This window comes from Pituophis catenifer, unplaced genomic scaffold (genome assembly GCF_029215685.1).
Source record: "Pituophis catenifer annectens isolate HBS135680 unplaced genomic scaffold, rPitCat1.0.hap2 SCAF_2, whole genome shotgun sequence".
In the NCBI taxonomy this organism is placed as follows: Eukaryota; Metazoa; Chordata; class Lepidosauria; order Squamata; family Colubridae; genus Pituophis; species Pituophis catenifer.
Window position 1 is genome coordinate 160,433,819 of NW_027256882.1, and position 132,103 is coordinate 160,565,921.

The 132,103-nt window shown below is 41.1% G+C and overlaps 2 protein-coding genes across 4 annotated transcripts; one reads left to right on the top strand and one right to left on the bottom strand.

Moving 5' to 3' along the window:
- The first annotated feature begins 40,895 nt into the window (after positions 1–40,895).
- CDK4 (cyclin dependent kinase 4) lies at positions 40,896–67,908 on the top strand. 2 transcript variants are annotated; one of them, XM_070934926.1, is made up of 10 exons: positions 40,896–40,951; positions 41,334–41,488; positions 43,965–44,215; positions 46,421–46,556; positions 46,671–46,838; positions 48,002–48,111; positions 57,568–57,618; positions 58,338–58,503; positions 59,788–59,869; positions 67,826–67,908. In XM_070934926.1, exons 3-10 carry the CDS (start codon positions 43,998–44,000, stop codon positions 67,900–67,902), a joined length of 1,008 nt encoding a protein of 335 aa, XP_070791027.1. In that variant the 5' UTR covers positions 40,896–40,951; positions 41,334–41,488; positions 43,965–43,997; the 3' UTR covers positions 67,903–67,908. The 2 variants fall into 2 exon arrangements, with proteins under 2 accessions (XP_070791027.1, XP_070791028.1); XM_070934927.1 differs by having other exon boundaries at positions 58,368–58,503.
- A 4,144-nt stretch (positions 67,909–72,052) lies between these two features.
- On the bottom strand, positions 72,053–104,591 carry TSPAN31 (tetraspanin 31). 2 transcript variants are annotated; one of them, XM_070937907.1, is made up of 6 exons: positions 104,469–104,591; positions 91,257–91,424; positions 87,444–87,524; positions 85,558–85,698; positions 77,253–77,366; positions 72,053–76,111 (listed from the first exon to the last, which is right to left on the bottom strand). In XM_070937907.1, exons 1-6 carry the CDS (start codon positions 104,529–104,531, stop codon positions 76,037–76,039), a joined length of 642 nt encoding a protein of 213 aa, XP_070794008.1. In that variant the 5' UTR covers positions 104,532–104,591; the 3' UTR covers positions 72,053–76,036. The 2 variants fall into 2 exon arrangements, with proteins under 2 accessions (XP_070794008.1, XP_070794009.1); XM_070937908.1 differs by lacking the exons at positions 72,053–76,111; positions 77,253–77,366 and adding an exon at positions 77,733–77,901.
- Positions 104,592–132,103: the final 27,512 nt, after the last annotated feature.

The window sequence follows — 132,103 nt, forward strand, 5'->3', positions numbered from 1 at the left end:
AAGGGTTAAATCGAGAGGTCGGAATTCTACAACTCCGGGTCCCGCCGGGGTGGGCGATCGGGGCGGGAAAGGGCTGAGGGGTGGGGGGAGTTGGGCAGTCGTCCCGGCGCGAGGTCCAGGTGTTGCGGGAGGACTGCTAGGCTGGGACAGGAGCCGCGCTCCCCCTCTTTCCGAAGCTGGGTGGGGGGGGGGGGGGAAGCGGGGTTTGCTCTCCGCTAGGATTCGGCGCGCTGCAAAAGTCCCTCCAGGACCCTCCGCGGGAGGCCGGCGTCCGGATTTCCTCGGGCCATTGTAAAGCGAGGCGAGCCAAGGGAGAGCTTTCCGGCGGTCAGGGCCTGCAGTCGGCTACGCGGAGGATCCGGAGAGGGAGGGAGGAAGGGAGGGATGAAGGCAGGAGGAGGGGGAAGAGGAGGATTCAGCAGACGCGCTGCAACGGCGGGCTGCGCCTCTTCTTCCCGAGCTTCCCTTTAGTGCCGGCCGCCAGAGCGGCGGGGAGGCGGCTCCTCCGCTTCAGGACCTGCAGCCCCAGCGACAGGGCCCTCTCTTCTTCTCCTCCTCCTCCTCCTCCTCCCCTCGGGAGCTGGCTGGGCAGCAGCAGGCGCAGGCGGTTCTTTTGTCTGCAGCGCTACCGGTAGCTCCGCTCCCTGCTGCAGCCTCAACTGCAGCCGCGCCGCCGGGCTGGAGGAGCCGCATCCCTGCGCGCTCGGGCTGGTGGTGGTCTTCCCCCTGCGCCGGCAGGCGGCCGCTTCCACCCTCTCCTGCCGGGATCGGGGACCGTGCGTGCGTGCGCAGGGAAAGGGAGGCTCCGGCAAGCGTCTGAGGTGCAGACAGAGCCCTCTTCCCCTCGGCTCTTTATGTAGCCGGCCCCGGCGGGCACTAGGCTTCTGTCTCAGGGCGCCCCCCAGCCGTCCGGGGTTGCCAGCCGATTCCCCACGCCTCTCCTCCCACCGCCCCCGAGATCCGGGGGCTGGGGCGCACGACAGCCCGAATGGCAGCGGTGGCGGCGGCTCAGGGCTGAGGAGAGGGAAGATGGCTTCTCCTTCCGGTACAGCATGTTAAATAAAACATTTCGGGAGGAGAGCGAGAGCGCGAAGCGGGTGGATGCGGGGCTTTTGCGTGGGGCCTCGGAGGCGCGCCGGCGTCGGACGAAAACCGAGGGGGCTGATGCGTAACCGCTGCGCCACTCGACTGTCGGCCGACCTCAACCACGTGGAAGAGGGGAAGAGTCCCCGGGAAATGCGAAAAGTGCCCTGAGAAACATCCTCCGTCTCCCCTTTCTAGAGATGCCTAGGTGGAGACGGTTGAGAAAGCAGATCTGAGGGGGGGGGGAAACCCGATTTTTTCAATCGCCTCACAGCCCTATCCAGGCACGTTCATTTCATTGCAAGAATTTGACAGTGGTCCTCGCTAAACGACCGTGAAAGCGTGGCCTCTTCTCCGAAAATCATTCCCTAACTCAGCAGGCTAAAACCGTCTCTCCCATAGGAAGAACATCTCTGTCCTGACCCAGAAGTTTAGTGACCTCAGCTTGCTCGAGTACTATTGTTCACATGTGAGGCTCTGGGTCAGGTAGGATGTTGAGGAACAAAGGAACATGGGCAGATAAAGCAATGTTTTTTTTTTCCTAGGTTGTATTTATGGTTAATTTGCCTTCTGAGCCTTGAAGTAGAAATGTTACTTTGATACATAGATGGATAGACAGATAACAATCTTCTCTAAATAGTTAAATAGGATTTAAGCCCAGCCGACTTTCCATTATTCGAAATAAAAATTATCCCTTATACCAACAAGCTATGTGTAATGGATAAAACAGGGAAAGCGGTTCAGCGAAGAAACTTGAGAAAGGATTAGGGAAGGAATAGATTATATATTAGGTGCTCTCCCAATGTTTTGGACTTTATCTCCTATAATCCCTTAACACAACTGTTTTAATAGAAGTTGCAGCAGCACAACATCTGAAAGGAGGCAGGTTATCGCTAAGTCTGGGGTAAAAAGAGAGGTTTAAAGAGCAGTTGGATAAAGTAGGCTGGTAATGAAATTTGGGGGAGGCTGTTTTTAACATAGTCACCAACCTGGCAGAAGGCACAGAGGTGGGGGTGGATTGCAGATGAACTTATTTCACACTACAATTAAGTAACAAGAAGAGTGAATAAAAGACAAAGCGAAGGATTGCTTTATTCCTAGCACCAAAGTGTTATTAATGTTAATAGGTAAGCAGAAAGCAAGAGAAGAATGGAGTAAAAATAATTTCCCTTCCCTGAAGAATCTTACGACCAAAATTTTGACAAAAGAAAGGCTGCAGGCAGAAAAATGAACATGAACACATACTGTTGAATATACTTAGGTCTGGAAATGAGGATTATAAGGAATAAAACCAATCAATCAGAATAGAGCTAGAAGGGGCCTAGTCCAACCCCCTGCTCATGCAGGAGACCCCATACCTAAAAATCTTTTTGGTAAAGCTGAGTTTTGAAAGTTTGAAGGAAAAGGACAAGGTAGCACCATATGTTCTGGGAAGGAGGCCTAAACACAGTGGCAAATAGGAAAGATGGAAAGGAAGCCAGATAGTTTGACTATGGACAATGGTTATAGAGTTGGAGGAGCAATGACATAAGATGAGGTCATTAAAAAATACCAGAAGTTTGTAACCGCTAGGAAGAATGTAAATATAAGGATAATTTTCTCCAAAAGTAAACGCAATGGGAAATTACTGGTAAATTGTAAGCAATTCTTAAGGCACACACAATTTTCTCTCATTGTATTCTTAAATAATGTCAATTGAAAGGTTGGCAGTTCAGCAGTTTGAATCCCTAGTGCCACATAACGGGGTGAGCTCCTGTTACTTGTCCCAGCTTCTGCCAACCTAGCAGTTCGAAAGCACATAAAAAATGCAAGTAGAAAAATAGGGATCACCTTTAGTGGGAAGGTAACAGCGTTCCGTTGTGCCTTTGGTGTTTAGTCATGCCAGCCACATGACCATGGAGACGTCTTTGGACAGTGCTGGCTCTTTGGCTTTGAAACGGAGATGAGCACAGCCCCCTAGAGTCACGAATGACTATGTGCGAGGGGAACCTTTACCTTATTCTTAAAACAACAATCATGTGAAGTAATCGCCAGAGAGAGGTTGTCCCAAAGTCACTCGGTAAACTTTGGTATGTGAATGAGGATGGAATCTCTTTCCTTTTCCAAACCAGCAACTAAATTCAACTGTTATACTGTACAATACTACTGTTGTGGCCTGCCAGCTGCCAGTGGAGCTAGCAGCAGACTCTGATGATGATGAGCTTGGGGAGGAACTTGGGCCAGTTCTGGAGTCTAGGGAAGGCTCTGATGGATGCTCTGCGTCAGACGCAGAGATAGAGCCAGGGCCATCTGACATTTCCCAGCCATCGGAGAGGCAGGTGCCTTTGGAGGCTGATATGAGTGAGGAGGAAGAACAGCTGGGGCCTGTTCCAGATGCACGTATGCGCAGAGCAGTTAGGAAAGGTGAACAACGGAAGACAAGGAGTCAACTCAGTAAGCAAAGCATACATGGATGCTGAATGGCGCCTCCCTGACTGGGGAATAAATAGAAAAAAAGGGGAGTGGTTGTCATAGGAGACAACAGTTCGTATTTCTGAAGATTTTGCTCATTGTGCCACAAAGACTGCTTGCCAGAACTTAATTTGAAGCCTTTTGGCTGGGAGCTCATGGCCTTGAAATTATCACAAGGAACTGATAAGGTCTGTTACTGCAGTTAACTTCTTGAAGGACTATTGCCCGGACTTTTCGGTGGGTGAATGCAATTAATTCACAAGAGGTAAATAAAGAGGGGTTTTTCGTGACAAGGAGTCTGTTTCTTGCTTCTGCTAAGGCTGGGTCAGAACAACTACGCCCTTCGGATAATAAGGAATTTAACTAAGGTCTTCTGGAGTTTCTTCTTTACAATTGCATTGACTTAATAATAGCCATGTTTCAGTATTATGTTCATGTCTAAATCTCAGCACATGAGAAATAATAAGTACTCTTCCCTACCCAAATTGAGCTGGAGTGAGATGTCTCCTAAGAGCAGGTCCCCACGTCTCTCATGGGGTGGGAGGGATGAGCAACCCTTGAATTATTTGCCTCTTCTTGCAGTATTCCAGTTTGGGGCTTTGGGGCCTGCACTCATGAACTGGTCCTTGGGTTGCTTTTAGTGTACAGGTTGTCCTCGACTTACAACAGTTTGTTTAGTGACCGAAGTGACTTATGGTGGTTTTTCACACTTATAATCATTATAGCATTCCCTGTGGTCATGTGATCAAAATTCAGATGCTTGGCAACTGACTCATATTTATGACAGTTACAGTGTCCCGGGGTCATGTGATCCCCTTTCGCGACCTTCTGGCAAGCAAAGTCAACAGGGACTCCAGATTCACTTAACAGTGGTGTTTAACAAGTGCACTGATTCACTTAACAACTATGGCAAGAAAGATAGTAAAATGGGGCAAAACTCAGCAAATGTCTCCCTTAGCAACAGAAATTTTGGGCTCAATTGTGATTGTAAGTTGAAGACTATACCTGTCTTCCATGCTGCATTCTACATCCTTCATTAATACTGAAAGGCTTGGGGAGGCACTGGTACACTCTAATATTGTCAATATGGGAAAAATTGTAAGATACAATGACATTTTGAATGATGAAGGGGAATTAAAAACTAAACAGGAACTCAGTCGGCAAGGAATAGAAATTGCATGGTGGCCACAAATGCAAATACAATCGCATTATGAGAAAGATGCAAAAATGTACAGCTTTAATGAAAAACCAACAGAATTAGACCAGATATTAATCGGAACAGATGATAAATTGATAAAGAAATTATATGGTTACATATCGAGCATCAAATTAGAAAGTGAGCAGGTAAAGGAGACGATTGCTTGGGCTAAAAATTTTGGACACGCAATACAATTAGATAAATGGCAGAAACTATGGGATAAGAATGTAAAAATGACAATGTCAACCACATATAAAGAAAATCTGTATAAAATGTTTTATAGATGACACTTCGCACCGGCAAGGTTGGCTAAAATGTATAAAGACAGATCAGTCAAATGTTGGAAATGTAACCAAACACCAGGTTCATACTATCACATGTGGTGGACATGTCCCAAAACTAAAAAATATTGGTTGAAAATACATATCTGGCTGGAAAAAATGACAAAGAAGCATATTGAACTGAGACCAGAGACATTTTGTTGGGCATTCTACAAAAAAAGACTACATATTTGATTTTACATGTACTGACTGCAGCTAGGATTGTATTTGCGCAACAATGGAAATGTGAGGAGACCCTGGCGGATGAGAGGGTGATTCAGAAAATAATGGAATGCACAGAAATGGACAGATTAACGCTTATTATTAAGGACAGAGAAGAAACTGAATATTTTCTGACGTGGGATGTATTTTATCAATGGCTAGAGAATAGAAAGAGAAGTTAGGAAAGAGGAGATGTAAGAAGAGAAAATGTTACTATGGAGAGAAGTTTATGATGATGTTAAGTACCATTGTAAATTATCTTGATACAGAGTTATATTATCAATGTTATTGTAATGAATACAACAAGTATGCGAACTATGAATTTTCAAATAACTGTACCCAGTTCACACACTGTTTGATGGAGATGAAAAGTATTATAAATAAAATAAATAAAACCTGAAAAAAAATACTGAAAGGCTTGGTATATCCTTCAGAAGGGGAGGACCACTTTTTACCTCGAACGCTGTTTTGGCAAACACAGGAGCAGACTTTGGAATATGCTTAAGTCTTTTTCTTTTCTTTTCTTTTCTTTTCTTTTCTTTTCTTTTCTTTTCTTTTCTTTTCTTTTCTTTTCTTTTCTTTTTGTCTCTAGCTGAAAACTCTTGATGGCTTTTGATTTGTCTCCTTGCTTGGCCTCTGAAATTTACATTCTGTCCTATAGGCAGAAGGTGACACAGGGCACAATTTGCATTAAAATCCAATCAACTAATTTGGCAGAGAAAACACGATTGGTTTCTTGAACATGGAGTTGCATCTGGAATTTTTAGATAATTGCAGCAAAGAAATGACAGAAAAGGTGAAAGGAAAGCCTATGTAAAACGTTGTGCCGAATACCACTTCTGGCACTGTTTATTGCTGTAAGGTACTCCACAATACAAGTACTCTAAGTTGTGCAAAGCTACGCCAAAGCAAAGTAACAATTTTAATTTATTATTTTCTTCTTTGTTTTACTGAATTCAAAATAGCATATATCCGTGATGGCGAACCTATGGCATGCGTGCCAGAGGTGGCACGCAGAGCCTTCTTTGTCGGCATGCACGCCGTCGCCAGCTGCTCTTCTGGTTTCTGGTGTGCGCATGCACGTGGGCCACCTGGTCTTTGTGTGTGCTGGAGCACAGAAACCCGAAGACCAGCTCGTCGGTGAGCATGCGTGCGCTGGCCACCTGTCTTTGGGGTTCCGGCATGCACGACCAGGTGGCCAGTTCGCATGCATGCACCGGAAACTCAAAGACAAGATGGCTGGCGGGCGTATGGGTTTCCGGTGCTCCCCACGCACACATTCCGGTTTGGGCACTCAGTGCCGAAAAAGTTCGTGTCACTGGCATATATGACATTTTAAAACAACTCCTTCCTAGATACTAGAGATGCAACTAAGATCTGCTTAGCAGCAAGGAGGTTACTACACTGGATGCCATCAGACCTGGATCTTTGTCAAACATCAGATTTGCTTTGTTTTCTTTTGTCAGTAAAGATTGAATGGCTGCTCATATCAGCAGAGATACACCACTGAGTGTTGAAGGTCACTTAAATGTGATTTTCAGCATTAACTAGATGATGCTCTACTGCTAGAGAAATGGATTCTGTAAAAAGATCTGAAATTCCACATTTACCATGAAGAAATTTATCCTCAAATGAATTGGGGGTAGCAGCATTTGAGGCAAACCAAATTCGTGTCAACATGACACATTTGTGCAATGATAAAAAAAAAAAAACCATGCAAATACAGTATCACCATTATACTGTTGTATACCATTATTGTGGTATACATTATGTATTGGGACCAGTGTCATCCACAGGATCTTGTTGCTTTCCTCAGAATTGTGGTGTCACACTGTCACACCACAACTGCAGTCACATCACAAGCTCCGACTCTTTTGGGTGGACAAGCAACATTACAACTCATAGAAAAGGGACAGGGTTTACATCACAATCTCCCAACAGGTTTACTTAATCTAGACCCTTTCACATTCTGCTAATGTCACTACTTGCATCCTAATTACTAATATACCGTAAGTGTGTAAATCTTAGGGAGAGGATTGTATGTATGTATATGTCTGCATGTATACCTGTGTATTTCTGTGTCACAATGGTTTGTGCATATGAGAGAGAATGATTGGAATATGAGGATAGGGTACCTCATTTTACAGTCAATTAATTTGAATTGGTAATTATTAATTCAGTGTACACATACATACACACAGCACAGTCATAGAGTATTTTTCTTATTTTCTTATTTTTTTATTAGTTCAATTTATATGCCGCCCTCCTCCGAAGACTCAGGGCGGTTTACAATGCACTTATAGCAATAGCCTTCATTCTTTTGTATATAGTCCTGTTGGAGAACGGCGATATACAAATTAAATAAATAAATTAAATAAATAAATATAACTGCTTATTACAGCTTTTGGCCCCCCATAAGCAGTGTTTCTACAAAGTCAATTTATTGCCCCCACAATCTGGGTCCTCAATTTACCTACCTCGGAAGGATGGAAGGCTGAGTCAACCTTGAGCCTGTTGAGATTTGAACTCGCACTAATTGCAGGCAGCTGGCAGCTAAGTGCTACATAACAGCCCTTAGTCCGCTGCACCACCAAGGCTCTTCAATACACTCTTAAGATTTGATAAATCATACTTTGCCCTTATGTAGGCTATATGTATATATACTCTATGACTGTGCTATGTGTATGTATATGTACGAACATAAATACAAGTTGCATGCATTTATGTATGTGTATGTCTCACATGCTCATGTATTGGCAATGGGAAAAAGTCTCCAAGATTAATTTTATCTAAAGTGAATGATCATATTTGAACTCTGTTGCTAAAAGTATAATGATAATCTTCAAAGTTGACAGAGTTTCTCTTTTCCCCTCTCCTGAACTAAGGAGAATCAAGGCAGGTAAATCTTGAGTTTCTTCTTCTCTCAGAGGGCTACGCTGATGTTTAGGTAACTGTCCTTGCATACTTTTTCACTAGTATGCTTATACTCCTCTACATTGATTACACTGTCCTCATGCCTCAATCACAACAAATTGGACTACTGCAAGGCACTCCATGTGGACTTGCCCTTGAAGGCTACTTGGAAGCCACCACTAATCCAGAATGTGGCAACTTGAATACTTACGAGAACATTTACTTCAGCTATACAGCATGTCTACTTCAGGGTCTACATCGGTTATACAGGTAATCCTCGATTTACAACAGTTCATTTGGTGACCATATGAAGTCACAACGGCACTGAAAACAGTGACTTACGACTGTTTTTCACACTTACGACCACTGCAGCATCCCCGTGGTCACGTGATCAAAATTCAGATGCTTGTAACTCACTCATATTGATGACAGTTGCAATGTCCTGGGGCCATGTGTTCCTCTTCTGACAGGCAAAATCAATGGGAAAGCCGTATTCACTTAACATCCATGTTACTAACCAGAGGTGGGCTGCTGCTGGTTTGGACCGGTTCGGGCGAATTGGTAATTGCGATCGGCAGCAGTCCACTACTGTTACTAATAACTGCAGTGATTCACTTAACAGCTGGGGCATGAAAGGCCGTAAAATGGGACAAAACTCACTTAACAAATGTCTCAGTAACAGAAATTTTGGGCTCAATTGTGGTCGTAAGTCAAGGACTGGCTGTAGTTGGCTCTGGCTGTAGTTTCAAGGTATTGGTTGTTACGTTTATCATGTTATCTACCTGGATCGGGATTTGGATATCTTCAAAGTCACCTTCTCCTAATTGTTTGTGCTTGATGAATAAAGCAAAAAACGAGCAGGGAATGCCTCCAGCAAGAACTAGGAAGGGAAGTCTTCTCAGCTGCTTCCCTCCCTCCCACCCACCCCCCTTTGGAACCTCAACCCCCTTGTCCAATTGGATCCAACCCCGATGGGATTCAGGAAAGCCATAAGAATGTGTCTATATCAGGAAGCTTTGGACATACTGTAAGTTATTATCTGATGCAGCTGTTTCTTCTTGTACTGAAATGTTTATGGTGATAAGTGTTTTAATCGTTCTCTGGTGCATTTTGGATAGTCTTACTTGTTGATTGTGATTTATTCTTTTTAATTTTAGTTTTATTTATTCAATTTCTACAGCCGCCCATCTCAATGACTTGGAGAGGCTTACAATTCCAAAATTCTAAAAAAATAATTAAAACAACAAAAAAGACATAAAACAATAAAAAAAAATATCCAAAATAAATATACACAGCAGCCAAGATAGTTACCCAGTAAAGCCAAGAAACTGGGACCTTAACACACTTAAGCATCACAGGCTTGGGAACACAGCCAAGTTTTTAAAGCCTTCTGAAAGGCCAACAAGGTTGGGGTCATTCTAATATCCGAGGGGTTAACAAATATTGTGTAAATAAACCACTTAACAGTTTGCAATCACTGAAGTGGTATAAGGGCAAAATAAAATAATAATATTTATTTAAATTTGGTTTTGACAGCCAATAAAACTTCCCTGTTATTGTTGTGGTTTTCTTTAGAATGGTATCTGTTCCTTGTTGGTGGGGTTTTCCCCAGTCCGATAGACCAAGGATGTCCGAATTTCTTTGCATATATATAATTTTCCCCTCCCACAGCAAAGAATGGAAGACAAACACAAACTGTGCATGCACCATCTGTATTTAGCATGTAATCCTGGATGTTTGTGGGTTCTCCTGTGTCTTACCTCTTTCTCATACCACAGATAGCCATGACATCCTAATCTTAAATCATATGCTTCCAATTCTAATAACTTCCTGTTTCTTTCATCCACAGTAAAAAACAAGCTGTGAAATACAATTTCAGATTTGCTATTCCTAAACTCTATTGTCTGGGAAAAAAATAACATTCTAAGTAAAGAATGTGCATTTTAATTTATTCGTTTTAATCACAGAAATTCTTCCCAACAATAATTGTAGGTTTTCCCATCTCAGCATATCTTTTATTAACTTCATTCCATACCTTAACATAGTTATTCGAAACAACATACAATTCATATTGCTAAATAACCCCCAAACATTTAATGCTTTTCTCAATTTTAAAACCAGATTGCTTCATCAGAACACTATGATCTTGTTCAATCATACTTTAAACCAACACCTTTGTTGCACAACAAAGTTTCTATGTAAAATTTCAAGAACCGAAATAAACAACAAAGAGGAGAGAGAACTATTGTACCTTGCCTTGTCCCCTTCTGAATATTATATGATTTAGTCAATTCACCATTAACTATAATTTGAACCTTTGGGGCTGTACATCAACTTGATTCCATGAAAAATATTCTCACCAAAGTCCATATCTTCCAGAACTTTAAATAAAAAGAATGAGTTTAAATTGTCAAAAGCTTTCTGACTTCTGGTTGATGTTGCGGTGAGAACGGCTGGAAAAAAGCGGGTTCTATCGAGCCTTGCGAAATCCAGCCGGTAACCACTGTTGAGAGACCCAATGAGGTCATAGCCGCCTTATATGGGTGGTGAAGGAAGTAGAGGTGCATCACTGAACACGAGGTACCTGCAATTTCCTTGTTAGATCTGAACCAAGCTCTTCGAAACGACAGCAGGGACGACGGCCATTTTTGGCAGTCACAAGCTGGGACAACCAGGACCACAAAATTTGTGCTGGAGCAGTTCGTGGACAGAGCATTGAAACTGGGTGAGATAATTACCAACTTTTACTCTAAAGACCTGATTTAAGTACAAGAATTTTAAAAGATAACTTCCAAGCCTAAGAAAGCAGTGACTAAATACATGGAGAGGAGAAAAAAAAACTGAAAATCAAGAGGCAAAATAAGCCCAAGGGAAGCTTTAAAACACAGAAAGCTTGAAAAAAGCTTAAACAATTTGAAAGGTGATTTTTGGGAAAAACTGTCTTTTTTATTTGTATTTCTAAACCCCCTGGATTTATCAGATAATCAGCTGTTTTTGACAGACTGTTTTAGGTTGGATTTGGAAATAAGAGAGCCATCTACTGGAAGAAGAGAACTACTACAGCACCATAGCCACAGTATACTCAGTGAAAGTGAACTCAATGCACACAAAGTCTAAAACACAGAACAGAAGTAATAACATCTGGAAAACAGCCTGACCTTGACTTTATGTTAGAAGATGACTTGGATAATTTGAGAATATTTAATGAGTTTTTTTTCCCTTCTGAAGATTTCTAAAAGGAACTAACTTGCAAATAACTAAACTTTATTAAAATTGGCTATTGGGTTATGGATCTGAAAGATTGGAGGAATCTAGTGGATTAACTTGGATTTGGACTATTAATGTTATCAAACAGAACATTCTACGAGACAAAAGAAGAAAGGTAATAGAAGAAAAGAGAAAAGAAGGAAAATTAAACAAGACTTTAAAATTTGGACCATTGGGAAGATATGTCATTGGGAAACTATAAGGCAATAATTACTAAAGAAGTTTAAAGATCATAAATTTAGGGGTTCTGAAGGTATAATTATGGGATTGATGAAGTTTTATTAAGCAGGGGTTTTTAAATATTGAGACGTTGAAACTATAGAAATATACTGAGTAATTTTTACTAAATTGTTATAAAATGGATTTCCAGAGGATAATAGAGGCATATTTTGGTTTTGGTAAATTTTGTTTTTTTAACCTCAATTTTTCCTTAAAAAAATACCTTGTGCTTTATGGAAATTGGAATAGTAATAATAAAAAGTTTTTTCTATAATTGCATTGTCCACTAACACCTTATCTCCTTCTTGAATTTTCACTATCATTTTCTTTTTTCTTTCCTTTCTCAGTTTCTCAGGTTTAGTTGTAAACTCAAAATTCTTCTGTTTCACCCATAGTTGCTTTTTCAAAAGACACTGAAGAAACTTCTTGAATGAGAAGCGAAACAAGCAAAAGAAGGAAAATCCAGTTGCCTTTTGAAAAAGCATCTTTGGGACAACCATGATTGAGAATTTCCATACACATTCTTGTTTGACATATTTCAACTTCATTTCTATTTCCCTTAACAGTCAGCATAGATAATTCGTGTTGTAAAAGTTTAATCTGTTATATAATACATGCATCTGTTGGTAACTTTTGTAAATCTTCTTTCTTTTTAATTTCTTCCAAAGTAACTTGCATTTTTTTTCTCAAGACTTTCTTTTTAACTCTTGATCATATTGGATAAAATAAAACTCTTTTGGCATCTGAAGCTTTCTTGACATCTGAAATGTTTTTTAAATATGTTTATTGATAAACTATCTTTTATCAAGATAGTTGTCAAAGAATTCAGTTACTTTCTTCCTGCAGTCATCCACTACCAAAACTTTTGTAATAACAGTTCATTTAATCTCCACCTAGAAGTTGTAGAATTTTTTTCTTAAGTATCAAACTGTCAGGGTATATTTAAAGACTTTTCCTTGGTTAAGTTTATTTTCCTTATATGAAGCTCTATCAAATTTAATCTCCACCTAAAAGTTGTAGATTTTTTTCTTAAGTCTCAAACTGTCAGGGTATATTTAAAGACTTTTCTTTGGTTAAGTTTATTTTCCTTATATGAAGGTCTGTCAAATTGTGTGGAGCCACCACTTCATTCCAATCCCTATCATACACAATCCCCGATCATATCATATGAAAAAACAGTTAATTAGTCTATAAAATAATTAAAGAACTTTGCTTTAATACTCATTTGGAACAGAAAGACCAACAATTATAGATTTAATCCCTTGGGCGTCAACATCAACTGCAACGTATCTACCAAGTTCATCAGTCAATAATAATTTAGGTTTTAATTAAGGATCGATGTAGAAAACTACTCCATTAGTCTTTTTTTTAAGCCCACTGATACAAATTCTTCACCCAGAATCTTACAGATCAAACCTTCACATCTTCTTTCTTATATGTGCTGATGAACATCTTACTTCAATTTTCTCAAATATTGATAGTCTTCAATTTATGACAATTGAGATCGGAATTTCCATTGTGTTAAGAAAGTTGTTAAATGTAAAATTGTTAACTGTAATGGTAAATGTAAAATTGCGCCTAATTTTATTATCTTTTTTTTGCCATGGTCGTTAAATGAATCATGGAGGTTGTTCAGTGAATCACGTGACCATATATCTGGCATCCCCTATTGATTTTGCTTGTCAGAAGCCATCTGGGAAGCTCACCAATGACAATCATATGATTCTAGGACCCTGCTAACATTGTAAATCCATGCTGGTTGCCAAACACCTGGATTTTGATCATGTGACCATTGGAAATGTTGCAAAGGTTGTAAGTGCAAGGACCAATCATAAGTCACTTTTTCCAGTGCTGTTGTAACTTCAAAGGAACACTAAACAAATGATTATAAATTGAGGACTACCTATAGTGAAAAGTCTTTTTTCTTTTTTTCCCCACTTGTATTCTATGTTAAAATTTTATAATCTATATTCAAGAGAAGATTTTATCAAAGTCTTTAAAACTGTAGCTCCCAAAGTAGTCCTCAGTATCTTTAGTTGGTTGCAGTCTTTGAGAATCTTTATCAACCATCTCCATTGAAGTACGGTTCCTCCTTAAATTTTTCCAGAAAATCTTTTAACTTTTTGGACAGTAATCAGACTACAGCTTTGATGTTGAAAAGTAAGAGTTACTCCTTCCAATTTATCCCAGTGAAATGGAATCCTTTTCTGCTTCAAAATTATCTATTAGGAAGAAGTAATCTTTCCCTCTTACTCAGGATCCTAATAAAAATCTCCTTTAAACAATTACATCAATATTATCAATCTTGTCTCAAAATGTCATTGCAAAATTTGATTCCTTATTCTTTTCCTCAGAAAAGGTACCCAAACATCTCGATACTTGTCTCATTACAAAACAATGTGCATTTAAGTGGTAGACCTTGTCCAACTCTCCCTCTATCCATTCCTCTTCCCAGTTCAATAAATCAGCTAAGTTCTGAACAAGCTTTTTTCATATATTTTCAGAAAGATACTCCAAAATGCTCATAAACCTCAGACAGAATCTCTTCTCTCTTGAGTTCCAGCATAGCCAAAATATCCAGCCCTCTTTCTAAATCCAAATCTCTAATGACTGTTTCTCTAAAAGTTCCATCCTATAATTAACTTGCTTGATTTCCCCTGATATCTTGTCCAGTCTTTTATCCATTTTCCCCCAAAGTCTCAAGCTTAATTTCTAAAGATTGTGATAGTGTATTATCCAAGTCCAACATCACTTTCATAAGAGACAGCAGAATCTGTTCCTCATTTCCAGACCATCATCTGGTACCTCTATTTGCAGCCATGGTCTGTAGCACACTTAGCTGGTAAAAGATATATTAAAAGCCTTTAATTTAAAGGAAAAAATCTTCAGGCTTCTGAAAACCTTACATCTAGCCAACCGGCCCAAAAAAGACATAGAGGACTATGTCCAGAGCTGTACGGTCTGTGCAATGATGAAGAAACGACTGGGGAAACCCCCCGGCCTCTTGCAAACTGTGGCAAATCCCATCTGACCATGGGAAGGAATAACCATGGACTTCATTGTCAAGCTCCCAGACAGCCAGGAGAATTGCCATTATCTGGATGGTTGTTGATGTCTTCTCAAAGCAAGCCTATTTTGTGGCCTGTCCCGTCGGCATGCAAACTGGCAAAGATGTTCCTCACCCACATCTACTGCCTTCACGGTGTTCCATGGCGAATCATCTCAGGTTGGGGAGTGCAATTCATGGCCAAATTTTGGCGGGAGTTCCTGAGAATGATCAGGTCCTCTCAAGGATTGAGTTTGACTTTCCATCCAGCTACCAACGGAGCATCAGAGAAAGCCAATGCCATGGTGGAGCATTATATCCGCTGCTACACAAGCGCTATTTGTGATACTGAAATCTTTTAACAAGGGGTAATATATTATGGTAAACACAAGCCAGAAGGAAGCTCCTTTTCAGAAACATTCCAAAATCCGCTGAAGACTCCTTTCATACTTACCTACCAAAACATTGCTTCTACACACTGTTGGGGTGATTTAAACAAGACATAAATCTTTCTTTGCTTTGAATTAGCATTTAAAATGTACCTATGATTGTTAATAACTCCTACACTGAACAAAAAAAAAAGAACATATTAGATCCCCTAAGAGAGGCTTGAAAATACGTTTGTAATGTCAACTAGATTAGAGATGGCTAAATTAACTGCTCAAATTAAATAAAAGAATATATCCGACTTTGTTTCTACTTGGAAACCACTTCTGGATTTTGTGCTTGAGATGGAAATATATATATATATATATATATATATATATATATATATATATATATATATATATATATATTTCTTTGGGTTTTGCCAATTAGATAAGTTTGTTGTTATAGAAATAGTACATATTAAATATGCAAAAAGTAAAAAGTTGAGGCTTGTTATGTAATGTTATCCTTTCCACCCACAGTTGCCTTGTAGCACAATGAGTGGCAAACACATAAATTTTATTCTACTGTTCGTAAAGTCAGAAGTCAATGCCTCCTCCCCCTTTACCCTTCCACTTCTTTTTCCCTTTCCCCTTCCCCATTTTCCCACTATTTTCATTTTCATTTGTGTTTTACACTTTGATAAGTTTAACATGCTATACATATGCATATATGTAATGTATACAATTTGAGCCAAATTGTCTTCCAACTAAAGGTCACTAATATCCTTCTCCATATAGGTTAGGTTGGCAGTAGCAATCTGGAGCTTAAATAAGCGAAAACTAATTGTTAGCAGTTTTCCTGTTTACTAGATGTCCTTCATATTCACCAAGGATGAATAAAGTTGCACTTTGGCTTTTCCTTGGTGAGCAATTATGAGTAAAGGAAGTCTGGGTAATCGGCTCTCAAGAAAGTCAGGGCTTTCAAACACAAGGCCAACATTTTGAACTTGGTTCCCCTTGCTGTGTAAAGACAAGTTACACCTTAATTGTTGAGTAATCATACGCATTCTTACATTTTAAATGGATGTGGATGATGGAGGCAGGAAGCTGAAATCACATACTTTTGATGATGATTAATATTTAGCTTTAACTTCTTTATTTAAATGCTTTAGTTGAAAATGCTTTAGGGTTGTTAAGGGCTGTAAAAATTCTTATTGAACCATTTTCTCCCCGCCCCCCTTTTTTAATCCATGATACATAGCTGTAGTATAATTCATCTTAAACCATAGCAACCCAGATGCAGATGATAATTCACTTTTTGAACTCAAAAGTGACCTTTCTACAAGGAACTGGATCTTTTGGAACAAGAAGCCAACTCTGTGCAATGTCTTTTCCTAGGAAGCCCATTTGCCTCCAATACTGCTTACTTGTGTGACCTTCATTGCCTCTGTCTTCTCACAGAGGTTTATGAAGGCAGCTCTTCCTTTTTATTTATTTATTTATTTGTCAAACATGTATAAGATAACAGATATAAGTATAAACATGATTATGAATACAAGAAATGGATACAAATAAATGGGGACAATAGGACAGGGACGGTAGGCACGTTGGTGCGCTTATGCACGCCCCTTACAGACCTCTTAGGAATGGGGTGAGGTCAACAGTAGACAGTCTAAGGTTAAAGTTATGGGGGTTTGGGGAAGAAACCACAGAGTCAGGTAGTGCATTCCAGGCATTGACCACTCTGTTGCTGAAGTCTTATTTTCTGCAATTGAATTTGGAGCGGTTTACCTTAAGTTTGTATCTATTGTATGCTCATGTATTATTGTGGTTGAAGCTGAAGTAGCCATTGACAGGTAGGACGTTGTAGCAGATAATTGTATGTACTATGCTTAGGTCAGATTGAAGGCGGCATAGTTCTAAATTTTCTAAGCCCAAAATTTCAAGCCTGGTGGCATAAGGTATTCTGTTGCGAGCAGAGGAGTGGAGGACTCTTCTCGTGAAATACCTCTGGACTGTTGTTCTGGACTGTTGTTGCAGTTGATATCCCCTTTCCTATTGGTTGTTGCTTTGATACTTAATTATATCGGTGCTTTTGCTGCTTCTTTGCTTCCTTTATCATTTGCAATTATATTGTTATCCTTATATATTACCTTTAAAGGTAGTCCTCGACTTACGACCACAGTTGAGCCCAATATTTATGTTGCTGAGTGAGAAATTTGTTAAGTGAGTTTGGCCCCATTTTACGACTTTTCTTGCCACATTTGTTAAGTCAAGCACTGCAGTTGTTAACTTAGTAACACGGTTGTTAAGTGGATCTGGTTTTCCTATTGACTTTGTTGGTCAGAAGGTCGCAAAAGGTGATCACATGATCCTGTCGTAAATAGGAACCAGCTATCAAGCATCCGAATGTAAATCACATGACCATGGAGATGCTGCAGTGGTCGCAAGTGTGAAAAATGGTCATAAGTCACTTTTTTCAGTGATGTCGTAACTTTGAATGGTCACTAAATGAACTGTTGTAAGTCGAGGACTAGCTTTCATTTGAGACTGATTTTGCTGCTTCCGAGGAAGAGCAGTTGCGAGCATTTGCTAAAGGATGCTTCTGATGGTGAGGCTTGCCCTGAGAAACTAATGGGTGGGATGAACAGGAGAAGGTGCAACGCCAAGAGTTTTAGGCATTATGACTTTAATCAGTACTTGGCTTTTGATCAGATTGGATTGGGAGTAATAAAGGAAGTCTAGGGAGTCTCTGATGCACCACGAATATAGTTCAGATGAAAAATGGATGGATGTGTTTTCCCCCAAATCTAGCTATCTCACCTGGGAATCCATTTGGAATCACATAACCCTTTCTGAAGTAACCTGTCTGGTCCAATTCAACACTTGTCTCTTGGCATAGCTGTTCAAGTGGAAAAGCATCAACCTAGTAAACCTGGGAGCTTTAACTAATGCTGTGAAGTCAGGGATGCAAGTAAAGGTACAGGCTGGAAGGAGACAGCTTGCAGCCTTTATTGCCTGTCCTTCCAGACAACAACTTTGATTAGATCTACCAGGTGCTTGATACTCTTATTAGCACATTCCAAAGCAATCAAGGTAACAGACAAGGCAAAAGTATGGCCAGAACTGCAACTGAAGGAATTTCCCCTGAGCTGAGAAAAAATTCTAATGTCTTTAACCCTTTGGAGGAATGGTAGGGAAAACCCCCGTGCAGGTGATTTTTAATTACCTTCTAATTAATCGATCAATTATAATTAATTAATTAGTCACTGGAAGGTTTTTAATATATGCTAATTAACATCCCCCCAAATCTATGGGGAGATAGAACAGAACATTAGACGTAAGGCTTTTAAATTTAGCTTGAATCTACCGGCTGAGGAGAAAAGTACAGAATCAGGTGGCTTGCAAGAGATGTCACAAATGACATCACTGAGTGAACTGGGAATTTCAACTAAATATGGTAGAACAATGTTGCTCCTTTTGTTTATTGTGCTTAATGCTATGGTAGAGACTGTAGATCAGTGCTGTGCACTAATAATATAGGTTTATCCAAACTCAGAATATACTAAAGCCAGAAATTACCAGGCCCTTTTTAAAAAAAATACATTGATATAGGAAAATCCTAATTCAACCATGAAGATCATTTGTGCCCAGTTAAAGTCACATAAGGCTAATGCAAGGATAAAATGAAATAGAAACTAGAGCTATGACCTGCCACAGTGAACTCCTTGGAGGGTGAATATAATAAAATAACTTAATCCATAAAACAAAAAAAAGTAATGACAAATCTCAGTAGGAGAGAAGGCAGGTCCACAAATCTAATTCAGATTTGTTAATCATGGAAAAGAACTAATATGGTAATTGTCAACTGTAGAAAATATACATTGAGGCTTCCTTTCTATAGTGTTACGTTCCTGTGTCCTCCAAATGAAAGTGGGAACGCTGGAGGAATCTGAGGTAAAGAAGAATAGAATAGAATAGAATAGAATTTGTTATTGGCCAAGTGTGATTGGACATACAAGGAATTTATATTGGTGCATACGCTCTCAGGGTACATAAAATAAAAGATACATTCATCAAGAATCATAAAGTACAACACTTAATGATAGTCATAGGTTACAAATAAGCAATTAGGAAACAATATCAATATAAATCGTAAGGATACCAGCAACAAGGTTACAGTCATACAGTCATAAGTGGGAGGAGATGGGTGATGGGAATGATGAGAAGATGAGAAGATTAATAGTAGTGCAGACTTAGTAAATAGTTTGTCAGGGTTCAGGGAATTATTTGTTTAGCAGAGTGATGGCATTCGGGAAAAAACTCTTCTTGTTTCTAGTTGTTCTGGTGTGCAGTGCTCTATAGCGTCGTTTTGAGGGTAGGAGTGAAACAGTTTATGTCCAGGATGTGATGGGTCTGTAAATATTTTCACAGCCCTCTTTTTGACTCATGCAGTATACAGGTCCTCAATGGAAGGAAGGTTGGTAGCAATTGTTTTTTCTGCAGTTCTAGTTATCCTCCGAAGTCTGTGTCTGTCTTGTTGGGTTGTATAACTGTGGTAAGTTAAAGACTACCTATAATGTGATAAAAAGGCAAGTTTGCATTTTAACCTTCCTTAAACTTTATTTATGGGACAAGCTCATGAAGTGCTTGCTAAGCCAGAAGCACCTGCAGGTGGAAAGCGGAGTTTTGGACGGCTGAAAGATTAATCTGGCTCTGGAAACAGAAGGCACTGTTGGTGCCTACAGAGTTAGAAGCTCAGCTGGAGGGATGAGAAGGGCAGTCAAAGAAAAACTGGCAGGGAAAGACAGCAGCTAACAGAACTTTCATAGCGGATTCTTCATCTAGCTTTGCAATTTCAGATTTAAGTTTATCTTGCTTTTCCAAAGGGAAAAGATATTGTTTTAAAGGTTTGATGGGATGTATTGCTAGATCTCACTCTCTGGAGATAAGATTCAGGCTTATATGGCTTTAAGAGGAATTTGTAGAGGTCTGTGAAATCTGCCTGAGAATGATTTAAAACAATGTTCTATCCAGGCTGCAAATGCTGCCTGACCTTTGCAATCTTGTTGGCAGATCCTTTTTTGAAAATATATATATGTCATGGTTCCGAGTTATGCTCCCAACCAATTCAAAACTCTGAGGCCTTGGTTTCCTCAAAAATGTGGTTTATTGGGTACATCATATTGGCACCATCAAAGGTGAAACCAACACTGAATAATGCCTGCGTTTTTGGTATAATTAAAGAATAGATACTCTCCATGCCCTCATGTCACAGGTCACGTTAGCCAACCAAGCAGGTGATGAACTACTCAGCACTTCTTCCTGCTGTTGCTAAGGCAGGCTGATTTGGCCTTGGTTCTCAGGAGCCTTATCGTTGTTATGTCTGGCACACTGGAGGAAAACATTCTACATTCCGTAAGTTCCCTCTCCCCATAAGTATTGCAACTAAGAAACGAAGCAAGAAATATTTAGCTTCAGCTAGAGCCAAAATTGTTTCGAGAGTTGACAATATACTTACATTTGCTCTTTATATATTAGAAACTGGAATTCCTACTGAAATGAGTAGGCTCGTAATGTATGGAGAATTGGTGGCAGGGTTCCAGAATGGTTTAAATGTAAACTTCAATCAGAATTCTGATTTGTTTTTTTTTGGGGGGAGGGGGAAATCTAGTCTGGTTTGAGCCCACCAACACTCCATTCTTTCACCAAACCATAAGATTTAGCATTTTTTTCCTCAACATCATTATATTGTTTCACATTTATGGCCTTAATTCTTTCATGAAGAGTTCAAGAACTCAATCTTTGCTCTTTGTGGCAGCAGAACAGGAGATCAACGATCAATGGAGAAGTGTTCTAGTTAATGGAGCACTTCACTTAGAACAAGGGGCTAAGTGCTTTTAAGCTAGCTGCCCAAACAGGTGATAGAAACTTGCTGGATATATAAATGCAGGGAACTATTGATGTGCATTTATCGAAGATCTGAGAGCGCACAGCTTTTACATGTGAAAACAGAACTGAGGAGAAGGACGGTGAACCAATTACACGTATTGGCTGACTATACTTTGGGACTAGAAATATTGGCAAGATCCGTAGAACTATTTCTTATCATTTCTTCTTGCAGCCTATCTTACCCATGGAAAATTAATCTGCCTGATTTGAGAAGGATTGACAGCTAGATAACATGATCGGTGCTATTATTTGGTTGCATTATGAGATGCTTAGACTGGATTTGGCATTTTAAACCACCTTTAACTGAGTCCTTCCCAAGGACTAAGGACAGACCGATGTTGTTTGATGGTGTTAAAAGTATTGTCGCAGAATGTAAAGTGTTCCAAGTAAAGTTGTCTTTTGCATTTACTGGTGATTTTGTCAATGCTGATGGTGTTACTATGGTGCTCCAGATGTTTTGGGAATGTGCCCAAGTTGTCTATCACTATTGGTATTATCTTTGTTTTCTTTTGCCACCGTCCTTCTGCTTCTATTTGCAAGTCTTTGTATTTTGTGATTTTCTCTGGTTCTTTCTCTTCTATTCTTTTGTCTCCAGGTGCTGCAACATCCACTAACCAGGCTTTTTTGTCTGTTTTATTAGCTGTTGTTAATCTGAGGTGCTATGTGGCAGCCGTTTGCCTGTTGGAATTCTAAAATCCCAGAACACTTTTGCTTCTTCATTTTCTATTACTCTATTTTGTAGTCCCGCAGTTCGTTTGCCGGCAAATGGCATTACATACAGCTTGTAGTTGGTTTGTGAAATTTTGCTGCAGCCATGGATCAAATGGTCAATTGTTCCATCCTTTTCACTACAAAGGCAACATTTGCTGTTGATTGTTATATGTTGAATTTTTGCCTTTGTGAAATTAGTTGGCAAAGCTTGTTCTTGAGCTGCTAAAATAAGCTTTCAATTTCTTTCTTTGACACTCCTGATCTTAACCAACTCTATGTGGGTATTTTTTTTATCAGCTTTTCATTGTATATCATTCAAATATTGACCAGGCATTGGCTTGTTCGTTCAAGTAACAAATGGTTTTTGTTTCCTGTATTCAACTTTCATTTTTGTTGTTTTCAAGAGCTTTATTTGATTGAGTTCTTTCAGCAAGGGTTCTTGGCTTTTCTTAATATAGTCATTCAGGCCATGCTTTTTTCCTCTACAGTTTGCTTCACTTGTACAAATCCTCCACCCCCATCAGCTCTTGGCAAATATAGTTGATCAATAGCACTTTTTGGGTGCAAAGCATGGGACATTGTCATTAGTTTTTTCTATCTTCTGATCCAGGGAGCAGTCAACTATTCCTGTGGTATACTGAATAACAGGGATTGCTTTAATTGCTTTAATGAGGTTTCCATCATTTTGCCTTGATTTCAAAGTTTTCTGAAATTTATAAATATTTGTAACCTCCTTCTAGTGCAGGGCTATCAAACTTGCAGCCCATGGGCCAGATGCGTCACACACTGGCCATGCCCGATTTAGCAAAGGGAGAAAAAGTCGTGATACACCATGTGACGACACCGTGATATGAGTTTCACACCCCTGTTCTAGTGCTACTACCTTTATCAAATCTTCATTCCATGGAAAGATGTATTCCAACATCTTCATCAATTTGTCCTGCCTTCATTGCTATGGTTGCACAAATCGCATTCCAATATTTTCATTAAATTCTTTTGTGTTTTGCATTGTTCAGCCTTTGTTTTTCCAAATTAATGTAAATCATAGAGTAGATGTGTGATTATTTTTTACTCCTTTTTTGGCAAATTCATATCCACAATTTGTCTTGTCCAAAACTGTTGTCAGTGGGCCACTGACAGTATGAAGAGTAAAAGTGATAATGAGTCACCTTGGAAAATTCCATGTTTGATTTCAACTTCTAACTTTTCCCCATTAGCCATCAGCTTTCTTTGCTAAAAGTTCATTGAAGTATTCATACATTGCCAAATGTCTCTGATGATTCCATAATTTTTGAGACATTTCTCAGTCCAACTATGTGAAACAGAAGTGAATGCCTTTTTATAATCTATCCAAGCCATAAACAAATTTATTCTTTTTTTCAAATTTTTAAAAACCAGTTTATCAATCAAAAACTGGTCCTTTGTTCCTCTCAAACTTTTCCAACAACTTTTAACAACTTTATTAAATGGGTTTTGCCCTGTTTTAAGACCTTTCTTGCCACAATTGTTAAGTGAATCACTGCAGTTGTTAAATTAGCCACATGGTTGTTAAGTGAATCTGCCTTACCCATTGACTTTGCTTGTCAGAAGGTCACAAAAGGTGATCATATGATCCTGGGACACTGCAACCGTCATAAATATGAGTCAGTTGCCAAGTGTCTGAATTTTGATCACGTGACCATGGGGGATGCTGCAATGGTTGTAAGTGTGAAAAAGAGTCATAGGCCACTTTTTTTGTAACTCTGAATGGTCACTAAACGAATTGTTCTAAGTCACAGAGTATCTGTAGTGGTCTGTTCAACCTGGCTTATATATATGCCTACGAAACTGAGGGATGAGCCCAATCTTCAGAGGATAATTCACACTAGTATAGCAGTTTTCTCCAGAATGATGTTCTTAAACTATTGGGAGATCTATAGATACCCAATTGGAAAGGCTGTGCTAAACGATGTGTGACACAAACCTATTATTATAGCACAGGGCTGTAACATCCACACTTGTTACTCCATGGTTATAAAGTACATATACAGACAATTGTTGACCTGTCTAGCCAAGTAAAACTCACCAGCCTAAGGTGACCATATACAGTTCAACAGATTTCCTCCCTTTGATTTTTATCTAATTAAAAAAAAAAAGTTCTAAAGCCACTAAAGGATTAGAATTCGTAACTGGTATACTGTATTCGGGGGCGGGAGGGGAAGCTGGTTAAAAGACTCTGAAGGTTTAACACCAACTTCTGTATCAGTAAGAAAAGGATGCTGCTATTTGGGCTGATTTTATGCGAACAGTCAAACTCTCTCCTAGACATCAAAGAGCAACAATGATAATGAAATCTTCTCCCTGAAAGAGACAAATGATTATAGTTGTTTCAAAAGGATAGACATAGTTCCATCCTGTGCTTTAGTATTGGCCCTGAAGTCTGATATTATATTAATAATAGGTCTGGTCGACACTTGGGATCAAATTATTTTATATTACATGAGGGTGCATAATGGATTGTCTGGCTTTTTTTCCCATTTTTTAATGAAATGAAGTGGAGGCAACTTGCCAATTGGATCAGAGTTGAATAAGGAAGAAAGGAGGGGTTCCCCCCCCCCCTATAGTTTCTCAGAACAAAATCCTTCACACAGGAAGAAAACACTCTTAATCTCATTAACCCATAGGGAAGTACTTTTCTCCCCTACTAGGAAAAAGGACCCAGGTGGGAGAAGCAAATACTTAGTAGAAAAATGGCTCTGAACCATTCCCCAATACTGCTGCTGATTTAATACAATTGACAGTCCCTTGTAGCTATTGATTTAAAAAGAAAGAATATTGAGTGTTCCAATCGTATAATGGGTAGCTTGGCCTTTATAAACTACTTCACCCATAGAAATGAATCAGCGAAGATTGTTCTCCTTAGGGCAGCAAAAGGAAAGGGGAAAAGCCCAACCTGTTGGTTTTTAACCAAGAAAGCAAAGCAGTGAAGTAGGTGGCAAGCATAAACAATCAAAAGGAAAGTTTGAGTTCAGATGAGAGATTCGTTTCTGGGGATTTTCTCACACCACGATAGTCTAATGGGGACTGGTGTGGAACCCAGATTCAAATTCCCCCTTTCATCACGGAGTTCACAGGGTGACTTTGAGCCAATGGATGTCCCTCAGTCCATCCACAGCTTGGCGGATCGTTGCTGTGGGAAATCACAGTAGGAAAGTTTCTCACGTGTATAGTATCTTGAGCTGCCAGAGAAAAGACAGGAGATGAAAGAAACAAAGTAAATAACTAACTCCACTTAATGGGCAAATTAGAAATCAATCAGTAGCAACGGGCATAACCAGAGGACAGGCAATTGTTTGGAAGAAAATTGTACAATAAAACCACAATTACTGCTGATGCGTGCCCTTTGGCTTTATAGTGGACACTATTAACTTTGGAGAAATGCTTATCTCATGGTTCTGTTTAAAAAAATTCCCACTCTGTACTCCACATAATAACAAAAGCATAACTCTGCACTAGATCATAGGCAAGGACAGTTCTGTCACATTCTTTTCAGGCGGCCTGGGAAAGCTGTTCCTTGCCTCCAGCTTGATTGCTTCAACCTGCTTTGTAACAAAGGGCTTCAATTGGAATAGTTACCCCCTCTGACTTCACTGCCAGCATGCCTTGAATTCTGTGCTGTCAGATCATGCATCTGACGAAGAAGCTCTTAATCTGAAAGATTAAAGCTCAGGTACCATATTTATTTACTTACAATTACACTTTCTGTGGCCAACCTGCACACCACTAACTCTTGGTAAGTTCATGAACCCAAAGGAGTGCTGTACACCTGTTCATTTTCTGCTGCAAACTTTTGGTATTGCCTTCCTCCACCCTGGTACCCTCCAATTATTTTGAATGATAACTCTCATCATCCCCAGCCGGAAAGTCCAACATAACTAGAGGACATCAAGTTGTGAAATCATTATTGTAATACCATTTAGCTCCTGATTACAAACTCGCTTCCTACTTGGCAGCCAGGGCAACAGCAAGTCTAACTGAGCACTAGGGGGGTGTCTTGTGTTATAAAAATATTTGCTTGACCTCAGGCAAGATGGGTGAGAAGAAAGACAACAAAGTTGAATAGCTAATTATGTACAACAGAAAGCTGTGCGCCATGCTCCCAGATAATATTGGACAAAACTAGAGTAGAAAGCCTGCTACCATCTGTACTAGGTAAAAGAGAAATTTTAGGCCAACTTGGCCCAGCTTCCAAGTGTCTTTTGGTGTTAATCCCAATATTTGGACACAGAAACATTTGTCTTTGATCATTAAAATCTTACCCAATATTTTACTTCTTTATTAAAGGCTATGGAAAGTAACATTAGAAAATTCACATCTCTCCCTGATTCAACCTGTGCAAATAGAAGTCTTTGTTGATATGTCGTTCTTGTTTATAATTATCCTATCCCGTGTAATTTGGTGCATGTAGAACAATAATTCTCGGTAATACAAATTCCTTGCTGCAAGTCACATTGATGGTTTGGACCTCTTTATTTATTATACCTTCAGCTCTTTAAAAGCCTTTTTTTTTTTTTAAAGAAAAGAATGAGCAACCCGCTGTCTTCTAGATATAGGATTATAAATCCCATCATCCATGTCCTAAGGAATTATACTGCTAATAACCCAGCACCTTCCGTAAAGCCACAGGCTGCCCACTTCTGTGACAAGCATGTCAGTGGAAATTGATTCTAGGTATGAATTCTGGTATCTGTGATAGATAGAAACAAGCAGACCGATACCACTGTATCTCCTAAAACTGGAGATTTGCAAGATAGATTCTGCAGAATCGTAGTAAATCATAACAAAGAATGTTAATGTTGTTTTCAGCATTCAGCAAGTCTACATTTTAAAAAAAAATTCCTAAGGCTACAGTTGTACAAATCTGTTTGAAAACATGTGTGGGCCATGTTGCTGGAAATAAGGAAGTTAATAAGATCTAGAAAGAGTGGTAAGATTTGAAATCCAGTTAAAGGTTTCTATGTCTTACGTATTTCTTTTGTTCTTTTACCCTTGATTAGTAAAACCAAGACAAATATGAATCAGTGTAATAAGAAAAATGTAGACAAAAATACAACCTTGCCAACAATCTATAAATAGTCATACAAGGCCAAATTCATCTATAGCTGACACATTAATTGGAGATAGAATTTTATCTTTTTTTAAACAGCAAGATAGGCTTAACCGAATCTTACCAACACACCAATGTAATTATTGACGCACCAACACGAATCGCATTACGTCACACTCTTGGGTATTATTCTATCCCCCTCCAGCTCTAAACCTAGTAATAGGGTTTGTTTGTTTTTTTACACCATGCCTTTCTGTTATCCCAGTTGTTGTCAGTTGTTTCATCTTTATTGCCGCAAACAAAAAATGAAGAAATACATTGCAGAATGGCTGTCAGCATACTATCAATCAAGTGACATTTTTTTCCCAGTAAACATTTTCCTCTGAAATATATCTTTGAGATGAAGGGGATAGCCATAACATCTACATATCAAAATGTTTCAAAATACAAGACTGGCAAAATTATTTGGAAAGTAAATATTTGCTTTGAGGCCTCTCTCTACCACAGTCACCTCCCTCCTGCCTTCACTGGGACCGAAGCCTATTCCCAGAAGCTTGGCAGAGCTGAGTTTATCTCCCACACAAGCATGCAATGCTGAGTCAGGCCCACCATGATTTCAGCTTTTGGTGGGGACCTCAAAGCAGATGCACAAACTAGTAAGCCACCCCCGTTAGCAGGTGTATTGGTTGGAAACCTGGAGCAAGACCAGCCACCCAGGATGAACAGATCGTGCTGTAAGGCTCCTGCCTCCTCCTCCCGAGACTGAGTGACACAATGGTCATGAAAACAAAACTCCCAAAGCGTATGAAACTTTTTGCTAGGGAACTTGAAGAAAAATCCTATCCTCGGGGCCTTTTCTAAATGGATATCGTTAACGTAAGCTAGAAAGTAGATCTTTTCAAATATTCATATCTGAAATAATTTGAAATATTAGCTGTTTGTGAATCACACTTACTTTGGATTCAAAGGTTCATATCAAAACCGTTTGCACTGGAAAATTAATGTATTATTAGACAGATGGGATGCGGTGGCTCAGTGGCTAAGACGCTGAGCTTGTCGATTGAGAGGTCGGCAGTTCAGTGGTTCGAATCCCTAGTGCCTCATAACGGGGTGAACTCCCATTACTTGTCCAAGCTTCTGCCAACCTAGCAGTTTGAAAGCACGTAAAAAATGCAAGTCGAAAAATAGGGACCACCTTTGATGGGAAGGTAACAGCGTTCCGTGTGTCTTTGGCGTTTAGTCATGCCGGCCACATGACCACAGAGACGTCTTTGGACAGCTCTGGCTCTTCGGCTTTGAAACGGGGATAAGCACCGCCCCCTAGAGTCAGGAACAACTAGCACATATGTGCGAGGGGAACCTTTACCTTTACCTATTATTAGACAGTTCAATTAAGCTTAGGGTGGCGCAGTAGCTCAACCGTTAAAAAGTTGGTCTTCTCATCTGGAAAAACGGCAGCCCAGGTTTGAGACCTGAGCACCACACAACAGGGTGAGCTCCCATTCTCGCCCCAGGTCCTTAAAAGCACTCCATGGCATCATGCTAGCCACATGACCGGGGAAATGTCTTTGGACAGCGCTGGCTCAATGGCCTTGAAACAGAGATGAGCATCGCCCCCTATAGACGGCAATGACTAGCAGAGTAAAATCCTTGGGGACTCCTTTATCTTACTTTTACCTATTATGGTTTAAAGATTTGACTTTTAAAGAGAAAAAAATGACAGTAGAGGGAAAAAAGGAAAGGGCCACAGACATAGTGTCCTAATAAAAAAGTGGAGGAATGGAGAGAAAATTGATGGGGTTCCTAGGTACAAATTTTATAGAGAAGTATATATGGTAAACGTTAAAGTCAAATATATTTATATCTATGGCCTTTCCTTTATAAATATATTTATAGTATTTTCAAACATATTTATAGAGGTCACAGTAAGAAAAAGCATGAACCAAAGAATGGGAGAAATTCAGTTAAAAAGAAATAAAATTTGAAATAACACTTTTTTCCCCATGGAGGGCAGAGTGTAAATAGCTACAGTCCTTGTTACACAACGTAACAACACTCTAAGAACTGAGGCTTGAAATAAATGCCCAAAAATAACAAATAAGGGGTCTTTTGGTATGTCGGGCCTTTGGCTGCAAAAGATGGCAAGATGCTGACGGACAACAGGAAGAGTAAAACTGCTTAATTCCTAGTTTGCACCTGTTTTTTCCACACAAGGAAAGCATAGTTGAATATGTCAGAAGCCTCATCATGGGAAGCAGAAGAGAAATGCAGGTTAAGCAAGGTAAGAAACTGGCAAGAGAACACCTAGCTGCTTTGAATGAGTTTACATTTCTGGGACAGGATGTTAAAAGAAACTGGCAAACGTGATCTCCAGTATCGCTGGCTGTACTCTTTGAGAACTCCTGGAATGCAGGGGAAGTGCCAGTTGATTGAAGAAGAGCTAATGTTGTTGCAATCTTTAAAAGAAAATTGGGGGGGGGGGCGCAGTGGTGAAATTTAATTTATTTACTACCGGTTCTGTGGGCGTGGCTTGGTGGGCGTGGCAGGGGAAGGATACTGCAAAATCCCCATTCCCTCTCCACTCCTGAGGGAAGAATACTACAAAATCTCCATTCCCACCCCCCTCTGCTGCCAGCCAGAGATGGTATTTGCCAGTTCTCCAAACTACTCAAAATTTCCACTACTGGTTCTCCAGAACCTGTCAGAACCTGCTGAATTTCACCTCCCGGGGGTGTGGGGGAAAGTAGACCCAGGAAATTACAGACCAATTGGCTTGACATCAGTACTTGGGAAGATCCAAGCACTTAGGAACTAGATGATTACTAGAAGCCATTATGGGTTTGTTTTAAAAAAGTTGGTTCCAGACAAATCTTATTGGTGTTTCTGACAAATAAATTAGATTGGTAGTAAACCGAGGAAGTGCTTTGGATATAGTGTACTTTGATTTCAATAAGACATTGAACATAGCCTCCTTCTCGATAAAATGGAACAATGTGGGATCAATAGTCCTACTGCTGTATCAAAAGGATTTAGAGTCGATTAACCACCATATCCCATATGTGGTCCATAATAGATACAAATCTACATGAAGAGAGAGAGATGCAGTGGGTTGTCTAAGGGGTTATGTCCTGGGCTCATTGTCTTTCAATGTTTTCTAAAATGACTTAGACACCTTCTTAGTCATAGAGAATTAGAGAAGATGCTCATCAAAATTGCAGACAACACAAAGCTGGAGGAGAGGGGTTGCTAATGCCTCAAAAGACTTAGAATAGCATCCGACAATATGCAGTTCAGTGGTGAGAAATGCATGGGTCTACATTTATGTAGGAAAGATTAAGTGCAAGATACAAGTACAGTACCTCAGGGGTGAAATCCAGCAGGTTCTGACAGGTTCTGGAGAACCGGTAGCGGAAATTTTGAGTAGTTCGGAGAACCAGCAAATACCACCTCTGGCTGGCCCCAGAGTGGGGTGGGAATGGAGATTGTGCAATATCCTTCCCCTGGAGTGAGGTGGGAATGGAGATACATGGCAGTATCCTTCCCCTGCCATCCCCACCAAGCCACACAACACCCACCAAGCCACGCCCACAGAACCAGTAGTAAAAAAAAAATTGGATTTCACCACTGAAGTACTTGCTGAGCAATACTACTACTATGAGAAGGATCTGGGCATCCTGGTAAACCAGATTACAAATTACAGCTGCCAAAACAACACCAGTGCAGACTGGTGACTACAGCAGAGATATAGTGCAGCAAACAAGGCAAATGGGACTCTATGCTGACTGATCAGGTGATAGCTGGAGCATTGTGTCCAATTCTGCTGGATGCTGAGGAAATATAAACCCATTCTGTCTTGCTGGTGTTGAGCCAAAGCCGGTTCAATCACAGCCCAGCTAATTTTCAAAATCCATTGTCAGGCTGGCTAGAGTAACAATAAGCACCTCTGACTTATCAGTTCTTTCCTAGGGAGAGACTAGCTGAGTGGCAAAGCATTTGCTTGGAAGAATATGGCATTCCAGGTAAGAGTTAATGATCATGAGCCACAGTGGCGCAGTGGTTAGAGCGCAGTACTGCAGGCTAAGTCTACTGACTGCCAGCTGCCTGCAATTTGGCAGATCGAATCTCACCAGGCTCAAGGTTGATTCATCTTTTTATCCTTCCAAGGTGGGTAAAATGAGGACCCAGATTGTTGGGGGCAATAGGCTGACTCTGTAAACCGCTCAGAGAGGGCTGTAAAATGGTATATAAGTCTAAGTGCTATTGCTATCATTTACCATGTTATGAAAACAATACCTGCCTCCCCCTCAAGAACTATGGTCAGACAGAGTAAACATACTGTTGCTGAATTAACCTCACTTGGGTTTTTTTTGACAGCCTGCCTTTAAGTCGTGTTTTGGGGAAGAGAAGCACTAAGAATCCTTGCATATATTACAAATAGTCTTCAACTTACAACAGTTTGTTTAGTGACTGTTCAAAGCTACAATGGCACATATGACTGTTTTCACACTTCTGACCATGGCCGTGTGATCAAAATATAGATGCTTCGCAACGGACTCATATTTATGATAGTTGCAGTGTTTTGGGATCATATGATCATCTTTTGCGACCTTCTGACAAGCAAAGTCAATGCAGAAAGCCAGATTCATTTAACAACCAAGTTACTAATTTAAGAACTACAGTGATTCACTTAACATTGAGGCAAGGAAGGCGGTACAATGGGGCAAAACTCACTTAAGAAACGTCTCAGCAACAGAAATTTTGGGCTCAATTGTGGTTGTAAGTCAAGGACTACCTGTACGCTGCTCTGAAAAAATATTTAATTACACCCCTCAATTTTCAATTTACCTTTGAAATGGGGAAATTGGAAAGGGGCTTTATATTCAGAATTATCTTTCTTTCAGATAATTACACTCATGAATTCCTGCATAGGGAGTATAAAAATCCATAAAGTTATTATGGATAACTTTATGGATAATATTATGGATAATATTAATCCCATGGGTACTATTGGAAGAGAATTATAACAGACTCCTTCCAAAAACCAGCCAGACAGGGAAAGGTATATCTGTGGAGGACAAAAAGCAACAGACTAAAACTATCTTGAGAGCAGCTATATTTTTCCTGATTGGAGAAGCTTTGCCTTTCCTGCCTCTTGGATTACAGGAAATCCAAGTATACAGGAAATACTACTCTTTGGTATACAAGGTGCCCCTGAAAAAGGATAATCTAGGAATAGTGGACACTTCATATCCCATTGTCTGGTGAGTGGCTAGGAAGCATCATGACTCAAGAAATGCAGTGTAAAATAGCTGCTTGATATTGTAGCAAATTTAAAATGGCATCTCCCCAGTTCAACTGCTCAATGATTCGGGATCACACTTTGCATCAAATCAAAAACATTTTAAGCCCTGGTTTATTAAATATATCTCAGTTGCAAGTTTCGCTTATCGCATTAAGGCCATAAACTACTTTTTACAAATTACGTTATGAATTAGTGCACAGTTTCAAATCCAGACAGTTGATTAGGGCGGTCACGAATGTCATCTGGGTATTGCTGAGTCTTAGATCTTTAATCTTCCCCTTAATAAAATTATCATACATCTAGCCCAAAAGGACCACACAAGATGAGGAGTTTGTTCTTAAAAGTATTGTTAGGAAACAAGTAAGGCTACGCTGGGGTCTCTTTGTCAGAGTTTCTGGCAAAAATCAAATCCAGAAGCACACACAGATAAACTGATTCAGCTGGATTCATTAACTTCTTTATATACATAATAACAGATGAAGTATTTACAATACCAATATAGATTCTTCTTCAGCGTAGTAGCAGTTATAGCACAAGGCGGAGAGAACAGTTAGTTTCATTTCAGCAGAGCAGACAGCATGCACACTGGTTTCAGTTTCAATTCTCTGCACAGACTCAGAAGCTGCAGACTAAGACATGCCCTGGCTCCAGTCTGCCTCAGCTCTCAATTGGCTGATTTAGTTGCTATGCCTATTCATTGGCTGACCTTGTTATCATGTCTCTGCCAGTTCATGAATAATCTGACACTCTTCCAATTCTGTGCTCTGTGATGGGAGACTTTAAAGGGAGACCAGGGAAGAATATCACTGGCTGCCACTCTTGATAGCTGTATACTTTTAGGGGAGAAACCATGGAGGGAGAATTCCTTCTTCATATCCTGCTTGATAGTTTCCAGAGGCATCTGGTCAGCCACTATGTGACACCAAATGTTGGATTATATGGATTTTGAAGTTGAACTAATCTAGCAGGACTCTTTCTACATACTTATTGAAGAGGCGTAACATATTATTCAGGTTGGTTGGACAAGCTTCCCTTACCAGTAGTAGCTAACCATTGTTACAAAAATAACAGGCTGATAGCTTTTAAATTTTAGAATAGAATAGAATAACAGAGTCGGAAGGGACCTTGTAGGTCTTCTAGTCCAACCCCCTGCTTAGGTAGGAAACCCTACATCACTTCAGACAAATGGTTATCCAACATCTTCTTAAAAACTTCCAGTGTTGGAGCATTTACAACTTCTGGAGGCAAATTGTTCCACTGATTAATTGTTCTAACTGTCAGGAAATTTCTCCTTAGTTCTAAGTTGCTTCTCTCCTTGATTAGTTTCCATCCATTGCTTCTTGTCCTACCCTCAGGTGCTTTGGAGAATAGCTTGACTCCCTCTTCTTTGTGGCAGCCCCTGAGATATTGGAACACTGCTATCATGTCTTCCCTAGTCCTTCTTTTCATTAAACTAGACATACCCAGTTCCTGCAACCGTTCTTCATATGTTTTAGCCTCCAGTCCCCTAACCATCTTTGTTGCTCTTCTCTGTACTCTTTCTAGAGTCTCAACATCTTTTTTACATCATGGCGATCAAAACTGAATGCAGTGTTCCAAGTACATTATAAAGTGGTATTAACACTTCACCTGATCTTGATTCTATCCCTCTGTTTATGCAGCCTAGAACTGTGTTGGCTTTTTTGGCAGCTGCTACACACTGCTGGCTCATATTTAAATGGTTGTCTACTAGGACTCCAAGATCCCTCTCACAGTTACTACTATTGAATGAAGTACCACATATACTGTACCTGTGCATTTTGTTTTTCTTGCCTAAATGTAGAACCTTACTTTTTTCGCCATTGAATTTCATTTTGTTAGATAGTGCCCAATGTTCAAGTCTGTCAAGATCCTTCTGTGTCTTAAGCCTATCTTCTGGAGTGTTGGCCATTTCTGCCAGCTTGGTGTCATCTGCAAATTTGATGAGTTCCCCATCTATCCCCTCGTCCAAGTCATTGATGAAGATGTCATCTTCATTCCTCTCAAGAACCAGCAAAGAATAGAATGGTTCTCCGTTCCTCCTCTCCACCAGCTAAATGTGCACAAATAGGAAGCAAACTGGAAGTTTTTTGCAGATAGGCACAAAAGAGAACACAAATGGGACTTAGGCTGAGCTGTGAAAAACCTAAAAGCAATCTGGAATACTGGCTGTTAAAAAAGATGCAATGTATGCGAAAGTGAATACTGTACCACCAACTCTGTTTAGGCTATATAATTAATACTGTAAATACAATAATGTAATAGTCACAAACACTACCAAGTCTCATAAATGGTTAGTGACATTATTCCAAACAACATCAAACCCAGATAAGTGCGGCTGGGAATTTTTACTGCTTAGAGAACTGGGACAATTATCACAAAATTTCCAAACAAAATTTCCAAACAACAACAAAAAACCCAAATCGTGCTTTTATCCCATGGATCTTTGAATGTACCAATCTAAAAGAGAAAAGGGGACGGGGAACCCCTGGCAGTATTTTTTTTAAAAGCAAAACCCCCAGGCAGTAAAATATTCATTAGGAACAAGCTTAGTACACATTGAGTTTACGGAGTGCTTCCTCAGGAAAAATAAAAAAAGCCGTGTGGGGGCAGGGGAGAAGGTTTTGGTGAAAGTGTGGAACTGATGCAAAATGCCTCAGTGCAAGGAAAGGGAAGCAGATGGAAGATATTGCTTTAAAAACATAAAAAAAGGGCAGATCCTTCCACAATGGAAAAACAAATAAACATGTTAAGATAAGTACTTAAGGAAAGGTCCTGCTGGATCAAGCCATCCATCTATGTCACACAGTAGGTTGCAGGGTGCTACTTCTCTCCTGCTGTTGTTTCCCAGCAACCAGGATATAAAGAATGCTGTCTATAATTAAGGAGGTAGTAAACATCAATACCAGTAGCCATTGATAGCTTGATCCTTCATAAACCTGTCCAGTGTCTCTTTAACAGCACCTCCATTGGCTGCCATGCTATAACTGCTGGCAGCAAATAATACTCTCAGCCTCTCTAACTGGCTGGTAGACTGGCTAGCGATATCTAGCTAGCTATCATTTTGTTTACATACTGCTGGGCTCAGAAAACATCTCCCAGCAATTCACACCATAAAAAGCATCTAAACATAATAAAAGCCTAAACACCAATAAAAGCTCAAATCTGAGTAATACAGTGGGCACAATGGTGACCGTTCACTCCCATAACAGCTCTGTCTTTAATAATCTCCAGAAGGCCAACAGTGAGACTGACAGACTAATGAATTGAGTGGGCTGTTTCTGGACAAAACTGTCTTCTATGTACCCCAGTCAGTGGCAAATCATATAGGACTTCATACAGTACTGTGGGTCAAAACCAACACTTTGAATTGTACCTGGAAATTTATTAGTGAGAGCAACAACTGTAAAACAGGTCTGTAGGAGTAAAAGTTTATTTTACTTCCTTCAGGAGATAAAGCATATATGTAACCATTAAAACTGTTGAGTTTATATTTATGGGTTGTGCAACAAAGAACATGTTTTATAGAATTCTTTGGGATTTCATATAAAGGTGATGAATTCACCTAAACACATTCTGTTTGCTCATCCATGGTCAAACCCTGGATAAATGCAGTCATACCTGGTGTTTACTATTTAGACTTGGAGCTAGGATCTCCAACATTCATCATTTTGACCCAGCAGTGGGACATCTGGGCCAGAGGTGGAGACCAGCAATAGATTTTTAGCCTTTTCCTGCAATAGCCTACCCAACACCTCCTGACATATATTCTATGATTTGTCACAATCAAAATAACCTTGATGCTTTCTCCTTCATCATATAATGCACAATTGCTTTCTACATAAGAATTTAGGAACCAATTCACACTCCACAGGTCTAATCTATCAACTATTCTCAATGGAACTGCATCTACATGGAGAGAAGTATGCAGTGGGGTACCCCAAGGCTTTGTTTTAGGCCCAGTACTCTTCAAAATCTTCATCAATGATTTGGATGAGGGGATAGATGGGGAACTCCTCAAATTTACAGACACCAAGCTAGCAGGAATAGCCAACACTCCAGAAGATAGGCTTAAGATACTGAAGGATCTTGACAGACTTGAACATTGGGCGCTATCTAACAAAAAGAAATTCAATGGTGAAAAAAGTAAGGTTCTACATTTAGGTAAGAAAAACGAAATGCACAGGTACAGTAGTAACTGTGAGAGGGATCTTGGAGTCCTAGTGGACAATCATTTAAATATGAGCCAGCAATGTGTGCTGCTGCTGCCAAAAAAGCCAACACAGTTCTAGGCTGCATAAACAGAGGGACAGAATCAGGGGTGGGTTCTAAATTTTTATACTACTGGTTCTGTGGGGGTGGCTTATTTTGTGGGTGTGGCTTAGTGGAGGGGTAATGTGACTGGGTGGGCGTGGCCAACTTTTTTTTTTTCTTTTAAAAGCATTTTTTCTACAACCTTAAGAGGTTGCAGAAAAAAATGCTTTTAGAAGCCTCTGGCGATCAGGCAACTCAGCTGGGATCGCCAGAGGCTTTTAAAGGCATTTTTTTCCCCTACAACCTCTTCGGCTGAAGAGATTGTAGAAAAAATGCTTTTAAAAGCCTCTGACGATCCCAGCTGAGCCACATGATCATCAGAGGCTTTTTTTTACTTTTAAAAGCATTTTTTCAGCCGAAGAGGTTGTAGAAAAAATGCTTTTAAAAGTAAAAAAAAAAAAAAAGCCTCTGATGAGGTGGGTGGGGTAAACGAGCGGCAACAGGGCCGGGGACCAGTTCGGGGGCGTGGCCAGCCAATATTATTACCGGTTCTCCGAACTACTACAAATTTCTACTACCGGTTCTGGCGAACCGGTGCGAACCGGGAGCAACCCACCACTGGATAGAATCAAGATCATGTGAAGTGTTAATACCACTTTATAATGCCTTGGTAAAGCCACACTTGGAATACTGCATCCAGTTTTGTTTGCCACAAAAAAGATGTTGGAACTCTAGAAAGAATGAAGAGCAGAGCAACAAAGATGATTAGGGGACTAGGGGACTGGAGGCTAAAACATTTATTTATTTATTTATTTATTTATTTATTTATTTATTTATTTATTTATTTATTTATTTATTTATTTATTTAATTTTATTTCTATACCGCCCTTCTCCTATATAGAGAACGGTAGCTGGAATTGGGTATGTCTAGTTTAATGAAAAGAAGGACTCGGGGAGACATGATAGCAGTGTTCCAATATCTCAGGGGCTGCCACAAAAAAGAGGGAATCAAGCTATTCTCTAAAGCACCTGAGGGCAGGACAAGAAGCAATGGGTAGAAACCAGTGGTGAAATGTAAAATTTGTTACTACCGGTTCTGTGGGCGTGGCTTGGTGGTGGTGGGGTTAATGAGACTGGGTGGGTGTGGCCAACTTTTTTTTTTTATTTTTAGAAGCATTTTTTCTACAACCTTAAGAGGTTGTAGAAAAAAATGCTTTTAAAAGTAAAAAAAAAAGCCTCTGATGATCGCGCGGCTCGGCTCGGCATGGGGGGGCGGGGTGGCAGGGATTTTTGCTACCGGTTCTCTGAACCACCCACCGCTATCGCTACCGGATCAGGCGATCCAGTCTGAGCCGGGAGCATTTTACCCCTGGTAGAAACTAATCAAGGAGAGAAGCAACTTAGAACTAAGGAGAAATTTCCTGACAGAACAATTAATCAATGGGACAACTTGCCTCCAGAAGTTGTAAATGTTCCAGCACTGGAAGTTTTTAAGATGATGTTGGATAACCATTTGTCTGAAGTGGTATAGGTTTTCCTGCCTAAGCAGGGGGTTGGACTAGAAGACCTCCAAGGTCCCTTCCAACTCTGTTATTCTATTCTAACTATCTCAGCTCTTCTCTCTATCCCAATTAGTTATTCCTCATTCCTTTCAGATCTATTGAAAGAGAAAAAAATAAGATTTTAAAGAGGCACTGTCTATCTTTGAAATCTAGGCATTTAAAGAATAAAATGATTAATCCTTTTCTATACAAGTAATTCACTGAATGGCTTTTTTCCCAAAAGAAAAAGAAATGAGATCTGATATATGGATTTAATTAAAATAAGACACATTGCGTTTAAAAAGATTTCAGATATGAAAGTAGGACCTTATCTGTTTGATTCTGCAACTTTCCCTTAAAAGTCTGCTTAAGTAAGCACTTCAAATGTGCAGGAAAGGGTAAAAACATTCCCTTTATTAAATTGTTGTTGTATGATTGAGTCAGGTCCTAGCTCGTTAAGTTTGGAATGATTTAATTATAGTGTTGTCAAGTTGTGTTACTGATTATTCTCCTGCTGGGCATCAAATGTTTTACCTTCATGGAAATGGAACTGGGGAACAGTCTTTTATATTCTTGTAATATACACAATAAAGATAAATTTTTATTTAATATGATTGAAGGAATTAAATGTTTCCTTCTGTAGAAATAAGAATTATATCTTTTAATCAAGACACATTACCTCAGAGGGACACTTTCAAAAGTAAATTGAGACAAGAGGAAAACAACCTGCTTTCTTAAGCCTGACTAGGTGGCTCAAGTAGCTAAGACACTGAGTTTGTCAATCAGAAAGGTCGGCAGTTCGAATCCCTAGTACAGGTGTCCTGCGTGAGCAGGGGGTTGGACTTGATGACTTCCAAGGTCCCTTCCAACTCTGTTACTAACCTTATAGTCATGGTCACATTTTCATCTGAGTAAGGCCTGAAGAGGCAGAGGCATTTTTCTATCCACTGACTCATTCTCATGTGAGACCAGACTCAAGGAACTAACTTGTTACCGCAAATCTTCCTGTGTTAGCTGTGGCTTTAGCAAGTCCTTCTTTTAGGGGCCTCTTAATTTCACTGTTATTTCCCTCTGTTTTAATAGGTATTTTTATGGATTTTAAATAGCAATAGCACTTAGGCTTATATACCACTTCATAGTGCTTTATAGCCCTCTCTAAGTGGTTTACAGAGTCAGCATCTTGCCCCCAACACTCTGTGTCCTCATTTTACCGACCTGGGAAAGATGAAATCTGAATCAACCTTGTCAGATCAGTATCGAACTGCTGGCAGTGAGCAGTAAGTTAGCCTGTAATACTGCATTCTAACCACTGCGCCACCATGGCAAATATATCATTTCCTTATTATTTTTGTATTTGCATTTTGATCCTGACACAGGAGCTAAAAGTTCTGCAAAAGCCTCTCTTTGCTATCACTACTATGGAAAACCGCTGGAATCTTTTGCTGTGGCTTACGATAAACTCTCCAAGATGCACAATGGTGCATTGTGAGCAGATTGGGGAGGTATGTACATTTGTTTCCCCAAACATCAGTGTTATGTGGCAAGCTAACTGATAGCAATTGTAGGTGGAATCCAGATTCAACTTTTACTGTCCACTCAGATGGAAACATCTATTTGACCATGAAAGAAAACTTAAGCAGCCTTATCTAGAATCTGATTGAAACTTGAATGAGAAACCACCAAGATATTCCAGGACTGTAGCCTAGTCTGAAGAAAAAAAAATAACGAAGGCAACAATGGCAATCACTATTTGCTAAGATATCACCAGTGTGCCATATAATCACCAGAAATTATTCTGGATTCAAGAAAATGCTTTACTTTTACTCCCTTTACCCTATATAGTTACAACAGTTCATTTAGTGACCATTCCAAGTTACAATGGCACTTAAAAAAAAGTGACTTATGACCATTTTTCACACTTATGAGCCGGAGGTGGGATTCACTTACCTTCCCTACCAGTTCGCAAATGTGAGCACACGCGCCACCTCTGTGCATGGCTTTCTGTGCATGCGCAGAAGTCGTGCATTACATCCAAGCAGGTGGGCAGAACCTCCCACAGTCGCCGCTACTGGTTCGTGCAATTCGGAGAGAACCGGCTGAATCTCACCACTGTTATGAACGTTGCAGCATCCCCATGGTCACATGATTTACATTCGGATGCTTGACAACTGATTCACATTTATGACGGTTGCAGTGTCCCGGAGTCACGTGATCCTCATTTGCGACCTGACAAGCAAAGTCCATGGGCAAACGAGATTCACTTTTAACAACCATGTTACAAATTTAAGAACTGCAGTGATTCACTCACCACTCAATGTGGTGAGAAAAGTTGCAAAACTGGGCAAAACTTGCTTAGCAAATTTCTTATTCGGCGATATAAATTCTGCGCTCAGTTGCGGTTGTTGAGGACTGCCTGTATTTTACATCAGCTCACCCGTGGCCCTCTGAATCTGCTGGATCTCAGATCCCATAATTTCAAACACTCCTGGGGGTGGGGGTGGGGAATCAAAGGTGAAATCCAAAACTCAGGTTTGGGAAAAAGGGAAAAAGGCAAAGCATTTTGGGCATAAGGGTTAAAAAACTTTGCGTTTGCTGTGACTCCCGCTTAAAATCAATAAAAGGCGCTAAAGGGTTAAAAGCTGTCCAAGGCTAACATAGTCTCCCTCTCTCTCTCTCTCCATGCAATAAATGCATGGCAACCTTTTGTCCTTTAAAACAGAGCAGGAAGGGACACCTGGCCCTGATACTAGCATCTTCGCAGCAAAGAGGAAGTAAGCGCCTTTTTTTCCCCCTCCCCCGTCCGCCTCTTTGAAGGGGGAGGGGGGGGAAGGGGACTCTACAGCTTAGAATGGTAACTATGGAGACCCACTTCCTTCTCTGGTAGCCTCTCTGGCTGTACCGCCTCTCTGGTTTTGCCGGGTCTTCCAGCCCCGCCCCCCCTCCAGCCTGCTACCTAGAACGCTGCTGAGCAGCCCCCGTTGCTGATCCTCGCCCGGGGTGAGTTCGGGCCCTGCTTCTTTGGAACGTTGGGGAGGGTGGTGGTGGTGGTGGGGGGGGAGCGGGGAGGGAGAGGAGGAGGGAGAAGGGGAGGGGGGGAGGCAAAGCTCCTCGATGCGGAGCACGCGCTCCTGCGCTTCTTCCGCGTGGCTCCTTCCAAGAGCGGGGAATGCCTTATCCCGCTAAGGAAAGCTTTGCACCGGCAGTGAGTCAGAGGGGGCCCTCGTTGGAGGAAAGGAGCTAACGGGGAGGTCTTTGGATTTTCGGCCTGGTGGTTTTTTTTTTTTTTTTGAAAAAAAGAAGTTTTTATTTATTTTTTAAAAAAGAAATAGTTTTGCAAGTGTTTCTTTTTTCTTTCTTTTTATTTAATCCCGTCTTGCAGTTTGGTGAACGAAGCTATAAAAGGAGGGAGGTCGCTTCCCCTTCTCCGATCTGCCCGTGCGTGTGTGTGTGTGTTTTGTAAGGAGGCTGCGAAAAAAGGAGGCGGAGGAGAAAACGGCGGCGATGTTGGAAGCGTAGCCTTCGGCTTTTGTTCGGGTAAGAGTTTAGGATCCACGGGGATCGCACCGGGAATGGGAGGCTGGCTAGGGCGTTGTTTGAAATGTAACTGTTTCTTGCCGGTGGAATCCGGAGTGCAGAGCTTAAATAGTGTGAAATGCACAAAATGAGCAAAGCGCTGGGGGAGAGGGTTTTTTTTTTTAATTTAAGTTTTAATTTAATTTTATTCCATTCTCAAGAATTTGCATTCCGAGGGCTTTGAGGTGTCGCGATTCCCGCGGGCTCTGATCCGACGGGCCCGCAACCGGACGGGCGTGTTTTATTGTTTGAAAACGCCGATAAGTCAAACCCCCACCCCCTCCACCCCTTTTCCTTTAAGGAAGCCGAACTATGTTGGGCCTCAGCGCCTCGTTTGCAGCAGCAGCAGCTTTGCTGTGGGTGTGGGAAAAGTTTTTTTTTTTTTTTTTAAGCGCTGGTGAAACGTAGAGATTGTTTGCGATAGGAGTATTAAAAAACGCCATCTGTGGCCCAGAGAGAAATGGCCAGTTTGGAGAGTTTGTGGGGCAAAAGAGGTGGTCGGTGCTGGCTAGCAAAAATAAATAAATAAATAAATAAAAATTGGCAGCTTGAAAAGACAAGGTAAGCGTGATTTTATTAGAATTAGAGTTTTTTATTGGCGAAGTGTGATTGGACACACAAGGAATTTGTCTTGGTGCATATGCTCTCAGTGTACATAAAAGAAAAGATACATTCATCAAGAATCATAAGGTACAACACTTCATGATAGTCATAGGGTACAAATAGGCAATCCGGAAACAATATCAATATAAATCATTTATATAAATTTATTCCTTCGTGGGACAAAGGAGGACTGATTTGGGGTAAACTTGAGCAAGTTACATATGATTTCACTGCCTTGAAATTATGCCCTGTGTAATTTTATCTCTTTTTTTTACCCCATTATTGCAATATCAGGAAAGGCCAGCTTCTGCCTCCTCCAATTGTAATTAAGACACAGCTGCTCTTTTCAGACAACATTAATGTACCTGCTCAGGATCTGGTGTGGAGGAGGACAAGGGGAAATTGGAGAAGTCTAGCTAAGCTTAACATGCCTTCATTAACCTTTCAGAATAATTGCTGAATATGATCTAGTTCTATGTGTATATATAATATGTATATATATATATATATATATATATATATATCTCAATATAATCAATATATCAATACAATATAATTATATCAATATAATCCATCAAATAAGATGACTAGTTTGACCGAACCAAGTTGAGATATGTATGTATATACCCTGTTTCCCCCAAAATAAGACATCCCCTGATAATAAGCCCAATCGGGCTTTTGAGCGCATGGCAATAAGGCCAAGCGCTTATTTCAGGGTTCAAAAAAATATAAGATGGTCTTATTTTTGGGGAGAAACAGTACATACATACATACATACATACATATCTCAACTTGATTCAGTCAAACTAGTAATCTTATTTGATGGAATACATCCCAATCTTGTCATTGCAAATAAAAGGACTGGAAAATGTGTGTATATCCATGAATCAATTGGATCTCGGTGGGAAGCCTAACTAGACTATGTCCTCCTCCTTCCATTGATTATATCCCTAGCAGTGCTGTTAGAAGGGGGAGTTCCCCAAAGTGCCAGTTTCCATTCAAGATTGAGAAAAATGGCATCTGCTAAAATTCCCTCTTCTGTTTCAATATTAAAAGCATCAAAAATTATTTACATCTTGTTATATCTCAATCTGCTAGCACTGTCTGCCGAAACAGATCCACTAGCTGCTTGAATGCAGATGGAAAGAGTTCCAAATCCATTTCATTATCAAAATAATCAGGATCCTCCCTTGGAGGTATGTAGTCTGGTGAGGTGCAAAATGGAGGCAGGCAGATAGGAATGGAGGTGCTGTGTGAAATCTTAGGAAGTGTTTGTCGACCTCGGCAACTTTAAGATGTGTGGACATCAACTTCCAGAATTCCCCAGCCAGCTCAGAATTCTGGGAGTTGAAGGCCACACATCTTAAAATTGCTGAGGTTGAAAAACACTGATGGAAGAGGAATAAAATACTTTTTTTAAAAAAAGCAAAAGGATTGTCCTTGGGATATTCAAGGAGCTAGCTATGAGAAGAGATAGACTAGATCAGGGGTCGGCATCCTTAAACTCTCAAAGAGCCACAAAGATCCTAACCAGAAGCCCCCCATTCGATTCTGGAGCCAACTAGATGTCCGGTTCCCCCACCGTAGAGTCTCCTAGCATGGTATCCTTTTTCTTCTGCTGACCGGAAGTGCGGTTCCCCCACCAGAGAGTCTCCTCCTAGCACGGTGTCCTTTTTCCTCTACCTGTCCTAACCGAAAGTCCTATCAATTGTGGAACCGACTGGCGACAGGGAACCCGCAGCAGAGGGATGAAAGAGTCACATGCGGCTCCAGAGCCGCAGGTTGCTGACCCCTGGACTAGATGTAGCCTTTTTCCTCTTCCTTGCTCTTTTAGAACTTCAGTGACTCCAGCAGGGGAATTGCCAGGATGGCCATGGGCGTGCAGGAACAATATGAACCTGTGGCTGAAATTGGTATTGGAGCTTACGGTACTGTCTTCAAGGCCCGGGACTTGCAGAGTGGCAAATTTGTGGCTCTCAAGAATGTACGAGTGCAGAACAGTGAGAATGGACTCCCTCTGTCAACGGTCCGAGAGGTGGCCCTGCTGAAACGTTTGGAGCACCTTGACCATCCCAACATCGTGCGGTGAGAGCCTCATCTGTGACTACAAGCCTTTCAGGGGTGGGGATTTAGGGGTTGGTCGATTCACAGCTGGTGCAGGATTGTGGACCTGGAACTGCAGCCTTTTGAGAGTTAATTGTGTGAAAGATTTGGCTCAACCAAATGGCACATTTTGTAACACTGCAGAGATAATAGTAATTATTTTGCAAATACAAATAGTACAAATATATTACTGTGGTATAAGCTTTTGTAGAGTTCATCTGATGATGAATAATCTTCAACCCATACAGAAAGAATGTGCCGTCAAGTCAACATATATGCGCACATATACACACACATACATAGAATGTGTGTGGTTGGGTTTAAGTGGTATAATACAGTCATAAAGCCCAGTCTTTGGACAGTTCAGTTAATGTTTTCATATATGCAAAAGAACAGAAGTTTATGTTAACTCACTCATTTCAGTAAATTAATACTAACAAGGGGACCTGAAACCATTATCCCTACGCTTACTGATTTTCTAGATAAAGTGTAATTCACTGGAAAGCTTTTCTTCAATGGTCTTTTGTTCTACGTGTGTGAGATTATAGAATTGAGTCTTGGGGATGAAGACAGGACCAGACTTGGTTCATATCAAGGGATGAATGGAAGGAGTATGTGAAGGATTCAGTGCTGTAAATTTATTTAGCAGTCTACTTTATTGCTGCTCTGGTTTAGTTTGTAATGTTTGAGAACTAAGAAATGAGGCTGTCTTCACTTACAGAAATTTTCCAAATTCAAAAAAGTGAATTGGAATAGACCTGGAAACAGGTAGTCTTGATGGGATTGTAATCTGTAGAACTAAACTTGAGCAATCTTTAGTCAGTGTAGCCTTTGTACACAGAAAAAAATGTTCCTAGTTGAGGAAAGCTGATTTGAAGAGTGGGATCACACAGTCAAGAAACGGGGGAAGGAAAATCTATGTGTGACTAAGCTGTAGTGTGATAAGTATGGGTTGGTCTTTTAGCCGTCTATCTAAAGCACAATGCTGCTGTACTTCCTATCTCGGTTAGGATAATCACAATCTGAAAGAGGACTGAGCATATTGATAACTGCCATAAGGACTTGTGGAGAAGGTAGTAGCCCTCTTCAGGTGTATGCTGAAGTTTGCACTAGGAATATGGGAGTTTGGATGGTAGCCAATTGAGTCCTGGTTTGTTAAACTGATTTATTGAATAAACCACAGTTTGCCTAGGTTTATAAATTACGCTAAACTTTAAACTATGGTTTACAAGCCACGTTAATTTGACCTCTGAGCCTAAACCTAAACAATCAGATTATGACTGTACAGCAGGTGATCTAAATTCGAGAGAGTTATTTTAGAATAATTTGTCTCTGATTATAGTTCTTGACTTATTTGGTCTTCTCAATTCTTTCTTCTGTGCTCCAATAACAATGGGCACTTTCATCTGCCTTTGTTGTGTGGAGCAGGCCAATTAAGGGCATAGGCTATAATTTGGTTAGATCCTTCACTGAAAGTGCAGCCTAGCCTTTACAGTGCAGTGTCTGGGCAACAGAAAGAGGCAGGTCATATTGGGGTTACAGATCTAATGTACGGTATGTGGAGAGCCAGATTAGAGAAGATTGCTGATTATAAAGGATTACCCTTAGCAAATAAGATCACAAATTGGGTCTAGGAGAATCTGGTGGGCTCAGAGACTGGTTTTTGTTTCCTATTTGACTCTCTGTTATTGTGTTGACAAAGGCAGAGTGGAGGCCTTGGTTCTATTGATATTTTACAACGTGGTCAGTATTTGTCTTGAGAATGAGTCACAGCAGAAACTGGGTGAACTGAAAGAGTTAGAATGGGAGATAAACATGGGATGGGAATGAAGAGATTGGGGGAAGGGGTATATCAATAGAATTTTTATAAGAGGATCTTGAGACTGGAATAGAAATATCTTGGTAGGCTTGCGAGACAAAGAAAAAAGCAGATGGCATGGACCCTTAAGAGCCCAATAGATTAAATCCATTCTGTAGAGACCTGTATTATTTCTTGCAAGCTGTGAGGTTTCCAGCCTGTCTCATTATTCAGGACATTCGATGTGCTTGGATGTGATTCAGGATCTGGGAAATTCTATTCAAGGATCCTTTTGATTTAAGATGTTCTCTTAATTTCACCACCAGTCTCCATCTTCCTTGGCAGTTGTGGAACATTTGCTGAGTGTCTCTTCTTTCATTCCTCTTTAGACTAATGGATGTTTGCACCACTACACGGACTGAACGAGAAACCAAAGTGACTCTGGTTTTTGAGCATGTAGATCAGGACCTGAAAGCCTATTTGGAAAAAACACCACCTCCTGGTTTACCCTCAGAAGTAATAAAGGTAGATTGATGTCCAGTACTCTGCTTTCTGGGCTGACCTCCAGATTGGTAAGAAATACAAGGAATCCTAACCAGAGATGTCAATGTCACATGTTCTTCCACCTGTCACCTCCAGGACATGATGCGTCAGTTCTTGAGTGGCTTGGATTTCTTACATTCAAATTGCATCGTTCATCGTGACCTTAAGCCAGAGAATATCCTGGTGACCAGCGCTGGTCAAATCAAACTGGCTGACTTTGGACTGGCCCGTATCTACAGCTGCCAGATGGCCCTGACACCATTGGTGAGTGCTGTCCAGATCTTATGAGAAAGAAAAAAAGTCTGTTTCTGCTAACACAGCTAAATTGGGAGATTCATGACGACGGGAATATACCAGCTAATTCTATCCCAATGTTTTAGACTTCCAGCTACTAGAGTCCCAAACTCTTATGTTATAATAGGGGTCTTCAGTTCACAGGCTGTGGACCGTCACTGGTACACGGACTGCCAGGAACTGGGCTGCGTGATCAAGCGAAGGCCCATCAGTGCACGCATGGGGTCCAGGTAGTGTGGGAAACCATGCCCTCCTGATCCCAGAAAAACTGCCCTCCACAGAACCAGTCCCTGGTACCCAAAAGGTAGGGGGCTGTTAAGTTATAGAATAGCAGGTATTTCAGACATGGAAGCCATCTTTGGGCCTTCAGGACTACCACATCTTCTGTGGGAAAATGGGAGGGGGGATTGTATAGAGGGTAGATGATATGTAGTCAAAATAACATTCCTTTCTCAGAGAGTCAAGGACGCATTTCCCTGGCACCTGGAGTCGGATGACTGGGGAGTGTCTTCAGTTTGGACGGTGGATGATTGGACCATGTGATGGACATGAGGGTGCTGGGCAGGGACTTGAACTTTCACTTGGGTGGGAAAAACCTGGAAACTTTCAGATTCAGGTTTTCCCAGATATACCAATATGGCATCTCTAATAAAAGGTAGCTGAGGAAATCCAAGCCTCAAGAATTTTCTTTTGTTGGGGGTGTTACTTGGAACCCTGACAAGGTGGCTATTTCTACCTTTAGAGATCTTTGCAGCTAATAGGAAGGGGACTGCTCTGTTGCTGTTTTTTGTTTTTTTTTACTGTTGATAGTGGGAAAAGGGGCATTCCATACCCTCTGTGGTCTTGGTAAGTGTAATGGAAAGTAGCCTTGTTCCTCTTAATAGGTAGCTGAAGATCTACATTCAATAGTAGCAATATCATTTCCAAACCAAAATAGATGCTTAGATATTCCGGTAGGAATGGGGAAATGGGTAGTTAGGACTGAGTAGGAATTGTGACGGATGGAAGCCCAGGAAATAAAAAGCATCAGGATGTTTTCTTATGGAACTTAGCCTCATCTCCAGCATGGAACTTGAGTTTCCATCTGTGGTTTTCCTCCATCTTCATGCTTCCGGTGTTCTCCTCTCGTCTAGGTGGTCACCCTCTGGTATCGTGCTCCAGAAGTGCTGCTCCAGTCAACCTATGCTACTCCTGTGGACCTATGGAGTGTGGGATGTATCTTTGCGGAGATGTTCCGAAGGAAGTAAGTGGTTGAAGGGAAGGAAGAGGTAGGAGGACTTTCATTTGGGAAAATGAATCTTTGTGGCAGAGCTTCAGTTAGCTAATTTCAGATTGTTTCAAAGCAATTGTACAGGTCCCCATAATGCCTGCAATTTCATGCAGCTCCCCCTTTTCCCCCCATTTTGAGTCTTGCATTTTCTATTTTTTAAAAGATGGAGTTTCCTCAGAATACCATGATAGGCGTTTATAGTATTGAGCCTGAGTGGGAATGAGTTTTCTCTCTGTGTGTGCGTTGCTTGTGTAAGCCTTCGGTGAGGGTATTGAATTTGCAGAGGTAAAATACGCTGTGCTTCCTTTTTTTTTCACAGCCTTAATGACGGAATGAGATAATTTGAAATAAGTGGGACGGATTGATACAGAAGGGATAAAGAATGGTTGGTAAAGAGGCCGGTAGCATGGCAAGGGCTGACCCAGGCATGTTCTGTCTTCCAAGTAGACTCACGGTCTGCCACCTTTGCTGTCCTTGTGTCAGATCAGAGCTGGTGAATATACTTTTTGCTAGCACATGACCACAGTCAGCAGCTGGGAAACAATAGATTAAGGCTTGGCCTGCCAGAATTCTGTCTTGCTTATCTTTCAGGCTAAGGATTGATAGGGAGGAGCCAGTGACCTGCTCTCTTGCTCTCCTTAGGCTTCCCCTTTCAAGAGAAGATAGAATTAGGGAGACTATAGAGCCTAAGTTGCACCATGTGCTGTTTTGAAATTGTCTTGCATGTAACTTAAGTTTGAGTATTAGGTAACTTACAAAAAAAAAAAAAATCATAATTCACACAGATTCACATGCTTAATCACTTCACAGCCTTGCACTGTGGAGGTTTAAAACGTTCTGGATGAAGTGAGGGGGAAACATACAAGTTTACAAAAATCCCAGTTTAATTATTTATTTATTATTTATTTATTTATTTTTCAGATTTCTATACCGCCCTTCTCCTTTCGGACTCAGGGCGGTGAACAGCCAAAATAAAACACTTGTACACAAAAGTTAAAATAGATTTAAAATAATTAAATAAAGTTCGGCCCATAATTTAAAACATTTCAATTAAAATCAATATCAAATTTTAAAAACCAACCATAAAATCAGGACAGCTCGGCTAACTGAAAAAAATAGGTTTTAAGGGCCCGACGAAAAGTCCGGAGGTCTGGGATCACTCGTATCTCTGGGGGTAGATTGTTCCAGAGGGTAGGTGCCACCACAGAGAAGGCTCTCCCCTTGGGGGTTGCCAGCCGGCATTGTCTGGCTGACAGCACCCTGAGGAGGCCCTCTCTGTGGGACCGAACTTGCCGGTGGGAGGCAATTGGTGGCAGAAGTTGGTCCCGTAAATACCCCGGCCCTAAACCATGGAGTGCTTTAAAGGTGATCACCAACACCTTGAAGCGCACCCGGAAGCCAATGCAGCTCGCGCAGGAGTCACATGGGAGCGCCCTGTCGCTCCCATAATCCCCCGCGCGGCCACATTCTGCACCAGTTGGAGCCTCCGGGTGCACCCCAAGGGGAGCCCCATGTAGAGAGTGTTATGCAAGGTTTTGCCAGTTTCTTTCTCCGTTGTTAAGTGAGTTAAAGTACTGCTGCCCTTCATTTGCATAAGGCAGGGGTTCCCAACCTGGGGTGCGAAAACTTGGGTTTAGAAGATTCAAAATTATAGCGTGTATACGCATAATTATACACAAATTATATGCATGTAATTATTTATTTTTGTAAGGGGTGCGAGAATATATCAGAAGCGTTCTAGGCAAGGGTGGGTTCTACTTACCTTTATTACTGGTTTGCAATGGGGCCGTGTGCTCTTCTGCGCATGCGCAGAAACTTCCTGATGACATCTGGGTCGGTGGGCGGAGCCTCCCGCCGGTTTTACTACCGGTTCTTGTGAACCGGTTCGAACCAGGGGCAACCCACCGCTGGTTCTAGGAGTGTGGTATATAGAAAAGGTTGGGAACTCCTGGCACAAGGAAAAAATGCATGGCCATTATTTCTATAGGTTGTGGTATTCAAGTGTTTAGGTTTGCTCTGGAAGCAAATTGGGCCTGATTATTTTGACCATGTTTCCAAACCAGGATTGCTCAAATCAGGTATACATAACTTGGGAGTGTATTTCTCACTACTTATATAATTTGCTCCCATAAATTTCTTCTGGCAGATTCAAGAGTGAAGCCAACAGACAGGCTTCTTTTGAAGCACGTACCACATGAATAGTTCATTACTGGATTTCATCCAACAGTCTTCAGTTCACTGCCACTTAAAACTAAAAAAGTTCTTAGCTGATTTTGCAACAGACGGTATTATTTACATCTTTGGATGCTAAGGGTTTTTATTGGGGAGGGGTGTATTTTGTGAAACACAGCAGATGTCCAAAATTCTACAGTTGGGATATTCTTCTTTACTTCCAAACAGCATCTCTGGACTATAAAACAAGCATAAAATATAGGCATGGCGTAATACTAATATATTCATTCCTGATACTTAGAAATAATGCACTCCCCAAATATCATGTAGGCCAAATTTCATATTCTTAAAATTCAACAAATATATCTGTTTTACCAGATATGAGCAGCCCCTGCCTTATTCTAGGGCGGGTGTCAGCAACCTGCGGCTCTGGAGCCGCATGCAGCTCTTTGGCCCCTCTGCTGCGGCTCCTTGTCCCATCACTGCCTCATCCTCCCCTCCCAGTCACTCCTTGCCTGGCCTTAGAAATCCAAGAGATACAGGGCGGGGGTGGGGGGAAGAGTGGGAGAGAGACATAGATACAGAGAGAGAGAGAGAGAGAGAGAACAAACAGTTCTCTGCCCTAATAACTGGCTGGGTAGGCGTAGCTAGGGGAGTCATGTGATTGGGTAGGAGTGAGTGACATGGAGTTGGCCACGCCCACCCAGGTTTTGTGGCTCCTGGTGGTTTTTTTTCTGTGAGAAACGGATCCAAATGGCTCTTTGAGTGCTTAAGGTTGCAGACCCCTGTTCTAAGGTATTTCGGAAACAGAAAGTGGGAAAGTCACTAAAATAGCTGTCTTTGTGACAGTTTCCACATGTTAGCAAACAGATAATATACAGTGTGGGTCTCTTCTGAAGAAACCGTACTTCTTACGCTACTCTTAACATGCAAACAGTACAATGAAGTTATTCTACTATTCGGTTTGTGGATTCACAAGATGGCCTTTATGTCATCCTATATCAGCTTTTTTAGGAAGCTGTTAGAAACTTCTGTTCCTGTCAGAATCAAGAGAATATAACCTGACAGAACAGAGATACTAAATCAGGAAGTAAATGGTTCAGGTCTTTTTTTTTTTTCCTGACCTTCAGTTCAGTATGCATATTCTGTGTCAGTACATTACTTGGTCCTTTTCAAGAGCTAAAAATCTGTGAACATTTGTTCCGTATGTTTTTGTTCCTTTTTAAGCTTTTTCTTCTTATATAATATTGATCTTAATTTTTTAAAAATTAACTATATAGGAAAAACAAAAGTACCTAAAACGTAATCAAAATACAAAACTAAAAGTAATTCTGTTGCATGTTGATATAAACCTTAATATAATACCTCTGGGTGGGGAACTATGAACTTCTGCATGGCTCAGGAATTCTGGGAGTTGAAGTTTACAGATCGTGGTTCCCCACTTCGTAGTTCTATCTCTTACAAAACATGATAAATTGACCCTTTGAATTTCAGTTAAAAAAAATGATTTATATAATTGTGATCTCACCATAGAACAGGTATATTATTCTCATCATATATTAACAAACTTTGTTGAATCAAGTCTTGATGTGAAAGAGACAAATACACAATTTTATATAAATGATAGTTAACTAAACTGTATGTTTACAGAAGAATTTTGATGTTTCTGCCTGATTTAAGTCCATTCCAAGAAAATACATAATACAGATTTATTTTCTATATGGATAATTAGTTTCTCATTGGTTATGATTTGTTTTTGATTGAAACTTCATTATAAAGAAAATGGAAAACTACTTTTTTCTGACAATCTAAAATTATAATAAACATAATTTTGCAAAGAATAATTAGATCAAGCAAATTCAAAATAAATTTCTCTTTTATAAGATTGATTGTCCAAAGGGAGAGGCACTATCCTTACTCTTAGAAAAGCAGGAAATTTGTTTTCTTATATCCAGCTGAAAATGAAATCTATTCAGCATTCATATTTTGAATATTTTTCATTGTCAGAAAGTTTATAATTAGTAAGTGTGTATACTTATAGTTAGTCCTCAAAGATGGTTATTAAGATCTGAATTTTCGTTATTAAGCTTGATGGTCATAAAGCATGACATTCTGTGACTGCATCACTTAGCAATGTTAATCCTGGTTTACTGTTGGAGTGAGGATTGTGTGATGTTAAGCAAGGACCTCATTGATCATGATTTGTGACTTCCTTCTGGCTTCCAACAAGCAAAGTCCATGGGAAAGCCGGCAGGAATTTTCAAGTCCCAGGCACAATAAGTTTTCCCTTAGATGGCTTGCAAACAGGCCGGAGAGTGGATGAGAATATTGAGTGTGGCTGGACAGGTGAGTGCTGACATTATAACTTTGAACAGTCACTGAACAAATAGTACAGCCCTTTAGTGTTGATATGATGAATTTGTCGAGGTCCGTGTAATTTCTAACAGAATTAAAAACATTACATTTACAATGTTTTCTCTGTTGCCTGGCCTCACGTTATTTAGCAATTGTGCTCTTTATAAGGTTGGGTTTAGTCAGTTCTGTGCCCGCTCCCATCATTTCTTGTTCCACTAAATCAAGAAAGGGAATCGTACTTTGTATCTGTTCAATTGGGTAGCTTTATTATTATATAATACATTTATTTTCTAATATAGTATTTTCTTGATCGTTACATTCATACCAAGGGGTGTACCTGAGTTTCAAATTTGAACTATTTGAAGATTGAAACACCATTACCTGAATATTAAAAAAACCTAGTTTTTGATGTGAAATGGGCAGTCCTGGTCATTTTGGAAGTATCTTGAGCTTAGATCCTTCCAGAATGATCCAAGGAACCTTGTTTTGCACTTGAGATATTCCTCTCAAGACAGTGATGTGGATACCTCTACTATATACAGCTTGTCTTTTGGAATCCTGTAGGGTTTCATAAATATATTCTCAAATAGTTCGGAGAAGTGGCTTTCCCTCTTTATCACATCATCTGTATTTTGCACAATTAAAACTCTAATATTGAATCATCACTAATAGCACTTAGCGATAGCACTTAGACTTATATACTGCTCCTTAGTGCTTTATAGCACTCTCTGAGCAGTTTACAAGTGTCAGCATATTGGTCCTCATTTTACCGATTTCGGAAGGACAGAAGGCTGAGTCAACCTTGAGCCCCATCAGGATCAAACTCCAGGCTGTGGGCAGTGTTAGTCTGCAATACAGCATTCTAACCACTTCACCACCATGGCTGTTCGTGTGTGTGTGTGTGTGTGTAGCTTGAGTTTTATCAGTGAACCTTCAGAAAGAGTATTTTTCACCCATTAAAGCTACTTTTTCTTAACTTCATTCAAGTTTGCTTTCTGTTTTTTTCCCTTTGTTTTATAATGATATTTCTGCCCTTTGTTCTGCCCCATTATTATCTTTGCCTTTTGTACTGCTTCCATACTCTCCCAATAACCAATCCATTACATAATAATCTTCCAGTTGTATCTCAGTCTTTCCAAGAATTGCTAAGCAGTGGAACTTGCTTCTGCTTAGCCATCCTTATTCAGACGACGTTATATGTCCTTTATTTCTATGGTCTATGTTAAAACTTGGATTGCTGTTTTGATGCTTATCTTTTCTCCTCATATCCTTTCTATTCTGTTTTTAGGATTCCATCTGCAATTAGTTTTCCATCTAACTGAAGCTCTTTTCTCCCATTTCTCCCATTAAAATACCATTTGTTTCTTTTCTTGTGAATTCCCTTTTGAGATACTTTAAGCCTAAATTAACCCATCCCTTCTTGCTTTATCTTCTCACCAGTCCTCTTCATCACTTTACCCATTCCTTTGTGATCTCTGCAAAATACTGGCTGTATTGATTATTCAAATAAGTTGGCAGGGAAATGACTGCAGTACATTTCTTCATCATTACTTGTAGAAGTTCGTGTTGAGAATTAATTTTACTTTACCTCATGCAGTCCAGTCCAAGGGTCTGTTTAGTGTTTATCTGCCTGCCTCTCTGTCTGTCCGTACGTCCGTCCATCCATCCATCTATCTATCTGTCTACATTATCTATCTAGCTACAATATCTATTATCTATCTAATCTAATCTATTTTGCTATCCATACTTCTATACCCACCTACCTACCTACCTGTCTCTCACCTTTATTATTTTTTATAAATTAGCCAGCGTGGCAACATATCTAATATTCTTTCTTCCTCTTTCTTTCCCCACAACAACAATCCTGTGAGGTGGGCTGGCCTTAACCAGTAGACCAAACTGGCTCATCATTCCCTTAAAGTATTTATAATGAACAATGGAGGTGCTATAATTCTGCTATTGTCCTTTGAATGCGTTTCTTCAAGTAGCATTGTTACATCCTGAATGCTATTGGGGTTCAATATATAACAGGGCCTATCAGGGACAACAATTGTGAACTTCCTGTTCCCATACATGTAACTGCTTTGTAACCTTTCCTAATTCATTCTTTCATTACCTCTATTGTTGTAATATCCCTTATACCGATAGTCGAAACATTTTTCAAATTTAAATTTTGGATTGCCAGACTAAATTTAGCTCCATTATTGCTGATATTTGATTTTCCTGATTTGCAACTATGTAATTGTGTTTTGCATCTGCTGATTTTCTCTTTCGATAACTTTTCATGGCTGCAGCAACAGGGATTAATTACTTGCATTTCTCAATCTCTTTCTTATTTTCTTGTAACTTTTCCTTTAAGGCTTTCCCTCCTTTTGAATTCCTCTCAATTCCTGCTGCTGTAGATTTACTAAATGCGCAGAAAACCATATGTATAATACCGCGGCTGACCGTCGTTTTGTCATATCATAATACCGTAATAGCCTATCCTTTTGGAATCTTAATTGCTTCCTTTTGGAAGCAGCTCAGCAATGTTTTCCTCAGCTGTTCTACCTGCTCAAAGCCAGCAGAGGGAGTAGCATAATAGAAAGTGACTGCCCAAAAGAGGCCATCACGGGCTTTCAGAGATTTTCTGCAAGAGCTCTTTCTTAGCTGGTCCCTTGGGCATACAATTGTAGGAAAGGAAGGGAACGTGGTGGCATGGGGCTTATCAATGAAAGCCAGTTGCGCTTTGGGTAGCCACGGTGAGTGTCCAAGCTTCCCTTTTCTACACAAAATGCCAAATACTTAGCATGGTCTAGGTCAGAGGTCGGCAACCTTAAACACTTAAAGAAACACTTGGACCCGTTTCCCACAAAAAAGAAAACACCGGGAGCCACAAAACCCTTTTGACATCTAAAATGAAGATAACACTGGGAATATCATTTTTTTTTTTTAATTTGATTTATATGCCGCCCTTCTCCGAAGACTCAGGGCGGCTTACAATGTGCTCAGCAATACCTTTTTACCTTTATGCTATGTATAAAAAAACTATAGTGTGTTGCATTTATGAAATCAATGACCTGCTGCAGAGAAAACACATTTGTATTTCTGCATGCAACAAAAACATTTTGAACTCCGAAAAAAAAGATGGGTCGAAAAGCTCAATAAATCCTGTGCCGGCAGGTGTCGCACATTGGCGGTTGTGACGCATATTTTGAGTGACAGGGAGCTGCAGCAGAGGGATGAAAGAGCCACATGCGGCTCCAGAGCCGCGGGTTGCAAACCTGTGGTGGGTTGCCCCCGGTTCGCACTTTTCTATAGAACCGGTAGTAAAACCGGCGGGAGGCTCTGACTCCGACGTCCTCAAAACGCTTCTGCGCTTGCGCAAAAGAGCACGTGGCCCCGCTGCAAACCGCAAGTAAAAGTAAGTAGAACCCACCCCTGTTGCAGACCTCTGGTCTAGGACAGTGGTTCTCAATCTGTGTGGTCCACGGATCCTGGGGAGCTGTGATTTTGTCACGGAGTCCGCGAAGCCTTGAAGAAATGTTATTATTTAAGTCTTGGAGGGTCCGTGGCCACAAAAGCTTTTTAAAGGGGATCAATGGTGAAGAAAAGGTTGAGTACCACTGGTCTAGGGCAACGGATGTCCAACCTTTTGTCTTGCCTGGGCCGCATTGAGTGAAGAGGAACAGTCTTGGGCTGCACATAAAATATAGTGCTCAAAAAAATAAAGGGAACACAAGCAGAAGATATCTGAGATCTGAATGAATGAAATAGCCTTATTAAATACTTTGTTCTTTACATACAGTAGTTTATACACTGCTCAAACAACTAAAGGGAACACAAAACTACTGTATGTAACGAACAAAGTATTTAAGAAGGCTATTTCATTCATTCAGATCTCGGATGTCTTCTGCTTGTGTTCCCTTTATTTTTTTGAGCAGTGTATATAACATACAGCAGTTTATATAAATCACATAATATTAAAAGTGGGGCTGCCTTACTAGCTGTTCAGGGCTGCACGTGTCCTGTGGGCTGCAGGTTGGATACATCTGGTTTTTATCAGTTTCTTTCAAGCTTTTATTCAGCACTGCATCTTTTTGCATAGTTCTCTTATTTTTCTTTCTAAGGTGTTTGGACACCGTAGTCAATCCGGTATTACTTGTGAACAATTGTCCATCATCTGTCTTTTTAATTAAAGGAGCCAATTCCATTGATTACGCCTATAGCTTTGTAATATCCGATTGAAGGGGAGCTGCACCTTATACAAAGATCTGTCTAAAGCTACTGTTTTCATTTGGGAGAGGAGGTACATCTAATGATGCATGAGGTGTTTTCCTAGATCTTTTATACATCTCTTAAAACTCAATATTTCATTGGCTGAGGACTAGAAATTTGTCAAAAATGTGTGTGTGTGTGTGTGTGTGTGTGATTCATGAAGTTCGCAGTGTTTGATGGAACCTTGGGTATTGATGAATCGGAAATACTAGTTTGGGCAATCTGATGAAAAATTGGGCTCTCCTGGAGAATATATCCTTCTCTATAAGCTCCATCAATAGGTACAATCATCTCCTGTCTGTGGCCAGGCCTTCCCCAGTTGCCATTGCTTGGTAATTCCAGTGGTCTGTCTTTACTCCCTCATTATCTTCAGATAATTCAAAGCCTGTCTCTATGAAGCCTTTTTAATTGTTACTCTTCTCAGTTCAGTGGATTGAATCACAGCTGCCCTAAAATAGTTAACCACCTGATGGGCTCCTACTCTTGCCCCTGAATAATATACATCATTAACCAAGCCTGATGTTTGACATCAGTGCTTTGATATCGGAAAAAATAAGGAATGAGCAGTCCTGGTTTTTAAGAGAGTCAGAATTTGTGAGCGTCATAAACTGCCATGACCACAATTTTCCTTTGTCTTCTTTCTAGACCTCTCTTCTGCGGCAAATCAGAAGCTGACCAACTGGGCAAGATCTTTGAGTGAGTCTCAACTTCTTATTATATGCCAAAGGTTGTGGGTCAGTAAATCCTCACAAAGAGGAAGTTGTTATCGTTATTTAGAGCATTGGTTTTGTTCAACATGACTTGAGGTAGCATGACTGATTCTGCTCTATATAAAGATGCAGAGCAAAGGTTTGTGAGTCGGGTTTTGTGAGCCAGAGAAAGCAGAAGTGAGTCATTATAGCTGCAAGATCTTATTTTGTTGATCTTTCTAATTGAGCAAATGGCCAGAAGTAACAGGGGTTTGGCCACTGGCTTTTGTTGAGAGTTAAAGCAGGGACATTGCTGGGTTGTAACATTTAAGGGGCACAACCAAATGCTGGGAATTGTAGTTGAACAGTATCTGGAGAACACAGATTTCCAGTTCATGTATTAAAAAGATGGTAAGAAACTATGCAAATAGGACTCATCTCTTTTATTGTTGATGTTTAATGGTTAGTCGTGCTTGATTCCAGTTAAATTGCATGATCTTCATACTAGGCAGGGCTGCAGGGGACGTATTATTTAGGGGACTTAATCTTGTTCTGCACTTACAAGCTCTGGAAATCCGAAAATCCTGAATTAGAACAATGATTACAAGGTGAAAAGCCATTCATTCATGTAATTTGGAGATTGGTGCTATGGCTGGGAAGCCTTTGGAGTCACAGTGCCTAACAGGGTTGCCCCATTGCCTTGAAACCAATCTGAGTTGGATCTAGCTCATGTTTTTTTCCCTTTCTTTCCTTCAGCCTGATTGGTCTCCCTTCAGAGGAAGATTGGCCATTGGATGTGTCTCTACCACGCTGTGCCTTTGCTGCTCGCTCCCCACAGCCGGTGGAGAACTTTGTGCCAGAAATCGAGGTCCTGGGGGCTCAGCTGCTTTTGGTAAGTTCTGAGATACCAGAGTAATTATGGCACAAACCAGAGCACAATGGGAGTTGATAGAATGATCATTGAAAGCCTGAGCTTGGTATTATTCTGAGAATGGAAATACGCAACAAAGGAGAGATTTCCTATCTAGGTAGCTTACATGAGTCACTAAGTCATTGGTTCTTTGCACCCCACCGTCTTGGCATTTGTCTTTGGCAGGGAAGAGGCAGTGAGTGCTAGTGACTCAGTATTTACTAACCAGGAGCGACTTAATTTTCCTCCAGTCATGCTGCTGGTGGCAACTACAGCTGGCATCTGAATAATGTACCATGTGAATTCGACATTAATTATAGAATAGCGTGAGCAGTACTTTCAGTTGCAAGTGCAACAGTTGCGCCTTTACTTGGACCAAGATGCTCTACGCACCGTTACTCATGCACTGGTCACCTCCCGTCTTGACTACTGCGCAACGCTCTCTACCTAGGGCTGCCCTTGAAAACCACTCGAAGGCTTCAGCTGGTGCAGAATGCGGCCGTGCGGGTTGTGATGGGAGCGTCCCAACACTCCCATGTTACACCCCTCCTGCGCGGCTTGCATTGGTTACCGGTTGCCCTTCAGGTGAGGTTCAAGGTGCTGGTTATCACCTATAAAGCCCTTCATGGCCTAGGCCTGGGATATCTGTCGGACCCCCTGCAGCCAGTGACAATCCCCAATCGCCCGGTGCGTTCCCACAGATAGGGCCTCTTCAGGGTGCCATCGGCCAGACAGTGTCGGCTGGCGACCCCCAGGGGGAGAGCTTTCTCTGTGGGCGCATCCACTCTCTGGAACCAACTTCCTTTGGAGCTCCGGATGGCCCCTGACCTTCGCTCGTTCCGCCGCGAGTTGAAGACCTGGTTGTTCCGTAGCCTGGACGGATGGGGGTTTTTAAATGAATTTTAAACTGTTTTTAAATTGGATTTTAATTTTATATCGTTTTAATAAGGAACTATGCATTTTACCGTTGTGAGCCGCCCTGAGTCCTCGGAGATAGGGCGGCATATAAATTGCATAAAATAAATAAATAAATAAATAAGTTCAAGTTTTAGAGGCACACCAGGGATCTCTAGGATCTGAGAACTATGAAATTGGAGCCATGCCCATGGCTCCAGTCCTTGGTTTGCAGTCCAGTCCAGCCCCTCTCTTGTGCCTCTTGCTCAGGAGAGATTTGGAACACAACTGCAGTGATGGATGAACATGTGCATGTAAGTTTTTATGAGATGTGTGTAATGGGTTTCTTTTTTTGTGTCTGTGCCTCTCTAGGAAATGCTGACGTTCAATCCACTGAAGCGTATATCTGCCTTCCAAGCCTTGCATCATCAATACTTTCAGGACAAGGACGCAGGTGAAGGGTAGCACCCCAGCGAATCCCTAAGCCTGGGGGAAGAGACTATACAAAAGACTTTGTGAATATGCGTATAACGTGAACCCCACCAAGTGGATACACTCAGACTAGTCCCCAAGCTGTCCTGGCTGTGCTAGGATTGAAGGGGTGGGAAGGACAAAGCTTTTGACAACATGCACGAAAACGAGAGAGAGTCATGTTGCAGGAAATGCACCATTGAAATCCTTTCCCACCCTGAAAATGTTAGGACTTTATAGTGGCATCTCTCCGTCACTGTGCATGCGCATTCTGTATTCCTGGGTTGATCTCCATTGGCGTTCTTGGAGGTCTGTTTGGTTTTGGGACAGCCTGGTTTGAGGCATCTCGGTCATCTATGGGTTCTTTGCCAAAGGTCTCTTTTGGATAGCCCCTTTTTCCTCTTAATAAAAATTTTATAACAGTTTACACATAATAATACTGCTGCCTTATCACATTCCTGTGGCTAACAGTTTGACACTAAAGCCTTGCCTTAGCACGTTGCAGAGCTCCACCAAAATGGGAGCAGAAGATTATTTTTGTATAAGTCTTCACAATTCTTTTTTTAATTGCCAAGACACTGGTCAGGACAGACCTACGCGGTTGGCTATCGGCATGGGGAACGTGTTCAGATGAGAGGCATTCTCCCATCTGTTCGATTCCAAATATTAAATGTGAAACATTTTTTTTTAAAGGCTTTTAAAAATGATAACATTTCAATAAAGGATATGGGTGAGGTCCAGGCAAGTATAGTTTGGTCTTTCCCTTTTCTTGCCACCTGATGTTGTCTCGTGTTATGATTAGTTTGGTGAATGGTTATCTGGGTTGGATTGCTCAAGTGTTGATTCGTCTATGCTTCAAAGAGCTTTCAGGAACAGAAATTCATATTGCTAAATCTTTTTGCTTTTCAAATTGGAAAGCTGATGCTTCACATTGTTGTGTTCTATGACATGTACTGATTTTTCAGAATCTTCCAAAAGTTAAGAGAGTTACTATAAATCCTGCTTGCTTACCTGATCCGTTAATGAGGTTCCTGATAATCTGACTGTGCAGTAACTTCTCTGGAACATTGTTGGAATCATCCTGGTGGGCTTCTCATGATTTGCATATGTTGGAATCATCCTGGTGGGCTTCTCATGATTCAGATTAGGAAAAACACAAGGACAGGTGTTTCTCGGGATGAGAGAGCCCAGAGCTGACTCCGTCACCCTCTTTTATTAGTTATCAAAATACAGCGTCATCAGAAGGCGTTATTATGGCTACACATCTCATATTACATACAAGAGATAGAAAAACATCCATATATTCTCCATAAGTTTCACATTCTTGCCTATTACAGTAAATCACGTGATTTCTAGGAAAGCGATACTTAAGGTAAAAACAAAACTTAACTCTGGCTATTTGGTACCAGTTACTACCAGGCGAGAGGCCCATCTCTTCGTCTCCCCGTTATCAGAGATTACCTCAACCCTCAGGAATGTAGCAGGAAGGGATATCTCTGGCTTTGCTAATACAGTCTATGTTAAGAACAAAGAGAGAATGAATAGGGCCCTTCAGAGAGTATCCATATGAACCCGCTTTTCATAGTTTGATTATTTCAGTGCTAAGCTCCATACACGTGTGCAACCAGTTAAACTGGTCTATACATGTACTATGGCCACCGCATTCCCACATTTCCTCTGTTTTTGTTTTTTGCAACAGGGTTCAGCTGTGTTGTTATTATGATGTTCTCTTTATGCCTGGGAAACATGCCTATCATCATAGCAAACAAAGCATGAATATATTGAATAGTACAACATACAGAAATAAGCAAAGCAATAATCATGAGTACAGTAGATAATATGTTCTTCAGCCATCTGGTTTCTGCAAATGTTTTTAGGTCACCCATCCTTTTATTAAGGTGAACAAAGTTAGTGGAAAAGTGGCCAGGAGATGTCAAGCGAGGTAGGCCATCAAGTTTCTGAGTTGTACATTTCCACAAATCACTCACACAAATTGTAAATCCATCCGAATCCAGACACCCAAGAAAACCACATGTCAGGAGTTTGTAACCTCTGAGTTATCTTGGAAGCCCTATCTTGCAAGTCCCGAGCACCTTCTCTGACCACACCTGATTTGTTCCTCCAGTTCCAGAAGGGCTTTGGTTTCACTTTTCAGGACGTCCTTCCTATTGGAGGGAATAAAACCTTTGCACATTTGCAGAAGGGAGGGGAGACATTGGATACAGCAACAAAGCAAAACAAGCAGTACAATTATAGATACAATATTTGGCATAATTGATTTCAACCAAAAACCATCCGGGAGCCATGACCAAAGAGCAGCCCAGATGTCAATGGCGCCAGATCCATTGGATGATAAGGGATTGTTTTTTGATCAAGTTTTCCATATGTTCTATGGTGTGAATGATGTTATACTGATAATCAGATACATAGATACAACAATGTGAGTGCATGAGGGCACAATCGCCTCCTTTAACTACCAGCACAATATCTAAGGCATATCGGTTTTGTAAGACTACCTCTCTGATTTCAGCCAGTTCTTTATTCATCAGCTTCAGCACCTTGATAGTCTCGTTGAACATATATACTGTCCAGTTATTTAATAAATGAAGATCCCAATAGTTCATTGCCACCCGAGATTGGGCAAGATGCCTCTGGATATCTGAGTTTTTAATGAGCCACCCAGTGTCAGTGGTGGGTGTGGTTTAGCAAATAGGAGTAGTGGAGTTTGTCTGATTAGCAGCTATTTGAATGCCTTTTATTACTGTCCCATCATGATTGAATATAGAGACTGCTGACATGAAGGATCATGAGATGTAGGGGCAATAGATGCAAGATCATGACTTAATTCCAGAATCCATGATATATAGTCTCTTTTATGCAATTGTTACAGAGGCCCATTGTTCTTATTCACTCCCCCCTCAGCTGGAAATGTCAATATGGGAACCTTAGGTGTTGGAGTAGACTTTGGTAGAAAGTAAGAACCTTGTGCATAGACAATGTGTTTTTGGCAGGAGCGTACTTGACTTGAAGTGTATGTATGTGGGGATTTGATATTCCTTACATGGTCACTTGAGAGTCCCAAAGCTAACAATGTCCAAGGCCATAAACAAATCATAGTCACTTATACGTGTGAAACAAAATTACTAGCAAAATTAGAAAAACAATTATGCACAAAACCTACTCCTAAACTTCTACTAACATTAGTACGTGCAAGAAAGTGTTAAAATGTATATGTACAATGTGAAGGTAGTTTCCTCCTGATGAATATTCGCTGTGCGCAGGGGACCAACTTCCGGTGTAGTTCTGCAAAGCTGATGGTCACCACCTTGCGTTAAGAGTCTGTTGCCGGGAGGACTCAGCAAGATGTTTTTTCTCTTAAATCTCAGCACCAGGGGTTTCTCCTTCTTTTTGTTGTAAATGAAATGGTCTTACGTGTCTTCCGGGGATCCAAATGATGCGATCGTTATGCTGGACAGCAGCGTATCCATGGCCCCAGGTAATAAGGTCAGCGATCCTCTCTATGCAGGATCAGGTAGTTGGTGGAAATAGACCTTCGGTTTTAGGGTAGCTGATGGATAAGCAGAAAAATGACGGGTCGCAGCCGATGTGGGAGGCTGTCCAGTCAGGTTAAGAAAGTTCAAAGTATATAAACAAAGATTGAGTTTGTTTTGCATGGCTGGGAGGCCGAGGCATTTTTCCTCTTTCAATTTTATAAGCCAAATTTGTGTGTGATGGACCACTTGTTACAAAAGTCTGCAAAGGCAGTACTGGTGTAGCAGATCCATTGTCAGTTTTAAGTTCAATTGGGCGTCCCATCGATGCAGATATCCGAATACAATGATTTATTACATGTTTGGTTGCTTCTCCCCTTTTTTTGGGAATGCCAATAATAAGTCCTGAATAAGTATCCAAGGAAACATGCAAATATTTCCATGGGGCAAAGGAAAGGTATTGAGTCACATCCATTTGCCAAATTTCACAAGCTTTAAGTCCTCTAGGGTTTTATACCCATAGGGATAGAATGAGCTTGTTGACTACAGGTAGGACATTGTTGTATGATGGCAGTCGCTTCAGCTGCCGTGAGACCAAATTGTTTCGCTAATGCTTTTTTTAATTTTGATGAAAATAGGCATGACTGTCCCATGGTGTGATGGAAGATATAACCATGAGCGCAGTTGCAGCTTTGTCATTTCCCTCTTCCAATCTCTGTCTCCACTACCCACAATATCTATAACCTTCCAATAAACAAATCTCCTCATAACACTAAACATTCAAGTCCTTTCTCCTACTGCCATTCTGACTTCCAAGTCAGCCCAAATCTGTGCAAACCAACTTTCTCTTAAACAATTCAACTCCTTCTCTGTACCAATATCTGATCGTCCTTCTAAATCTCCTTGTAAACAAGCATACTTCCAAAAGTCAACTTTCTGCTTTTCTTACTAACTCTCTCTTACATTCCCTGTAACACTGGGTTCTTTGCATACCAGTCTTTATTCAAAATAGCACAATTATCTATTCACAGCCTACAATATCCAGTCAATCCTAAAAATTTCCTCAACTCTTCAGATATTATCTTCTTTCATTAATTAAATGTCCTATGTATTTTATCTCTTTTTCTACATATTGTAACTTCTAACTCATCTCTGTGATAATTCCTAAAAATGGCAGCAGTTTATGCTGCTGACGAAGAAACAAACAAATAAACAAACAAACAACAGACAAACAAAGAACAAACATGCCATCTGTTAAGTATGCAAAATGCATGTAGACATAAAAACATTAAGGAGTATTTTGAGTCAATGCTCTGAAATAGAATTGGGTATGAAAGTATTTGAAACGTCAAAAATTTCCAGAAGGAAAAAGAAGGTATTGCATTCTGAGCCAAGACAGTGCTCTGCAAAGGCAGGTATCAGATATCACCCTTTCACTCCCGCCTTTCTCTGGCTGGCTCTCTGAGGGAAAAAAAAATGGTTAAAAGTACAAAGTAGCCCCCCCCTCTTTCGTGCCTCTCATCTCCCAGGGGAAAAAAAGGGAGGGGGTGAGGGAAAGGAAAAATTTTTTTAAAACAGACCAAGCCTCCCTTCTCCTCAGAGGGCAGGGAGAGAAAAGAAAAAAGTGCTTATACACAAAATTACATTTCATGCAATCCAATACACACCCATTCACATCTGTACTGCAATCAGACCTTTTGTATAATACATCCTTCATGCGAATCAGTCATTCAAATTATTTCAATGAACTAGTTTATTCCCAAAACAGTGAAAAAATTCAGGCAACAGTCATAATCACAAAAAGTGATATGGGCCCATAACCATTGCCCGGTTTTCCACAGTTTCAAGTTCAAACCCAGTTAATTTTTGCTGGCCAGCCAAGCATATCAATTCCACACACTATCATTATAGATGCGCATCAACAAAATATTTTTAACAGAAATCACTTCAAGTTGATTAGTTCAAATTATCTGAGTCTTCCCATTTAGACAGGCTCTAATTTTATTTCCTACTAAACCCCGGGTGGGAAGAACAATAAACAATTTATTTATTTATTTATTTATTTATTCAGCCTGAGAAACATACTGAGAGTCAGAGATCAAATTAAAAGCTTGTTGAGAAAAAGTGTGAAAGCTAAGATAGTCGCAGACAATTAGTGTAAGATTCTTTCCAGATGTCGTCATGAGTATCCTTGTAAGCAATGGCTCCTCTGGAGAAAATCATTAAGCAAGTAAACCTAGGATCTTTAGGCAAATGATATGAAATACAGTTTACATAGTCAGTTAGAGCACACTGAAGAGATGAATCATTCCGAAGACAAAAGTAAAAGTCAGATTTTGAGATAGAAAGAATAATATTTATTAGATCAGTTCCATTTCTTCGACAGTCTGGATTACGTCCTAAGGTTATAATTTCAGCAATAGCTTAAATAAAGGGTAAAACATTTTTTAGATGGTAATGAGACAAATAAAGCAATGTACCTTTTGCTGTTCTAAAACAGAATTAAATCTCCTGGCTTTTTTCTTTTAGTCAATAACTCAAATAATGGACTAAGTAAATGCATAGGTAAAGAGAAATATGAGCAGTCCCAATTAATAGTACCCAGTAATTGTTGCAAATTTTACTTTGGGTAACTTTAAAAGCCGGAGCAGAAAGAGATTGCACATAGTTTATGCCCTATACAGATAAGCGTACAGCTGTATTTTTTCTGGGGCAATGTGCAATTCATTTACACATAAATCATTTTGTATTTTCAAAAAGCCAATTAGGTTGTATTTTTTTGTGCTCCAATTAAAATGTCATCTATACGATGATAACCAGGGTTTTGAGGGCTAGATGTTACAGACATGCCCCCACTTTTTGGATTTTTACACTTTTCCTTGAGGTTTTGCTGCCTGGTGATGAGGCAATTTTTCAACAAAGTCTGAAAAGGAACTATTAACAGTGTCCTGAAGGCTTTTTCTTTTTCTTTTTTGCATCATTAAACACTCTATAACTAATCTCCAGAGTGCAAAAAAATTTTTCAGGGCTGGGGAGGTTTGTGGAGGCATGTTCCTATCTGCTTCCATTTTTTCACTTTTAAAGAGCCCTTTTATTGCCAAAAGTATTTTAGAAGGTAAATCAAATTCTTTCACGGGCAGGACTTTCCCGTTATCTTTTTAAAACAATGATTGAGGACTTGGCCAATTCTCTAAGTTCGTGGAGGTGCGTAACCTGAGGCTTAGAGAATTCTGCCCCCATACTCACGATTATGGGAGGGTGCTTCGTTCGCCGACGACCGGCCCTGGTTTGCAGAGGCTCTTCCAGCCGAATGAGTATGAGGGTGCCAAGAGACGTGCTCGATGAATCACGTCGGGGTCACCATATGTTGGAATCATCCTGGTGGGCTTCTCATGATTTGCATATGTTGGAATCATCCTGGTGGGCTTCTCATGATTCAGATTAGGAAAAACACAAGGACAGGTGTTTCTCGGGATGAGAGAGCCCAGAGCTGACTCCGTCACCCTCTTTTATTAGTTATCAAAATACAGCGTCATCAGAAGGCGTTATTATGGCTACACATCTTATATTACATACAAGAGATAGAAAAACATCCATATATTCTCCATAAGTTTCACATTCTTACCTATTACAGTAAATCACGTGATTTCTAGGAAAGCGATACTTAAGGTAAAAACAAAACTTAACTCTGGCTATTTGGTACCAGTTACTACCAGGCGAGAGGCCCATCTCTTCGTCTCCCCGTTATCAGAGATTACCTCAACCCTCAGGAATGTAGCAGGAAGGGATATCTCTGGCTTTGCTAATACAGTCTATGTTAAGAACAAAGAGAGAATGAATAGGGCCCTTCAGAGAGTATCCATATGAACCCGCTTTTCATAGTTTGATTATTTCAGTGCTAAGCTCCATACACGTGTGCAACCAGTTAAACTGGTCTATACATGTACTATGGCCACCGCATTCCCACAGAACATTCTTGAGCTTTGCTTAGTGCTCTCCTCTCCTCTCCTCTCCTCTCCTCTCCTCTCCTCTCCTCTCCTCTCCTCTCCTCTCCTCTCCTCTCCTCTCCTCTCCTCTCCTCTCTTTCTCTTCCCATTTTCTTTTCCTTTCTCCTTATCCATTTTGCTTTCTGTTACATAGGTTTTTTTTTCTTTTCCCATCTCCCTTTGTTCTTGAGGGCTGCTTTTCCCTTTACTATGGGTCTTAATGAATTTGATGTAGTTCTACAAATTTAACGTACTCCTGTAGCAAATATGTTAGATGCAGTAGAAGCTCTTGTCAACCTACAGATATGCCTGAACTATCTTGCAGAAGGGTGAAAAGACAATTCTTGCTCCTGTTGGCAGATCTTTGTTCCTAGGCTAAAACAGGGAAGATGGCCATGGTGAGGTGCACCTCTTTCTTTAAAAAATAATAATAATAAAAATCTCCTGATTCAACTCTTACAGCTTTTAATGGACTTCTAGCAAAGGGCCTGAGGAATCGTGAAGTGAAACCCCAAAGAACAGTTGCCAGTGCTTCGTGAATGTGCGATTTAGCCAAGTAAAAGACACTTTGTTTACATTTTTACTTGCAATAATATGCCTTTGTTCTAAATAATTTTTTGTTGTTGTTTTTTTGCTGAGGGAAGTGGGTAGTTGAAGGAAATTGTTTATACGGGAGCTCATACGTCAACATCCAGGTAACTTCAACAAACTGCTTTTTGTGTGTTCTGGTTTTGCCAAGATAAGCTGGAGTCTGGCTGCGTGGGATGGATAGCCAAGTTAAACAATGTTTAGTGTGTTTTGCTATTTCTTGGGGAGAAGGGAGTGACTGTTTTAAGAAGAAGAAAAAAATCCTTGGCAGAAGTGCCATATCACAACCGACCTGGAATCTAAGCCATTCAAGTTTAATATAAAACTCCACTGGGAGCTCGGTTTATCTTCATGCTGTGAGAATATCATGCTCGGCATTTACTACAAGTAACAACCATCTTTTTTTTTTTTTTTTTGCTAATACGTTCCTCCTATTTTCCTTGTTTTAGCTAAATGGCATAAAACTGTTATAATGCTTCATTTGAATAAGGTTCTGTCTCTTCCCCTTCGTTATATTAATCAACCATTACTCTTAACCTGAAATATATTTTTTTTACAGAGGTTCCTCATAAAAATATATTTTTGTACGCACCTGATTTGGGGGTACTCGGAACTGAAGAGACAAACTCGGGAAATTTGGCTGCTTTTTTTGGGGGGGGGTCTTTTACAAATCAAAGCTATTTCTAAGTTAACAGTACTTGTGATGTATCCAGATCTCTAGGCAGCAAACTGCAACTTAACTGCATTGTAATACATTCAGTGGCATATGTTTATTATGTATTCATCTGTTGATAATCAACGATCTGAGCTTCATAATTGATTTTGCTGTTTAGAGAAATGACAGTACATTATACATATTCTTTGAAACATACATGACTGGTACATATGTATGCTCGGCGGCAGCTATTGTTATGTGCCTTATATTGAAGTTTATTTCCATTTATGTAGCTCAAGACACCACCTGTATGTTGCTATTTTGATAAGAGATATACAATTGATAGCGTGGCTATCACTGAACTTTTCTTCAGTAAGGAAACAGAGTTGAAGCCACACGTGGAACCTGCTCTCTCGTTTTTTGTTGTTAATCTTATTTTGCTTTGCTAAGACGTGACCTTCTTTCAATGATGAGTGTGACAGGGTTCCATGCTTTCTCTCTTCCCTTTTAACATCTACATGAAGCCCACCGAGTGAGATTACCCATCACCACAGGATGAGGTATCCTAAGCATGTGAATGGATACCCAATTGTACATCTCTGTCAGGGACGAACTCAGTGATGCCATGAATGTTCTTTTGCGGCGTTTGGAAGCCGTGGACATCTGAATGAAGAACGACAGGTTTCAACTGAACCTTGGGAAGATAGAGTGACTGTGGGGCTCTTCTGTATCTGGTGGGTTTATCATCTTTGATCCTGGATGGGGTTGAACTGTCTCAACTGGACCCAGTGCATAATCCGGGGGTCTTCCAAGACTCATAACTCCTATTTCAAGGAGCAGGTAGCAGAAAATGGCTAGGGAGGGCCTTTGTTGTGCTTTGTGTTGTACGCCAGTTGTCCCTTCTCTTAGATTGGGAAGCCCTTCTCATTCATTCCCCGGTCATCCCCCAGATGAACTACTGCCAATACTCTTCGCAGTACTACCGTTGTAAAATATCTGGAAGATGCAACTTGTGCAGAATGTAGCAATGCAGGCATTACGGATGCCTCTAGGGCAGGGGTCCTCAACCAGTCATCGGATGCTGCCAGTTTAACAACCGGTTCGGTGATTGCGGCCGCGTATGTGCACAGTTTTACAAATACTAACCTCCTGTGTTACCACTTGGGAGTAACACAGCTGAGGCGTGGCAATCCACTCTGCCGCACCGATCAGCTGAGAAAGGTAAGTATAGTATAGCCTTAGTCATTGTACATCATGTATACAATGAAATTGGTTAAAGTAAAGTGCAGGGGCAGGCAGGCTGGCCGACCTGATCATCGGAGTGAACCGGTTCACTCGAACCGGTAGAATCCCACCCCTGTGACCTCAATCCCCGGGCCACAGTTCACTACCGGGTCTTGAGCCATTCAGAACCAGGCCACAGAAATGGGGGGCGAGCGCACACATTTCCACTTGCACAAACAGCAGGAAAGCGCACAACCAGTGGGCGAGCATGCACATGCTCGTTTGTGCCAGCGGCAGAATCATCCTCTCTTCCCCCCCCCCAGTCTGTGAAGCTAGAAAGATTTGGGAACTCTGCTCTAAGGCTGTGTGTGTGAAAAACATCTGTGATGTGTGAGCTGCATTGGTTGCCAGGTCCAGTTCAGAGTGTTGGGTATAACTGTTAAAGCCCATCATGGCATGGGCCCAGGTTATCGGAGGAACTGTCTTGTCCCAATTACAACGACCCATTGGCACCCTGCCCAGAAGGAAGTCCAATCACAAATCCTATCAGCTAAAGAATTTCGACTGGTTGAATTTAGGGGAAGCTTTTTTTTTTTTTTTTTTGCTACTGCTCCGTTCCATGGAATATCTTGCCCCCAGAGGGGAGGTTGGAACCCTCTTTTCTAACCTTCTGGAAAAGCGTTAAAAATCTGGTACTGCTAACATGGGGATCCAATAATGGTATGTAGTCTTGGCAGTGGTTGGTGGTTTGAGAATACTCCTTCTGTCCTTTTGACATTTTTGAAAGGATTTTAATGGTCTTTTGAGTGGTCAGCCACTCAGTCACTTACACAGTGAGATAGGCAGTGTATAATAAATAAAGCACAGGTAAGTCCCTCAGGGCCATAATGGAGCCTAAAATTTCTATTGCTAAGTGAGCCATTTGTTATGTAAGTTTTGCCCCATTTTACGTCCTTGATTGCCGCAGTTAAGTGAATCTCTGCAGTTAAGTTAGTAACACGGTTGTTAAGTGACTCTGCCTTCCCTATTGACTTCGCTTGTCAAAAGGTGAGCATGTGACCCCAGGACACTGCAGCCGTCATAAATATGAGTCAGTTGCCAAGCATCCAAATTTTGATCACATAACCATGGGGATGCCACAATGGGCGTAAGTAAAAAATGGTCATGTCACTTTTTTCAGTGCCATTGTAACTGAACTAAATGAACTGTTGTACGTCGAGGACTACCTGTAAAGTAAAAACAGACCCCCTTCCCCTGGTTAGAAACCACAATCTCCTTTTAGGATCAATCCCATGTTTGTAAGACATCCCAGTGTTTCATAATTAGGATGAAAAATAAGCTTAAAGCCATTGTGTCAGGCCTGGAAGCCATTTTTTGCACTGGGCCTTCAGGCCTGCCACATTTAGTGCTGTGGGAAACTGGGAGGGGGGATTATATGGAGCAAGGGTGATATATAGTCATAATAACATTCCTTTCTCAGAGAGTCAAGGACATCTTGTCCTGCACCTGGAGGGTTGTGTCTGGGAGGCATCTCCAGTTGGGACGGTGCTTTGATTGGACCATGTGATGGACATGTGGGTGCTGGGCAGGGACTTGGACTTTCCTTTGGGTGGGGAAAACCTGGAAGCTTTCAGATTCGGGTTTTCCCAGATGTGCCAATATGACATCTCTAATGAAATGGAACTTTGAGGAACTTCAAGCCTCGGAGTCTTCTTTCGTTGGGGGTGTTACTTGGAACCCTGACACACTGTCTTCTTAACTTGGCTTCTAAGTTCTTGGAGGCCCCCACGATTGCCTTGTGAAATAAGAATGCTGGGTTGTAGGAATCTTAAGGTTTGAACTAGTAAGGCCAATCTACTGGCTCCTGATAGATCGAACGCAGAAAGTTCACCTACCTGTCCTTCAGGAATATGGCTTAATTCTTGGTCAGCCTCTTTACTAGCTCTTAAGTCAAAGGGGCATGCTACTACTTGCTGGGAGGAATAATGAAGCAGGGTTGAATTTTCAAAAGCTCTAACATTAAGACTCTGTTTTCAGTAGAGCAAGATGACTGAAGGCTGATTTTTTTATTATTTGTTAAGCACCAGCATTGAGGACAGTATGCCTTGGAGCAGTTTCCTTTACAGAATGTATAGCTACCTAACCTTTTCTAACACTGCTGCCATTCCTTTCCCCAAGGTAGTAAAGTAGCAAGTACTAAAGAAAAACGCTCAAGACCTGCATTGGACAGAAATGAATTTATTTAAATTGCCTGTCATAACAGGAGCAGTTCCATGTGTACATGATGGGAAAAGTATGTAGATCTTAAAAGCCGTAGGCAGCTCTGAATACATCAGATTGCTATTTTCTGATAGGTTCTTTCCGTCACCCTCCCTATCAACCACCACTGCAGGGCCAAAATAGTCCCTAGCGAAAAAGGTGGATTGAGAGAAATAGCCTGTAAACTCCATTTTGTGTGTTTAATGCATGGTATCTGTCTAACCCTTCCTCTAAGGTAAACAGGATAAGTCAACCATGGCCACAGTCCAGTTTTCACTTGCCACCTTATATAAAGTGCATGTTGAATTGTTTCAATCAGTTCCTGCGAGTAATGTAGCTCAGTAGACTGCCAGCACCCTTCCCCAGTGTGTAAAGGCTGCTAAAATGGTGGCCAGTTCCTGCTTAAAAATGTCTTCTCCCTGCCTAATGGAGACCATCCTAAGATGTTTTATAGCAGAGACATGCTCTTGACCCAGGAAACTTGTAGAATTATAGGCCAGTCTCAATATTCTATTTCATGATATAGTGATGAAGAATGTAGTGGCCTTGTAGCTCTAGATGCAGCTAAATAATAGATTTTTCTGGATGAATATCAAGCTTTCAGCCAGACTGTAGAATTAAAAATACCCCCGGTTGCCTGGGTTTTTCACCTGTTCTGGAACAGAATGGGACAAATTGCTGCAGCCAATTCACCAGGGCCATCTTGCCGCGAACAACTCACTATGGCTAGCTCAGCCTGGGACAACTCACCAAGGCCAACTTGCCATGGGATAAATAGCCATGGGACAATTCAATTCAATTTCATTATTTAAAATAATTTTTTAAAAATATTTTTGTCATTCACATTTCATTTTGTTCCTCTTTTTGCATTCTTTAACAATTCTATTCCACAATTTTGATATTAGTGTAACTCTTGTTCCACGGCAAGTTGTCCCACAACAAACTGGCTGCAGTGGGTTGGCCATGGCAAAGTTGTCCTAGAGACCTACTGCAGACCCTTCTGGAACTTTGATGGGAGTATAGCCCTACTAGTTCTGTACCCACTTTTGCTATCACCACTACAGCGTGTAGTGGACTGTAGTGTAGTGTAGTGGACTTTCTGCACTATAGGGTAAAATTAGACTCTTATTTTACCATGGTTCTAATTGTTCCACATCCAGAAGGTGATGCTGAGGTATTAACTGGGGTTGCCTCTTGATGTCTGGTAGACTTCCATCTTGCTCCCTATATTTGTCAGGATGAAACCAGTGTGTGTGTGTGTGTGAGAGAGAGTTTTGGAAGGGTATTCCCAGCTGATGTTAACCTACACCTCTATTGCTCATTATTCAGTTCCAAGAAAGGAACTAGTTCCTGTCAATTCAATAATGCAAGTCAATGAACAGGAACAATCTGAAATTAAATCCAAACGAGTTTTCAAATGGGAAACTGAAGATGGAGACCGAGATCAGCCTATAATTTAGATAAAGTTCCCTGAAAGAGCAGGTTCCCAGGCTGGGAGCACTCCTCGAACTTCAAATGTCACTGGATTCTCCTGTGAGGTGAGTGCACCCATGTAGTTACAGCTAAACTAATTGCACCTTTCCCAGGTTGGTCAGGTTTGATGACAAGTTACCGATGTGTTGTTACTTCACGTTTTAACTCCTGCAACTTGTCCATCAAGACACTCTTTTTACAGACTGTACAAAAACCGCACCTAACCCTAACAAGTACAAGGTGCAAGATCATGTGAAGCCTGTACTAAAAGTTCTCTGGTTTGCCAGTTGCTTCCTGAGAATAATTGAAGGTGTTCATGTTAACCTTGACTTAGAATGGCTTAGAATCTGTCTCATGATTCACACTTTTATAGTTGTTGGGATCTCCAGGACAGGTTCTTTTCGTGATGTCTCCCTTGTGCAACTCACACCAGCTCTTATTTTCTGGGTGTGGGAGAGGGCCTCGCTCTCAGATAATGCTCCTTCAGGAGCTGCAAATGGCCACCATTTTTTTTATTGATTTATTTTGAATTTAGGAAATCTGTAAAGATGCACCTCACGCCAGGTGCTTGCTTTTTAGATGATCTCAGTTATTTGTCATTCATTCGTAATTGCATTCTATTATTAGCCAACTTTTGTAATCCTCAGAAGGATAGAGTACACATCAAATGTTTACAATGATCTCCTCCCACTTTTTCCCCATCTCAACATTTGACTGGAGTTGTAACCCTAGCTCAGAAAAGAAAAGAAAAGAAAAGAAAAAAGCAGTTGAGAATGATCAATCTTTCTCAATCCACACTTGTTTTCACAAAAGGCAGAAAAGTGTTTTGGGGCTTATCTGTACCATTTAATGCTACGTTGTCACCCAGGATGATAACTTCAAAAGGGCCAGCTATAGCTTTAGGAGTTGAGAAGAATTTGCCAAGCTATTTCCACCTGCCTGATATAAGTACTTGCTCGCAAAATATGCCACTGATTATGAGACATTCCCTAATCTATAAATAAATAGTACGGGTGCATGTAATAAGGGCGCAGCCTATGAAACATTCAAGGTTTCACTAGAAGACATTCATATTCATCAAAGAGAAAGCAGTCCGTGTTTTCTTTCCCCGTTAAAAGGGAACGTGCTTCTGCTTTTCGTCTTGAAGGCACGGGTCCTTCCAATCTCCGTCCTCGAAAGATCCGGCTTTGAAAGGACGCTTCTGTGGGAGCTTCACTAGGACCTTTCTTGACAAGAGACGCGACAGCATGGCAACCGCCTTTCCTAGGCTGCCATCTAGCTCACTTAATACTATACAAAGCCCAGTGTTAATGTGTAACATGCTTGTGCTCAGCCGCAGCTTCCCTTGTTAAAAAGTAGAACAAAAGAAATTGCATATGAGAATGATAGCGGGCTGAAACCGGAAGCAGGGGGAGGGGCTACTACACAGGCGGGCTAGAGTTCAAACAACGGAATCCCCAATGGGGGGTAGCTAAGATCCTCACATACATCCTTACTCACAACCATCGAATATAGGGGAAACAACTGAACAGGATAGGACATACCTAGATCACCAGCATACAACAGTTTCAAGTCTTCATCCTCCACCACAGGAAGAATATTGCAAAGGGAACTTGGGATCCAAAACTCAAGGCTGGTATCACTCAAGTTCCTTTTGTTCCAAAGGTGTATAGGTTTTCAGAGAAATCACCTTCATGCCAGTTTTAAGAATTTTTAAAGATGTAATGGTGATTACACTATGAGTAAGTGAGTTCTCTGGTCAGTTTTAGGCAGATTATGACCTTCCTCCTTAAAAAGAGGCAGCCTAAGTATATGATTGTAAATTCTGAATTTAGGTTAATTTCAATTTCAGCTTGTAAAAAAAAAAAATCCTAAAATAAGACATATATCATGCTTGTTTAAACTAAATCTTTCCCCAGAGCTGCTTCATATAGCACTCGTGTCTACTGTGTTTGACCATAGGAAACACAAATTGGGAAGGCAAACCTGGTGGAAAGTAATTTTATGGGACAATTGTTGCCTCTGCTGCTTAAAAGGTTAAGATAAAGCACTTCACCTTGTCAAGATGAAGACATTTGTGGGGGAAAAAAGCAGCTTTAGGGAAAATCTATTTTTTTAAAAACACGGGTACGATAATGCAAAAATTTTAAAAACACCAAAATGATTGTAGTTATGAGCAGCAATTACATGAGTCAACAAAATGATTTTTTTTTTCACTATCTTAACATGATACCAACTAATGTCTGCCTTTTTCTTCCAGTACTGGATCCCTTTGCCACATGCCAAAGGCTTCATGTCATGGATGAGACCTTTGCTTGCTGTTTCATCCTATCAGCGTTTTGGCATAAAGGCAAAATTCACCCTCAAAGGGCCTTGTGAGAGTGGTTGGCAACCAAGTGATGGAAATGGGAGGTCTTAAATAAGCAAGAAGTGACTAACTAAAAAGGAAACCTGGAAGGTGGTAGGAGAAAGAACTATAAAAAGGCACTGGGGTTGGCTCTGGGATCCTTCTGGTTTCGGTAACGCATTGCAAGCCATACTCCAAGGATCTGAAAGGCAAAAAAAAAAAAATCCAATTACAAGATTTCATTCCTTCATCCCAACATGCTTGTTTTATGAATGGTTAGGAAATAATTTGCCATGATCAAAAACTGTCTCAAATATATGGTGAGAACCCCTCTCAGCTTTCAGAGTTAAATTCATAGAACTTCCTTGGCAACATGATCTTTGCTGAGAATTTGGGAGTTGTGGTCCATTGCTCTAAAAGAAGTCGTTTTTGTCTATCAGCTCTGGAATGCCCTCCCTTAAGATGCCAAATTAATTCAAACGTTGTTTCCATTTCAACCCTAAATTAAAAAGTAGCTATTCACCCAAACTTTATAGAGATGTAGGAACTACAGCTTATCCTTGATGTGTAATTATCAAAGGGGTAGATTTTAATGTTACTTGGTTGTATCGAGAGGAGCCGGTTTGATGCAGTGGTTAAGGCACCAGGCTAGCAAGCAGGAGGCTGTGAGTTCAAGTCCTGCCTTAGGTATGAAAAGTCATCTGGGTGACTTTAGGACAGTCACGCTCTCTCAGCACAACCTACCTCACAGGATTGTTGTTATGGGGAAAACAAGAGGAGGAAGATATGTTGGATATGTTTGCCGCCTTGAGATATTTATAAAAAAAATAAAGGCGGGATACAAATAAGTAAATAAATAAAATCCCCTCTGAGATCAGGGGACATTTCAAACACTTAAATCACAGGTGTCAAACTCGATCGCGTCACAGGCCGGACGTTGGCCTTTGCGGAGCTGGGATGGGCATGGCCTGCACGTGACGCATCCGGCCCGCGGGCCGCCAGCCTGACAGGCCTGACTTAAGTGATGATGATGATGATAATAATAATAATCATAATAACAACAAAATAATAATAATAATAATAATAATAATAATAATAATAATAATAATAATAATTTTATTTCTATACCGCCCTTCTCCCGGAGGACTCAGGGCGGTGTATAGCCTATTAAAAGCACAAAGACAAACATCAATTAAAAATAATTAAAATTATTAAATAGTTTCGACTCAAATTTAAAACCCCCCAAATTTAAAACACCTAATTTAAAATCATTACATTGATAGCCCCTTAGCCTTAGAGGCTAAGTAGCCCCTGCTTTCGTTTCGTTTCATAGACATAGTTACCTCTGTGAAACTGAAGAAGAGTCCAACTCCACCAAGGATTTTCAAAGCCTCATCGGCATGTTCCATCAGCACGACACCACATTTGTAGCATCCAGACTTTGATTTTGTGCATGGCTGCATGAGGCGACAAAATGCAGTGTAACTCTGTATTCCCCATTTGTAAGAGACAACCAGAAACCTTTATCTATTTGCAGACACCATTAGCAGCAATCAAAAATTGGACTTCATTAAGGATTGGATTGCTCTTCCTTTGAAGCTGGTGAAAATGGCAGATGACTCTACCAAGTTATTTCTACACAGAATAATAATAACAACAACTTTATTGTCATTGTACGTGTATAAACGTGTATACCCATACAATGAAATTCACTTAATACCCAAAGACCAGGTCCAACACACATAACAATCTCCAAACATACTCCCACCCACCACAATTCCCCACCCCTAAACCACCCAAATATCCACACAACAGACCAAGTAATGCTGTCCAACAGCTCACTGATGGTGGCCCTTTAGTTCATTGTTGAGTGCAATGATAGCTCTGGGATAAAAACTATTCAGAAAACGTGCGGTCCGAGTTTTCATTGTTCTGTATCTTCTGCCAGAAGGCAACAGACCAAAAAGATTGTAAGCAGGATGGGAAGAGTCTCTGTGAATGGAAGTTGCATACTTATAAAATAAAATACAATGGATAGAGCCCTGCCAAACTTGACTCTCCACTGTTAACTCCTCTGGCAGCATTGTCAAAAGATGTAGTTCAGTATATCTGAACAGAACCACAATGGAAGAAGCAGAACACTTCAGGCCCACTCATTTACTGCATCAAAAACGCTTGCAGGAATTCACATCCCATACGCATTCTGCTTTGAATTTAATCCTGGACAGTCTGCTCTAAAGATGAGCTGGTTTGAAAAATACTTGTAAAACTACGAAACGCACAATATAAGGACACATAAATAACACAGTAACACGGCTTTTGAACCTGCTGACATTATCCAAAAGGGAGTGCAGCACAACCACCTGAATTTGCAACCTAGCCTGAACCAGGGACCTCTTTCTCAGCTTCTTGAGGGCTGATTAATTCCAAGTGCTGGAAGTCCGGAGAACCTCAGATTTGGGGTTTCCTTGTTCATCTTTGGTATGCCTGAATTTATGACATCAGAAGCGAACAGAACCTCCAAAGAAAGTACTATGATAACTGTAGATGCTCTGGGTTGGCAACTGATGGTAATGATTGTGAGTTGCTAGTTAGACTTTCCTTCTACCATCAGCATTGCTCTAGAGGCTGGTTTGGAAGAGAATGACTATCTAAAAAGGTATGGACCCTTAACAGAGACTAGAACAAGAATGTGATCTGGAACAATTTAGAAAATTGGGTCTAGAATTTGGGTGAGGTTCATATTAGTCAATAGGTCATCTAATTTTTGAGTAGCTCCTTGCCTCTCGTGAGAATAGGTTGTGGGAGCAGATAGGAGGGAGGCTAGATATGTAGGTGTGCTGTGGACATGGTAAAAGATAAATGGGGTGCTTGAAGGGCTGAATCAGCTCACAGTTACTGTGGTTGATTGTGGTTCTGTGCTAGATGGCAGAGGGTTTTTTTTTAAATCGGGATATAGGCCAGCATGAATGTAACAGTAACAGTATAAAAGGAATTTTGAAGGCCTTCTACTCCAATGTCCTGCTGAAGCAGGAGGCCCTATACCAGTGATGGCTAACCTTTTTGTTGTCGCGTGCTGAAAGTGTGTGTGTGTGCAACAGTGCACCCGCATGCCTGCACCCATAATGCAATGTGCGTGCAACCCCCCCCGGCGCCCCTCCCTCCCGCACATGGGCGTGTGACCCGCCCCACCCCATTTTGGGCTTAGCAGGCCTCCCTGCAGCCTCCTGGGACCAAAAACGGGCCGTCCCAGAAGGCTTCAGGGAGGGCTGCTAGACCCAAAACGGGCTGTGTGGGGGCACACTGCACCCCCCACGCTCCCCTCACATGCACGTGCGTTTCCTGCACATGCGTGGCAGAGACTCAAAAATCAGCTGGCTGGCAGGAGGCGTACGCGCATGCAGGGTGGAGCTGAGCTGGGCAACAGCTTGCGTGCCCGCAGAGAGGGCTCCACGTGCCACCTGTGGCACACGTCCCTATCGCCATCACGGCCCTATACCATTCTGGACAAATGGCTGTCCAATCTCTTTTTAAAAGCCTTCAGTGATGGAGCATCTACAACTTCTGGAGGCAAGCCTGTCTACTAATTAATTGTTCTCACTGTCAGGAAATTTCTACTTAGTTATAGGTTTGTCCTCTCCTTGATAAGCTTCTATCTGTTACTTCTTGTTCTGCCCTCAGGTGCTTTGGAGAATAGGTCTTCTTTGTGACTGCCCCTTGAATATTGGAAGACTGCTGATATGTCACTCCTGCTTCTTCACTACATTAGACTAGACATATCCAGGTTCCACAACTGTTCATCATGTTTTAGCCTCCAGTCCCTTAATCATCTTCGCTGTGGAGGAATGAGATTGCAGTTGTGATAGGCAAATGGGAAGTATGGCAGTAGGGTGAAGATGAACCATACTCAGAAAAGAAATGCGTGATCTCTTCAATTGTCACTTCCTTTTCCAGCTTCCAGCTCTCATTCTAAAAGCCAGATTGCTGGAACCCAAACTCTGGCTGCTGCTATTGACAGCTCTGTCTATAATTATTTAATATAATCAGCCTTCCATCCTTTCGAGGTAGGTAAAATGAGGACCCGGATTGTGGGGGCAATAAGCTGACTTTGTATAAAAAAGAACACCGCTTAGGGGGGGCCCGAAAGCCCTACTAAGCAGGTATATACAAAAGTATGAAGGCTATTGCTTAACGCATTGTAAGCCGCCCTGAGTCTCCGGAGAAGGGCAGCATATAAATCGAATCAATAAATAAATCGAACCAATAAATTTCTATTAAAATCAGTGTATGAGAGTTGGGCAGATAAATTAGTTTAATAAATAAATAAGGATGCCTGACACTTCTTGTTTGCATCACTGAAACCTAAGCGGAGGAGGTCATGTTCTTCTCTTGGAAAGCTGCCAATCCTGGATTTTGAGTTTGCAATCAGCGGGAGTCCTTAGATGCAGGAAGCTGAGTAGATTCTGTCAGTATCAAGTGGCACGACACTGCAAATAGCTAGGTGCCAATCCTTGTGCCAAATGGGTTTACTCCTCCTGTACCATTCCTCCACCATACCTACATCACAGCATTCATGTCAGTCGTACTAACTAGACCAGGGGTCGGCAAATGTGGCTCTTTTACAACCTGTGGACTTTAACTCCCAGAATTCCTGAGACAGCTTAGCTTGGCTGTCTCAGGAATTCTGGGAGTTGAAGTCCACAGGTTGTAAAAGAGCCACATTTGCCCACCCCTGAACTAGACCTTATTGGTGGGGTGGAGATGAAGTACCCCAAGCTGGTAGTTTTGGGAGATTTCAACCTGCCTTTCCTTGACAAGGGTCGTGGTAGGAGTCAGGAGTAAATGGTTGCCATGACAACTATGGGCCTAATGCATATGAAAAAAACGCACATTAGATTTGTACTTTGTCTCAATATGATCTGACCCATGGCCTTTGCCTGTTGTGGAGAATTTGCTTTATGATTGCTGGGGAGTTCTATGATGGAACCACCTCCTCAGTGGAAAAAGGCCCATTGACCCAAGTGCCTTACAGATGCTAAAGAGTGTGAAACAAATAAAAATAAACAAATCTGTACTTTTAATACTGTGGCCCTTTTTAAAATGACTTGATCCTTTTAGGGAAAGAGAGTCACAACCATTACAATGGCTGTTATAAAGAATTCTTGTGGTATTTTGTAGATCGTCAGCCAGATTCCAGAGCAGTTATATTTCTGGGAGAATGAAGGTGACTGAACTTCGAATCTTGTGATATGATCTGGGATCATTTTGAATCTTGAGGAAATATCTGAATGTCATCTTCACTGCTTCTTGGTTGGATGCCTGTCCCTCAGGGCTGGTTACGGCCTCCCATAAAGGGGCAGAAAGTTCAATTTGAAAAGTAATCAATTCTTTTCTAAGTGAGGACCTATGCCTGTATGCCCTGTTCAAAGAGCATTGATTTTGATTTGACTGTTTTGGATAATTTAGATCTATAACCTAGGAAAGATTCTAAAGAAAGTAGTGGCTCTGCAAGTCCAGAGAATCTAGAGAAAATCGTATTTAGACACTTAGTAGTCAGGTTATAGGCCAGGGCATAGCATGGAAACTGCATTGGTTGCACTTGTGAATGACATGGAGAGACTAGAATGGAGAGACTGTTCTGAAAAAAATTATGCTATAAGGCAGTGATGGCAAAACTTTTTGGCACCGAGTGCCGAAGAGGAGCTGTCCAGGGTGCATGCGCCCCCACCCCCGAAAATGAACTTCCGGTTTCAGCTACTGAACTTCCGGTTTCAGCCAGCTACTCTTCCGGGTTTCTGGCACTCATGTGCACGCGACGATCAGCTGGCCACATGCATGCTCACACAGGAAAACGGAAGACCAGCTCTTCTAGTTTCCAGCACTGCCACATGCAAAAAGACCACCTGATCGTCATGCACGCATGCGCACCAGAAATCCAGAAGAGGAACGAGCGATGCCACACGTCCCAGGCAACATGGCTCTACATGCCACTTTGGGCACACGTGCCATAGATTCACCATCACGCCTATAAGGTGAGGATTGCAACTGCATGACTTCTTATTTTCTGGGATTTTTTTATATTTTTGATTTTGTTATTTTTGTTGATGTATAATTTAGACTATTTTTTTTTCCTTTCTGGATGTCATTTTCTTTTAAAAATGAGATTGTTAGCCACCCAGAGTCTTTGAGAATAGATAGTATACAAATAATGTAATTATATAACCAAACCCATCTCTTATGGAATAGAAGGTAATGTCTTGCTAACAAGCTGCTTTTAATTAACTTTAAAACAAAGCTCCTTAAAAAGGAAGGATAGCACATTGCAAAGGAAAACAGCATCCTTCAGCTGCATCTTTTAGGGTGGCAATAGATTTGGGCCCTTAGGAAGGCCTTTCTGATAAATATATACTTTGTACTAGCAGAAATTAGCGAATACGATGCATGCTTTCAAAATTCAAAATATGTTATCCAACCCTTAGATCCGTGATGGTGAACCTATGGCACGTGTGCCGGAATTGGCATACAGAGCCATCTCTCTGGGCACGGCAATCACTGCCTGTTGCTATTCTGGGTTCTGGTGTGCGAGGGAGCACCAGAAACTGGAAAAGCAGCTTCCTGGCACGCATGCACACGCCAGGAAGCTGAGCTTCTGGTCTCCGGCGTGTGCATGTGCACTGGCCAGCTGGTCTTTGGGTGCGCATGCATGCCAGAAACTGGAAGACCAGGTGACTGGTGCGCATGCGCATGCTGGAAACCAGGAACTGCACCTACGTGCCAGGGAGCTGCTCTTCCGGTTTCCGGTGCTCCCACCCCGCGTGCGCACTCCCGTTTCGGCACTCAGTGCCAAAAAGGTTCGCCAACACTACCTTAGATTATTGTGATGCACTAATCATGATGAAAAGAAACCTTGCTTACTATAAAACAGTTACAGTCTTGCAATCTGAGTGAATTTAACATACAATTGTGAATAATAAATAAAGAATACATCAGCTCTAGTTAACACATTTTTCGGATTATAAGAGGCACCTTTTCCCCCCCTAAAAGGTGGTGAAAATTTAGGTGCATCTTATACACCAAATGTAGCCCCACCCACCCACTGGCCCCCACCCTTTGGCCTGTGCCTCGCAGCAGTTATCTACCTGCAAGCAAACAGCAAGAAAAAACAGCTCCTTTCAGCTTCAGCACAGCCTAATTAGCACAAGTTGATTGGATTGGCCTCTCAACTCAGCTGATTTGCTCTCAGCTGTTTTGCACAGGCTCTGCTGCTTGCTACAAAGAGGTAAATTGCTGGAGCAGATTTTTTCCCCCTTGTGCTAATCAAGCTATGCTGAAAACGAAACTGAAAGTAAAGCAGGCTGTTTGCTGCAATGAGGCAAAATTGGGCAGAGGCAGAAGGAGATTTCTTTTTCTTCTTTTCCTCACCAAAAAAGGTAGGTGCATCTTATACTCCGAAAAATACGGTATGTAAGCACTGCTGGGCCCGGCTGCCAAACGCATTGCCCAGCCTTCTTTTAAATCTTTCTATTGAATAGAGGAGAATCACCCCTGCTGAAAAATTGCTGGAAAGGAAGATTATTATTTTATGTCATGCCTGGTACTTTGTACAGAGCAATAACATATATAGGGACAAATGCTCACACAGGTAGACAGAACAGCCCATTTTTAATGAATGGCTGATACTCTTATCCAGGATGTTTCAATTTGAGTTCCGATGAGCCCTTACTAAGAAAACCTAAAAGGCAGACAAGCTTTCCTAAAAACACAGTTTGCTTGGTTCTCTGTGAATCTTTCCTAAAATGTTTAGCCGGACAATATTCTTAGTCACGACCGCTTGAAGCAAAAGTGGGGAACAAGTAGGCCTGTTGAAATGGCAGTCTTGGGGTCCCTCCCTCACCCTCGTGAAATGAGGCAATAATGCTGTAGATCCCCCTAATCCCATTCAGAGATACACAGCTGGAGATGGCAATTTAGATAATTACCTCAAGTGAAGGAGCCTAAGAACAGAAAAGAGATTTCTGTTTTTAAATCTAGACCGCCGAAGGAGGAGGAAATGAGCCACAAGCAAAGGAACTAAAAATAAATAAATAAATAAATAAATCGCTGCATCTTGTATGACTGGCTTTGCTTGGCCAGATGGGAATTGCATGGGAATAATCTGGAAGGACTTGAGGTGGAAAGTCTTATCTTTAGGGTGGTGAAAAACTAGGAAGAGTAAAAGCATGAAGGGTGGGGAAAATATTGAAGAATTGTTGGGTTTTCTATTGTTACAGCCCATATTACAGGTAGTCCTCCACTTACAAACCACAACTGAGCCCAAAATTTCCCTTGCTAAGCAAGACAGTTGTTAAGTGAGTTTTGGCCCATTTTATGACTTTTCTTGCCACCGTTGTTCAGTGAATCACTGCGGTTACTAAATCAGTAACACGGTTGTTAGGTGAATCTGGCTTCCCCATTGATTTTCCTTGTCCAGAAGGTTGCAACAGCTGATCTCATGACTCTGGGACACTGCAACCATCATAAATATGAATCAGTTGCCAAATGTCTGCATTTTGATCACATGACCATAGGGATGCTGCAATGGTTATAAGTATGAAAAGCAGTCATAAATTACCTTTTTTTTAGGGCCGTTGTTAACTTCGAATGGTCACTAAACTAGAACTGTTTTTCTTACATATATTTTGCATCTTACATCTAGATCAGTGTGTCAGCACTTCAACCTTCTAGTGCTGACATAAGAAGAAGAGGGGGCAGTTGGCAAGAGGACGCTTGACTTCTCACCTACTTATTTTCCCTGAAGATAATATCCCCTAGGAGATGAGATGGGAGGGGGGGACATTCCTGGGAGCTGAAATAGTAGATATGGGGAGAGTGATTTGGAAGAGGGCCAATGAGACGCAGAGAATTGGGGAACGGAAAAGGAAGGTTTGGGGTCAGGAAGTCAGTGTTGGCTACGCCACAATCGGGGACAGGTTGTCGTGCTTAATAAAATGAAAGATTTCTTGAAAGACTATTTGTTTGGAAATGCAATTTATTTTATTTGAGACAACATCGAAACCTGACACAGTGGTTCTCAACCTTCCTTAATGCTGCGACCCTTTAATATAGTTCTTCATGTTGTGGTGACCCCCAACCATAAAAGTATTCCTAAAACCATTGAAAATATGTGTTTTCCGATGGTCTTAGGCGACCCCTGTGAAAGGATCGTTCGAACCCCAAAGGGGTCATGTCCCACAGGTTGAGAACCACTGATCTAGATGAATTCAATGCGAAATCTTTTTAGTTCTCTAAGTATCATTTTCTCAAAGGAAAGGTTTTACTATAGCATGTTTCATTTTTCAGTTACAAGTATAGCTACCATACATTAGAAATTGGGAATGGTTTCTTCTTTAAAATTCCCTGTACTGAAGCAATAGATACGGCCAAATTCCAGTGCATAGGAAACTTATTTTTAAAATTATCTTGGGTGCTGTAGCTGATTTGTATCAGCATTGGATGCTTTAGGAAATGAGCCAACAGCCCAAAGCAGCAAATGCACCTTAATCCTTACTCATCATTTCCAGCATATTAAACCTCTTTAATTAGGGGATATATCGTTTACAAGTTAAATATCTCTTCCATAGGGCAAAGAATCCCAAAGTGTACACTTACTGCACTGCAATTGTCAACATCGCTCTTAAATAGCTCAGCAGATTCAGTGTTGTTGAATAACCCACAGCAATTTAAGTTGTTTTCCAATGATATCCTGGTGTTGTCATTCAGTAATTTCCAGGTACCGCTCAAAAGACTTTCCTGGAAGGAGAGAGAGAGAGAAAAAGAGAGAGACTTTGAAAGCCAGTATCATAAAATAGAATTTTCAGTGACATGACATAAAGGCTTCTTAACTTTTGTCCATATAGCTAAGAAAGCTAAATTTTTAATCTTCTACAGGTAGTCCTTGACTTATGGCCAGTCCCTTTACAGTAGACTTCCCCAGGACTATTTATATCTGAATTCAAAGTCAAAAAAGGATGTAAAATCAAGCACGGTCACATGGTGACCTGCTTAACAACCTACGACCATAATTCTGGGCTCAATTATGGTCGTAAATCAAGGGCCACCTGTATGACTTAGCTACCTTGATGGAACTGTCTGTGAAACAGCAGCTCAGGCATATTCTCCAACCTGTCTCCTTCCTGATACATTGCATAACTCCAGAATTCCCAAGTGGCACAACAAAAGAAATTCTGGGAACTGTCTAATGCAGCTGAAGAACAGGGAGTTGCACAAAATATAAACTTAATTAAATGACAGAAGTGAAATTAAATCAAAAGAAAGTAAACGCACCCACAGGCTGCATTTGTTCCACATGCTAGAATAAACATAGTTCAGTAGTTTACTGTTCATTATGCTGTGGGAAGTCAGTCATTATCTTAACATGTTGCACAAACTGACAGATCTTTGCTTAATGTGATTTGTTTGGCCACAGCACATTCCATGAATAGAACTACTATATTTAGTTAATCACTGCACCACAACCCAAGTATTGGGTTCAGGGTACTGTGTGAATGCAACGAACATGCAACAACTCGTATCAAGAAAGGAAGAGACGCGGTTACACACACACACACAGACATATATAAAACTGGGTGGACAATTAACTACACAATTGGGCTAAAGGACATACTAAACACACACACATACACAGAGACAAATGCAAGATTAATATGCTGCTTGGGTGAAGAAAAAAGTCTTCCTGTTACTAAGCTTGGAAAACAAAGAGGGAATTTACCTCAAGCTTATACTTTTGTTGACCCAACAAGGATGGTTCTAATAGTTCCCTTCCTTGAAGTTGCCAAATCACAACGTCCACATTCAATATCTCTATTTGTATCAAAAGTCTAAGGCCGTGATGGCGAACCTATGGCACGCGTGCCACAGGTGGCACGCAGAGCCATATTGGTGGGCACATGAGCGTTGCCCTAGCTCAGCTGCAGCATGTATGCACATGCTGGCCAGCTGATTTTCGGGCCTTCTGGGCCCACCGGAAGTCGGCAAACAGGCTGTTTCCAGCCTCCAGAGGGCCTCCAGGGGGGGTGGGGAAGGCTGTTTTCGCCCTCCCCAGGCTCCTAGAAAGCCTCTGGAACCTGGGGAGGGCGAAAAAACGGGCTCCTGGGCCCACCGTGCCATCATATGCCAAAAGCAGAGGGAGCACAGGGAGGATGATGCGCATGCGCGGGGGGGCAGAGCACATAGAATTATGGGTGTGGGAACGCATGCGCGCAATCACCCCACACTCCCCCCGCTTTTGGCACGCAATGGCAAAAAGGTTAGCTATAACTGGTCTAAGGGATCAAAGCAAATGGGCTGGGAGTCACAAGCTTCACCCTGCTCATGGGATTGGGATATCTGGCCAGTTGCTCCATTTCTGATTCCTTTGTTTGTTTAAATGATGGGACTAAACACGAAAGGCCATTTTTTGAAAGTAAATTTGCTGTGGTGCAGGCTAAATATAGCCAGAAAAACAGAATGAAACTCAGGCAGGCAGACAGACTTACCTGCTTATGTGTCTTCAGTGCCAGGCATGCACAGGAAATTCCAAACTGGAAAATAAAGATTAGCCCTAGAATGATCATATACTGAAGATGCAGTTAAGGAACAACTCAGGAAAAAATATACAGCAAATAAAACTGAGTTACAGATAAAATGATATCTACACGAAGAAAATTAACAGAAAGTAAAATATTCTCAAAATCAATATAGATTTTTCCAAGAAGGTTACTAAAGTGGGAATACTTTTGAAAGATTGGGAATCAGTGGTGGGTTGGTACCGTTTAAACCCCGGATTGGGCAAATCGGTAGCAGCGGTGGGAGGCTCCGCCCACCTGCCCAGACACTTCTGCGCACGGGCACCCACAAGCGAACTGGTACTGATGGGTTTTGAAATCCGCCCCTGTTGGGAATGCCATTTTTTTAACATTAGGACACAGGATGTTTCAAACAATCAAAGCTGTTGTTCACAAAGATAAACTACTGTTCATCTAACCAAGAGGGCTAATCTGAGTGGCAATGGTTTCTTAAGGATGGCAGCCACAGAAGGATATTTTTGCCCTACTCATTAGTAAACTCTTAAATCAATCAAGGGTCACCTATATAAATAAGAATCCAGAAAATCCAGAAACCAATTCAGACTTTGCAGCTGACATTTTCCTCTCCACCATTATTGCAAAAGAAAAAGGCATTGGCTTTTCTAGAACCTTTCTTGTATAGCCCATTGTTGGTTAACTATTGCTGAGTTAAACTCAAAAGGTGACTATTTTTGGTTTAAAGTACAATTTGTATGGGACAGCAATGTCTTGGCACATACAGCAGCATTGACTGTTATTTCCTGTTGCCTTACATCAGTATTTCTCATTTCAGGTTTTCTGGGCAAATAAGGAAGTTGCTTGATACCACTTTACACTGCCTGTCTTTCATTCATGAGCAGTCTAATTCTGTTGAGAAATCCACAAAAAAAACCCCAGACATTGCTGTTGGAAGTGGGAGGGGTGTTACGATAAAACAACGTGAGTTGTGCTTCGTAAGCAGATTCTGAATCGTCAACAACTAGCCACAATGTTTCAAAAGGCTTCTTCTCAGATTTTTGTGGTTTTAGTAATGCTGATAACCAGGCTCTGCGCAGAAACACGGAGACCTTGAAATACTCCGAAAGGTTATTTTGAAGTCATTCCTTTTTCTTGGAAAAAAAAAACAACCCAACCTTTCTAAGAAACAAAACTGTACCACTTGGAAAACCAGCTGCAGCTCAAGAATCAGTCTCGATTCCTATGTTAATTAGCTTGGTTGGTTTCCACAAAACATAAAGGCAGGAGTGCAAAAAAATGCAATCTATGGCTCAAATGTGGTCCTTCAGTCCTCTTTTAGGGCCCCAACAGCCCTGGATTGGGTAGGGCCAAAAATTAATACGCTGTTTTGAAAATTTTCAAGTTGGGAAGAATTTTAAGGATCCAAACTGGTACTTTAAAAAATTGCAGCACCATAGGACACTTATTTCACCTCTTAAAAATTCAGCTGCTGTCACCAAACTTCAATCTCATTTCAATTTTGGGTTCTAGCTACTTTTGGACCAAAGCCTCAAGTGACATAAGCGGTGTATCCCTGCATTAAGCTATAAACAATGGTTTATAATCTACAATGACTGGGTGCACAATTTACTAAACCCAAAACCAAATCAACCACATCATGGTATTGTATGAACTCTGCTTCTGTCTTCCTTTGTCAGACCATTTACTGAAAAAGAGACTTCAACAAAACTTGGCAAGCCAACTTCCATCCACCACACTATTGCTGAGATTGTATCAACTCTTCTCCTCATATCCTGAAGAGCAATGGTATCCCTTTATGGATGACAAGGTTTCTTTTCTTTCTTTTTCATAACTCATTAATCAAGTTATATTGATTTGAATAATGACTCTTTTTATAAGTCATTAATCATCAGTCATATCAACAATCTGCTGCTACTTGAACCAATATATCCATCACTGAGTTAAGTGTTAAAATCTTGCAGGGAAACAAGAATGCTGCTTCTATGTTCCCCATACTTTCTCCCGCCCTATCATCAAAGTTCAATGAACAGCTTACAAAAATGTAATCCTACTAAGTCTTTTACATATCCAGCAAACTCTTAACACAAATGACATTGGCACAGTAGATGGAAGTTACAAGAAGAATGTTACAGAACCAAAGAATAACAATCATGTGTCCCAAAAGCAAATAATCAGTTACAATATATAATTCTAAAAACAGACTCACCAACTACTCTACCCTATCCCAAGAACACTAACAATTTCTATTCAATAGGTTTGCCGACATAAATATGAAAATAAAGGAGGAGCAATCCAGCTTTATCACTAATATAATCTCTAGTGATAAAGCGGGATTGCTCCTTGTACATCCGGATATATTCTGGTATCTGTTGCATCCAAAGTGGATATGACAATTTAGGACAGTGCAGAAATGGATGGAAAAGGGACAGCATGAAAGCATTAAATTCAGGAAACGTTTATGCTTATATATTTGTTTTAATGATACATGGTTATATTTCAGCTTCTGCTTCCAGGAGATCATGCAAAGGAATGGCTAGTCTGAATCTATCCATTAACCAAAGATGGAGCAGCTTCAGAAAATTTGCTTTCCGCCTCCCTACCAAAAAGAATAATTAAAAGATCCCATAGCGCCCCCCCCCCAAAATTCCTTTCCTTTTATTGCAATATTTCAGAGCTTTTATTCTGAAAGTTTATGGGATGAGACTGACAATACAGATATTTGTCATAAACATACAGTTTATTTCTGGCCTCTTTTTTTCTAAGTTTACATGCACTATTTTATAATAGATTTTCTGCTGTAATGTTCTACAGTTCTACCCAGACACAGATTTATTCATCATTTTTATATAGGCAGGGTTTAATCCTATCTTAATATTATAATGATCTGAGGTTTGGAAGGGACTATATCATAATCAAATTTTAATTCCTTGTCCGAGGGCAGGATTCTTTACTAGTTATTTTCATCAACAGATTCACACTTTCCATACCATGACAAATACAGAAAGAAACTACTGGAGCAGAGCCTTGGAATTAAGGCAAGGCTTAATTTCTGTATTGTTATTCTCAATACAGAAGAAAAAATTATTACCTATTTGGTAGTCTCAAGTACCCAAGTGAACGTGAGAAAAACTTACAAATGTATTTCACCAACATATCTATCTTCCTCCCATATCCCTTAAATAAGCTCCCATCAAGCATAGTAGGGGTTCAATGGGAATTGTAGCTCATCAAGATCTAAACAGCCACAAGTTTTCACTTTTAACTTAGGCAGCCCACAATAGCAATAGCAAAGCAATAGCACTTAGACTTATATACCGCTTCATACTGCTTTATAGCCCTCCCTAAGACCTTGAAATACTCCGAAAGGTTCTTTTGAAGTCATTCCCCATTCCTTTAAAAAAAAAAACCCAACCTTTCTAAGAAATAAAACTGTACCACTCGGAATAGTTTACAGAGTCAGCATATTAGCTGTCTCTCTCTAAGAGGTTTACAGAGTCAGCATATTGGCCTCCAACAATATGGGTCATTTTAAGGATGGAAGGCTGAGTCAACCTTGAGCCGGTGAGGATTGAACTGCTGGCAATGAGCAGAGTTAGTGTGCAATACTACATTCTAACCACTGCGCCATCGGGGATCTTATTATAACTGGCAATTTCAACTCCAGTCATGCCAATGAGACATCTAGTGGAATTCTCACATATCTATTTTTGCAAGGTAGATTTCAGGAGACAGGCAATAAATTCTGCCAAGAGCATAAAAAGATACAAAGAAAAGCATGACTTGGTGATGGTTGATAGCACCAATGAGTCCCACGATGGCGATGAGAAGCAGGAAGAAGCCCACGGCAATGACCCCTCCGATGATGTGGAGGCTGGGAACAATCCCAAATCCTTTACCCCAGGCAGCCACACCAATCAGTAGTAGACCAACCAGCTGGAAAACAAGGAAGATTTGGGGTTAGGAAGATGGAAAAATCAGAAACACTGCAAACAATTCCAATCTATTTAGCTTTTCTTTTCTCTTCAATAAAGTTGCATTATTTCCATTCCCAAATGCTACATATTGTACTGCGATTATTGCTTTCATCTCAGCTCAAGCATAGCATTGCATCTATGAACTAGCCTCCTTTGGATTATAAATCTATTTAACCCAATTCCAGTGAACTGGCCTGAACGTCTGCTTAGTATCATTACCATTCTAGTTTTTGCAGCTGATGACAAGACTTTCTCATCAACCAGACTGTGGAAAAACTGGCCGCATTCTATAAAACAGTTTTAGTACATTACAAAATTGTCACAATATCATAAGGGTTCCTAAGAGATCTGAAATCAAAACAGAGATTTCTTTTTCTCACTTTCCTATTGTTCATTCCAAATATTCAGTGCCAAAACTAGGTACCATGTTCTCTCCCCTCTAATGCTGCTATATTTTACGTTTATTGTAGAACAGCAAACTAACCTCAGATAGAGGGGGGGGGAAGTAGAGTTTCTTCCAGTGCCATTACAACAGAGTGATTAAGAGAGTGACTCTTCACATTAAACAACCTTAAATATATACAACAACTTTAATTGGCTAGCCTTATCAACATTCATATACCCATAAAATTATATTTTCACTGTACAATATTATGTTTAAATTATTCAAAATGTTTCCAAGCCAACAGAATATTGGAAAGTTAGACAAAGGCTGGCAAGTTATTTAGAGCTATAGTAAAGTCATTGTCCTGAGAATAACACACTTTGCCATTTTACACTATTTGAACATTTTTAATTACTTAAATTTTTCCAGTATCTTAGCTTGCTTGGTGTTAACTTCCAAGATGGATTCCTTCACACCTTTTGTTATGGGTATAGAGGTAAGAGACTTTCCAATTGATACAGGCCCCAACCAATGAGTGCCAAACCCAGCTATTCTCCACAAAAGAGAGAAGAGAATTACAGCCTCATTTACTGACCAGTTGTTCAGCAATTGTTCAAAGTTATGAAGGTACTGGGGGGAAAAAAAGCTGGTTCTTGGAAGTTCCAGCTGTCACAACATGCCATGTGATCGTGATCTGGCCTCTTGGCAACCAGCTCATACTTACCACGTTGCAGCGGCCGACGGTCACACGATCACAATTTGGGGTCTTCCCTGCTTGGCTTCCCATAAGCAAAATCAATGGGGAAGTCAAGCAGGGAAGGTCCTACAGGTTGCTTTGATCAGTTGCTCACTCTCTCTCCAGTCTACCAGCAGCCACCCCTGGCTCCACTGCACTCGTGTCGCACAAGCCACTTGCACACCCTTTCCCATTCAGCACCAGGTGCCCGCCTTACTTGCCTGTTTGTAAACCACCCGGGACTTGCTTAACGACTTGTAGTCCTCACTTAACAGCAGCAGTTAAGCAGTGATGTGGTCGAGTGATATTGCTCTTTACAACCACATTGCTTAACAATAGAAATTTCAGTCCCTATTATTGTGGTTAACTGACATCTACCTACAGTAGACTTCATACTCAATTTCAAATGCTTTCCAATATAAGCTATCTACTGTGTAGGCCTTGGTGTTCTCTGAGCTTGATTGCCTTCTATTGTCTTGGTTCTCTTCTACTGATAAATTAGGTAAATTTGTTTTTAACCACAAGAAGTTGTCCGAATAAGAGGAAAGGACACAGAACAGAAATGTGACAAATGCGCTTCTCAAACAAGAATGCCAAGTGCAAGGTCTCTTTGATATATATAAAGAGAAAATATTGCTCAGACATGTAGGTCCACATGTGCCATAACAAGGACAGGGCACTGTCTAGTCATAAAGACAGAGTATAACAGAATAACAGAGTTGGAAGGGATCTTGGACATCTTCTAATCCAGTGATTCTCAATCTTCCTAATGCCGCGACCCTTTAATACAATTCCTCATGTTGTGGTGACCCCCAACCATAAAATTATTCCTAAAACCATTGAAAATATGAGTTTTACAATGGTCTTAGACGACCCCTGTGAAAGGGTCGTTCGACCCCCAAAGGGGTTGCGACCCACAGGTTGAGAACCACTCTTCTAGTCCATCCTCTTGTTCAACCCTATAACATTTCAAAGAAATGGTTGTCAAATCTCTCCTTAAAAACCTCCAGTGTTGGAGCTCCCACAGCTTCTAGACGCAAGTCGTTCCACTGTTTAATTGTTCTCAATGTTAGGAAATTTCTAATCTAAATTTCTATTTTCCATCCATTGCTTCTTGTCCTTCCTTTGGGTATTTTGGAGAACAGGTTGACCTCCTCTTCTTTGTGGCAGCCCCTTAGATATAAGAACACTGCTACATAGTTAAGAGCTATACAATTATTACAATGTACGTATATTACAACTCAAATTCAGAAACACCTCGGCAAAGAAATACGTGAAGCTATTAAAAAAGGGGTGAAATTTGATTCACATCAGGGTGGATAAAAATCAATGATTTTTTAAAAAAAAATCAAAAAATCAGATTTTTTTTATTTAAATCGGATTTTTTTGATTTTTATCGTATTTATTTTAATAAAAAACTTTTGGGGTAAAAATCTATCGTAAGATAGTTTTCTATTTAAGATACATAAATAATTTAGTTTATTCAGCATGAAATGGAGCTTAGTTATGTAGCATGAGGCTGTATATTCTGCAACACTGGGACTATCGGTGAGTCAACAGTGGGTCAAAGGAGTAGCAGAGATGACAGCTGCTCTTTAAAAATTATGATTTAAATCGAGTTGATTTAAATCAAGCCTTTTTACTAGTGATTTAAATCATGATTTAAATTGTGATTTAAATCAACTCGATTTAAATCAAATCCACCCTGATTCACACTGTGGGCTGGAAAATTATCCCATTTTTCTCTCAATATTGGCAATTCTCTCAACATTTTTGACATTGGAGATTTGATAAAAGTCGATATAATTAAGAGTAGGAGCTAAACACAAGAAGATACCGGTATATTTTAAAACGATTGACTGCTATTTGAAGTCTAAATATTATAGACTAATATCTGAAGTTTATTTATTTTATTTATTCAACATATTGAATAACTTATACTTATTCAATTAATATTGCTGCCAATCTCACCTAACTGACTCTGGGCAGCTTACATAATTAAAAACAACAAAAAATTAGATATAACAGCCACTGAAAGTAATTAAAACAGTTAATTAGAACACTACAAAGTAATTTGTAGAGGAGTCTGATTTGAAGGAAAAGCTACCATAGCTTCACAGTGCAGTAGCAACTCAGGGCAATCTGACTTTCTAGTTGACCAATACTAGCTGTATTGGCATCTATTATTAACCATCTATTAACCTAGCTTTTTCTGTTTGGGCAGGAAGATAAGAAGGATAGTCAAACAAGGCCTAGGGAAAAAATGAGGCAAGCAGGTTTCATTTAAAGTGGGGAAGCTTAAGAGACACATTAACTTTTTTTAAGCATTCGCAGGACTACAACGTCAAAGAGCATCCTGTCTCTAACCTTCCTCTTTTAGGAAAGTCTATGGAGATTCTCAGTCATCCAGGTCATGGTTGTCCCCAAGGTACTTTTTCAAGAGGCAACTGGACTTCCTTGTTTTTCTTTGAAGACGTTTCGCTTTTCATCCAAGAAGCTTCTTCAGCTCTGACTGGAGGGAGAGGAATGGAAGGATTTAAACTCCTTGCAGAAAAACCCTGTCACCTAGGATGACCAGCTGTCTGCAAGGAGTATAAATCCTTCCATTCCCCACCATCCAGTCAGAGCTGAAGAAGCTTCTTGGATGAGAAGCGAAACGTCTTCAAAGAAAAACAAGAAAGTCCAGTTGCCTCTTGAAAAAAAGCACCTTTGGGTCTTTTAGGAAAGGTTGTTGAGAAAGCGGGTGGCTTGCAGTTCCAGAAGGCACTCAAGGAAGCAAATTATTTGGACTCTTAATCAGGATTCAGATCTTGGTTACAGCATTGAAATGGCACTGATTATGCTTGTCAACGACGTCTGTTGTGTTTGAGATGGGAGCAGCACAGTGCATCCATCCTGGTCCTCCTTGATCTCTCATCAGCTTTCAATACTATTGATTATAGTTATCTTTCTGGACCAGTTCAGGGGACTGGAAGTGAGAGGGTAGTGGTGAAATCCAAATTTTTTTACTACCGGCTCTGTGGGCGTGTCTTGGTGGGCATGGTGTGTGTGGCTTGGTGGGCGTGGCAGGGGAAGGATATTGCAAAATCTCCATTCCCACCCCACTCTGGGGCCAGCCAGAGATGGTATTTGCCGGTTCTCTGAACTGCTCAAAATTTCCATTACTGGTTCTCCAGAACCTGTCAGAACCTGCTGGATTTCACCCCTGTGAGAGGCACAGTTATTAAAGTGGTTTTTTTCTCCTTTCTCTGGAATCAGTTCCAATCAGTGTTGACGGGATGGGGAAGTGGGAGGATTGAGCCTGAGGCCCCCGCTTTGTGGTATTTGATCAGGGCGCTACCATCTCCTATCCCTATTTAGAATCTATGTGAAGTTGCTGGGTAAGGCTATCCATTGGCACAGGATTATACTGTGTCATACAGATTATATCAAATCATACATCTCTGCTCCAGACTGACCAAGAGATGCTGTCAAGGTTCTTTCGCAAGGTCTGGAGTCTGTGGAGGTTGGGTAAAAAACAACAACATGCTTCAGTTCAACCCTGGCAAGACCAAGCAGCTACAGGTCCTGAGATTTTCCATCTTTGGCTCTGAGTGGGGTTGCCCTCCCTCATACAGAGCTGGTTTGCAATTTGGGGTTTCTCCTGGACTCAGGGTTCCTGCTAAAAGAGCAGAAGGCTTCCCTGACTAGGAGAGCCTTTTGACAGCTCTTTGCCTTGTGTGTCAATTGCACCCATTTCCAGATTGAGAGGCCCTAGTGACTCATGCCTTAGTTGTCCACTGGTTCGATTACTATAATGCACTCTATATATGCCTGCTCTTGAAGATGTTTCACAACTAGTCCAGAATGCAGCATCCTGGACTTTTGAGGACATATCACAATATGCTCATGAATCATCTCTGTTGCATGAGCCACAATGACTTTCAGTAAACCGCTGGATAGAATTCAAGATGCTGGCTGTCACTTACCGTACTTTACCACCTACACAGCATAGTGCCATGTTATTTCAGAGTCACCTGTCTCTCCCACCTCCGAGAACTAGCAGGATTGGCATGCTCCATACCTATTCTGTTGGGCAGAGTCACCTTGTGGGATCTAAGAGTTTTCTCTGTTTCGGTGCCAGTTCTAAGGAACAGCATCTCTCTAGAACAGTGATGGCGAACCTTTTCGGCGCGTGGAAATGTTGTGCATGTGCGCTTGTCAGGACCATGCTCCGGAAAAAACGAACTTCTGGGTTCTAGTGCGCATGCGTGCCCGACGATCAGCTGGTTGGCGTGTATGTGCAGGTCGGTTTTCGGCACTGCCGCACGCACGAAGGGATCACGCTCCAGAAAAGCCGAACTTCCAGGTTCTGGCAACATGTGCACCCGACAATCAGCTGGCCAGCGCACATGCGCACACCGCTTTTTGGCACTGCTACGTGCATGATGGACAGCTGATTGTCACATGCGGATGCACGTCAGAAACCTGGAAGACAAACAGGCAAGGTCGCGTGTGCCGGGCGACATGGCTTTGCGTGCCACTTTGGGCACGCGTGCCATAGGTTCGCCATCACGGCTCTAGAATATGGATGGCCCCAATCTGTTGGACTTTCACAAAGCATTAAAGGCCTAGCCCCAGGTTTTTATACCCTCAGAGAGAACTAATATTAAAATGCTGTACCATTGGGGTACCGCCCCAATTTTGATTCCTAAAATGAGTAATCCACTTTTTCAAAAATTGCTGGAAATATAATGAACTATAGAGAACAAGCATGAGGTAACGGTATGTGAGAATGAGGCGGGGAGGGGGCAGAGATGCTACCCAGAGAACAATCAGATAAGAGAAGACGCAGCCTGCAGATACATGATTGGCAAAGAAATCTGGGACCCACCCAACAACTTCTCAAAATGTTTTAACAGTGTGATAGTGGGATATTTGTACTTTCAGACTTGCAAGACCCTATTCCAGGTGGTCCTCAACTTAAGACCACAATTGAGTCCAGAATTTATGTTGCTAAGTGAAAAATTCGTTAAGCGCGTTTTACCGCATTTTACGACTTTACTTGCCACATTTGTTAAGTGAATCACTTCAATGGTTAATTTAATAATGCGGTTGTTAAGTGAATCGGGCTTCCCCATTGACTTTGCTTGACAGAAAGTCACAAAAGATTATCGCATGACCCCGGGATACCACATAAATATGAATCAGTTATCAAGCATCTGAATGTAAATCACATGTCCATGGGGATGCTGCAATGGTCATAAGTGCGAAAAATGGTCACAAGTCACTTTTTTCAGTGATGCTGTAACTTCGAACAGTCACTAAATGAACTGCTATAAGTAGAGGACTACCTGTATTGTAGTCTTATAATGTAATGTATATGTATAATTGCACTCAACAATGAACTAAAAGGCCACTATCAGTGAGCTGTTGGACAGCATTACTTGGTCTACTGTGTGGATGCTTGGGTGGTTTAGGGGTGGGAAATTTTTGGTGGGTGGGTGTGTGTCTGTGGATTGTCATGTGTATTGGGCTTGGTCTCTGGGTGTTATGTCAATTTTGTTGTATGGGTATACTGTGTATATACCTACAATGGCAATAAACTTTATATATAGAAATGTAGAATTAGCTTGTATGTTTGCCATTTCCTGTAAGACTTACCTGGCAAGACTAATGACCTTGACAGAATTAATGCAATAACTGAGTATAATTATGCAATAAACAATAAGGTAAGTGGGGGAGGAGGGTATGGTTGTACAATATAGCTGCAGGGTTGCCCAAAAAGAAAAATAATGCCATCATTCTCAGTAAGATGTTTGCAACTTGCAAATTGGGAAAGAGTAATTTAGCTCTCTCCCTTCCCCACAGACTAGAGGTAATTGTCCACCTACAACAGTTCATTTACTGACTATTAAAAGTTACAAAGGCACTGAAAAAAGTGACTTATGAACATTTTTCACAATTTACAAATATTGCATATTCCCATTGTCATGTGATCAAAATTCAAACGCTTGGCATTGAGTTATGATGGTTGGGGTTGGGGTCATGTTATTACCTTTTGTGACTTTCTTACAAGTAAAGTCAATGGGGCAGCCAGATTCACTTAACAACCATGACACTAATTTAACAACTGTAATGATTCACTTAACAACCCAACCTTAACAACAGAAATGTAGGGCTCAATTGTGGTCGTAAGATGAGGACTTCCTGTAATAGCAAAGGTTTCCTATCCATCATACTGTCTGATAATTATATTTTAGGCCTGGCTACTAAGATGGGCCAGTCTCTGTGAGAATCAACTTGCCTATTTTAAAATTTCAAAAATATGTGGATATTCAGGTAGCGATAATCCAGGAAGGAGGCTCACATATAAATAAAATGTACAAGATATGCTTTACCCACTTAATCAGAATAGTGGGATTATTTTTAAATCTTGCACGTTATAATATCATTTTTGAGACAATTATTTATATATTTATTGTATTTCTGTTTGGGGTTTTAACCCTTTGTTAATTACCTAGAGTTACCGTTGTGACACTGGGTAGCTATATATATGAACAAATTTTTAACCTAGAAGATAGCATTAAGTCTAATGAATTTATAGTAAACTTAAAAAGCAAATTTTGATTGAACATCAGAAGAATTTTAGCAATATATAACTTCTTTTCAGCGTAGGAGATATTCAATCTATTACTAAAAAAGCCATCCTTTGAAGAATGTAACAGTTCTGAAATTTCTGCGCTAAGTAGGAAGCAGAGGGGAAGAAATGTGTTAGATTTTTTTTTTAATACAGTAATTTTATTAAAAGTTACAATTGAAATATAAAAACCAGACAAAAATTACCATAAAGAAAAATAGAAAGTGCGCAAATAAAAATTAGAAAAATCTAATAGAAAAAATAATCAAGAAAAATACATAAAGACTTAATCCCAAATATAAACAATTTTAGTGTCTTATCGCCTTTGCTTAAAATTCAAATGATCTTTTCTTTCCACATCCCATATCTCTAAACAAATCCTTAAAACCTTGTCATTCAGTCCTGATCAGCAAGGTTACGAGAGATAGTAACTGTCTATTTAAAGCTTGACCAAATACACTAATTTTACATTCCTTCCTTTTACTTTTAACAGTCTTGGTCTTTAGTCCCCAATGTCTAGAACTTGATTTCTTTTTATTTTTTTCTTTGTTTCTTCCTTATGACAAATATTCCAAATATTCCAAAAGTCTCTTTCATATATTCAATATAGGAAAATTATCTAAGTCATTCACTTGCTTTATTATTTGTATATCACTTTTAGTTATTAAGACATCAGATGGAGGATGGACAGTGTAGCATCTTTTTCCATATTATTCTTATAGCCTGCCATTTTAAAATCAATTTTCAGATCAGTGTTAGTCTTGTCTAGTAAAATGTGTTCCTCTTTCATAACCTCTGTAATATTCAATCTATCTGCAGAGGTAGACAATTGTAAAATTAACGTTCTGAGTGCATTGTTCAAAAAATGCCTTTAACATGTCCAATGTTAAAATGTTTTGCTTTATTCTTATTATTAAAGTCAAATGTAAATGTTTTTCTCCTTTAATTGTAATCGTTAGTTGTTTCTAGTTTCCTCTAGTATCCAACCTTCAAAGTCCGATCCCATCATGGTTTTTTTTTTAGAGAATTCAAAACAAAAGCATTTTCCTATGGGGAAGGATTATTTTAATTAATTTCAAAATCTTATTTCAAATCCATCTGGATCTTTAATTCATTTGTAACTTTCCAAAATCAAACTTCTAATCATCTTTTGCTGTTTATTCCAAAATATTTTCTTAAAGTTCCTCAAACTTGTATTTAAAACTTCTTTTGCTAAGGATTGGAGGAAACTCACCTAGTGCTGTAAAATCTATTAATCCAAAGTTTTCTAATAACTGAAAAGTGGTTAATAAGTAATTTCTTTAAGTGATTAGAAAAGGAAACATGCAAACCCAAATAGCCTTTTGAAGGTACCAACTGTGGTTTGAGCAAAAGGATGGCTATTCTTTCTAGTTACCCAGAGCTCTAAATCTGCTGCTATCTTGCATTCTCCTCACAAGGAGCAACTGTCTGGAGCACTTGTGGGTGATCTCAAGCCTTCTTATCTGGAAAGGAGTTACAGAGAGCTGGTCTACTCGCCAGCTCTTCATTCTACTGCAATTGTCGGATCTGCTTTTAGTGGAGTTTGTCATTTCTTCTCAGGAAATCTGAAGTGGGTTAGATTTTCTATACTATTTCTATCTATTCATCTGGTTTGTGGAAATGACAGGAAAATCTGCTATTTGTGGGTTTGACTGCAACAATAAATGCTAGGAACTTGATTTCTTAAAGAAGCAAACAAACTGTAAAATTATTCAGGGAAATATACGGTACTAACCCCATTTACTTTGATGTAGAAATATGTAAAGCCTTTGCCACAAACATTTGCAGGCGAGGCCTGTTTTAGATAAGGTACTGGATGCTCCATTAGGTGAAGTTTTACAAGGTATCAACTTGTATCAAGTATAGCTCTGTGTCAAAATAAATCTGGTTGGCTACAAATAAATTCATTTGACTGAAATCAGACCAATTGCAGTCAATGGGGCCATCTTCTTTGATACAGTAATCCCATTATTCTCTTTATTTTAGCTTTTTATCTGGGCAGCAAAGAGGTGGATTTCAATTTTATCATTGGACAGCAGGAAATAAATAATTGGGGAAGGGGTTATAGTTGTACAAATCAGCTGCAGAGATGCCCATAAAGGAAACTAATGCCTTCATCTTGAGTAAGACGTTTGTGGCTTGTGAATGACAACTATTTTGGGGAAGAGAAATCTAATTCCCTCCCTCCCCCACCCCACTAAAATCTCAATGATTTCCTGCCCACCATACTTTCTGATAATTATATTTTAGGCCTGGCGACAACAATGGATCAGTTTTGTGTGAATCAACTTGCATATTTTAAAATTTCAAAAATCATGTGGCCATTTGGGTAGAGGTGATCCAGGCTCACATATAAATAAAATGTATGAGCTGTGCTTTAGCCCCACTTACCGGTAATCAGGACATGAAACTTTATGCTGAAAAAGGTCTTTAGCCAATTTTGAAAAGGACGAACACACTCCTATTTAAACAGTATACCAAGTATTACTTGATTTTTTTTCCTGCCTTGCAAGTTCAAACATCTGTATCTGTATTCAACAGCATCTTACAATATTACATAATATTATATAATATTGGCTTGATCCCATCCTCTCAGTTTTAATTGAATTCGGTTTTAATTGGGTTGTTTTTAAATCTTGGGCCGAAATTATTTAATTGTTTTTTAAATTGTTTTTAAATTTAAATTTTAAATTTTATATGCAATGTTTTATCTTGGCTGTACACCGCCCTGAGTCCCGCAGGAGAAGGGCGGTATAGAAATAAAATAAAATAAATAAATAAATAAATAAATGTAATATTTATTGGAATGTTACAAAGAAGAGGGGTCGACCTATTCTCCAAAGCTCCTGAAGGCAGGACAAGAACTAACAGATGGACACTTATCAAAGAGAGATTCAACCTAGAACTAAAGAGAAATTTCCTGACAGTGAAAACAATTAATCAGCTTGTCTCTAGAAGTTGTTGGTACTCCAACACTGGAGGTTTTTAAGAAGGTATTTGAGAACCATTTATCTGGAATGGTATCTCCAGGGTCTTCTGCTTGAGCCAAAGGGTTGAATGAGAAGATCCCCAATATTCCTTCCAACTCTATTATAGAAAAATGGTCAGGCAGATACCATTCCATGGTTGTGTAATGAAGCATTAATGATAGCTTGACCCAATGTTCTCTTCTGGCCATGATTTCCAGTGTCTAGGTCGCAATATCTAAAGCAACAAATTCATCTGCTTTGAGAGCAGTAGCTTTGCTTTCAAAAATTTCTAATTGCATGAAAAAATGCAGCTGAGTTGTCTGTTCTGTGAAAATGGAATCAGGTTATCCAACACAGAATCTTCCCCACTTCTTATAGTTTTAAATAGGTTTCCTCAGTTATAAAGATTCTGTCCATTGATGCTGAATGAAACTTACATTATTTAAAATCAGTCTCAGGGCCTTTCAAAGTTCTTTCTTTCACCCAGGATTCCAGACTTCTTACAGCAGAACATATGAATTCTAACAAATTCTTACTATCCATACTTAATCTCCCTTAGGCCTCTTGTCTTTCTCAAAGGAAGGAGAAAAGTTCATTTATTGATTTGTTAGGTTTATAACCCACCTTTTGTGCAGCACACATAGCATTCCTTTCTCCCATTTCCCTATCACCATCATGTGAGGTAGGTTGCATTGCAAGAGAGTGAGTGGCCCAGTTACCCAACTGGGTAACTGAGGATGGACTAGAATCTCAGTCTCCCTATTGCCAGACTTGCGTTTTTAAATAGAACATATATATAATTAGAAAAACCGCACATTTTCTGTCATTGTACAAGGAAAACTATTAAAGTGCTGTTAAACCAGTCATTTTCTGTTCTGCTCTTATTTGAGCTAGGTATTGGTAATTCTTATTTCTTCAAAGTTTCCCAGATGTTCCTGCAGTGTAGCCATGGACCCAATAAAATGACACATAATCTTTGTAACTTATTTACCAGATCTAACAAAACATAGGTCAGCAAACAAGAAGAGAAGGGTCAGTCAGTTCCTAGCAGACAAGGGAACATTTGAGGCAAAATTTCAAACTTGCAGAGCCAAGTTTTCTTAGGTAAATATCACACGCTTCCCATTCTATGCAACCCTGACAAGACATATGTTTAGTCCAACTCTTCTGGGGTCAACCCATTACCCACTCATCAGCTTCCCCCAAAATGCTTGCAAACAAAGTATGCAGGGTTTATAGCTTCTCTTTTTTACTATACTATAATTTCCTGGCCCATAAAAACAGTCAGATAAAACAAATCTCTCTTTTTCCTACCATGGATTCTCTCACAGATTAATCTTAGCCTTCTGCCATCTGCTCTACTCTAGGGGACCACAACAATCCTCAACATTTCCAGCCATATTAGTTAAAAATTCTGGCGACTATTTACAGGCAGTCCTCAATTTACAACAGTCCATTTAAGTGACCGTTCGAAGTTGCAACGGCAGCAAAAGTGACTGATGAACATTTCTCACACTTACGACCGTTGCAGCATCCCCATGGTCACACGATTTACATTCGGCTGCTTGACAACTGATTGATATTTATGACAGTTGCAGTGTCCTAGGGTTTATGCGATCCTGTTTGGTGAGCTTCTGACGAGCGACGGCAATGGGGAAGCCAGATTCACTCAACCCCCGCCTGACTAATTGAACCACTGCAGTGATTCCCTTTAACAAACGTGGGGAGAGAGAAGTCGTAAAATGGGGCAACGCTCGCTGAACAAATCACTCGCTTAGCGAAACATAAACTCTGGGCTCCGTTGTGGTCGTAAATCGAAGACTACCTGCATTCCAACACAATCATCGAAGGTCACCAGATTGGGGCAACTGCTCTAGGCAGAAGCAATGAGGTCATCCCTTCACCCAGCTCTGACTTATTTTCCTTATTTTCCTCTAAAAATTACTCACTTCCAACCCACCCACCCACACATCCCCATCTTCAAGAATACAATCAGAAAAAGACCTGGCCAGATCTCTTGGCCCCCAAATCCAAGCTCCTCCCGGGGCACCCAGCAATCCCAATATGGGTGGGGTTCTCCCTCTCACCCCCATCATCATGCACACATACACACACACACACACACACACACACACACACACACACACAAGCTTTCCTCCCCCTGGATCTACCCCCCCCCTCCTTTCCCTCCATAGGAACTCCACGCTCTTCTCCTCTCCAAGCCTACGTCCGGGAAGAAGCAAAGCAGCCGTCTAAAGGGTTGTCATACTCACCACATAAACGACGTTGAGGGCGCACAGAGCATTGCGTGAGCAGGCGAAGCCCCCGCAAACCATGTTTTCCAACCGGGAGGAACAAAGCCCACTCGCCTCTGAAAACGCCGAACTGAGACTTCCCTTCCCCCCCCACCCCCAAGGGGCAGCACCCGCCGACACTACCCCTTTAAATCCCGGCCTGCCTCCACCGCGCTTGCGCACCGATACTCAGTGCTGCCTGCCGGCTCGGCGCATTCTCTCGATAGAACGCCTACACTCATCCGCCCCAGGCGCAGGCGCCCTTGGAGCGAGACTCGCTGCCCCTGGGGGGGGAGTCGGTCGTCTCCATCCGGGTTCTGAAGTTAAAAAAAAAAAAAATACGGAAGTTGCGTAACTCAATTTAACCACAGAGATGAGCTTTTGAAAAACAATGAAGTGACGTCGTTGTTGCTTCCGGTTGTTGGCTGCCATTTTCAGGGGCGGCGGGTTGTTGAGTTGGGCTGTCTTAATGGGGAAAAGAGGCTTTTATAACGCACCTTGTTTTATGGTGCATTGAAAGAGTTTATATTTCTTTCTTAGGGGATCTTCCACACATTCAAATGGGAAAGTAGCATCTTTCTGCTGTGTAAATGTTTGGATATTTTCTGCGGGGATGCAACCGTTTCCCAAAATTCTCCCGTGGCGTCTTTCGCAGCAGAATCGAAGATGCTTGTGGTGCCTTAAAACCTTAAAATGCCTTAAAATAAATGCCTTAAAACATTTATTGTCCCTTGAGTTTTTCTAGGTCATCAGCTCAGTAAACCCTGTTTAATAAGTCGGTTGATAGGGGAAAAAAAAATCTCTGCCAAAAGTTTTGGAAATAACATGTTTGAGCTAATATTTTTAATATAAACATTATAAATGTAAATATTTTTAATATAAGCATTATAAATGTAAATATTTTTAATATAAACATTAAAAAAGTTTTAAACATTAAAAAAATACTGGGCTCCAAATGTTCTTATACAAAAGCAGGGGGCACTTCGTACATGCCAAACGCTCCATGGCATAGGACCCAGGTACCTTCGAGACCGTCTTCTGCCACCAGTAGCCTCCCATCGGCCAGTCCGCTCCCACAGAGAGGGTCTCCTCAGGGTGCCATCGGCCAAACTATGTCGGCTGGCGACACCCAGGGGGAGGGCCTTCTCTGTGGGAGCCCCTGCCCTTTGGAATGAACTCCCCCCCCAGAAATTCGCAAAATCTCTGATCTCCATGTATTTCACTGTGCCCTCAAAACCATGTTGTTCCACCAGGCTGGGCTATCAGTATAATGATTTTAATTGGTTTTAAATTGGGTTTTTAAATTCGGGGTTTTATAAATTAGGCCTACTATTTAATAATTTTAATCAATTTTAAATACTGTCTGTCTTTGTGTTTTTAATTAGGCTGTACACCGCCCTGAGTCCTTCGGGAGAAGGGCGGTATAAAAATAAAATTAATAAATAAAATAAATAATAAATAAATAAATAAGTACATACAGTTAAGAATGGTAATTCTTAACGTAAATTTATTCCTGGAATAAATTCAATGCTGAGGGTAATGAAAGGGGTCCACATGTTTAAATGAAAATCCATTGCATGTGGTTTGGGAGTAAGCCACTTAATTAAATGGGCTAACTTAGAAGTAATAACAATAACTTGGAACTGCTTCCATCTTGCAACTATATCTGTAACAACATCAAACATCCAGATTTGCCTATCACAGGTCCTTGGTAAGGACTCGATAGGTAGACAAAACATGCCAAACCCAGTCTGAACATCTGTCTGACTGCAATGATTATTAATAATAATAATTCTCAATAATATTGGGATTGATTTTGTCTGAAATTCTAAATAGGTCATATAAATGTGCTTGTGTTTATTTTGAAGGGAGCACTTTGTACTCTGTGAATAGGCAGTTCTATATGTTTACCTTTGGAAATAAATCAATACTGATGTTTATAACTTGGGCTTCTTCAACATACTTGTGTTTTTTCCCCAAATCAACAAACTACTTAATTGGCAGAATATTTACAGTAAGTGGTCAGAATGTAGACCCTAAGTCCCTTTTTGTGGTCCTCATTCACATATCCACCTCTAACAAAAATTGGCTAAAAATGACAACAGTTTCCCACCATTCTGAATGGGGAACAAAAGCTGTTATGTATGCCATAGGCATATCATATGGTAGTTAAAAATACCTTCCTAAGTTCTTTCCCCCCAAAGAGTCCTAATCATAAGCGTGTTACAGTTTTATACAGAATGCAACCCTAAGGGTCCATTCCCAAAACATTTAGCATGGATTTTGCCCATGACAGTTGTCTACTGAAAGTTGTTCACTATTCCCAGAGAGAAATAAAAGTTTAGTCCAACTGTATCATAAACTTTTCTTTCCATCCCCCCCCCCAGTATGTCCAGAATGAAAGCTATGGGTTATTACACAGCTGTATTAGTGTTCTGCAGTATTGGGATAATACTACTGCTTTACCTTTTTATATTAAGAATGTAGAGATACTTTGTAGCAGTCATCTTTTTAAGTTTTATTGTTGATATTCTATCATTCTATCAGGATATGTTTAGGCACATTGAAACTGATGGGATTTTCAGACAGAAATAAATCAATTTGGCTCATCCCTCAGTAATATTCTGAAGTTCATCTTTTTATTTTTTAACGAATTATATAAATGGTTACCATTCATTTCTGAGATGCATACACACACACACACACACACACACGTGTGTGTGTGTGTGTGCATATGCATAGAGAGAGAGAGGGAGGGAGGGAGAGAAAGAGAATATTTCTTTACCCAACAGTCACCAAATATATAAGAATAGGCAGAATAAATAAAATGACCTTTCAGTGCCTGCTTTCAATACAAGTCCCTGAATTCACTGCAGCAGAGTGACTCCTTGGGGAAGAAACTGGCCTCCCACTCAGATGTACATCTTTTTCATTTCAACAGGTTTTTTTTATAGCAATAGGTTTGCTGATACTGTATTAGACTAAAAAAGCAATTGTTGCAATAATATTCTTAAAATGAAAGAGGATAAGGAATTATTTTTAGTTTCATGAGTTCCAAGCAGTACATACCACTATGTGCTCTCTCCCTCCCTCCCTCCATACCAATTCCGTGAGATAGATTGAGCTGAGAGACAACTATAGGCCCAGAGGATCCAGAGATTTTCTATGGTAAATTAAGCTCGAGTCTCCCCACTTTTAGTCCTTCACCTTAACTGCTACATCACTCTTGATTACTCTCAGTAATCAAACACTTATCACACACTTATTTGAATAGTATTATTTCTTACATCAGCCTTTTATTTTGCTTCTTTGTTAGCTTCCTCAAATGGACAATGCATTGTGAATTTTGAAAATGCTCCAAACGTGTTACTTTTAATTTATATAAGGTTAACCCTTAAAGCTTAATATAACATTGCTTAAACATTGTCTATCCCCAATTTATATCCTATATTATATGATCACTATAATAGGTGGTGGCAAAACTCAAAGGGAGTGGGACAACTGATGTCCCTCTGACACCAGTTTTCTTTTTCTGTGACACTCCTATCTCTCTCTAAGAGTACAATGTAGGGAAGAGCCAGATAGTTCTTATCAATAGTCTGAACAGAACTCTTGCAGATGGTTTTAAACTAGATGGGAGGGTACCCAACATTAGTCTGAGAGTCTCAAATTGCTCTCCCGTAATTTAAACTAATAGGGTTCACTTCATAATAGCTTAAAATCAGTTGTTTTTAGCTTCTGTGATATAAAAGCAATTTATCCTACCCTTTGAGGGACGAAAGATTAATTAGTGGTTAACATGGTGACTGGAGTTTTGGCTGTTATTTTTGATACATTTCCCTGTGTAACCCCAGTCTTCTCCATCTGCTGGGATCCTTCCCGTAGATGTGTCCAGATTCCAGAATTCTACAGATTAAAAGTGTGCAACAGATATAGCACTAAATACCAGTTTTAAAAGATTATTTATTAAATTTATATGCTGCATGACTTGCATCAACTCTGGGGACTTTATACTTTATAAATATAAAAAGAAGGAAACAAAAAAGGATGGCAGAGATTACACATCTGTATGGTAGCAAAGAAAAAGAAGAAAAGGGATCTTCAGTCACCTTCACCAAAAGCCAAGCCTTTGGGGTCCTTCAAAATTCCAGAAATATTGAACATTACTTGGGTACATTTTGTGTTTTGCTCAGAGTTCAGTTCATAGCACAAGGAGATGGCTTGGCTCTTTTTAGAGAACATTTTTTTGCCCACATGGATTGCTAGAATCTGATTTCCAATTGCAGTCCACCATTTACTTACCTGATTTAGGCAGGTGCTGTTTGAAAATCTGGGTTTCCAGATCCATGCTATTGGCATGCCATCCTCAATTTTATAGATGTATATAGAGATTAACAAAGTACCAATAGGACAATTGAGTGCAGCTACTGACTTTTACAGAGTTTGTATATAACAATGCCCAGCATGTGTTCAGTCAAATGGCACACTTTGTGGCAAATTATGATTTCCAACCCAATGTTTCCCATTACTACAACTAGTGTTCTCTATTCTGGCCAGAAACAAGCTGCTGCAGGAATCACAAGCCACCAGGTCCTCCAAGTCCAGCTCCAAAAAGAAGAAGATGCCAAGAAGTCTGCAAAGGTTTCATTGATTAGCATTGGCCATCTAGGGCTTCCCTGGTAATGGAGCACTTGGTGTGGATGTTGACAGCGCATATGGCAATGCCATGGCTTTTGGGAAAAGTAGACCATTGCTTCCTAAACTTATTTCCTATAGAGGCTGTAATCAACATTGTGTAAAGGATCAAGCTGCTTTTGATGCTGAAGGTAGATTCCAGATTTCATTCCTCTTGAGGCTACCTTGAGCCCATGCCGTCATGCTACACCACTTCTGCCACCTGTGTTAATTCTGGAGGCAACTCAAATATGAGTTGACATACACTCTAGACCTTCCATCATTGGGACTGCCTAAACTGGGTACTTCATAGATTGGAATGACTATTGTAATGATATGTGAGAATGACTGTGGGAGACAGGAGAGACAGCTGCAGACTGGACAACTTGCATGTAAAAATGCCTCAGCCCACAAAAGGAGGGATGGCATGGGAAATGTTTCAAGAAGGGGCCTTCCCCAGAGAGTGAAAGGAGAGGAGAGAAGAAATGCTTTCAGTCTTGCAAGTTTCTATTAACGTAACCCTGATTGCATTAGTAATCCTGGTTGGACTTCTTATTTGAACTACCTTGCAGGGCTAATAATAACAGATCGGAGAAGTCCTTGTGTGAAGACATGGAACAAGTCTATGCCCCGTGCCTGATGCAACTCTTTCATTGGTGCTCTCCCTTGAAGCCCAGGTCCTTGGTCCAAATCCAGCAGGTTCTGGAGAACCGGTAGCGGAAATTTTGTGTAGTTCGGAGAACTGGCAAATACCACCTCTGGCTGGCCCCAGAGTGGGGTGGGAATGGAGATTTTTCAGTATCCTTCCCCTGCCACGCCCACCAAGCTACACCATGCCCACCAAACCACACCCACAGAACTGGTAGTAAAAAAAATTGGATTTCACCAAATTTTGGTCAGGAAAGAAGGGGGCCGTGGGAGATCAGGAGGGGAAATAGTGTCATGCCTGACTTGGTTTCTGTGGAATCTGATGCTGACGAGCCTGCTTCAGACATACTGCGTGAATGATAGCCTTGGGAAGCAGGAAGTAATCAAGCACCTGAAGCAGATTCTGCCAGAAATCTTTCAGAGCAGCTGGGTAGGCAGTCAGATGACATGGGAACTAATCCCAGGTGTTATGTCCTTATAAGGACATCCGCCCTGATTGGCTGCCAGCCATCGGGCGGGAGATTTGAATCCCTGTCTAGGGGCGGTGCGTCTGCCGGGAGCGAATATAAGGAGAGCTCCGGCAGCGCGCCAGCAGTCTTCTTTTACTTGTTACATTGTAAATAAAGCTGTTACATGTATCGAGCTGGTCACGTCTTCTGTTCCTGCGCCTGATCCAACACTGGCGACGAAGGACTAGAGAAGAGAACCTGAGAAAGACTCACGGCACGATCGCCCAAAGAGCTGAAGTCACTGCACCACAGCGACTTCCAGAATGGCCACCCCGCAAGCCCCGATGACCGCGCTGAACCCCTTCGACCCATCCCGGGAGAAGTGGAGGTCATACATGGTCCGATTCCGGCAGTTCCTGCGAGGCAATGGATACCAGAACCTCGATGATGAGAGGAAAAGAGCCCTCTTCCTGGCTCATTGCGGATCGGACGTCCTAGAGATGGCGATGGACCTCGTGGCACCCAGGGACATCGAGGAGATGTCCTGGAACGACCTGCAGGACGTCTTACAGGAGCACTATGCACCTACAGGCACCCCCATCGCAAACAGGTTCACCTTCCAGCAAAGGAACCAGCGGGAAGGTGAATCCATCAAAGAATTCGTGGCAGCGCTCCGCCAACTCGCTGCCAACTGTGAGTTCGACAATGTGGACAACGCCATCCGGGACCGCATTGTTTTTGGAATGCGAGATGTGGGGCTGCAAAAGAAATTCCTCAGCAGGAAGAGGATTCCGCTTAAAGACGTCCTCGACGAGGCAACAGCGGCGGAAACGTCCGAACAAGCAGCCGCTGCAATGGTAAAAGCAAGAGGGATCCATAAGATCCACAAATCGGGCCCGACCTCATCAGACGAGGCAACCACTCAATCCGAGTCTGATGAGGAAATGGCCGTCCACAAGGTGTCCCGCCCTCCCAGGCGGGAAACACCACAGCATGGCGACCGTGGAGAGCGATGCGGCAGCTGCAGAGGCGACCACCCCAGAGCAACCTGCAGATGGAGGGACGCGACCTGCCGACGATGCCTGAAGAGGGGCCACATCGCCGAGGCCTGCAGAGCCACAGACCCAGCCCCGGAGCCGCCCAGACCACGATTCCGGGAAAATCGCAAAGATAACCAGAGGACATCCAAACGGTCCTCAAACCAGTCCCGGCGCGGGGAGGAGGAATATCCCCGAAATAGAACGGTGCACCAAACCACCACCATTGCTCACACAAGCGACGAGGGGACCACCAAGTTCCACGTGACGCTGCTAGCAGAGGGGTCTCCGTGCAAGATGGAGGTAGACTCTGGATCCGCCTTCTCCATCATGGACTGGCAGCACCTACAACAGCTGAAACCGGCATACAAAAGGACCCAGCTGAAAGCCCCGAAAGACAAACTTGTGGACTTTAACGGAAACCCCATTGAAATCCTAGGCAGAGCAACCATCCATGTGAAGTACAACGACTTCGATGGAAAACTACCCATCACCATTGTGCAGCACAGCCGACCGAACCTGTTGGGCGTGGAGTGGTTCAAGCCTCTAGGACTTTCACTTCAGGGCATCCACGAGATCCGCAGGGACGAACTCGACTCCATCATCGAAGAGTTCAAAGAAGTCTTCGATGGTAAGCTGGGGAAATTTGTGGGGAGGCCAATCTCTTTTAATCTGGACAAGGGAATCACCCCAATCAGGCTCAAGCCCCGCCGAGTTCCATTTGCCCTGCGGCCTAAAGTAGATGAACAGCTGGATAAGCTGATCGCCCAGGGCATACTGGAACCGATCGATCATGCCTCATGGGAGACCCCCATTGTGACCCCACTGAAGCATGATGGGTCTGTGCGCATCTGTGCTGACTACCGTTGTACCATCAACAAGGCGTTGGCACAGAGCGCATACCCAGTCCCAGTGGTGCAACATCTGCTGCATTCCCTGGGATCTGGATTAATTTTCGCGAAACTGGACCTGGCCCAGGCTTACCAGCAACTGCCAGTGGATGACAAAACAGCGGAGGCTCAAACAATTGTCACGCACAGAGGGGCATTTAAATGCAACCGCCTCCAATTTGGAGTCAGCGCTGCCCCTGGTATCTTCCAATCCATGATGGAACGCCTTCTCCAAGGCGTTCCAGGGGTGGTGCCTTACTTCGATGATGTGCTCATCTCCGGTGACTCAAGAGCCCAACTCCTTGAAAGGCTCAGGCTTGTCCTGCAGCGGTTCAAGGCCAAGGGTTTGAGGGTCAGGCGGGACAAGTGCATCATAGGAGTACAGGAAGTCGAGTTCCTGGGCTTCCTCATTGATAGCACAGGCATACACCCCACCAAATCAAAAGTGGAAGCAATCCATGAAGCTCCAAGCCCAAAAAACAAAACGGAGCTTCAGGCTTTCCTTGGGTTGCTCAACTTCTACGCCATTTTCTTAAAACAGAAAGCCACAGTTGCTGAGCCACTCCACCGCCTGCTGGGGAAATCGGCTTCCTGGAAGTGGGGCCAGGAAGAGGAAGCGGCATTCCGAGCCATCAAGGGACTATTGACGTCCAAAAGCGTCCTCATCCAATACAGCGAGACGCTCCCCATCAGACTGACCTGCGACGCGTCGCCCTACGGGGTGGGGGCAGTCCTCAGCCACGAACTGCCCAATGGCTCGGAAGCCCCAATCGCGTACTTCTCAAAGACAATGTCCGGCGCAGAACGGAACTATAGCCAGCTGGACAAAGAAGCCCTGGCCATCGTGGCTGGAGTGAAGCGCTTCCACGAATACCTTTACGGAAGACGTTTCACCATAGTCACAGACCACAAGCCTCTTCTGGGACTCCTCGCAGGCGACCAACCAACCCCGACCTTCATGTCCCCAAGAATGACGAGATGGGCCATCTTCCTAGCTGGCTACTCCTATCGGCTCGTGCACCAGCCAGGCACAGCCATAGGGAACGCTGATGCCCTCAGCAGATGCCCATCGAAGAAGCCGGTCGAAGACCCAGCCCCCACGCTCCACCTACTCCACATTGATGACGACGCCAGCTGCCCGGTGTCGTCCGCAGATGTGGCCGTCCACACCCAAAAGGACCCCACACTCCGCCAAGTGAAGTCCTGGATCCTCAGAGGGTGGCCAGCGGACAAGCCAGAGGAAAGGTTCAGCCCGTTCGCCAGGAAACAGGAGGAGCTGTCCACTATCAAAGGCTGTCTGCTATGGGGAGACAGGGTGCTGATCCCAAGCACTCTGCAACGGCGGACGCTAGAAACCTTACACAAGGGGCATCCGGGCATCGTCCGCATGAAGGCCCTGGCACGGAGTTATGTCTGGTGGCCCTCCATGGACAGAGACATTGAACAATGGGTCTCCAGATGTGACCCGTGCCAAGAAGTCCGCCCAGCGCCACCGCAATCCGAAGTCGCGAGGTGGGAGACCCCCAGCAACCCCTGGTCGAGGATCCACATTGACTTCGCGGGTCCGATGCAAGGGCGACACCTCCTCATCGTGGTAGATGCCTTCTCCAAATGGCTCGAGGTGGTGCCCATGGCATCTACCACAACAGACACTACGATCCGAGCCCTGCGCCGCCTGTTTGCCACACATGGTCTACCGGATGTGCTGGTCTCAGACAACGGCCCCCAGCTCACATCCCTGGCCATGGAGTCCTTCCTGGCAGGACTGGGCATCCGCCACGCCCTGTCCGCCCCTTACAGGCCGGCCGGAAACGGACAAGCCGAACGCATGGTCCGACTGACCAAAGAGGCCCTCACCAAGATGGGCCCGGGGGACTGGCAAGAGCGCATAGACAATTTCCTCCTCACACAGCACATCACGCCACACGCCACCACCCACAAGAGCCCGGCCGAACTGTTGATGGGCAGAAGATTGAGGTCACCCTTGGACCGGCTGCACCCACAATACAGCCCGGAAGTGACCGCAACCGCCAGCCGCCCGCTTCGCGCCTTCAGCAACGGAGATTCAATCTTCGCGCTAAACTTTAGCGGCTCTCCTAAATGGCTGAAGGGGAAAATTGCCAGCACAACCGGCCCCAAATCCTACATCGTCGAGTTGGAAGATGGACAGTTCACGAGACGCCACATCGACCAACTCCGAAAAAGGTGGGGGGGGGCACATGAAAACCAGCCCGACGAGGTAGGCCTCCAACACCCCGGCGAGGTAGGCCTACCACACCCAGACCAGGTAGGCCTACAACACCCCGACGAGGTAGGCCTACAACACCCTGACGAGGTAGGCCTACCACACCCCTGCGAGGCAGAGCAGCACCACCCCGACAAGGTTGGCCCAGCCCACTACCAGATGCTGTCACATCGACAGCCCAGCGAGGTAGACCGGGGCCAACCGCACGGGGGATGGCAACACCAACCCAGCCAGGTGGGCACCGGGCACGGCAAGGCCAGGGACCACCAACCCAGCCCGCAGGTAGACCGGGACCTGCCCAGAGGAGGAGCAGCGCACCCCACCAGTTACAGCAGCCTATGCCAGCCCAGCCAGGGAGACTGCAGCTCCAGGCGAGTAGACCGGGACCCAGCCAAGATGGGCACCCCACGACCCACGGGCGAGGGTGGCACACGGCTCACCGACGTGGGGGACCCCCGCCCATCACGGAAGACAGCCAACAAACGACACCCCGACCAGGATGACCCCAGGCACCACCCGACGGTAGACCAGGGACTAGGGGGAAGGGAAAGCCGACAACAACCCGGCCAGGTAGACCTGCACCACCCCGGCAGGGGAGACCTCCGCCGCCCCGCAGAGGTAGTGCCGCAACAACAGCCCGACCAGGTCGACCACCACCGACCAGACGGGGTAGACCAACGCCAGCCCGACCTAGCAGACCAACGCCACCCCTGCGAGGTCGGACAACGCAACACAGGCCAGCACCACCCGCAGCCGGCGGGCCGGTCCAGAGGGCACCAAACAGAACCACCACCCACCCGGCACCAGGCCGAACCGCAACCGAACCGCAGCGCCCGGGAGACCAGGGAGGAGCAAACGATGGACTTACCGAGGCTCAGACGCTCTTCCCGGGTCGGAACCGAGCCAACGAGACGAGGCGACAGATCCACAGGCCAGGAAGAAGACCACCAGAACCAGCCATCCAAGGTCTGCGGTCCGGCCGGAGGCGCTGGGGGTGACCCCGCTCACTCGACAGCCGAACCAAGCCCGGTTCCGGAGAAGGAGCCGGGAGACGACAGAGCCCCGTCCATCCAGGTCGGAGACGGAGAACAAGTGAGACTGCGCAGGTCAGCTAGGGTGCCGAGGCGTCCTACGTACCTGCGTGACTACGTGACTTTTGTAAACGAGATTGACAGTTCAGACTAAGGGGGGAGGAGTGTTATGTCCTTATAAGGACATCCGCCCTGATTGGCTGCCAGCCATCGGGCGGGAGATTTGAATCCCTGTCTAGGGGCGGTGCGTCTGCCGGGAGCGAATATAAGGAGAGCTCCGGCAGCGCGCCAGCAGTCTTCTTTTACTTGTTACATTGTAAATAAAGCTGTTACATGTATCGAGCTGGTCACGTCTTCTGTTCCTGCGCCTGATCCAACACCAGGCAACACAGGGTGCAATGTGCATCTCCGAGAACAAAATAGTGGCACTTGGCATACTTCCTTGTCTGGCAAGAGTGCCATTATCTCTAATTATCTCTAAAGAGCCGAGGTGGCACAGTGGTTATAGTGCAGCACTGCAGGCTACTTCAGCTGACTGCTAGCTGCAGTTCAGCAGTTCAAATCTCACCGGCTCAAGGTGGACTCAGCCTTCCATCCTTCTGAGATGGGTGATGAGGACCCAGATTGTTGGGGGAAATAGGCTGACTTTGTAAATTTGCTTAGAGAGGGCTGTAAAGCACTGTGAAGCGGTATATAAATCTAAGTGCTATTGTGTGCTATTGCTAATTGGTTCTTACCTGGTATTTGCCCTAAATCAGGGTCTCGGCTAGTACATCTCCACTGAGGACAGTCGTTTCACCCTGGATCCTGGATGTGCTCATGCTTCAGAACTAGTACAGGTAATGATCACAGTTGAGCCCAAAACTTCTCTTGCTAGGTGAGACAGTTGTTAAGTGAATTTTGCCCCACTTTAACACCTTTCTTGCCCTGGTTGTTAAGTGAATCACTGCAGTTCTTAATTTAGTAACACGGTTGTTACGGTAAGTGAATCTGGCTTCCCCATTGACTTTGCTTGTCAGAAGGTCACAAAAGGTGATCACATGACCCCAGGGTTATGTGAATTTTGATCACATGACCATTGGGGGTGCTGCAATTGTTGTAAGTATGAAAAACGGTCATAATTCAATTTTTTCAGTCCCGTTGTAACTTTGAATGGTCTCTAAATGAACTGTTGTAAGTCAATGACTACCTATATATCCAGAGGCTCTGCTACCCTGACCAGTGAATAACTTATCCCATGAACTCCAGTGGATGCCTTGACTCTTTTGACAATGCTACTGCCTCTTTTGTGGACTTGGGCTTGCTGTAGGCAGTCTTGTTTGTGCCAGTCTTTGGGACTTCACTAACAGTGCATGCTTTTGTACTAATGTTTGTGCTACCTGCAGATTTTTGCTTTCAAATGAAATAAATGGTTGCAGCCTAATCTTAGTTTGTATGTTTGGTCAGGAACAGAACATTAACCAAACGGAGCATTTCTAGTATGACTAGATATCAATAAACATAGTGGTTACTTTAAGAGCATAGAAAAGGAATTTCAGCAATTGTAGCTTTTCTTCCTGTTGTAATGACAACCAGTTCTATTCAATATAACTAATTTATCTGTGTCACTTCTTAATCAAGTTCCCAATTTTTCTCTGCTAAAACTATATTTAAAGATACGGAATTTCAATTTCTACACGGAAATCATCAGACAAGATTTACCTGTGTCAGCACACCATTTTGTGGGTTTAAATTTTAAAAAGCTCTTATTTGAGACACCACAGCAGTTATGTGATATCTGTGATTGCACAACATTGACATAGATATTTGGGTTATCTAGGCACTAAAAATTAAAAATTATTTTTAGGGTTTAGGCATCCCAAATATCTATGTTACTGCGTGCAATCTTCTCTGCTATTGATTACATCATCCTTACATATATATATAAAATCCTCAAATGACTTTAAATTTGTAATCCATATAATATCTTCTGTGATGTCTCTCAACTGGATTGTTAATTCCATTACCCATGTTAAGGTAACATCACATCCTAATTCCAACAGTATGTTCGGTATCTTCAATTACCATCTGCCCCATCAATAGTAAATGTTTTCATATATAAAAAACCACCCAAGTGACTTTATATTTATATTCCATATAGTGTCTTCTATAATGTCTTCCATCTAGATTATTAATTCCAACCACCGTGTTAGGGTAACAGCCAGATCTTCTGCATGCCCCAATCCCATAGTTCTCTTGCCTTATAGCTCAACATAAACGTAATCCATTTGTCAAAGAGTCCAAAATAGAAAGTTCCAATCCACTCAATTTAAGGCCATCTTCCACATCCCAGAAATACAGCACTGCAGAGATCTGTCATTCTCATCAAAATAGTATAAACCAATACTTTGCCTCAACTATATTTTCATATATTCAATTGTCTCTTACGTAACTGGCATTACACTGTTGTTTAGTCTAAAAGTTTTTATTTTTGTAAGACCTGGTTCTTCTTTTCTTAACTTTTTGTGGCTTAGATCTCCATCCTGGTTGCCTTTCTATGAGTTGTATATCAAGTGATTGATTTCCATGCTGGTCTATACTTTGATAAGTCATCACATTAGAATCCAGAGCTGCCTCTCTTGTATTTATAGGTAGTTCAACTGTAACCTCTGAAGGAGAATCCAAAAGCGACTCATCCACAAAGGCCTCTGTAACTTGTTGTTTTTCCATTACCTCCACCTCCATCTGCTTAGCCTGGATTTCAATCTTTTGTTGATTTTGCTTTTCTTCATTCCTCTCGTGTGTTATACATGGAGATGTTGAACCCATTTTAAAAACCTTGTAGTAAAATTCTTCCGCTTTTTCAACAGTATTTAGTTGATATCTTTCTCCTTGATATCTCAATATTATACCAACTGGAGCATCCCACCTAAATGGGATGTTTTATTTCTTTAGCTCAGTCACCAAAAATCCGAAATCCTTTCTGTCTTTTAACATCTTGGACGGCAGCTCTTTAAATATCCAAATCTTCTTTCCATGCATTTCAAGAGTGGAATTAAAAGACTTTTGCACGATATCATTTCTTATTTCTTTATCAGTAAAGTAGATCACCACATCTCTAGGCAACTGCCTTTGCTTTGCAACCCAAGAGTTAACTCTGTAAGCCTTATCAATCTTGCAGGATACCTCTTCAGGACTAACCTTTAAAATCCCAGCCAGAACTTCAGCAGACACCTTTCTCAAATCTTGTCTTTTATCTTCCTGTATTCCCCTTATTCTGACCACAAATTCCATGAATCTGAATTGCATCATTGTGGCTTCATTTTCAATTCTTTGTTTTATATTATCTACATTGTAAGTCTTGTAGTCAGCTTCCTTTGTTTTTTTAAACTTTTTAAGCTCTGCTTCTGGGCTTTTTTCTTGTATCATTATTAAATCATTTTCAATTCTTTGTATTTTATTATCCAAGTTATAAATCTTATGATCAACTTCCTTCATTTTAGACTCTATTTGTAAATTGAACTCATTATCCATCCTCATAATTACATCTAAGAAACTTTTCATATGTTGCTTCAGGATATCATACTTTTGTTGAACCAACTCTTTAATTTCCTGTCTAAAATTCTCAAGGTTCTGATTCACAATCTTATCATGTCTTGCCATCTCCTCCAGTACAAATTCCCTTAGATCTGTAAAGCCATTTTTCTGCATCTGCAAGCTCACAACTTGTTCATGTGATTTATGAATGGGGGAACCCCCCCACCCCACAACTTGATTATCTGGCTTTGTCAGTTTTAACGCCATCCTGCCTCACAAACAGATTTCCCCCCCCCTTTTTAAAGAAAAAGACTTCTCTCCAGACAATATCAATATCAAGTCTCTAAGAAGGAAGAAGCATAAAAGAAGAATTTTTCTCTTCACTCCTTGCCAGTGCTATTGTTTTAGATACTTTGTAACATCTCAAACAGAAGGACTTTCGCTTTCAGCTCTTCACAAGCCTCAGCCAGTCGCCATTTTAAACTCTTTTTTCCTCCTTTCATTCTCCTTTACTTTTAGAATCAGTCTTAGGGTTAGAAATACTTGCAGTTTAAGATCCCAGATCCGGATTTCCTCCTACTTGTTCAGATAATCTGTCAATTCTGTTAATTGGTTTGGTCCCATCGCCTGGCTCTGCAAAAAGGCAGAGTTCTCCCGAAGCCCGGAGCAGCGGCGAGCGGAAATAGGGAGCCTCATCCTGCTTCGTCCCCAAGAGTAAAACAAAAACTCTGGGGACTTTGCAGAGGGCTCTACCTGCCCTCGCCTGCTCTGTCTCGCATTTCCTTAAGGAAATGGAGTTTTTCGAGCCGCCTTTCAGCTTTAAAGGCGGCTCTTTGCGGGCGACGGGGCTGGCGGTCTCAAAAGACCGTCTGACGGCGACGGAAGCCAAACTGGAAGCCCCTGTCTTATATTTTTTGAACCCTGAAATAAGCGCTTGGCCTTATTGCCGTGCAGTCAAAAGCCCGATTGGGCTTATTATCAGGGAATGTCTTATTTTGGGGGAAACGGGGTAGGTATCTTTGAGATATACTACAGTACCAGTGAGTTCCCTCTCCGATACCACAACACTGACATGTGAGTGTATGGATCTGAAAGCTTGCAAGAAAACCGGCTGTTAAGGCTGCCATCTGGATGCTACCAATTCAATAGATAAAAGTATATTTTATGTCTGGTTCAGATATGTGCTTCCTTTTGTTGTTATTAGCACACTATGAGATTCACTCCTGGGTCTGAAAACTAATCTTTCTGGCTTGTCCTTGCTCAAAAGCATCTGAGAAGGATGATGATAGATTTAATAAGGAGAGAAGAAAGGAGGCAGGACTTCCCCTCCTGCTTATGTTTGGCTGTTACTGATGAGAATCTGCCGAGAAATCCGATCCCTATCTGCTAAAAAAAACAAGCCTCATCAAATATGATTTATTCCTGGGCAGCTGCAGCACCGTTCAACTATCACCTGAATAACCTGTTTATATTGTTCACTTTAACTGCACCTTGGATTTCATGCACTGTTGGATGTCATGACTGAACCACAGAGCAGAGGTCTGTATTTGCAGCCTTCTGCATTCAAATCTGCTGGCTGTCATTTTCTCTCCTCCTGCACTGCAAGTATAATTTCTTACTGCACAGATGTGGTTTGCCTGACAACAGCCGGTTCCTGCTGGCTGCACAGAACCAGCAAGGAAACAGCCTTCTTCTGGGGAGAAGGTGATTGGCTAGTTGCCTCCCCTTGCTGGACAGCTTGTCTGCCTCCCACCTGACATCTAGCGGATAATTATCAGAATTTTAGGGCTGGTGCTAGGAGGAATGCATTGTGGCTAAGAAAATCTTCCTTCTATGTAACAGACTTGAATGTAACAGACAAGTCCAAGGCGGTCTGTTATCTTGGCAGATCAAGCAATTGCCTCCCGCAGCCTCAACATCTATTCATCTTCCTTCCTTCCTTCCTTCCTTCCTTCCTTCCTTCCTTCCTTCCTTCCTTCCTTCCTTCCTTCCTTCTTTCCTCCTTTTAAAACTAGTTCATGTAAAATGAAACTCTTAAAATAGCATCCAGGGGAATATATAATCAGGGGTGGGTTCTATTTACCTTTACTACCAGTGCGCAACGGGGCCGCATGCTCTTCTGCGCATGTGCAGAATCTTCCTAATGATGTCGGGGTCGGTGGGCGGAGCCTCCTGCCGGTTTTACTACCAGTTCTATAGAACCGGTCCGAACCGGGACAACCCGCCACTGATATAATGTCATATAACCTCAAATGGTTGCCTCCAATCATTTTTCAATCATTGTTCTGAAGATTGGCTGGGAAAGCATGGTCTTAACCATTGGTCTAAATTTTCATAAGGAAAGGCCATTCTAACAGAGGGGGGGAGGTGTTATTCCAGAGCCAAAGAGTCACAACCAAAAAAGGCACTCGGGTTCTTCTGTTATTTGTGAATGTAATCTGGGAGTGGTCTGGAAGGTAAGATACGCAAAATATATTGAAGCACAGTATATCATACTTCCTGTTTGCTTACAGTGATCGAACATACTGCTAAGTCTTAATTGTATTCAGTGATCATGTAATGATTTCTAAACTTTTGATCCTGTTTCTGGCTGTTGCATAGGCACCTTTTTGTTACCTGGAATATCAGATTTCTGCATTAGCTTTTTAATAAAAGAGATATTAGCATTGTAAGCATAGCATCATTTTGAAATTCAGGAAACCATGTTTTGCTTTTAGCCCAAACCATTTTTTTTTCACATGAAAGAACTAATCTCTTCAGAAATTGAACAACAGGGAGTATATTCTAGAAGTCCTTGAATACACTTGGAAGAATTAAGAAATATATAAACTTGACTGGGAAAGAGGAGGTTGTAACCCATAAATTTGCCATTTGGAGAATGTTATCCAGGATCAATCTATTGTTTAATTCTCATATATATTAATGTCCCTCCTTGTTTGATTTGTTGCTTTTTGATGCATGTTATCTATCCTATATAACAGTGATGGCGAACCTTTTCAGCATCGAGTGCCAAAAAGGTCATGCGGAAACATTGCGCGCATCCTCGTTGGGGCTGTGCTCTGGAAAAGCAGAATTTCTAGAGTTCTAGCGCATATGCATGCCTGATGAACAGCTGGCTGGCGTACATGTGCAGGCTGGTTTTCGGCACTGCCGCGTGCACGCAGGGATTACATTTAGGAAAACCTGAACTCCTGGGTTCTGGTGCGCATGCACGCCCGACAATCAGTTGGCCGGCGCACATGTGTGTACCGGTTTTTGGTACTGCCACATGCATGAAGGACAGCTGATTGTCATACACGCATGTGCGCCAGAAACCCGAAGGCCACGTGTGCTGGGCGACATAGCCATAGGTTCAACATCACAGATATATAAAGACTTCACCTCCTCTTAATAAATGTTTCTTGCTTTGCAATCAACACAATAGCCCTATTAGACAGATCAAGTATTAACCAAATTCTGCACATTAACAACTTATTATTATTATTATTATTATTATTATTATTATTATTATTATTATTTAATCTTTAGTGAGATTCACAGCCTTTGAGGCTGGTTAATAGCTCAGCAGCTCGAGTCCTAACCAAGGACCTAGGAACTGTTAAGGTATCGTCGGAGGATGTAAGCTGTTCCGAGTAAGATGTTTTTTTGTAGAGTCAAAATGTTCAAGTGGGTATTGCTCCAAGGGCTCCAATTACAATCGGGACAACACACGATTTCTTTTTCCACAGTCACTCAACTTCAATTTGCAAGTCCCAGTACTTTATGGTTTTTTCTTGCTGTTTATCTTCAATCTGTGCATCACCAGGTATTGCAATGTCAATGAACCATACTTTTTTCTTTTCAACTATTGTTATGTCAGGTGTGTTGTGGATCAAGTGCCTGTCAGTCTAAATCCTAAAGTCCCACAAGATCTTGAGTTTCTCATTCTCTAAAACTTTCTCAACCTGATGTTCCCAGTGGTTTTTGTTGTTGTTGTTGTTGTTGTTGTTGTTGTTGTTGTTGTTGTTATTAGTTCAATTTATATGCCGCCTTTCTCCGCAGACTCAGGGCGGCTTACAATACATTTAAAAAACCATTATAAAAACATTTAAAAATTAAAATATTAAAACCCATTCACACCATTCATGGCCGGATCTCACAAGATCGCAACAGCGAGATCAACGGCCCCAGGCCTGCTGGAAAAGCCAGGTCTTCACCGCTTTTCAGAAGGCCAGTAGAGTGGGGGTGGTCCGGGCCTCAGGAGGTAACTGGTTCCAGAGAGCTGGAGCAGCCACAGAGAAGGCCCTCCCCCACGGGCCCGCCAGCCGGCATTGTTTAGTTGACGGGACCCGGAGGAGACCAACTCTGTGGGATCTTACCGGTCGCTGGGAGCTATGTGGTAGAAGGCGGTCTCGAAGATAACCTGGCCCTGAGCCATGTATAAGATAGTGGCTCCACAAAAGGATTTAGAATTGCATCTACAAATCTTGAAGATCCTCTGAAATTTAATATTCCCCTGTTTAGGAATGTTGTCCTTTTTGGTTAGAAAGTATTCAACCTGCTATCCTGGTTCAATTTTAAAGGGAATAATGAAATAAAGCCAATTTCTTTCTTTTCTTTTTTTTTTCAGATTGGGCTTGCTCTTTGCTAGAACATCAAAGGTTTCTTCTTGAACAGTGTAATGGAGCTCCCAAAATCATTTGCTACTGGAAATAATGCTAGAAATATTTTCTCAAATAATATGATATCTTCATGTATTCTAATTTGTGGTTAAATTTTTCCTCAAATGTTATTTTAAAGGAGCAAAGTAGAACTGTAGAGGAACCAATCAGAGTTTATCACCAAAATACTTTGCTTACTGTAAGATTTTTATAGTATACTTTTAAGAAGTCCTTGGGAAATTTGATAATTAGAAAAATACAATTCTCTTTTCTTAGCACTGTTAGCTATAAGGAAATCTAGGGGTGTTTGCAAATAACAAGATTAAAATTGTTTATCAAATTGACAAGACAGAAAAGACCCCTGACTGGTATTCATTTGGAAGCTGCTTGATTTGTCATGGGACCAGGTCCATAACAAGATTGGAAGTATTACTTTTCCTTTCTTTCATGGACTTTTGTGGAAAAAAAATCTATAAATTGTATTTTTAATAGAACTGACTAAATTTATAAGCGCAATGTATCTTGTTAAAGAGCTGAATCCTGACAAATTTCAGATAAATAATTACAGTAATATTGCTTAGCTTTCTGTTTTTTATTTTATAAAAGGAAAAGACCAAAACTAGGTTTGCAAAAATGAGATGCCAGTTAGAAGCACATGTTGCCTTTTCTGTGAAGATACATCCTGGCCAGTTTCAGGCAGAGATTCAGAGGTTTTTCGGCTAGTTGTAGGCCAGGGTAATAAAAATAATTCCATAAACATAACTTTGATTTGATAAGCAAATCAAATAAAACAAATAAGCAATCTTGCATAGTAAGATTTTTTATTTTTTATTTTTTTTATTTTTAATTTGATTTATATGCCGCCCTTCTCCGGAGACTCAGGGCGGCTTACAATGCGTTAAGCAACAGCCTTCATCCTTTTGTATATTTATACAAAGTCAGCTTATTGCCCCCACAAACTGGGTCCTCAATTTACCTACCTTAGAAAGGATGGAAGGCTGAGTCAACCTTGAGTCTGGCGAGATTCAAACCTGCAGTAATTGTAGGCAGCTGGTCTTAATAACAGGATGCTTTAGACCACTGTACTACCAAGGCTCTTGCTTGGTTGGTTTTCCCATAGCCATTTTGTGGTTGGGTAAGTTCCTGAACTCAGTAAGGAACACTGGTATCAGCAGCTTACTCCCATTTTTGAAAATGGAATATGATGATCTGGGTGTCTATGTCTTAACTCTATAAAGAGGCTAGAGGAAAGAGAAATGAGATTACCTATGCAACCTAAAGTCTAATAAGGCCTAATAACAATAACAACTGTTTATTGTTTATCCAGAACCAATGACAAAATACAAAAGGATGAAAGAAACAGTGTAATCTACAAAATCAACTGTAACCATTGCAACCAATTCAGTGTGGGATAAACATCACATCAATTAAAAACAAGGATCCGTGAACATCGGCTGGCAGTCAAAAGCCATAATCCCAAATCCTTAATCTCTACCCACACCGACACCAAACAGCGCCAGTTCAATCGAAGCATCACAAAAATCATCAGCCACACTACAACCTGCCATGCTCATGAATTCATCGAAGCCTGGCACTCCATAAGCAATTCCATCAACAGACATATTGACCTACCACCAGCCTACAAACCTCTCAGAATCCAAATAAACCGCACAGCCAACCAGAGATAGCACCAACCTCAACCAACCCTCAACCAACCCTCAACCAACCAACCCTCAACCAACCTTCAACCAGCCCTCAAACAACCCTCAAACAACCCTCAAACAAACAACCCCCCCACCAGCAGTTCATCTCCCAATTACCCTGACCTGATGTAACCTCCTTATCGCAAGACCCAACACAAGACTCAATGGTGATTCACAGCTGACCCATCACAAGACCCTCACTCAACACACCTACACCTGAAGCCCTTATAAAGAGAAGAATGCTAACACATGCCCTAAATTTTGCTGAAGATGTTACCTAGCCTGATAACGAAACCCACAAACTGGGAGAATGAACCTTTACCCTCATCCTACACCCAAGCTACAGATATTTGCCACTATTACAAGTGTTATGGTTTTAGAGGACGAAATATGCTAGAATTCAAAAGACAAAAATTTAGAGAAAATACCGGGAAAGAAAAATAATGGTTGGTTGGAAAAATTAGTTGCAAATATAAGAATTAGGAAGCCACACAACACAGAAGCAACTCTTCCATCATGCTCTTCTTTAGTCCTTCCCAGGTGACAGATATCTCATAAAGCAAGCAAATTTGAGTAAACCAGCCACTTCAATATTCTTCAAAACACTGTGTGATTGGAGAACTCTTGGTGAGTTAACTTCTGAGGTGAACCTCCAAGTGCCATATTTCCCATACATAGAAAATTTTAGCATAGTTTTTTTTCTTTTCTGTAGACTATCTTTCTGTGAATGCTAACATGCCAAATTATAAAGTTTTGAGGTGGCCCAGATTTGTCATTTTGGAGCGAATCCCAAAGGAACATTGATAGATCTTGGATTCCAGGATTTAGTGAAATATAATGCACATTCTTATAGATAATAAAAACATACTAATAAAAACATCAGAACCAATGTTAGTTTCTAACTTTAACACATGAATATGTTGTAAGAGCTAAAAGATACAAGCTGTTTTTTGTATGTGTGTTTTTAACCACTATGTGAGATGTAAATGCCTTATTCCCTAATGTGTAAATAATGTATATATGGGACATCGGGGGTTAACTTATTCTTTGGTTCCTAATGTATTCATAATTCACCACTCCCATTCTTGGCTCCACCCCTTTTATATATAAGGAGCCACCTTCACCATTTTCCTTGCTTCTATCTGTGAATATTCAGTGAATATAGAATGCCTGTTATAATTAAAGAGAAATATATTTAAACCTCTAACTCTTATTATCATTATTGAGTCTGATCCTGAAAATATTGCAACAAGCTGGTAGCAGAGGATGGTTAATTGACTCAATAAATACTTAAAGATGTCTAAGAAAGATAGGCCCAACACCAGGGCCTACAGCAAAGAAATAGAAACTGAACAAGAAATAATCAACGAATCCACAAACGCGATTTCGAGAGAATCCGAAGAATACACCACTGAAGAAGAAGAACTAATAAATGAAAATAATGACCAGGAGGAAATCGAAATAGAAAATAACGAACTCAGGTCAGAGATATTAAAACTATTAAAAAGCCAGAAGAATGATGAAAGCCTCATCGCGAATCTCCAAGAAATGCTGAAAAACAGCGGAGCAGCGAGAGAGAAAAACATTGCTAAAGAGAAACCCAAAGACCAAAAAACTGTGAGTGATATGACTACAGAGAAAGTCGTTATGAAAAAGAAAAGATGTGATCCCGCGCGAAATTTTGAATGGCAGCCATCTTGGTTCCAACAAGCCTCCAAAGTGAGCGAAGCAGAGCCAATCAAAATGCTCAGTTCAAAATTTCTGGCGCGAAAAACGTTATCAGACAACGAAAGCGAAAAGGAAGATTCAAACTCTTCAGAAGAACCAGAATCAGAAAGCGAAGACGACTTAACGAAATCCCAAGTAAAGTCAGCAATGAAGACGCTTTTTGCTGCATTTGGGCCAAAATTAAAAATTTCCAAAGCGACAACGAAGAAGCTAGAGAACAAGCCGATACCTCAAGACCTGCACGCTCCCATCCTGACTTCGAGAGCGACGACGCCCGAGCCCAGAGAGCCATGTCGATTCCGCCCTACACCGCAGACCGGATCAAGTACCAACGCACACAAAAGAAAGAAAAGAGCAGTCGCCGCCATCAAAACTCCTAAAACCGAGCCAGAAACCGACTCGTCTGAAGAGGAGCGGAGCGAGCGAGCTGCAATGGAGAGAACCTTCCACGACGACGCCAAAGAAGAAATGAGCAACGCGCATGTGCGAAACTACGTAGACGGTCCGGAAAGACTTGAACTGGCCAGAGAACCGCGCAGACTCGTTGCGAGCATCCCCATGCCGTTTTGCAATTTCCTGCACTTGCGAGACCACGGACTACCTCAGGTTGTAAGTAATGAACAAAATAATGTGGGAAACTTACCCAGTGACTTCCCAAAACTTAGAGTTGATGGCATTAATTTGCAAGAATGGTATCAACAGCTCCAGGTTGTCTTTATGAAAGAAAATTTGCTATTCTTTATCACTAGTCCTCCAAGAAGACCTTGGACTTTAAAAATAGATTGTTTACATCATAGAGCATTTTTCTTAATAATATCTAGCGTGTCTCCTACAATGTATCATAGCATCAAACCAAACCTAACTGTTTCAGAAATAATTCAATGCATGTTTAATCTGTTTCACAGCGATAGTGTGGCTACCACTACAAGAATGTCTAAGGATTTCTTTTCTTCCAGAGTAAAACCAGGGGTTTCCATAAGTGAGCATTTGATATCTCTAAACAAAATAAGAGCTGAGCTGCATTTGAGGGGGGAAGTGATTTCAGATCAAACAATGAAAAGTGTTATTATCAATTCACTTGATTCATCATGGGATAGTTTTATGTCACACTTAGACACCATCAATCTAGGATATTTATCCATAGAAAGTCTATCTAACAAATTGATAGCAGAAGACAATTCAAGAAAAAATCGTTCCAGCAATCACACAGAACACAAATCTTTTAGGAAGGTAGCTTTCCATGAAAAATACAATGAAGCTTTTAAATGCCATAATTGTGGGTCCAGGGAACACAATAGAAGAGACTGTCCCAAAATCTCAAAGGAGAGACATAGGTCAGAGTATAGGAGCAAATACAATTATAGACAGTCTTCCACAGATAGACATAAATATAGAAGCCCACCAAATTACAGAGATAGTAGAGGGGGTAGAGAAAATTCAAAAGAGAGAAAATCTGGTTCACTGAATGGACTAAATAAACAAGACAGCACTAAAACACAACAAAATGAGAACAATAATTGGCTTATTGATTCTGGGGCAACCAACCACACCACTAATAACAAAAATATATTGTCTTCATTTACAGAAGATAAATTTGTAATAAAGGTAGCTAATCAAGAAAAGGTTCAAGTATTAGGCAGAGGAAATGTGACCTTGCCTGGCCTAGGAAAAATAGAGGGGGTATTGTTAATTCCAGAAATACCTCATAACATACTAAGTGCCATAAAACTAAGCAGAGATTCTGACATCAATATAGTTTTCTCAAAGGGGAAAGCAACTTTAGAGAAGGACAAAACAAATGTAGGCACTGTGATGATTAAAGGAGGCCTACCCTATCTAATAACAAAAGAAAGATGGTTACATAACATTGATTCAAATATGGAAGATTGTATTGAGGCAGATGATGAAAATGTTAGTAACAATGACAATGATGAATGTAAAATATCTCATGATCACGCAAATACACACAATGAGAAGAAACCAAGAATAGGTAAACCAATTCATGATGAGTGTGCTCACATCTTGCATAGGAAGTTAGGACATGCAAGTTTTCCTGTAGTACAAAAAATGACTGAACACGCAGAAGGTGTCAAAATAAAAAATTGTGAAAATTATTTGGAATGCTCAGTATGTAAATCCACTAAACTAAAAACTAGTCCCAGACCAAAAAAATCCAACAGATCAACTAACAAAATTTTTGACTTAGTACATATGGACCTAGTTGGTCCATTAACTCCATCAATCACTTATAGAAAACGTTACTTCCTAACAATAGTAGACGATTACAGTCGCTATGGTTTTGTTTACACATTAAAACACAAGGATGAAACCTTTCAGAAATTTAAGGAATTCTACAAACGCATAGAAACACAACATAATATCAGAATAAAACAAATTATGACAGATAGGGGATGTGAATTCATGTCTAAAGAATTCTCCCAATGGTTAAAGGATAGAGGAATGCTACATTTCACGTCTAGTCCATTTTCTGCGTTCCAAAACGGGATTGCAGAGAGAAAGAATTCCACACTACAAACCATGATTAGGTGCACATTAGAGGATGCTGGTTTAGGCAAACAATTTTGGTCAGAGGCCTTACATTATTCAAATTACACTCAAAATAGAACCTGGTCCAGTATTGTGAATAAAACACCATATGAGGTGATGTATAATAGGAAACCCAAATTAGCACACATGCACATATTTGGAGTCACTGCAGACGTACACATACCTAAGCAGTTGAGAAGAAAGGGAGAAAACGTATCCAGAAGATTAAGATTTATGGGATATGAAACTGGCACCAAAGGGTACAGATTCATTGATAATAATAACAAATTTATAGTCTCCAGAACAGCTGTGTTCCATGAACAGGCCAATTGGTCTAAATTACATCTTAATGAAATATTTCCAAATAAATGCAAAGATACAAAATCTTGTGAGGAAGGGACAATAGAAAATCAAAATATCAACAAAAATAAAAACAAAACCAAAACTTGGACAAATAGTCAGCACAAAATAAAGACAGACACATTAACAAAAAAGGAAGCAAGATATTTGCATGATAACCATAGCAAACCCGAAAGAGCTATTAGAAACAATAGAAATCAAGTACCAAATAAATACAGAGATTACATAATGCATATGGATGGTGAACAAATGACACCTAATACATATGAGGAAGTATTAAAACTCCCTCGTGAAGAAAAGGAAAAATGGGAACTAGCTATGAAAAAAGAGATGGAAAGTTTGCAAGGATTAAATGTGTTTACACCTGCGATTGCACCTAAAGATAAAACCATTATAGGTACCAGGTGGATTTATAAAATTAAGAATCTAGAAGGAGGCAATACTCTATACAAAGCTAGATTGGTTGCACAAGGTTATGCACAAAAATATCCGGAGGACTACACTGACACATACTCCCCCACAGTGAGAACAGAGAGTGTTAAAACAGCTCTAGTAGTGGCATCTGCACTCAATCTTGATGTATTTCAATATGACATACAGACTGCGTATTTACACGCAAAACTAGATAAGGAAATATATGTAAGAGCACCACACAGTCAATACACTAATAAGAATGAAATTTGGCTATTGAACAAGAGTCTATACGGATTAAAGCAATCTGGCAAAAGATGGTACGATTGCTTGGTAAAAGTACTTAAGACCATGGATTTCAACGCTACCACTGCTGATAACTGTTTCTTTGTAAAAAAGAGTGATGATCATATTGAATTTGTATTAATTTATGTAGATGATATTTTATATATAGGAAAACACAAGGAGAGAAGAGAAACCTTTGTAAATAAGCTAAACGAACATTTCTCGTTGAAATCTCTAGGTAAAGTAAACAAATACCTTGGTGTACAAATTAACAAAACTAGAAGGGGATTCAAACTTACTCAGAAAGATAAAATCATTGAACTTCTGAACAAATGCAATTTAAACAATGCCAAACCCTGTGACACTCCTATGCAAACTGATTTCCTTAGAAACACTGATGAATCTTCCCCTGAATTCAAGGATAATACATTTTATAGATCAGTCATAGGTTCACTTCTTTATATATCTAATTGGACCAGGCCAGATATTGCATTACCACTCAATTTATTGTCAAGATATGTTAGCAAACCAACAATGTATCATTGGGAAGCGGTCAAAAGAATTCTAAGATATCTGGAAAGTACATTAGACTTTTGCTTAGTATTAGAACCTAGTAATGATAAAGAACCAAAACTTACATGTTACGCAGATGCGGATTGGGCTGGAGATATATCATGCAGAAAGAGCACTTCTGGTTATATTTTTCTATTAAATGACTGTCCAGTTTACTGGTACACTGGTAAACAAGAACTGGTAGCCACTTCGACCACAGAAGCGGAATATGTTTGTTTGTCCAAAGCTGCAAATAACCTTGTATGGTTTAATGATTTGATTTCAGATGTTTGGAAAAAACCTGCTTTGCCTTTTGTTATGCATGAAGATAATAAAGCAGCCATTGAAATATCCAGATCCGATGCCATTGGACAAAGGTCCAGGCATATAGATATAAAATTTAAGCATGTGAGACAATTGTCTCAAGATGGATTTATCAAAGCAGTGCATTGTGATACCTCTGAACAATTAGCTGACATATTGACGAAGCCTTTACCTTCTAAACAGCACAAATATTTAACATCAAAATTATATGTCTTATATTGTCCTGAATCTGAATGTAATTGGTGTTGTATAGCGAACCGGCATTTAGAGGGGGATTTGTGAGATGTAAATGCCTTATTCCCTAATGTGTAAATAATGTATATATGGGACATCAGGGGTTAACTTATTCTTTGGTTCCTAATGTATTCATAATTCACCACTCCCATTCTTGGCTCCACCCCTTGTATATATAAGGAGCCACCTTCACCATTTTCCTTGCTTCTATCTGTGAATATTCAGTGAATATAGAATGCCTGTTATAATTAAAGAGAAATATATTTAAACCTCTAACTCTTATTATCATTATTGAGTCTGATCCTGAAAATATTGCAACACACTATATTAGACTTCATTA

Bases quoted from the DNA above. Each gene is read 5' to 3' on its own strand.
- CDK4 (XM_070934926.1), top strand. From the start codon at position 43,998: ATGGCCATGGGCGTGCAGGAACAATATGAACCTGTGGCTGAAATTGGT. The intron at 44,216-46,420 runs GTGAGAGCCTCA...ATTCCTCTTTAG, and splicing joins GACCATCCCAACATCGTGCG to ACTAATGGATGTTTGCACCA. The intron at 46,557-46,670 runs GTAGATTGATGT...TGTCACCTCCAG, and splicing joins TACCCTCAGAAGTAATAAAG to GACATGATGCGTCAGTTCTT.
- TSPAN31 (XM_070937907.1), bottom strand. From the start codon at position 104,531: ATGGTTTGCGGGGGCTTCGCCTGCTCACGCAATGCTCTGTGCGCCCTC. The intron at 91,425-104,468 runs GTGAGTATGACA...CTTGTTTTCCAG, and splicing joins CCCTCAACGTCGTTTATGTG to CTGGTTGGTCTACTACTGAT. The intron at 87,525-91,256 runs GTATCTTTTTAT...CTGCATCTTCAG, and splicing joins ACCAAGTCATGCTTTTCTTT to TATATGATCATTCTAGGGCT.